The 144179-nt window shown below is 43.0% G+C and overlaps 3 protein-coding genes across 5 annotated transcripts; 2 read left to right on the plus strand and 1 right to left on the minus strand.

The window, feature by feature from the left end:
• Positions 1-13765: 13765 nt before the first annotated feature.
• Positions 13766-15578, plus strand: ptrh2 (peptidyl-tRNA hydrolase 2). Of its 2 annotated transcripts, none has more exons than XM_038988935.1 (2): positions 13766-13827; positions 14879-15578. In XM_038988935.1, exons 1-2 carry the CDS (start codon positions 13788-13790, stop codon positions 15418-15420), a joined length of 582 nt encoding a protein of 193 aa, XP_038844863.1. In that variant the 5' UTR covers positions 13766-13787; the 3' UTR covers positions 15421-15578. The 2 variants fall into 2 exon arrangements, with proteins under 2 accessions (XP_038844863.1, XP_038844862.1); XM_038988934.1 differs by having other exon boundaries at positions 13773-13827; positions 14861-15578.
• Positions 15579-25152: 9574 nt separating this feature from the next.
• LOC120045202 (clathrin heavy chain 1-like) lies at positions 25153-98077 on the minus strand. 2 transcript variants are annotated; one of them, XM_038990174.1, is made up of 31 exons: positions 97774-98077; positions 72435-72642; positions 71947-71949; positions 68379-68647; positions 68047-68208; positions 67690-67803; positions 64547-64720; positions 52514-52711; positions 51976-52176; positions 51431-51583; positions 50970-51092; positions 49926-50063; positions 49632-49796; positions 49203-49383; positions 46079-46242; positions 43122-43247; positions 42779-42921; positions 42323-42557; positions 41923-42045; positions 41525-41670; positions 41085-41268; positions 40086-40278; positions 39685-39842; positions 37457-37729; positions 36995-37312; positions 36610-36741; positions 36326-36436; positions 35713-35883; positions 35137-35358; positions 28288-28363; positions 25153-26518 (listed from the first exon to the last, which is right to left on the minus strand). In XM_038990174.1, exons 1-31 carry the CDS (start codon positions 97813-97815, stop codon positions 26382-26384), a joined length of 5043 nt encoding a protein of 1680 aa, XP_038846102.1. In that variant the 5' UTR covers positions 97816-98077; the 3' UTR covers positions 25153-26381. The 2 variants fall into 2 exon arrangements, with proteins under 2 accessions (XP_038846102.1, XP_038846103.1); XM_038990175.1 differs by lacking the exon at positions 71947-71949.
• A 19381-nt stretch (positions 98078-117458) lies between these two features.
• On the plus strand, positions 117459-121424 carry LOC120044323 (spermatogenesis-associated protein 22-like). Its single transcript, XM_038988936.1, has 7 exons — positions 117459-117675; positions 118628-118768; positions 118990-119179; positions 119355-119730; positions 120117-120225; positions 120339-120436; positions 120716-121424. Exons 2-7 carry the CDS (start codon positions 118726-118728, stop codon positions 120971-120973), a joined length of 1074 nt encoding a protein of 357 aa, XP_038844864.1. The 5' UTR covers positions 117459-117675; positions 118628-118725; the 3' UTR covers positions 120974-121424.
• The last annotated feature ends 22755 nt before the right edge of the window (positions 121425-144179 follow it).

Here is a 144179-nt window from a genome sequence, read left to right on the forward strand (position 1 = left end):
ACCGGTTTGGCGGTGGGTCAGTCATGGTGTGGGGTGGCATTTCTTTGGGGGGCCGCACAGCCCTACATGTGCTCGCCAGAGGTAGCCTGACTGCCATTAGGTACCGAGATGAGATCCTCAGACCCCTTGTGAGACCATATGCTGGTGCGGTTGGCCCTGGGTTCCTCCTAATGCAAGACAATGCTAGACCTCATGTGGCTGGAGTGTGTCAGCAGTTCCTGCAAGAGGAAGACATTGATGCTATGGACTGGCCCGCCCGTTCCCCAGACCTGAATCCAATTGAGCACATCTGGGACATCATGTCTCGCTCCATCCACCAATGCCACGTTGCACCACAGACTGTCCAGGAGTTGGCGGATGCTTTAGTCCAGGTCTGGGAGGAGATCCCTCAGGAGACCATCCGCCACCTCATCAGGAGCATGCCCAGGCGTTGTAGGGAGGTCATACAGGCACGTGGAGGCCACACACACTACTGAGCCTCATTTTGACTTGTTTTAAGGACATTACATCAAAGTTGGATCAGCCTGTAGTGTGGTTTTCCACTTTAATTTTGAGTGTGACTCCAAATCCAGACCTCCATGGGTTGATAAATTTGATTTCCATTGATCATTTTTGTGTGATTTTGTTGTCAGCACATTCAACTATGTAAAGAAAAAAGTATTTAATAAGAATATTTCATTCATTCAGATCTAGGATGTGTTATTTTAGTGTTCCCTTTATTTTTTTGAGGAGTGTACATGAGAGTTAGTGCAGCACTACAGACTGATTTGTACCATCAAAGTTAACCCAGACATTTAAAGTTTAGGGGGAGTAAAGGTATTGGATGCCAGATATCAATTTCAACTAACTGTCTCTAGTCATACCTTGACTGTTTTTGCATGAGAGAAGAAGCTTTGGCTGAAACCAAAAACCTTTGGATTGACAGTCTGTTGACAGTAATCCAAAAAGGAGAGCAATATGCGTCATGAGTCATGTCCAGCTGCGTTGCAGAGAGCTAATCAAGCACCTTGCTTTATGTCTCGTCTACTCTCGTGCGTCAATGGGGCTGTTGTTTGGCTGTGTTGACGCAACTTGATGCAAAAATGTTGACCAATTCCCAGCATCACAAATGACTGCGCTTCATCATTCGAGGACGATCATTGATTTACTCATGTTGTTTTCACAAACCAGCAATTTCAAAATACTGCTGAAAAGAACAAAACAGCGCGTGTTCTAAATCCAGCAGAGAGCACAACGTGTGCAAGAACAGGTCTCGATTGCGCAATAACTTCCTTCAAAACAACAGGCTGTGTGCATGAGGCCCCGTGCGCCGTTAAGGTTTTATACTGGTTGTACAGGTATGTGTTACGGAGTCTAGTTGATAGGTAATCGACTAGTTGGACTGTTCCCCAGACTCCAGGCGTAGGGATTTGTACAATGCTTAACAAGGCTATTGAACTTAACATTGGTGTCTGTCTTTATTCCTTAATCCAACTTATCATACAGAAACATGGTATCAGAAGTGGCTCGGAAAACACACGTTTGTTATTTTTGTAGCTAAGTACAGTATAGGCGCAGTTACGTTCCATATGCGAACACAAGCCGTTTCCTACTCACAACACTGATCAACTCGTTGTTAGCTGGCTAGCTAGCATCACTACCTACCTCCATGACTGAAGGCAAAGAAATCTCCTATTCCATTGCTATGGCAGCGAACATTCCGCCACCAAATCACATGGTTCTCACAGGGGACTGGAATACTAATTGGGACAACTTCAGGGATGAATTCGAGGACTATGCGCTGGCGACCGGTCTACATGAGAAACCCAACGAGGTACAAGCGGCAACTCTGAGGAGTTTAATGGGCAGCGAATGCAGGCATATCTACCGGCACAATCTCACCCTCACGGCACGACAACAGTGTGATGCAAAGGCTATATTGGATGCATTGGAGAATTACTTCAAACCCGCCAGAAACGTAATTTACGAGCGGTTCGTTTTCGGAAGCTGCAAACAGGAAGAGGGTGAGTCAGTACACAACTTTGTAACCCGTTTGAGAGAGAAATCCGCCACTTGTGAATACGGGGGATTGAAAGATGAACTGATTCGTGACAAAATAGTACTGGGAATTGCAAATGAGAATACGCGCCGGCGTCTACTGAGAGAGAGAGGCTTAACATTAGTAACTGCCATCGAAATGTGCCGCACTGCTGAAGTCACTGACATGAGAATGAGAGCAATGGAAACGGAAACCCCACGCTCCGACGTTGATACTGTTCACGCTGTTGCTAGGCAGACATTCAGACAAAACCAATCGAGGCAGAGTAATTCACCACGAACGGTGAACACAGAGAGCCCCGTAGCATGTAAATACTGTGGGAATACACACACACGTGGCAAAGAGCACTGCCCGGCCTATGGAAAACCATGCAGAGCTTGTGGAACTAATAATCACTTTGCAAAAGTGTGTCTCAAAAGCAAAAGAAGGGTGAGTGAGGGCAAGATTCACTGTGTTGATGATGTTACTCAATGTTCAGAGCTGAACAGTGAAAGTGACATTTACATGCATGAATCCATTGGGGCTGTACACTCAAGAGGGAAGAAATGGTTTGTGACACTACGATTACACAACAAGCAACAACAATGTCAACTGGATTCGGGTGCTACATGCAACGTAATGAGCTACAAAGACAAAATCAATCTGGCACCTGACACACATCTATTTCCCAGCGATACTAGACTAAAGCTGTACTCAGGAGAACTAATGAGCTCTATGGGCACCTTTGAGACCGAATGTGTTATTCGGGGACGCAAACACAAGCTGGAGTTCGAGATTGTGAAAACCAGTCAAAATCCTCTCCTCTCAGGCTCTACATGCGAACGCCTGGGACTGATGCAGTTCACTGTACCAAATGACCTGCACATTGTGGATCATGTCCAGCATGGACCCCTGTCCAAAGAACAACTACTCAGCAGATATGACGATGTATTCAACATGCCCGTTGAATCAGTGCCTGGGGAGGTACACTTTGAAGTGGATGAGAGCATTACTCCAGTCCAGTGTGCTCCTCGCAATGTGCCCATTGCAATGAAAGTGGCTGTGAAGGCCCAGCTGGACAAGTATGAGGCCGATGGCCACATGACATCTGTGACTGAACCAACTGACTGGATCAGCAATATGGTCATAGTGAAAAAACCAGAGAAGCTGAGGGTCTGCATCGACCCAAAGCATCTGAACCAAGCACTGAAACAATCCCACTACATCATGCCGACACTAGAGGATGTCCTCTATAAGCTTCCCAAGGCCAGGATTTTCACCTTGGTGGATGCCCGAGATGCATTCCTTCAATGCAAGCTGGACGAAGAAAGCAGCTTCATGACTACCTTCTGGACCCCCTGGGGTCGGAAACGCTGGCTCAAGCTCCCGTTTGGTGTCTCAGTGGCGCCTGAGGTATACCAACGCAAGCAGCACGAGTTACTGGCTGGGCTCAAGGGCATTGAACCCATCGCCGATGATATCCTGATCGTAGGCTGTGGTGAAACAGACGAAGAAGCAGAACGCGACCACGATGTGAAGCTCCTGGCACTGATGGAGCGCTGCCGATCAGTTAAGCTTCGTCTTGGCCTGAAGAAGCTGCAGTTCAAGGTGAAAGACGTCCACTTCCATGGCCACATTCTCTCGGCAAAAGGCCTGAAGCCGGACCCAGACAAGGTCCAAGCGATCCTCGACATGCCAAACCCGTCTGATGCAAAAGGAGTACAGCGTCTCATCGGCTTTGCAAACTATCTTGCAAAGTTCATGCCACACCTATCAGCAGTCTGTGAGCCTCTGCGCCGGTTGCTGGACAAAGACACACCATGGCACTGGCTACCCAAGCACGAGGCCGCAGTGCAGGAGATGAAATCTCTGGCTTCATCCATGCCAGTGTTGCGCTACTACGACGTCACGAAGCCTGTCACAATCCAGAGCGACTCTAGCCAAAGGGGACTTGGATGCTGCCTTATGCAGGAAGGCCAGCCCGTTGCGTTTGCCTCGAGAGCGCTCACCCCCACCGAACAAAACTATGCACAAATTGAGAAAGAGTGCCTCAGCATCGTCTTCTCCTGCCAGCGATTCCATCACTACTTATATGGTCGAGAGCTGGTCACCGCTGAAACTGACCATAAACCACTCATTGCCATATTCAGTAAACCTCTCCTCAACGCGCCCAAGAGGCTTCAAAGTATGCTCCTGACTCTGCAAAACTACAGCCTGAAGGTCATTTACAAGCCAGGACCTGAGATGTACATCAGCGACACACTGAGCAGGGCAACAGCACAATGTACAGGTAGAGGCACTGCCTATCAGCGGCAGGCCATCTGTTCGCTACAGCAGGAACAACAAGATGTTCAACAGATCAATCAGGCAGACTACTTAAACGTGACAGATCACCGCCTAGCCCAGATCAGGCAACATACTGACAAGGACGAACACCTACAGTCACTGAAGTCCATGGCTCTCGCAGGTTGGCCATATCTGAAAGAGGAGACACCTTTCACAGTGAGAGAATACTGGACCTTTCGAGATGAGATCAGTGTGCAAAATGGCGTCTTGTTCAGAGGTCAGAAGGTCATTATTCCCAAATCACTACGTCCAGAGATGCTTACCCGCATACACTCCAGTCACGTTGGAGGTGACGCATGCTACCGTCAGGCTCGTGAAACATTATACTGGCCAAACATGCAAGCAGAAATTAAAGACTTTGTCAGCAACTGTACCACATGCAACGAGTACGCTCATGAACAGCAAAAGGAAACCATGATGTCACACGAACTGCCCACAAGGGCCTGGCAAATCATCAGCATGGACTTATTCAGCCACAGACAAAAGGACTATCTTCTCCTCGTTGATCATTACTCTGACTTTTGGGAAATTGAACTGCTCCCTGACTTGTCTGCAGAGATGGTCATAAAGCGCTGCAAGGCGCAGTTTGCAAGGCAAGGTCAGCCTGACAAGGTAATCACGGACAATGGCCCACAATTCACTGCACAGTTCAAGCGTTTCGCCTCAGAATGGGAGTTTGACCACGTGACCTCCTCTCCAAGACACCCAAAAGCAAATGGCAAGGCAGAATCAGCTGTCAAGATTGCAAAAAACCTGTTAAGCAGGGCCTTGCGCGACAGCAACGACCCATGGAAAGCGATCTTACAGTGGAGGAACACACCCACCGAAAACATGGACAGCAGCCCAGCACAACGCCTTCTGTCCAGACGTCTGAAGACTACTATCCCCGTAGCTAACAAGCTACTTGAGCCCTGCGTCATGGTTGGCGTCACGGACAAACTGCGTCACAGAAAGCAGCTCGCTAAGTGCTTCTACGACCGGACTGCTCGAGACCTACCAGAGCTGGAGGTGGGTGAAACTATAATGATGAAACCGCTGCCGGGAGACCACACAGGACTTTGGAGGCTGGGCACATGCCTACAGAGAGTTGCACCACGTTCTTACCTGGTGGATGTTGGTGGCTCCCTCTATCGTCGCAATCGGGTGGATCTGCGCGTAGCAGAGCAGACAAACCAGAACATGCCATACACTCACCTAGATGAGCTGGATCACAGTCCAGGCCTAAGGGTAAGGGGTGCAGAATTGAGACATGAGCCAACTGAAGGTGAAGCTTCTACCCCACCAAACTCTCCAGCTCGTGGCCCTAATCCTACCCCTGTCAGAGCCAATACTTACTCACGGGTGGGTCGGCTGTGCAAGCCACCGGACAGGCTTACTCTGTAAGCAAGAGACTTAACTTGTTGTCTGTTAATTTAAAAAAAAAAAAAAAAAATGTAAAAAAGGAAGATGACAGCTGAAGTAAAAAGAAAATGTCATGCTTTTCAATTGTTATGACTTGACTGTTAAGAACTCAATGTTATGCCGTTATGTTTGCACTTTCTATTGAAAAGGATGATGTTACGGAGTCTAGTTGATAGGTAATCGACTAGTTGGACTGTTCCCCAGACTCCAGGCGTAGGGATTTGTACAATGCTTAACAAGGCTATTGAACTTAACATTGGTGTCTGTCTTTATTCCTTAATCCAACTTATCATACAGAAACAGTATGCACAGCAGTGTTCTAGAATATTGGACCGTTTGATTTCATACTTTTCAGTGCAGCTCAAGCAATTCCTCCAACTGTCAACGTATTCAAACTAATAGATGACTCATACCGGAGATGCATTGGTTGGGAATTGTGGGGACGTGCGCGTCCTCCACGGATGTTGGTCTAAAGCGTAAATCATAGTCCACAGAAGCTAGGACGCGATAGTCCGGCGCCCCTTTATGATATAGCTTACATTGCTCTGAGACCACCATCCGCAGGGGATGGACAGCCCGAATAATCACCTCCACACAATTCCCAACCAACGCGTCTCCGGTACACGTTCTCAATTCATTTGAATGTGTTGACAGTTGGAGGAATTGCTTGAGCTGCGCTGAGAATTGGAATAGTATGAAAGCCAATATTCTAGAATACTGCCGTGTGTACACCTACACGTTTTTGGACTATGATAAATAATTTAGGCTTTATTACGCTTCGAACGCAAGACTATGGTTTAAGTCGAGTAACAACATAGGTCTAAAGTTAAATGTGAAATGTTTTTTGCAAGCAGTTCTAACAACACTCCCTCTCCACGCAGTAGCGCTACGCACTGGTTTCAAGTATCAACAGTACCAAAAAGCCATATGATGGCAGGTAAGAGTAAATGTGAGCGGATGTTTCATAATTAGCCTAGTAACTACCCCAGGAGATCAAGACTAATTAAAGCTCTAAAAAATAAAGTAATCATATAACTTAACTGGAAAAGGCATCTAACGAATCTCTATGTGGATTGAGCAAAGAAAATGAATGGCAGCCTTACCCAGACCAAACTGAGAAGACACCCAGGGTGAGGAGATTGTCAGGTCATGTCTTGGAGAAGACATGACCTAAATTACCACTTTAAAGTCATACTGACAAGGGGGTCAAAACACCAGTCTCAACGTCAATAGTGAAGAGGTGACTCCGGGATGCTGGCCTTCTAGGCGGGTACTATTTAATGAAGCTGCCAGTTGATGGCTTGCGAGGCGTCTGTCTAGTTTGAGAAACACTCTAATGTAACACTCTGTAACACTCTAACACTCTTGTCCTCTTGCTCAGTGGCCTCCCACTCTTTCTATTCTGGCTAGAGCCAGTTTGCGCTGTTCTGTGAAGGGAGTAGTACACAGCGTTGTACGAGATCGTCAGTTCCTTGGCAATTTCTCGCATGGAATAGCCTTCATTCCTCAGAACAATAATAGACTGACGAGATTCAGAAGAAAGTTATTTGTTTCTGGCCATTTTGAGCCTGTAATCGAACCCACAAATGCTGATGCTCCAGATACTCAACTAGTCTAAAGAAGGCCAGTTGTATTGCTTCTTTAAACAGTGTTCAGCTGTACTAACATTTTACATTTAAGTCATTTAGCAGACGCTCTTATCCAGAGCGACTTACAAATTGCAAAAGGGTTTTCTAATGATTCTAATGATCAATTAGCCTTTGAAATGATAAACTTGGATTAGCTAACAACGTGCCATTGGAACACAGGAGTGATGGTTGCTGATAATGTAGATATTCCATTTTTTTTTTTAAATCTGCCGTTTCCATCTACAATAGTCATTTACAACATTAACAATGTCTACACTGTATTTCTGATCAATGTGATGTTATTTTAATGGGGGGAAAAGTGTGTTTCTTTCAAAAACAAGACAATTTCTAAGTGACCCCAAACTTTTGAACAGTAGTGTACATTTGTGACAAGTATTGCATTATAATGAAATACTTATGGCATGCTATTGTGTGCATGCTATTGTAATAGGTCTACATCCATTATCTCAAGCCAAGAAAGATAAAACAAATAATAATAATGCATGGCATGTTTGAATAAACCTTGATAGAGTGCCAATGTAACAAGAATATGTCCTTCTTGCACTCAATCTATAACCTAACATTCTGTCAGGAGTTGGTCCCCTTCTAAAATAGCAGATTTATAGACTTCCTCCAGTGATTTTGGAACTTTTCCTGTTGAAAAGCTACATCCTAAATAGGGTTCTAGGGGGTAACTAGCCCCCCCCCCTAATAACAATGTCTAATTGCTGTCACAAAAAAGCAACGTTTGGGGGAAAAAATGGTATGTGGATGAAGGTCATGCTTTGGCAAATAAAATATAAAGGTAAATAAATGGCTACAGTTGACACTTAGTTATTTCATTAAATTTTGTTTTTAGAAAAGGGACATTTAAAAAAAAAGTGCCAGTTACCCTGCTAGAAGATTATGGCATAGGGTTTCACACAAGTGTGTTAAAATACATTTAATCCGTTTTATTTAGAAATTCTTTAGTAAGTAATACTTAAAAGCTAAGTCTAATTGTCTTATTTTAATTATTAAAATATGGGAGGGGTGGGGAAATGGTGTTGCACATGTCACCATTAATATCCTCACTATGAGGAGATTTTATGTAAAGTCCCTCTTTTTAACTCACCTGCACATTTTCTTTGTTCTTTCATTGTTGTTCCTTTACCATACAATCCATTATGTACAATTGCACTAAATATTATTTGAATAATGCAAGATTTTAAATCCGTACAAATTTGCGCAACCGCAGCATTCAAACGAGGCTGCAATGAAAACTAATGGGACTGTAGTGACTGTGTTGGCATCAAAACGCGGGGTGTGGACTACGTTTCTATTCAAGCATTGATTGACGTGGTAATAGACAATAGTTTTGGAGAAATGTTTTTAAAAAACCTGACCCCTCTGACGCTGTATGTTAAATTGTGACGTGTCATGACGTAACTCATTCTGTGCCGTACAAACTCAGCAAAAAAAGAAACGTCCTCTCACTGTCAACTGCGTTTATTTTCAGCAAACTTAACGTGTAAATATTTGTATGAACATAACAAGATTCAACAACTGAGACATAAACTGAACAAGTTCCACAGACATGTGACTCACAGAAATTGAATAATGTGTAAGTCAGTATCTGGTGTGGCCACCAGCTGCATTAAGTACTGCAGTGCATCTCCTCCTCATGGACTGCACCAGATTTTCCAGTTCTTGCTGTGAGATGTTACCCCACTCTTCTACCAAGGCACCTGCAAGTTCCCGGACATTTCTGGGGGGAATGGCCCTAGCCCCCACCTTCCGATCCAACAGGTCCCAGACGTGCTCAATGGGATTGAGATCCGGGCTTTTCGCTGGCCATGGTAGAACACTGACATTCCTGTCTTGCAGGAAATCACGCACAGAACGAGCAGTATGGCTGGTGGCATTGTCATGCTGTAGGGTCATGTCAGAATGAGCCTGCAGGAAGGGTACCACATGAGGGAGGAGGATGTCTTCCCTGTAACGCACAGCATTGAGATTTCCTGCAATGACAACAAGCTCAGTCCGATGATGCTGTGACACACCGCCCCAGACCATGATGGACCCTCCACCTCCAAACCGATCCCACTCCAGAGTACAGGCCTCGGCGTAACGCTCATTCCTTCGACGATAAACGCAAATCCAACCATCACCCCTGGTGAGACAAAACCGCGACTCATCAGTGAAGAGCACTTTTTTGCCAGTCCTGTCTGGTTCAGCGACGGTGGGTTTGTGCCCATAGGCACCATTGTTTCCAGTGATGTCTGGTGAGGACCTGCCTTACAACAGGTCTACAAACCCTCAGTCCAGCCTTTCTCAGCCTATTGTGGACAATCTGAACACTGGAGGGATTGTGCGTTCCTGGTGTAACTCGGGCAGTTGTTGTTGCCATCCTGTACCTGTCCCGCAGATGTGATGTTCGGATGTACCGATCCTGTGCAGGTGTTGTTACACGTGGTCTGCCACTGCGAGGATGATCAGCTGTCCGTCCTGTCTTCCTGTAGCGCTGTCTTAGGTGTCTCACAGTACAGACATTGCAATTTATTGCCCTGGCCACATCTGCAGTCCTCATGCCTCCTTGCAGCATGCCTAAGGCACGTTCACACAGATGAGCAGGGACCATGGCATCTTTCTTTTGGTGTTTTTCAGAGTCAGTAGAAAGGCCTCTTTAGTGTCCTAAGTTTTCATAACTGTGACCTTAATTGCCTACCGTCTGTGAGCTGTTAGTGTCTTAATGACCGTTCCACAGGTGCATGTTCATTAATAGTTTATGGTTCATTGAACAAGCATGGGAAACAGTGTTTAAACCCTTTACAATGAAGATCTGTGAAGTTATTTGGATTTTTACAAATTATATTTGAAAGACAGGGTCCTGAAAAAGGGACGTTTCTTTTTTTGCTGAGTTTATAAACTCTTTATAGTGTTTTATTTACATTTTAGGTGATAAGTTGGACAAATCGGGTCAAAAAAGTTGTTTCCCCACACGACATATCCCTTTCACTATCACGCAAAAGACCCGGCAGAGCTCCATTGCCTTCTTCAATCATGCAAAGACAGGCAGCATGAAGGGTCTTATCATTGATTTTGCTGGAAAAATGTGCTTTAGTGGTATTCATATTACAGTTGACCTGGAAGTATTACGTTTTGGGGGCGCTAAAATAAAGGCCAAATGTACAGAACAGTGTGATGTACAAAAGTGCATCAGCTATCGTGATATATTCCAATGAAGTTAGATCTACAACTTTTTCAAAATATCTAAAGAAAATAGTTTTGTTGAAATATCTCCAAAAGTTGTGATGACACAGAGGACATTTTTGTTGAGCAAGAGCAGTGGCAGCCAGGGAAAGTTTTGGGGAAATATTTTAGTGACATCTTGTGGTCTTAATGTGAATTACAAGGGGGGGGGGGGGGGGGGGGGGGGGGCAGTTAACCCCATATGGGGTTAGTTACCCCCTAGTACCCTACAAATACAGTAAAGTAAACACACTAAAGCAGTTGTTCCCAACCTTTTTCGGTTACTGTACCACCAACTGAATTTTGCTCTGCCTGGTGTACCCCTGAAGTACCCCCTCATGTGCATTTTACCAGTAGGCCTATGGTTTTATGAGTCTTCTCAAGTACCCCTTGTGGATAGGCCAAGTACACGCAACGGTTCTTGTGTAACAGTGTTGCCCCAACTTGTGCTTGAATCAAGGACCCTTTGAACACATCGTCAACTGCCTCCCACAAAGCATCGTTACCTGTCGCTCCACAGTAGTTGCAGCCCGTGCAGAGCAAGGGAAACAACTACTTCAAGGTCTCAGAGCGAGTGACATCACCGATTGAAACGCTACTAGCGTACACCGCTAACTAGCTAGCCATTTCACACCGGTTACACCCTTTGACCTTCTCCTTTGCAGCAACCCCAGCAGCTAGGCAGAGCCCAACTAAGTGATCCGGGTCACGGCACCAATGTAACAGTTTTGCTTCCGTCCCTCTACTCGCCAACCTGGGCTTGAACCAGGAACCATCTGAACACAGACAACTGCCTCACACAAAGCATTGTTACCAATTGAAACTCAACTAGCGAGCATCACTAACTAGTTAGCCATTTCACACCTGTTACACTAGTACCCCTGGTTGGGAACCACTGCACTAAAGGGCAATTTTTTTTTTTTACAAAATAGTGTTTTTTTTTAGACACAACTGCAAACTTCAAGGAGTAGGGCATTCAAGGAGTTGATCTTATGGGAATTTGTGATGTTATTGAGGAACAAAAGAAAAGCAACAGAGAATACACTTTGGTTGTGTTTATGAATGTCTTGTGTAACATTTGAATACGAACAGCACTTTCATTAGTTTGTTACTGTAGGCAATCTTCTGCGCATGCTCACATGTGGAGTGCAAAGGAACTGCAATTATTTTTTGGAAAAAGTGATATTTTAAGAGTTATTTGGCAAAGGTAAGGGTTTTGGAAACTTCAGAATCTGCTATTTCTGATACTAAATAAAAATCAGAATACTAAATACTAACAACATATGTGTGTTAAATAAACGTAGTTAGTATAAGTTAAGGACAGAGGTGGGAATGACTTTAAACATTTCAGCGATATTTCAATTTAAAATTCATATCCAGTCAAAATGACTGCCTACGCACTTTGTGTTAATCTCAAGTAGATGCCAGGTGCATACAGAACAGAATAATAGAACAGAATATAATATAATAGAACGGTTAATTTTTGTTTTTCAAAACCATAAAACCCATATGATCTGATTTAATTCACAAGACAATAGTTTCATTGACACTAACCTGGTTTCATTCATACGCCATGGCATCAATTATCCAGATCGTACCACTGTTATAAAAGCATGTTCAACCGTTAGCCTGCCAACAGGTTTTTTCCAAAACACTAGAACATTTGCATTCATCAAGGACTCCCTATGTTATTCACTTACTTGATTTTAGAGCAGCTCAAAATATGTTATTAAGGTAGCTATAATGTCAACCTTGTTTTATCCTGAGCAAAACCTGGCACTGGCACGCATCAGTAACCTGATGATAGACTGGCATTTTACAAAGACACGCTGATGATGGAGAATAGCCTAATGTCAAATGGGGACAAACTGTATTTGTCGTAATGTTATTCTACTAACTATTATTATGAACAGTACAAATAGTCCCCCTACCGTCTCCTTTCACCTGCAGCACAGGAAACAGACGTGTGTTTTATTCCATGGACCGTGTACCAAAGATGGGAGATAAACGAAAATGATTTCTGAGGCCGTTTACCATTGAAAAAAAGATTAGTTCCGATCTACTTAACTGTGTATGTCTCCAAAAGACACCAATGCAAAATAAACTGTGCATGGTCTACTTAGTTCACTGACTTTCATTAAACCAGAAAAAAAACTGTGGGGCGTGTCCATAGAGAATGATAGAGGCCTCTAGTGCCCAAAAGGCCATTTAAGCATGGGCAGCGCCATTATGATCTTCCACCATTTTAATATAGTCAACTGGGTGGGACTTCCAACTTCATTGGCTGATTCCTCATGATGACACTGTTGGAGTCATGTCCAAACCGATCATCAAGAGGGATCAGCCAATTGTTAAGAAGAAAATTGACTACTTCAAAATTGAGATTACCTCAAAGGCGCTTGTGGTGTCACAGACGCTATAATGGCACATATATAGGACGCACAGATATAGAAATGAGTCCTATATCTATCTCTATTGGTGTCTCGCTTCCTCTTCAGTTTCTGTGTACTTCCGCTGAAGTGCAGACCTCGAGCCAATAGGAATGGTGTATAGTTGTACCACAAAACACCTTATCATTTGAATGGGCTTTGATCTATGCCCCATCCAATAACTGATAGGCGATGAGTATATCCAGCTACTTCAAAGTCAGGTAAAACTGAGCGGCACCTGCTCAGGGTGCGTTCGAGAGCAACGAATCAGTGCAATCGTTTTCTTAACATTTGCAGTCTTGAGAGAACATTTTGCAATTTTATAACAAATTTCATGCAATTCTACTAATGGGGTGGAGAGCAGTCTTTGCCGTTTTAAAGCTAAGCAAATTCTACAGTTTTTGCCATGTAAATATGATATCTCGTTATTTGGCCATGATTATTACACTTTGTTTCCTTTTTTCTTCTCTGACATGTTCTCCACCATTAAAAATATTGACCTAGAGAATCTTTTGATTGAAATACATGGGATAGTAATACTTTGAAATTGAACCATGTTATTTTGAAATACTCCAATTATCTTGATTATTAATAATACATAAAACCTAAAAAGCTGCATAAACTCAGAGATACACCCAATTTATGTGCATCTCCCAGTTGATGCCTACTCTTCATACCGGCAGCCTGAAATGTGCCCAGTGTCTTTACTGTGACGTCATCAGAAGTGGACGGTAGATGAAGACGTATGTAAGCGTGTTGATCTCGCCCGGAGCAGGTAAAAATCTGTAAAGTTTGGTAATAAACTGCTATGCAACATGTTATGAAGGACTTGATGAAGGATACGCCTCCCTTGAGGTGATATTGCGAAGTTGACTCAGGCTAGATAACGCGTTAGCTACATGCTTGTTCAATGGTAGCAAAGATGTCTTGACTGTAGCCTACTCTCAGTTCTGAATATTTTGTTCAAACAGTTAAGTTACCATAAATAAACATGCATGTGCCTAGCCCTTGTATGTTCAACAATCCTATAAGATCAACTGATGACTGGTAAATGTTTGTCTGAAGTGTTAACACATTTAGGGTAACGTTAGGTAGCTAGGTGATTTTAGTTCCAAACTAGTTAGCCAACTATGCGGGCCCTATAAATTCTGAGATGCGAACGGAATCGATACAATTAAACAATAAACGTATTACATTTAGGAAATCAACTATGTATTAAATTAATTAGCACACGTTTATCAAAAGACAAACAGAATGCATCAGTGATTCTTATTTAATAAAACTTTCTGAAGAGGCAACGACAATTCCCCGTCTGTATGTGCGGCGCCCAGCTACCACTTACGTGTAGCCGTTAGCGATGATGCTAATGAAAAATATTCTGGTAGATTCAATGTTAACTACAAAGTAGCCTATGCATACCTGCCTGAATGATTATTTGCATAAACCCAAAAACATAACTGAACACCCTCTTGCTAGGTGCCCACTGGAATGATAGCGTACCAACACACAAAAATCGAAATTTCTAAATTTCCCCAGACCTCAAAAGTGGTCTCCTGATGTGGTATAAGCATTATTGTTGCCCTCGAACGTCCAATAAAGTTGTTATTCGTATTAAATTAGAAGTGTGATTTCGATAGCAAAGACCTGAAATAAAACTGGGGAAATGGACACCTGGAAAACGGAATTTAGGGAAAAACAAAAAGGAATCAGGCAAGAAATAAAACAGATTTTATAGGGCCCTAATAGACTATGTAGCTAAGAGATGTAGCCTCCAATAAATTCATAGGCTGGATTTAATAATTTCACAGCCTTAAATAAACTTTCAGGTTTGACAAGTCTCAAGATGGATTCCCTATACGGCCAGGTAGCCATTGGAATATTGGGAGGAGTGGGCTGTGGACTTTGCCTTGGCTGGCACTTCCGGGCTCGGTTCAGCAACTCTTCCAAAGACAACGGGGCGGCAATGGGGAATGGCAGCAGGGGTGAAACGGCCACCAGCGTCATGGGAGAAGGAGGGGAGTTCAAAATGATCCTGGTGGTCCGAACCGACCTGAAGATGGGCAAGGGGAAAGTGGCCGCCCAGTGCTCACACGCCGCCGTGTCGGCCTATAAGCAGGTCCAACGCAGGAACCCTGAGCTTCTGAAGCAATGGGAGTACTGTGGCCAACCCAAGGTTGTGGTTAAAGCTCCAGATGAGGACAGTCTGATAGAACTGCTAACCCATGCCAAAGAGGTAGGGCTGCCTGTCAGTCTGATCCAAGATGCAGGGAGGACCCAGATAGCGCCAGGATCCCGTACTGTGCTGGGAGTAGGCCCTGGAGCAGCTGATCTTGTGGACAAAGTCACTGGACACTTGAAGCTCTATTAGACACAAAGTAGGACTTGAATTGAGTTGTCTGTATTAGTTGTATTTGAAGTAGGATAATCATGGTCCACTTTAAAATGTATTTTTTTTAATGGAGAAATTGTCATTTGGGAACTGTACATTTCATTTTCATTAAAAGGTCCAAACATGTCTTGTCCTCACATTTGCAGTAAGGGGCTGATTCAGACTAAGGAAATGTACGCCTTTCTTAAACACTTCTAAGTATTTGGTATTCAGGCTTACCTTATTCAGTCGTGTAACGTGCTCTGCAGGTGTTGCTGGCTACCTTGCACACTCTGAATACATTTCATTCAACTGCTGAAAACCCTCCCACTTGGTGGCCAAGAGATTTTCTTGTGTGGTTATCAGTACATTTATCTTATCTATCGAGAGAACTGGTTCAGAACATTAGGGATCAATGAAAGGAAGCCATCTAAATATATGCATATTTGTCTCGGTTTCAGCACCAATTGGTAGATTTAAATATACTCTGATCTCTTAGATTTAGGATTAGGAAATAATGTATTAATCAAACTGGTTTGGAGAGCCTTTCCGCACAAAATATTGATAAATCAAAAATAGTGGTTTGATTCATCCCGAAAGTTGCCATAGTCAGTTCTTCAACCCATAGTAATGTTGGAAGATTAGTGTACAATAGTAGGTTATACCCTCATCTATTGCCTACACTAACCATTGGGTTCAAACTGTTACGGCTTGGTCTGCGCTCCATAGTGATTTATTTAGCCTACGTCTTTAAAATATATAATACCAGTCAGAAGTTTGGACACGCCTACTCACTCAAGGGTTTTTCTTTATTTTCACTATTTTTTACATTGTAGAATAATAGTGAAGACATCAAACTATGAAATAACACATTTGGAATCAGGCAGTAACCAAAAAAGTGTTAAATCAAAATATATTTTCCTGGATCATTGTCCTGTTGAAAAACAAATGATAGTCCCACTAAGCACTGCTGTGATAGCCATTTTAAAAAATATATATATTTAACAAGGCAAGTCAGTTAAGAACAAATTCTTATTTAGAATGACGACCTACCAAAATGCCTCCTTAGGGGACGGGGGCTGGGATTAAAAATAAAACATTTATAAAATGTAGGACAAAACACATCACTACATAAAGAGAGACCTAACACGGAACCCAAACTGTCTGCGCGCGTGCGTCATCATGCATAAATTAATTTTGTCCCCCTACACCAAACGCGATCGCGACACGCAGGTTAAAATATCAAAAACTCTGAACCAATGACATTAATTTGGGGACAAGTGGAAAAGCATTAAACATTTATGGCAATTTAGCTAGTTAGCTTGCACTTGCTAGCTACTTTGTCCTTTTTAACTAGCTTGCTGTTGCTAGCTAATTTGTCCTGGGATATAAAATTAGGTTGTTATTTTACCTGAAATGCACAAGGTCCTCTACTCCGACAATTAATCCACACATAAAACGGTCAACCGAATCATTTCTAGTCATCTCACCTCCTTCCAGGTTTTTCATCTTTGAACTTATATGGTGATTGGCATCTAAACTTTCATAGTATTACCACGACAACCGGCAACACAGTTCGTCTTTCAGTCACCCACGTGGGTATAACCAATGAGGAGATGGCACATGGGTACGTGCTTCTATAAACCAATGAGGAGATGGGAGAGGCAGGACTTGCAGCGCGATCTGCATCAGAAATAAAAAGGACGTCTATTTTAGCCTTTGGCAATACAGACGCGCGCAATAATTGAATAACATAGATTTCAAAATGTATTTTGCAACGCGAGCGGTGTAGTCAGGTTATTAGACAACAATATAGCAAGGCAGCAACACATGACAACAGCATGGTAGCAACATAACAACTTGGCAGTAGCACAAAACATGGTACAAACATTATTGGGCACAGACAACAGCCCAAAGGGCAAGAAGGTAGACAATAGTACATCAGACAAAGCAGCCACAACTGTCAGTAAGTGTCCATGATTGAGTCTTTGAATGATGAGATTGAGATACCTGTCCAGTTTGAGTGTTTGTTTCAGCTCATTCCAGTTGCTAGCTGCAGCAAACTGAAAAGAGGAGCGACCCAGGGATGTGTGAGCTTTGGGGACCTTTAGCAGAATGTGACTGGCAGAACGGGTGTTGTATGTGGAGGATGAGGGCTGCAGTAGATATCTCAGATAGGGGGAGTGAGGCCAAAGAGGGTTTTATAAATAAGCAGCAGTGATGTGTCTTATAAGGAGCATTGGTGGCAAATCTGATGGCCGAATGGCAAAGAACTTCTAGCCACTCGAGAACACCCTTACCTGCCGATCTATAAATTATGTCTCCGTAGTCTAGCATGGGTAGGATGGTCATCTGAATCAGAGTTAGTTTAGCAGCTGGGGTGAAAGAGGAGCAATTACGATAGAGGAAACCAAGTCTAGATTTAACTTTAGCCTGCAGCTTTGGTATGTTCTGAGAGAAGGACAGTGTACTGTCTAGCCATACTCCCAAGTACTTGTATGAGGTGTTCCATAACTTTTTGGGGTTAAACCCACAGAGAGAGAACTGCTCCTTAAAGTAACTAACTTTGGCCTTCCGGATAGCCCGAGTGCACTTATTTCTCATTTGCCTGAACGAGAGCCAGGCAGCGTGTCAAGCATTTCTCCCAATGTAATTCTTGAGGTGGAGTAACTCTGCAAGATCACGGTCGAACCAGGGGCTGAACCTGTTTTTAATGATTATTTTCTTTATAGGGGCGTTTGTTACCAAAACCATTGAAAATATCAAAAAAGGTCCAAGTGTCATTGACAGAGGGGATCAAGCTGACTATTCATGAACTGGCCTCTGTAAAATGGTATAATGGCTTGCTCATTCAAGTTTTTTAGCAAGCGTCTATGACAAATCAGGACAGGTCGTTTCACTAATCAGCTATTATGAACACAGGCTGTAAAACAGTGATCACTAAGGTCATTACAGAAAACACCAGACTGATACGTATCAGGATTATTTGTGAGGATAACATCGAGGAGAGTAGCCTTTTCTGGGTGTTTGGAGTCATACCTTGTGGGATTGGTAATAACCTGAGAACGATTTAGGGAGTCCTATTGCTTTAGGACTTGGTCAGGTGGTTTAAGCATGCCCCAGTTTAAGTCACCTAGCAGGACAAATTCAGACATAGCGTAAGGGGCCAGGAGAGAGCTTAGGGCAGGTAGGGTACAGGCCGGTGCTGATGGAGGACAATGGCACCCAGCAACAGTCAACAAAGAGCTATTTGAAGTCTAATGCTTAAAACCAGCAAATCAAATTGTTTGGGGACAGACTTGGTGGAGACAACCGAGCACGGAAGGTGACCCTTGGTAAAGATTGCCACTCCCCCACATTTGGAAGATCTGTCTTGCCGAAAAAGGTTATAACCAGAAAGGTTAACATCAGTTTTCTTAACCACGTCTCAGTAATGACCAACACATCTGGATTGGAGCTGTGAACCCACACTTTCAATTGATCCATTTTAGGTAATAAGCTTCTAGTGTTAACGTGCAGAAAACCCAGGCTTTTACATGAGCAGAAATCAGTGAAGCAGATATCAGAGCACAAGTCAGAATTGGGGCTAGCAACAGTAGATGGGCCAGGGTGTACATGCACATTTCCAGATACCATCAACAGTAATACAATCAAGGCACGGCATAGGACAGGGAGAGCTCTGCAGTGCTGATTCATGACATCTGAATGTGCATCAGATGGCAACAAGATCATATTGTACAGCAATTTCATCAGGTAACAAGCCGGCGAGAGTTGGTTAGAATAGGATGGGAGGCCAAAAGTCTGTGTAACCAATAGAGAGTCAGTCCTGAGTGTGGGAACAAACAGTCAAAGTTTGTAGTCAACAAAGTATGCAGGAGTCATGAGGCAAAGAGCAAAATGCACGATTTTAAAAAATATATATATATAACGACTTGGGGCTAGCCGTTGTAAGTTCAGAGTCACTCGCCACAGCAGTGCGTGTGTGCTGGAGGCGAGCGTAGGCTCGGGAGAGGGGGGAGTGTGGTGGGGTACTTGTACCAGACTGGGCGAGATAGGCAAGGGCAGACAGTGAACAGAGCGCCAGGTGGAATCCAAGCAGCAGTGCAGCAGGTGTAGGTGTCACCCTTTTGGGAGAAGCTTTTATTTCTGGAGGCAGATTTCTTGTAGAAAATGCCAGTGAATGGTCTTTGAACAGCAGGAGGGGGCTTCAAAGGGCGCTTCAAAGACTCCTGCCACTTGTTGGGGCCCAAAAGTCCTCGACGCCCTTTTACTTCACACCTCAGTGCTAATTGAAGTTGTACCTAGTCTGTCCTTGCAAGCCTGGCAGCTTTAACTCAGCATTTAGTCCCCATGAAGTAAAATATATCATTGTAATGTACTTTTTCTTTTTTTCCTTGGTTTTCAAAATAGCATCAGACCAAACACTACTCACTCAGTTCGAGGTTGGATTAAGTGTGCCTTGAATTCTAAATAAATCACTGACAGTGTCACTAGCAATGCACCCCCACACTATCACATATCCTCCATGCTTCACGGTGGGAACCACACATGCGGAGATCATCCGTTCACCGACTCGGCGTCTCACAGACACAGCGGCTGGAACCAAAACTATCAAATTTGGACTCATCAGACCAAAGGAGAGATTTCCAAGGTCTAATGTCCATTGCTTGTGTTTCTTGGCCCAAGCAAGTCTCTTCTTCTTCTTGGTGTCCTTTAGTAGTGGTTCTTTGAAGCAATTCGACCATGAAGGCCCGAGTCACGCAGTCTCCTCTGAACAGTTGATGTTGAGATGTCTGTTACTTGAACTCTGTGAAGCATTTATTTGGGCTGTAGTTTCTCTTTGCTTATTTGAGCTGTTCTTGCCATAATATGGACTTCATCTTTAACCAAATAGAGCTATCTTCTGTATCAAATGTTATTTGTCACATTTAAAAAAACAAATATTTAACCTTTATTTAACCAGGTAGGCCAGTTGAGAATAAGTTCTCATTTACAACTGCAACCTGGCCAAGATAAAGCAAAGCAGTGTGACAAAAACAACACAGAATTACACATTGGATAAACAGTCAATAACACAATATAAAAAATCTGTATACAGTGGATGCAAATTAAGTAAGGAGGTAAGGCAATAAATAGGCCAATAGTGGTGAAGTAATTACAATTTAGCAATTTACACTGCAGTGATATGTGCAGATGAGGATGTGCAAGTAGAAATACTGGTGTGCAAAAGAGCAGCAAAACAAAGATAAATATGGGGATGAGGTAGGTAGTTGGATGGGCTATTTACAGATGGGCTATGTACAGCTGCAGTGATCGCTAAGCTGCTCTGACAGCTGACGCTTAAAGTTAGTGAGGGAGATTAGTCTGCAACTGCCGGAGTGCGTGCTACGGGTGGGTGTTGCTATGCACCGAATACAACAGGTGTAGACCTTACATACAAGCCCAACCAACAATGCAGTTAAGAAAAATACAAAAAAAACAACAAAAAAGTATCAGTTTTATTTATTTCACCTTTATTAATTAAAGAGCAGCAGTAAAATAACAATAGCGAGGCTATATACAGGGGGTACCGGTACAGAGTCAATGTGTGGGGGCACCGGTTAGTCGAGGTAATTGAGGTAATATGTACATGTAGGTAGTTATTAAAAGTGACTATGCCTAGATAACAAACAGAGAGTAGCAGTAGTGTAAAAGTGGGGGCGCAATTAAAATAGTCTGGGAGGCCATTTGATTAGCTGTTCAGGAGTCTTATGGCTTGGGGGTAGAAGCTGTTTAGAAGCCTCTTGAACCTAGACTTGGCGCTCCTGTACCACTTGCCGTGCGGTAGCAGAGAGAACAGTTTATGTCTAGGGTGGCTGGAGTCTTTGACAATTTTTAAGGCCTACCTCTGACACTGCCTGGTATAGAGTTCCTGGATGGCTGGAAGCTTGGCCTCAGTGATGTACTGGGCCGTCCACACTACTCTCTGTAGTACCTTGCGGTCGGAGGCCGTGCAGTTGCCATACCAGACAGTGATGCAACCAGTCAGGATGCTCTTGATGGTGCAACTTTTTGAGGATCTGGGGACCCATGCCAAATATTTTCCTGAGGGGGAATTGGTTTTGCCCTCTTCACGACTGTCTTGGTGTGCTTGGACCATGTTAGTTTGTTGTTGACGTGGACACCAAGGAACTTGAAACTCTCAACCTGCTCCACTATAGCCCTGTCAATGAGAATGGGGGTGTGTTCGCTCTTCCTTTTCCTGTAGTCCACAATCTTCTCCTTTGTCTTGATCAGGTTGTTGTCCTGGCACCACACTGCCAGGTCTCTGACCACCTCCCTATAGGCTGTCTCGTCGTTGCCAGTGATCAGGCCTACCACCGTCGTGTCATCGGCAAACCTAATGATGGTATTGGAGTCGTGCTTGGCCATGCAGTCATGAGTGAAAAGGAGGGGACTGAGCACGCACCCTTGAGGGGCCCCTGTGTTGAGGATCAGCGTGGTGGATGTGTTGTTACCTACTCTTACCACCTGGGGGCAGCCCGTCGGTAAGTCCAGGATCCAGTTTCAGAGGGAGGTGTTTATTCCCAGGGTCCTTAACTTAGTGATGAGTTTTGAGGGCACTATGGTGTTGAACGCTGAGCTGTAGTCAATTAACAGCATTCTCACATAGGTGTTCCTTTTGTCCAGGTGTTAAAGTGCAGTGTAGAATGCATCATCTGTGGATCTGTTGGGGCGGTATGCAAATTGGAGTGGGTCTTGCGTTTCTGAGATAATGGTGTTGATGTGAGCAATGACCAGCCTTTCAAAGCACTTCATGGCTACAGACGTGAGTGCTACGGGTCGGTTACCTTAGTATTCTTGGGCACAGGGACTATGGTGATCTGCTTGAAACATGTTGATATTACAGACTCAGACAGGGAAAGGTTGAAAATGTCAGTGAAGGTGTTACATCGGCTACAGGGAGAGAGTGATCACACAGTCGTCCGGAACAGCTGATGCTCTCATGCATGTTTCAGTGTTACTTGCCTCAACGTGAGCATAAAAGTAATTTAGCTCATCTGGTAGGCTCGTGTCACTGGGCAGCTCGCTGCTGTGCTTCCCTTTTGTAGTCTAATAGTTTGCAAGCCCTGCCACATCCGACGAGCATGTTTGGACGATTCGATCTTAGTCCCGTATTGACGCTTTGTCTGTTTGATGGTTCGTCGGAGGGCATAGAGGGATTTCATATCAGCTTCCAGGTTAGAGTCCCGCTCCTTGAAAGCGGCAGCTCTACCTTTTACCTCAGTGAGGATGTTGCCTATAATCCATGGCTTCTGGTTGGGGTATGTACGTACAGTCACTGTGGGTACGACGTTATCGATGCACTTATTGAAGCCAGTGACTGATGTGGTGTACTCCTCAATGCCATCGGAAGAGTCACGGAACATATTCCAGTCTGTGCTAGCAAAACAGTCCTGTAGCTTAGCATCTGCTTCATCTGACCACTTTAAAAAAAAATTTTTGACTTAGTCACTGGTGCTTTCGTTTTTTCTTGTAAGCAGGAATCAGGGTAGAATTATGGTCAGATTTGCCAAATGGAGGGCGATTGAGAGCTTTGTATGCGTCTGTGTGGCGTAACGGTGGTTTAGAGTTTTTTTTTTTTATACCACCCCTACCTTGTTACAACAAAACTAATTGGCTCAAGCATATTAAGGAAAGAAATTACAAATTAACTTTTAAAAAGGCACACCTGTTAATTGAAATGCATTCCAGGTGACTACCTCATGAAGCTGGTTGAGAGAATGCAAAGCTGTCATCAAGGAAATGTTTATTTAACTGGCAAGTCAGTTAAGAACAAATTCTTATTTACAATTCCTGCCTACCCCAGCCAAACCCTAACCCAGATGACGCTGGGTCAATTGTGCGCCGCCCTATCACTGCTGGTTGTGATCCAGCCTGGAATCGAACCAGGGTCTGTAGTGACGCCGTTCCTTAGACCACTGCACCACTTGGGAGCAGTCGGGAGGCTACTTTGAAGAGTCTCAAACACTTTTTTTGCTTACTATGATTCCATATGTCCTTTCAAGAAGCATGATCATTACACAGGTGCACTTGGTGCTGGGGACAATAAGGCCACTCTAAAATGTGCAGTTTTGTCACAAAACACATGTCTCAAGTTCAGGTAGCGTGCAATTGGTATGCTGACTGCAGGAATGTCCACCATAGCTGTTGCCAGATAATTTAATTTCTCTACCATAAATTGCCTCCAATGTCATTTTAGAGAATTTGGCAGTATATTCAACCGGCCTCACAACCACGTGTAACCACACCAGTACAGGATCTCCACATGCGGGTTCGTCACCTGCGGGATCGTCTGAGACCAGCCACCTGGACAGCTGATGAAACTTCAATTGACTGATATCCTTATGAACTGTCAGTGAAATTGTTGCATGTTGAGTTTTTTTATTTGGTATAGTTTGCGGTCATGTGACTACAGTGATACGGTGAAACGTGTCATATTTACAATTCCATTTCCCAAACGGATTACTCATTTACTTTAATCTCTTATCAAGTTGTAAATTATAGTGCATTGACAATGGTGTTATTTCTATCTGGGGTATAAAAAAAAAAGTAATGCTTTTTCCTCTCGGAACCGATAGGTTCGCTAGACCTTATTCATGTTTCCTCGTGCATTATTAGGAGAATTAAGTCAAGGTCAGAATACGGCGCGTCTATAGACACACCGCCGCCACATTTTAATTTATTTTATCTCCACCCCAAACGAAGTTCAAGGTCAGAACACACGTAGAGAGAAGTATGTTCCATTTATGTGCGCTTAACTTGGGTCGGAATAGAGCCCCACAGTGGGGTCATAAAACCTAGCGGTCAAGTAGGGAAATGGTTGTAATCGTTTTTCCCATAGCCCTTATTTGAAGTGTTTCTAAAATCCCCTGTAGGTTTACCGTGACGTTTTTATAAGTCACCTTGTCCAAGAGATTTACATGGTTATCAATATATTTGTCTCCATTTATTGATTTGAAAATGCTAATTAGCAAGCTCCTGTACATCTCTAGCTGACAGGTATTGTCAATTTAAAACTTGCACAAGACAGAAGATGGACAATTCTGAAATAAGACATTGATTCATTACTACATTATAGTTAATCCCAAGATTCTTACCTTTGCCTCGATCAGATCAGTTTCATTTTTGGGAGGTGAATATTAATAAGTTACCTTGCCCTAGAGATTTTCACTTGTCACACCAGGGTAAGCCTACATGAAACTTAGCCCTTAAGTGTTTCTAAAATCCCTTATGGAAAGACAATTTGAACCATTTCCCTGTTTTATGGGTTATGACTCATACTGCGGTACACTTATCCCCTAATAGAATAGGTTACTTTTGAACATCAGACAGACTCAGTATGCTGTCAATAGACTGGCATTCTAGCAGTAACTGATACACCAACCCAATAGGCATACAGTTCACTTTGGCTGTGCTTAAACTACCCCAAACTCATCTGAGCACTGGCTTGTAGTTAAAACGTACTGTATTGTACATGTGGAGTGATATGGATTTTCCCTACAGGATGCCTTGATGAGAAGGTTCATAAGATGTAAGAGACCATCACAAATGTCGACCGTGCACAGCGGATGGCCGTATATATTCTAAATCTTGAGTCGCCACCAATCATTGACACCCAGCATGTGATCTACTGCGAACGGTCGATGTGTGTTAGTCTGACAAAACAAAGTTAAGGGAACAAGACTTGACCCAACTTTTCTTGACAAACAAGAAGCCTTTATTTTATGTGGAAAAGAAAACCGCCATTTCATTCATCATGATCCAGATTCCGCACAATCTATTTAAGAGCACGCTTAAATCTAAAGTAATTTGTTTTTAGAGAGTATAGGGTAGATTAATGTCTTTGTATACACGCAAGCCTTCGATTAAAAACACCAAATTACCAGTCCTGTGATTAATTAGATCAGAGGGCAAACAAAGGCTGTGTCCCAAATGGCACCCTATTGCCTACATAGTGCAAAACCCCTATGGGCCCTGGTCAAAAGTAGTTCACTATATAGGGAATAGGGTGCCATTTTGGATACAGAATACAGCCAAAGAAAGAAAAAAAACCTGGCAGGACAGAGGCTATTATGTTTTATATTCTCTTCTGTACACTCCAGAACAGTGACCTGGAGCAGGGTGCAAGGTGTGGTTAGTAAAACACATACGGTAGGTCTAACTGAACTGAAGAACAGGGCTTCTTTAATTCTAGTAATCAATCCCTCCTAAATGGAATGGTCCCACACAAGAGCACTCTTTACAGCACGAGGAAAGGAAAGGTTTGTTACACGCAGCAGAGTTCATCTCTACACCGCACGGTCTGACTGGAGAACGTGCATATGCTTGGGATGGGAAGGATAAAACTCACTTTTGGAAATCATGTCTGTATGCATTTTAAAATCAATTTTCTTCTCTCTAGAGCTACTCAACCCTGTGTAGGTCATTACTGGTATTGTACGTAGTGTTTCTAGTTGGTTTGTGGTTCATGGAAGCGGTAGTCGTGTTCAAATATAGAAGAACATTGTAACTTTAGTTTCTGAATATGCATTTTACAGACTGACAGAACAAGCTGCTCACACATCTACATGAGTTTCTTCTCACCACAGAGTGCAAATCAGATGCTTCACAACAGACCTTTATTAAGGACTCGCTCTTCCCACAAGCCCCCTCATTGTACATAAAAATAAAAATGGACAAATTACATTAGTAAATATAATGGAATGTGGGAAAAAATCCTTGTCATCCAATCCTTTTCTTTGACAATGGAAATTAAATTGAGTCCTTCATGACAAAAAAGAAAACTATAATTAAAACAGTAATAACTGCTTGTTGGAATCCCCTGTATGTTGTGAGTAGAAGATGGTAATGGCTGGTGAAGGACTGAGCTGAGTGGGGGGGAGAGATGGAAGGATGGGCTCCAGGCTCCAGAAGGGCCTTCACATGCTGTAGCCGAAGCCTGGCTGTGCCTGAGGGGCCTGGGGATAGCCCGCAGGGGCCTGGTAACCATAGCCATAGGCCTGCTGGGGGGGTACGGGCACACTGGGGCCAGCAGTCAGCATCAGCTGGGGTGTGCCTGGAGGAGAGAGTTACACATGTATTAGATTTGTTTACTCATTCACAAAATTGTTTGAGCATGGTGTACAAGACACAGCGCAACTGTCAATATTCCAGAGTGCCAAGGAAGGAGTGGGGCAATCCTCCTTTCATATATTTTCAGTTTTTTATAGAACAGAGAGACTGTTGAGATTGAGTCAAAGGGCAGTGGGCCAGATTCAAACCAATGGACCACATGGAAGCTTAAATGTGTTGTTCACTTTACTATCGCCTTTCTGCTGCAGAGGGACAAGGAAGTTAATTTTGATCAGTTATGGACAGAAAAAGTGCTGAAAACATGTTGGCTCAGCATTTTAAATTATCAGGACCTATGAGGAGAAATACCAGCGTTTTGACACAGGAACTATTATGAATGATACGGATCTCAAAATTGTGATTCAGAGACAGCCCTATACACATCACCAATAAACACCTCCAAAAAATTTACGTACCATTTTATACATTTCTCTTTACCATTTAATTTTTGTCTTTGAGTCAAAACTTTACTACTTGCTGTACAAAAGGCTAGGTAATGAGTCATCTTTCTGGACTATTTGTCTCCGTTCAAGTGTGTTGATCAGTTTGTACAGATTGACTCTTTTCTGGTTATAGACCGCACTTACACGGCCCCATAGAGATGTATAGAGGACACACTTGCCACTACACGGAAAAGCCCCCTATGGGGCTTTGCTTTCACAGAACCGATCAATGGCAAAGATTAAAGGTGCACCCTCTATACATTTCTATGGACTGCTGCTGCCACGACATTTCTCCAATGTAAACAAGGTTTACTAAATTCTATCAGCATATCGAATGGTCGCATTCTGGACCATTGCTCCTCTAACTTCTGTGATGCATGCAAATCTGACCATGACTCCATTTTGTTGCTCACAGCATATAGACAAACGAAAACAGTGCTCAGGTCTAGCCAATGCTGGTCCGACCAATCGGATTCCACGCTTCAAGATTGCTTCGATCACGTGGACTGGGATATGTTCCGGGTAGCCTCAGACAATAACATTGACGCTGACTCTGAGCGAGTTTATTAGCAAGTGCATCGGTGATGTTGTATCCACTGTGACTATTAAAACCTTCCCTAACCAGAAACAGTGGATTGATGGCAGCATTCGCACAAAACAAAGTACGACCACCGCTTTTAATTATGGCAAGGCGACCGGAAACAAACAGTGTAGCTATTCCCTCCGCAAGGTAATCAAACAAGAAAAGCGTCAGTGTAGAGACAGAATCGCAATTCAACGGCTCAAATACGAGACGCATGTGGCAGGGTCTACAGCCAATCACGGGTTACAAAAAGAAAACCATCCCTGTCGCGGACATCGACGTCTTGCTCACAGACAAATTAAACAACTTATTTGCTCGCTTTGAGGACAATACAGTGCCACTGTCGGCATCCCTAGCCGCGTCCTCAGAGCATGCGCAGGCAAGCTTTAAATAACGGCACTTTAATAATGTCTACATATCCTACATCACTCATCTCATATGTATATACTGCATCTTGCCATTGCTCATCCATATTTATATGTACATATTCTTATTCATCCCTTTACATTTGTGTGTATAAGGTAGTCGTTGTGAATTTGTTAGATTTTACTGCACTGTCGGAACTAGAAGCACAAGCATTTCGCTACACTCGCATTACCATGTGTATGTGACCAATAAAATTTGAGTTGATACTTTTGTAACACGGTACCCCCAACACTGGTAGTGAATGATGCGCGAGGTACTTACCATAGACGATGGGTTGGGTCTCTGTCGCCTGCTCCTCCTCTTTCCGTAGGGACTCGGAGGTCTCCAGCTTGTCCACCTGGAATAGAGGTCAGAAAGAACACAATGAAACACAGCTACAAGCAGGCAGGCCTTAGAAGACTAGATGTGCTGGAAAAGTCTTCATTGACTCTTCTTTCATTTAGTAGTTAAATTAATGTTAAGTGATTGATGGACAGGACCGTTCCCGGTGTGTAAAGTGTGTACATTTTAGGTGATTTTTATTTAACACATACAAGGCTGCTGTGAGCTGCCTCTTCGTCACACATTTAAAACTAGTTAAGAAAAATGAGCATTAAGATATGCGTGACTGGAAAAAGACTCAATTGACTTTGGTCCCCCCATTCAGCCACCAATCTGTACTTGAAGTTTTCGGTATAGATAAACATGGCTATGTATGTAGAGAACTAAACCCATATCAAGTATGAATCAGGCCTGCAAAAGCAGGAATGCCAACTACCCGATGGTATTTTCACTGATTTATCTAAGAACCATTCAACCTTCCTCATAAATCGAACATACTTAGTTTATAGCTTGTCAATACCAGCCCATTAACTCCAATCCTGGGAGTGACGTTTTAAGCATAGCAGTAAAAATAGCAGCTTTCCAAACATTGTTAGGAAGAAAACAAATTGTTTTTGAAAGTTGCGGTCAGAGGCAAGATGCATTTTGTGCAAGTTAAAATACATCCCCTTTTTCTTCACTATGTTTAGCTGTGGGTTGAATTCCCTCCATACTTCTTGTTAGGAACATCAGTAAAGCCCAACAAGCTAAGGCTTCATTGAAAGAAGAGCAACATGCTACAGTAGTTGTTAGTTGGTTAAAAGTGTGCATGAAAGAGGCATAAGTACTATAGTGCAGAGGGAGTCAAAGCTTGGGATGATTTGTAGTCCAGCCACTCAAGGACTCTTATTCCCGTCAACCAACAGCAAGGCACAGCCAACAGCAATGTCTCCTAGCTACTCAATGGCATGGCCTCTTATCACATGCATATTTTAAAACCAGAGAACATTTCCAAAAGTGCAGGTACCATTACCCGTTTCTCACACAAACATACATTGCCTTCAGAAAGTATTCACACCCCTGGACTTTTTCCACATTGTGTTTAATTGAGATTGTGCCACTGATCTACACACAATACAAATAAAATCAATAAGCTGAAGTCAATAAGTGTACAACCCCTTTGTTATTGCAAGTCTAAACAAGTCACATGTACTCACAATAGTGGATAAGATTTATTTAAAACATTTTATGATTACCCCACACACAAGTATCTGTTAAGGTCCCTCAGTCGAGTAATGAATTTCAACCACAAAGACAAGGGAAGTTTTCCAATGCCTCGCAAAGACGGGCACCTATTGGTAGATGGGTCAAAATAAATCAGATTTTGAATATCCCTTTGAGCATGGTGAAGTTATGACACTTTGGATGGTGTATCAATACACCCGGTCACGACAAACACACAGGCGTCCTTCCTAACTCAGTTGCTGGAGAGGTAGGAAACCGCTCAGGGATTTCACCATGAGGCCAATGGTGACTTTAAAACAGTTATAGTTTAATGGCTGTGATGGGAGAAAACAGGATGGATCAACTACAGTTACTCCACACTACTAACCTAAATGATGGAGTGAAAAGGAATAAAAATATTCCAAAACATGCATCCTGTATGCAATAAGGCACTAAAATAATACTGCTAAGAAATGTACTTTTTGTCCTGAAAACAAAGCATTATGTTTGGGGCAAATCCAACTTTCCCACAGACAATGGGAGATGAAGTCACCTTTCAAAGGATAATAACCTAAAACACAAGACCAAATATACACTGGAGTTGCTTACCAAGATGACATTGACTGTTCCCGAGTGGCTTGGTTACAGTTTTGGCTTGAAAATGGCCGTATGACAATGATCACCAACCAGGGCTTGAAGAATAATGTGGAAATATTGTACAATCCAGGTGTGAAAAGCTCTTAGATTTACCGAAGAAGACTCACAGTTGTAATTTTTGCCAAAGGTGATTCTAACATGTATTGACTCAGGGGGTTGAATACTAATCTAAATCAAGATCATTTTATTTTTCATTAATCTTTAAAAAATAAAAATTGTGTCGATCGTTAAGACTTAAATCCATTTTAATCCCAATTTGTAACAAATGTGGTCAAGGGGTGTGAATACTTTCTGAAGAAACTAAACAGAGTACATACTCTCTTAGATACAGTATAAAAGTCTGAAGGAATGCACTTTCCAGTTACTGCCTGTGAAAAATGTACTTAGACTGATTTTTGTTTGTTGCTCTGCTTCTAATTCACTGTCAATACTTCAATATAAACATGACAAAGTTTTAATTGTAAACCCGGTGGTTCGAGCCCTGAATGCTGGTTGACTGAAAGCCGTGGTATCAGACCATAAATCATGGGTATGACAAAGAAGTACTATTTACTGGTTTAATTACAATGGTAACCAGTTTATAATCGCAATAAGGCACCTCAAGGGTTTGTGGTATAAGACCAATATACCACAGCTAAGTGCTGTATCCAGGCAGTACGCGATGCGTCGTGCATAGAGCCCTTATTACTTAAATATATAAACGTCATCACTACAAAATGTGTAATTTCTGAAACATTTTGAAAAAACTGCACTCTTCACAAACAATAATTTATTGGCTCACAGTTTCAGTACTATGGTTAAATGCAGTCTACAACTGGTTTGCAGTCCTTGAAAGGTCTTAACTATGTGCCGGCAGTATGAGGAGACTCAAGACGGAGTTCATTAAAAGATGTTCCAACTTATTCTACAAAATGTACTTTCCTCTCAGACACTCTTGGGGCATCAAGGGTGCTTTAGTGGGTTGAAAGGTCAGGACTGGAAACCAATGGCAGACTTCCTCAGATTAAGGGTTGTCATTGTTGAGTAACTACAGATCTACTACAGTGCTTGGCTGCCCAGTCGGTGAGAGTCCATTTGAGAGGACACTCAGAAGGCACTACTTGGTGTCAATTTAGTAGGCTAGTATACAGCTGTACTAAAATATTGAGAGCAGAGTAGTCCAGACTGCATTAACCCTGTTCTATTGATAGACAGACACGCTAGAACTAGCATCCTCCATTGGAATGCACCTGAAATGCACAAGGTCCTCCGACAATTAATCCACACAAACGGTCAACCAAATCATTTCTAGTCATCTCTCCTCCTCCCAGGTTTTTCATCTTTGAACTTATATGGTGATTGGCATCTAAACTTTCATAGTATTACACCGGCAACACAATTTGTCTTTCAATCACCCACGTGGGTATAACCAATGAGGAGATGGCACGTGGGTACCTGCTTCTATAAACCAATGAGGAGATGGGAGACAGGACTTGCAGCGTGATCTGCGTCAGAATTAGGAATGACTTCTATTTTAGCCCTTGGCAACGCAGACACGCGCGAGCAGTGTGGGTGCAATAATTGAATAACAGATTCCTACATTTATTTTGCGACGCGAGCGGTGTAGTCAGGGTATAAGGCTAACGTAACAAAATGTGGGAAAGTCAAGGGGTCTGAATACTTTCCGTAGGCACTGTAATATGTAGCTTAGGACTGACCCCATTTGGTCGATTGTTTGGTCGATAGGCTGTTGGCCGACCGAGATTTCTTTAGTCGAGCAGTCCAATTATTTTTTACATTTGTTAAGGCGCACAACACACCGGTCTGATTCGCGCCTGTCTCAGTGGACTAATCCATTGGAGTCCACAGGGATGGCACAGTCCATCACTAAGACATGTCATACTGAAATTGTATATGTTATATAATGTAAAAACAAATGGTGCAACACTAATAAATCAAATAATATTATATAACAAATGCGCTTTCTCCAGCGTTGGATACGGTCACTGTCTGCGGCTCTGAAACAATCTTCAGTGTGCGGTAGAATTGCCACCTTTCCCCGTGTTGCTACTGTATGTGCACAATAGCGAAGTTAACCAGCATATTGGGATTGAGAACAATGCGGGAGGCAGCAGCAATGACGAGGAAACAACCCTTGCATTAAGCTAATTGTCTAATGAAATTGTAGAGGAAATCAACTTAATTAGGTTTATAAATCATCCATATATATAGTACTATTTAAACATTGACACACCTACTCATTCAAGAGTTTTTCTTATTTTATTTTTTTTACTATTTTCTGCATTGTAGAATAGTGAAGACAAACTATGAAATAACACTTATGGAATCATGTAGTAACCAAAAAAGTGTTCAATCAAAATAGATTCTTCCAAGTAGCCACCCATTACCTTTGACAGCTTTGCATTCTCTCAACCAGCTTCATGAGGTAGTCACCTGGAATCCATTTCAATTAACAGGTGTGCCATGTTAAAAGTTAATTTGTGGAATTTCTTGTGGAATTAATTTGTGGAATTAAGAACTTTTAAAGTTTCTTCAAGTGCAGTCGCAAAAACCATCAAGGGCTATGATGAAACTGGCTCTCATGAGGACCGCCACAGGAAAGGAAGACCCAGAGTTTCCGCAGCTGCAGGATGAGTTACCAGCCTCAAATTGCAGCCCAAATAAATGCTTCAGAGTTCAAGTAAAATACATCAACATCATCTGCTCAGAGGAGACTGCGTGAATCAGGCCTTCATGGTTGAATTGCTGCAAAGAAACCACTACTAAAGGACACCAATAAGAAGAAGAGACTTGCTTGGGCCAAGAAACACGAGCAATGGACATTAGACCGGTGGAAATCTGTCCTTTGGTCTGATGTCCAAATTTGAGATTTTTGGTTCCAACCGCTGAGTCTTTGTGAGATGCAGAGTAGGTGAACGGATGATCTCCGCATGTGTGGTTTCCCCCCTTGAAGCAGGAAGGAGGTGTGATGGTGCTTTGCTGGTGACACTGTCAGTGATTTATTTAGAATTCAAGGCAAACTTAACCAACATGGCTACCACAGCATTCCGCAGCGATATGCAATCCCATCTGGTTTGCTCTTAGTGGGACTATCATTTGTTTTTCAACAGGACAATGACCCAACACACCTCTAGGCTGTGTAAGGGCTATTTGACCAAGAAGGAGAGTGATGGAGTGCTGCATCAGATGACCTGGCCTCCACAATCACCCGGCCTCAACCCAATTGAGATGGTTTGGGATGAGTTGGACCGCAGAGTTTAGGAAAAGCAGCCAACAAGTTCTCAGCATGTGGAAACTCCTTCAAGACTGTTGGAAAAGGATTCTAGGTGAAGCTGGTTGAGAGAAAGCAAAGCTGTCATCAAGGCAAAGGGTGGCTACTTTGAAGAAAATCAAAATAACACTTTTTTGGTTACTACATAATTCCATGTGTTATTTCATAGTTGAGGACAATGTAGAAAATAGTAAAAAGAAAAGAAAAAACCTTGAATGAGTAGGTATGTCTGAACTTTTGACTGGTACTGTAGATCGAGAGATAGATATGGCTGTGGTTGAGGTGTGCAGACAGACATGCTCAAGTCACAGCAGTCCCACATGCAGCATCCAATGACGAGCTCCACTTACTTGGCACTTAATATCAATGACAAGAAAACAAACAATTGGACTATAGAGAGGAACTAAAGATCGTTTCAAAGCAGAGGGGACACCACCTTGAAACAATGCATCAACAATACACTTGCACTGTATTAAAATTGCATTTTAATTTCAGATGCAGTTTAATTTGTCAGAGCATTAAAAAAATTAATCAATTACTGTCTTTGATATGGAAAGGGTTAACAAAAAAGCTGTAAAATGGTTAACAAAAGAGGGGAAATTCAAACTAATGGCATGAGTATAAGGCATCGGAGCAGAGGTTTGTTTAGCTTGATCAAACTCAGACAAACAGAAGAGACAAGGCACTAAAAATAAAAAGGCAAGTTGATAGAAAAACAAAATAAATAACTGTCTTCCTATAGAGTCTACTGGCATGCCACACATATAATTATATTCTAAATAGAATATTCTACTGATTTCAGTAATTATATTTCTATTACAACACACGTGCTGCGAAGTCTAGACTGCTGGACTGAGTTAATGGAATCATTGAAGAATCTCTGGTAGAAACTGAACTTGCCATATAAAAATAAGGTATTGTGCTACTGACTAAGTGGCTTTTCAAACATGGCCAACTGCTAAAAGTGGTTGACTGTAACAGAAGATTACTGCACAGTGTTTGAATGGCTTTGGGTCAAAGTGGACGATGGAATTTAGGATCAGCTTATTTTCACTCAATCCTAACTTTAAAGGGGCAATCAGCAGTTGCTGCATCCTTTTTTGGACTTAAAATTTAACAATGTGTACCAATTGATTTGTGGAGAATATAACTTAAATGCTTCATGAGCTTAGTTCAACTGTCATACCCCATCAGAACACAATATCAGCTTGTTTTACTCCAATGTTTGTAAACAAAGTAAATGTAAACATATAACCTCAAAACATGGTTAAAACTATGATTTTGTTGTCAGTCCTTGCATTCATAGAGCTGTCTGAATTTTAGAGTGGTTACATTTCTCCAGTCCCATCCTTCAGCTTTTAGCAAAACAGGGGCGCGGACTTAATTTGTTGTCGTTTCAACTGCTGATTGCCGCTTTAACTTTTTGGGGTAAGACATTCCAAACTGACCCTAGATCAATGACTAGGGGAAACTTCACCCAACTACCTCTGAAAGCAGACCTGGGTCATGTTCATTAGCCACCAAATGGAATAAAACTGACATTTTCCATTGTGTGCCTTAATGAACACAACCCTTGGACCCGTAGAATAAAACCACCATGCCCGATTTGGCTTAGCCCACTCAACACTCCACATAGCCAAGTCCAAACAGCCACCCACCTTGGAGAGGTACTCTCGCATGACCTGGATGAAGTAGGGCATGGAGAAGTCCATGATGTTGTGCTTCCAGGCCGTCTCCAGCACCACGTCTGGCCTCAGCAGGTCGTAGCAGGTGAAAAGGCAGGCGGCAAAGCACTCCTTCTTGTCCTCCGTCAGGAACCAGCCCAGCAGCTCCTCAGCCAGCTCAATGTCCTTGGACTCTGACGCGTACTGCATGGCATCCTGGAGGAAAATGGGAACTATGAGGAGGAGGTTCAAGATCAGGAGAGGTGACTTGATACATTAGAGGGGAAGGTAGATACCAAGACAAATTGGCAGGTGTGGCGCAATCTAGTAATGCCTAGAAAGTATAGGACTTTTTCCACCTAGGCATAACTTTAATTTCCCATTGGGAATTTCTGATTTGCAACAAAGTACACCAACAATCATCTTAACCACTAACCTTACCAGAAAATAATTCCCATTATCCACCTCTCTCTCCTAACAAATTACGTTAAATGACAATGGCACTTTCCCCAGTGAATGGCAGTCTAAGGAGAAACAAGCCCTGGTAAGGAGAAGGGAATGAATGATTACCTTGTAGAGTCTGTCCTTCTTGCAGAGCTCCACACTCTGTTTCCAGCGGTTGTTACCCTTGAAGAGGTACGCAGCGATTCTCCTGAACTCCATCAGTTCGTGTTTCTCCAGGCGCTGGGCCAGCGAGATGTTGTCGAAGTTGTCATAGGCATCTATAGACGTCCTCAGAGCCTGAGACCACGGAGGGAAGAAAGGTTTCACGTGAACAAGGTAATAGAAATGTTTTGGCAATAATAAGTATCCTTTTATCTACTTCCCCAGTCAGATCAACTCATGGATACCATTTGTATGTGCCTGTATCCATTATGAAGGAAGTTAAGAGGTAGTTTCACGAGCTAATATTAACTCAATGACTGGAAGTCTATGGCATCTACTAGCATGCTAGCAGTTATCCTAGACTTAGTCATTGTGCTAACACTACTTAGCAACTTCCTTCAACCTGCACGCAGAGACAAACGGGTATCCACGAGTTAATCTGACTGGGGAAATAGAAAAGGCCTCATTGACAAAATCCTGAAGTATCTCTTTAAGCCTAGTCCTGCATAAAAAAAATGGAAAATGTGTGTCTTCCTTGTTTGACAATGTAACCAACAATTGTTTTTTTACCACAAACCTGATAGTCCTCCTCTGTGATGAAGAGGTTGCTAAGTGCTTCATTGACAGACTTGTTGTTGTGGTTCTGTACTGAGCGCAGGTAGGGCTTGACCAGGGGCAGCTGTTTCACCTGGACCACACACACACACACACACCGTTGATTACTAGAACTGCATTCACTTTAAGCAGAGTGTACTGTACTATACATATTGTTTCACAGTCTTAGAGTAACTACTATAAAAGGTATCAATGCTTCAGTTTCCTGTGTTGGCAGATAGGGGGGGAACAGAGAGCTTGTCTCACCTTGCTGAAGAAGTTGACAGCGCGGGAGTGGTCCAGTCTGGGGGACAGCACAATGAGCAGGTCATTCAGTAACAACGGCTTGAACTCCAAATAGAACTGAGTTGCTTTGTAATACAGCTCCACGTTGGCCACCTACACAGTCACAGGAAAGAGAGTAAAGGAGAGATTGTCATGTATGAAAGTATTATGAAGAGAAGCCAATATGCATGCATGTACAATTTTGACATTTTACTTTTTAAATTGTTTCATCTATTGTTGATGTCCTTTGTTTTATAATTGTAAGTGTATTGAGAGGTTTCAATGTAGTTTAAAAAAAAAAGAAACACTGAACAATATCACATTAAGTCAAGCTTTGTCATAGTTCCCACACAGCAATGACTGGTACCTTGGTGATAATGTCTTTGAACTGGCCCTCCTTCCAGGCGTCTGTGGGGTGGTTCATCATGGTGATGATGGCATTGTCAAACTCCTCGTACTTATCGTACAGGAACACCAGCTCCGCCCACAGGTGAGCCTGCTCCGCCGCCCGCAGAACCTTTGGAATGTTGACTCTGGACCAGAAGAGCTCTAGGTGCTCCCTCATCTTCTGGGGTTTGAATTTGGAGTAGAGGATGGCCAGCTCAGTGAACATGCCCATGTGAGCCCGCTCCAGCCCCAGGGCTGCCTCCAGCATGGTGATCAGCTCCTCAAAGTAAGCACGGTCCTGAACAGAGGTGGACGAAATTAGGATTTTTCAAGTTGACTACACTGAAAACACAAATTTAATACAAACAACCATGACAGCGTCTAGCAGCAAGAAGGATAAGGTGCATCGAGACCGAGTGGGTCGTGTGTGTATCAGTCTTACCTGGTAGTAGTTGATGAGTTCCTCCAGTTCATCAGCATGCACCACGATGTGGAGGCCACACATCTGGGCCAGACGGAATTCCTTCCCATCCACGCAAGCGAAGCACACCTCCTTCCAGGTCCTAGTGCTGTTGGCCTTGCGCGCCCCATCTACCGCCGCCTGGTACTCCCCGAGGTGAACCAGGGTGGACGCCAGGCGGCCGAAGTTGGACACGTTGTTGTACAGTAACTTGGCCGCGTCGTACATTTTCTCGTCGTAACAGCGGTCGCCGACCTTAGGTGAGAGGAGAATCGTATGACTGTCAATCAACATCTTACATAAGGAGTTGTTCGGGAAAACAAATGATTTCCTGGTGAACTAGGAGCGAAAAATCATATCACCGTTTAATATAGCAGTCAGGCCTACAGTACCTGTTGTACGCAGTCAGGCCTACAGTACCTGTTGTACGCAGTCAGGCCTACAGTACCTGTTGTACGCAGTCAGGCCTACAGTACCTGTTGTACGCAGTCAGGCCTACAGTACCTGTTGTACGCAGTCAGGCCTATAGTAACAGTACCTGTTGTACGCAGTCAGGCCTATAGTAACAGTACCTGTTGTACGCAGTCAGGCCTATAGTAACAGTACCTGTTGTACGCAGTCAGGCCTATAGTAACAGTACCTGTTGTACGCAGTCAGGCCTATAGTAACAGTACCTGTTGTACGCAGTCAGGCCTATAGTAACAGTACCTGTTGTACGCAGTCAGGCCTATAGTAACAGTACCTGTTGTACGCAGTCAGGCCTATAGTAACAGTACCTGTTGTACGCAGTCAGGCCTATAGTAACAGTACCTGTTGTACGCAGTCAGGCCTATAGTAACAGTACCTGTTGTACGCAGTCAGGCCTATAGTAACAGTACCTGTTGTACGCAGTCAGGCCTATAGTAACAGTACCTGTTGTACGCAGTCAGGCCTATAGTAACAGTACCTGTTGTACGCAGTCAGGCCTATAGTAACAGTACCTGTTGTACGCAGTCAGGCCTATAGTAACAGTACCTGTTGTACGCAGTCAGGCCTATAGTAACAGTACCTGTTGTACGCAGTCAGGCCTATAGTAACAGTACCTGTTGTATGCAGTCAGGCCTATAGTAACAGTACCTGTTGTATGCAATTTGGTCTACAGTACCCGTTGGATGCAACGACGTATTAAAAACCTGGATAGCTTACGCTAGGTCTTTGCCAATAAGAGTTTTTGAAGCCACCATAATCCTACTCCTTTCAGGGCTTTGGAAAGAAGCTATTCAGGGAAAAAATTATATCCCCACATTTAAAATAGCCAACAATGTCACAATGTGCGGCATATGGATGCAGCCAGCACCAATTCAAGGCATGTTGGAAAACATTTGATATGAAAGCACCAAAATTAACTTTTTCTATCTGAGACCGACTGCTCCTGACAGCGTGTGGTACTGTGTAACCATAGCAACGCATGTAAGCAAATGTCTGTGTATTGTGTGTATGTACAATTGAACTGCTGTTCTTGTGGATTTTCTAATAGTCCTTTCAACTGTTGAACAAATATTCTGCATTGACAATGAATGTAGTTAAAGCTAGCAGCCAGCCTAGTACCTACATGACATATTGTGTACAAAACAAGGCCACCGGTGAACCCAGTGTTTTTTATAGTGTGAGTGAATCTGGTCTTAGGCTTTTGTACTAAGCGTCATTTAGTGATCTTGACTCTATTGCAATGTCTATGTATTGGCTTCATGGGGGAGTAACTTTACACCAGATTGAGCTTAAATTGGTCAGCAATATTGAAAACATTTATGGGATAATGGATTATCTTCTCCAGCTTTACTTTATACAATCGACATTGTGTTGTAGTGTAGAGAGTTGAGCTACATGTTTACATTTCAACAGCTACAGGTTTTGGTCGATTAATATGTATTTTTTTCATTATACACTAATACATACTTTTTTAAACACCACATAGTATTGTATGAAATGAACTGAAGCCAATCATTTCTCAAAAATGGAAAATTAAAAACATTGGAGTATTTTAGTTCTTATGTCGCAATGCCCACTAAAACAACCTTTTTATTTGTCCTTGAAACATTGAAATACTGTAAAGTGGGAGTGTCATAATGAACAGTGACTTCAGAACAGCGCCCGCTATCAGTCATCTCGTGAATACATACTCAGTGGCCAGTTAATTAGGTACAGTACATGTATTGATTTGTCTACAGTACCTGTTGGATGTGGGCGTTGTTGGGTCCGTTGATGAACTCCTCCAGCTCAGCCAGGCGGTTGGTCTTGGCCAGGGCGAAGATAAGCTCTGTCTCCACATAGGACTCCCGGGCCTTCTTACGAGCCATCTGAAGGAACTTCACCAGGTCCTCCCAGTTACCTAACACACACACACACACACCAGAACAACCATTAGTCAGCTAAGAGAGGCTGGGAGTCTTACAGTACCTTGGATCCTGAGGTCAGTCAGTCAGTGAGCCAATGATGATTACAGAAAGTCACCAAAAACAGCTGGGCATTTTGCAGACTATTCACTGACTTTGGGTGATTTTACCCATTCAAATGCCCATTATCCCACCCTGCCCCCACCTATCCCAGCTATGGTTTGCCCCACCATCCTTACCACTCTGGTCGGCGGCCTGTACCACCTCCATGTAGGCAGAGGGGTCGTCAGCCTTGATGTAGGAGTCAATGGCCTCCTTGACCAGGCCCTTCTGCAGCTGAGCCTTGGCCAGCTGGCTCCACACGGCTGGCTCGTTGCAACGCTCAGCAAACTCATAGGCCCGGTCCAGGTTCCCAATGTGCTCAATCAGAACCTGGGGAGGAGCGACAACAGGGGAGTCAACATCACAGGAAATCAGACGGTGTGTGTCAATCATGTTGACTAGCTTCCTCTTCTCAACACCTTTCCTTTATTAGATTTTTTTTTATACCACCTTTTAATTTTTTGTTGGTGGGGGGGGGTTTTAAAGGTACATTATCTATTTACATTTTTAAGTTTAGAAATCATGTACCCGTAGGCTGCCACGCAAAACAAGAAAAAAACTGAAATACATAAGAGTTTAAGTAATAATAAAATCAGTATAAACAGGAAAGGTTAAAATCCCAACCTCCCCATACGCTATCTTTCACCTGTCTGATATCCCCTCCCCTATCTTTCACCTGTTCGATATCCCCTCCCCTATCTTTCACCTGTTCGATATCCCCTCCCCTATCTTTCACCTGTTCGATATCCCCTCCCCTATCTTTCACCTGTCTGATATCCCCTCCCCTATCTTTCACCTGTTCGATATCCCCTCCCCTATCTTTCACCTGTTCGATATCCCCTCCCCTATCTTTCACCTGTTCGATATCCCCTCCCCTATCTTTCACCTGTCTGATATCCCCTCCCCTATCTTTCACCTGTTCGATATCCCCTCCCCTATCTTTCACCTGTTCGATATCCCCTCCCCTATCTTTCACCTGTCCAATACTTTCAGATCAGTGATACTGAACGTAAGGAGAGGGGGAATGGAAGCTCAAGCGACACAAGACTACTGACATTGAGACAGCCATAAGAGAGATAGAAAGGCGTGATATGACTACTCCATGGAGTTTGTGGGGGTTAGGGTTCATCTCTCACCTGCACAGCAGATGTGTTGACGTCAAACTTCTTGAAGATAGCGAATGCCTCCTCGAAGAGCTCGTTGCTGATGGCGATGTTGGCTATGTCTGGGGCGTCATAATTATCCAGGCGGTTGATGTACTCCATCACACGGGTACGGTCCGCCTTTATGGCCGTCAGGATCAGCAGGTTCTGCAGGTTTCTGGACCAACACACAAACTATCCTCAGCATTGACACACAAAAACACCATATAATCATGCACCATTCCGGAATTCACCGTAGTGAGGTTCAGCAATTGTATGTGTAAAGTTGATTTTAAATGTACTTTAAATAAAGTTTGATTTGATTGATTTGGAAAACTATAACAAAGATGGAAAGAAGACCGAGAGAGAAGACACACAATGGACAGCCCAGCCTACAGTGAGCACAGGTATCAGAGCACTAAGAGCTCTGTTACCTGTGTTCACTGAAGACTGAGTTATCCAGTACGATCTTCTCCAGCAGCTCAATGAGTTCGTTGGGCAAGTCTGCAGTCATGAAGGCCTTGACTGTGACTGACACCTCCTCTGGGTCCTGGGTCTCAGACAGGGCGGTCTGCACCACCTGACAGGGAGGGAAAAAGAGATTTAGACAGGGTCATGAGTAGACGCATGAACCTCAAACTCCTTTATTGTTTACAGTAGGGTTCGGCCCAATTCCACTCTCAATTGAAGAAGTGAACTGAAATTCAATGAATTAACTGAAAAATCCTAGTCGAAAACTTAGGTCAATTTACAATTCATAAATTGTACAGAAAATCAACCCCAAACCTGGTTCAGAGATGGCACAGGGGTAACAGAAAGATGGGGGTCCTACCTGGTCGATGAGTGGTCTTCTGAAGGGGTTGGTCTCCAGCAGCACGCTGGCCCACAGGTCCGGGTCCCTGCGACGTACCAGGTAGCGAGACAGACTCTTGAACAGGGAGTTCTCATTGCACACCTGAGAGGAAACACAGTTACTCCACCAGGCTCTCACCTCACATTCTGAAATAACATAATATGTAGGGTATTCCCAGTATTGCTTTTCCCTGTTCAATGATTTTAACCAAAGAAAGTCTATTCTTTGGTTTCAGATCAGTGATACTGAACGCGAAAGTCGGTTAAAATCATGCATAACAACGTAGATAATTTATCACGCAATGCCTTTCTGTAACAAATGTAATTATATATGAAACTATTTCCTATAAGAAAGAGGAGAGGAAGAATAGACTACTGACATTGATGAGTTCCTGGTCACACTGTCCTCTCTCGTAGGCCACGCAGGCCAGGTGGGGGTCCCTCTTCTCACAGTACTTGCCCACCACGCGGCTGTCGTAGTAGGGGTTCTCACGCAGGAAGCGCTCAGGGTTGTTGTTACTGTCGATGTAGATCTTGGCCAGGGCATTGTGGGTAGCGGGCTCCTCACAGCCCTCATGGATACGGGCCTCCAGCCAGGGCAGGAGAAGCTTCAGCCTGAAAGAAAAGGAGGGGAGAGAGAAAGAGAGGGAGAGATGAGCCTGCTGACTACTACTGATAACACAGCTAGTATAGTAAAGACTAAGTTATAAAGACACTTTTGTTCTGATAATCTGGTGTTTGAAGAGGTTGGGAGCTTGGGGCTGACGTACCAGCTACATTTCACCCCTCTAACTACTGGTTATTTTTTGCCATCTGATGAGAAGGGGTTGTTGTACCTGTTCCTCTTCTCCACCTCGGCCACCAGTTCGTCAGTGGAGAACTGTCCTCTGACCACCAGGATCAGACTCTTAATGACGTCCTCAGAACAGTCCACGTCCAGAAGCCCTCCTATCACCACCGGCAGACGGCTGGGGTTCACCTAACACACATACATGTCAATATCCTGCACACACATTCCTGGACACTGCATTTTGAGTGTGGGGGTGTTTTTCGAGTGTGCTAATAAATATAGTTTCTGTAGTTAGAATCTGAGAATATCAAGTTTGAAAGTTGGTACATTTTGGAAATGTAGACAAGTATTGTCTCGTAGATGCTTGCTAGTGTGTGAGTTTGACTTACTTTCTGCACGTAGATCTCAATGTATTTCTGCAGGTTGTTGCGGTACAGGTAGAGGACTAGGTCGTGGACAAAGTCGAAGCGGTCACACACAATGATGAGCGGGAGCTGGTCGGTCAGCTTGGCCTCCTGTCCAATCACAGAGCAGGGGGAGGGGTCAAGGTTAGTTTGACATCTGAGACTACACCTGATCACAGCCAAACCTGACACGCTTTAACCACTGAGAATTCACAGGCTATATGTGATCATAATGGCTAGTATTGAAGCTTTGAAATGTTTTTTATTTTTAGTTCCTGTATGTATAGATGTTAAGAAAGTAGCAAAGAATGTAGCAAGTGGTTCAATGTTAAAATCCGAGCAATAAGTTATACTAATCTTTTGGGGGTCATACAACCACTAATGTACTAATGATAAAATACATATTAGAATCACTTCAAATGAAATTGGGAAGTTATTTCCAGTTAAAACGATCCTGCGCGAGTGATTTGAAAATTAGACATCAAGAACGTAACTCGTACGACAAACGGGAGGCATCACACTGAGAGGTTAGAAGATGGTTAAGTACCGCAAACATTTTGTTTGAGTTGACAGAAAAAAAGGCAAAAATTGAGAGAAACAAAAAGAAAACCCTATAGTATGGCTCAATCACACATGTACAGACCTAGGACTCCATCTGCAGGTACTACTGAGCTACTGCCACACACTCCCAATATTCCACTCCAGAACAAACACAACTTTTATAAAACGTGCAATAAACATAAAGACGCATTTATACAAGGAATTGGCAACTATTTCTCATTCTAAGAAATAGCCTAAGCATCTTCTTATCCAGGTACTTGATTTCAATATCTAAACTAAGTGAACAAGCGTCGTTGTTCAAACAGTTGGAGAAGGACAGGAGGATGTATTCATAACCGTTCAACTGTTCTTTCTAATGTGTTAGCAAGCAAATAACTCTTAAGTTGGCTACACTTTAAATATGAAGATAAGCTGGCTACTTAAAAAAATATATATATATTTCATCGACAGACTTGAATACCAGATTATTGCAACAAAAAAAATCTGGTTAAAATATTTTGTTAAAATAATTGTATTATTAGTGGGTCTTATGGTTGTGGAAGGCTTATATTTAGCCTAGGTATAATTTTGCATGCAGTTTATTGACCTTTAAATTGCGCAACAAAGTTTCTTTAGAGATTTATTTTTATTTTTAATCCAGATAAATTATGTGGGCACCCCTTCAAATTAGTGGATTTGACTACTTCAACCACACCAGTTGCATAAAATTGAGCACACAGCCATGCAATTTCCATAGACATTGTCAGTAGAATGGGCCTTACGGAAGAGCTGAGTGTCTTTCAACGTGGCACTTTCATAGGATGGCATTTTTCCAACAAGTCAGTTCATCAAATTTCTGCCCTGCTAGAGCTGCCCCGGTCAACTAAGTGCTGCTATTGTGCAGTGGAAACGTGTAGGAGCAACAACGGCTCTGCCGCGAAGTGGTAGGCCACAAGCTCACAGAACAGGACCGCGAAAAAAATAGTCTGTCCTCGATTGCGACACTCACTCCCGACCTCCAAACTGCCTCTGGAAGCACCGTCAGCACAAGAACTGTTCGCCGGGAGCTTCATTAATTGGGTTTCCATGGCCAAGCAACTGTACACAAGCCTAAGATCACCATGCACAATGGCAAGCATCGGCTGGAGTGGTGTAAAGCTCACTGCCGTTCAACTCTGGAGCAGTGGAAATGCGTTCTCTGGCGTGTTGAATCACGTTTCACCATCTGGCAATCTGACGGATTAATCTGGGTTTGGTGGATGCCAGGAGAAAGCTACCTGCCCGCATGCAGCGCCAATTGTAAAGTTTGGTGGAGGAGGAACAATTGTTTTTCCATGGTTAGGGTTAGGCCCCTTAGTATGAGTTAAGATTTCCCTTCACTGGAACTATCAATTATGTGCTTCCAACTTTGTAGCAACAGTTTGGGGAAGGCCCTTTCCTGTTTCAGCATGACAATGCCCCCATGCACAAAGCGAGGTCCATACAGTAATGGATTGTTGAGATCGTGTAGAAGAACAAATGGTCTGCAGAGCCCTGACCTCACCCAATCGAACCCCTTTGGGATGAATAAGAACGCCGACTGAGCCATGATTCAGTGCCCGACCTTACTAATGCTCTTAGTAAGGTGGCTGAATGTAAGCAAGTCCCCGCAGCAATGTTACAACATCTAGTGGAAAGCCTTCCCAGAAGAGTGGAGGCTGTTATAGCAGCAAAGGGGGGACCAACTCCATATTAATGCCCATGATTTGGAATGAGACGTTCAACGAGCAGCTGTCCACATACTTGTATATATCGTGAATCTCCCATATATGTAGTAAAAAAAATAATGTAAAAAGAGATTGGATTTATAGGCCATATTGCCCAGACCTAGTACAGCAGCTGGTTGTGTCTTACTCGTAATACATATCCCAGGTTTAATCCTGTATCTCTAGAAGTCAAGTGTGGAGTGAAAATAAAATAGTAAGGGAGTCCTGCACTTGGGGATAGATGTATCTGGTACATATCCTTGCATTCCAGACAACAGAAAAGCACAAGAGATAATAACCGGCATCACTTCTTACCATTGAAAGAAAAATGAAAGTGTTTCACGAATGCTAGTGTTAGCAGGCCGATATACATATTAATAGGATTGACAGAAGTTTTGTAAATTTCATTTCAATATAATTTCTAAATTTAAAACCATGTCATCATTGATTTTCAGCGACAGAACGGTCTGGACGTCTAGGGGATCAACCGACTGAACACACGAGAACAGACGAGAGAGAATGAAAGAATAAAGTTAAACTAAAGAAAGACAGAAAGGAGAGAAAAGTAAAAACGAAAAGGGAGAGTACAGTACATCTTCAGTCAGTTACATTTCACCTCCCTCTAGATACCTTCTCCCCCCAGACTCCATATTCTACCTTGAGGAAGTTCTTGACTCGTTCTGGGTCGTAGCAGTTGCTCTCTCTGCAGATCCTCTCCACCTCTTTGATCTGTCCCGTCTTGCAGGCAGCCTGGATGTACTTGAAGTGGACCTCTGCATCCTGGCTGAAGTTAACAATGGAACCCAGGAAGTAGAACAGACCTGGGACACCATGGAGACAATGTCAGTCAGGAGGAAATACAGTACCAGAGACCATGTCAGTCACGTCAGGACATCTTTTAATGTCACATGCACTTCTTGCAAACTCAAAAACCAACAATGCAATAATCAATAACAATGTAATACTAGAAAAAAAACATGAGAAATATGAAGAACACAACAATAAGCGTGTTCAATAGTACACATTTTGCTGGGAAAATAGAACAGCGATTACGAGAGGGCTGCTTCTGCCCCCCAAGAGACCGGAGCAGACGACTACTGTCACCATCTCATCGCCCCTTGTTTGATTAAATGTACGTCACACTTCAGGCTATAATTACAAAACAACAGTCAGAATTAGCTGATAAAGATTTTTTTAAATGGACTCTTCCCTTTGTGATTTTGACAAATGGCATTGTCCCTAACACTTTCCACCATGTTTGTTTTGGACAATTGAAAACAGTGGCTCTCGCTCTCACTTAGTTTATTAAGCTGTAGCTCCATTATGATTGGCCACCTCGTCTCTAGTCTACCCTGAGCCTAAGAAGGTCCAGCCCAGTCCCAGTGTCCACCCCTCCAGGCCATTCTATTGAGTCGATCAACAATCCTGCTGCCTCTGGCCTACTTGGGCATATAGCTGGAAGAGTGATCCAACAGGGTTCCAGACTAACTTTTTCCACTGCCGTTACTGGTGCTACCAACTTTTTCCAGTTGATGGCACCAGCACGATTTGGTCACACCAATTTTTGATCTGACCCGTCTCTCATAATGTGCCTGTATTCCATACAGAACCAGGCTAATAATGACAAACGACCTTTAAAAATTAGCATTCCCTTGCAGGGCTTGACATTCAGGTACATTTGCCAGTCTACAGTTGTTGGGCCCTTTAAAATCTGTTTTATCTTCTGGTAAATTACATTTTCCCGGGTTAGTTTTTCCCTGTTTCCGAGTTCAGGTTTTCACTCAAAATCACACTTTTTAATAGAAACAAATTTATTGACGTTCTAAGTCTACAACAATGCTTAAACCACATCAGGAAACCAACTCTGAGGTCTGGGAATAATAATTATTAAAAAAGTGAAGGGTGTAGTTCCCCTTTAACTTCTTTGGGACAGGGGGCAGTATTGAGTAGCTTGGATAAAAAGGTGCCCAGAGTAAACTGCCTGCTACTCTGTCCTAAAAGCTAGAATATGCATATAATTAGTAGATTTGGATAGAAAACATTGACGTTTCTAAAACTGTTTGAATGATGTCTGTGAGTATAACAGAACTCATGTCAGGCAAAAACCTGAGAAAAAATCCAACCAGGAAGTGGGAAATCTGAGGTTCGTAGTGTTAACTCTTTGCCTATCCAAGATACAGTGGAAATGTGGTCATATTGCACTTCCTAAGGCTTCCACTAGATGTCAACAGTCTTAGAACCTTGTTTGATGCTTCTACTATAAAGGAGGGGGGAATGAGAGGGGATTGAGTCAGAGGTCTGGTAGAGTGCCACGAGCTGGTCATGCGCATTCACATGAGAGGTAGCTTGCGTTCCACTGCATTTCTGAAGACAAAGGAATTCTCCGGTTGGAACATTATTGAAGATTTATGATAAAAACATCCTAAAGATGGATTCTATACTTAGTTTGACATGTTTCTACGAACTGTAATATGACTTTGTCTGAACTTTCGCCTGGTCGTCAGTTTGGATTGTGTACTAAACGCGCAAACAAAAGGTGGTGTTTGGACATAAATGGACTTATCGAACAAATCAAACATTTATTGTGGAACTGGGATTCCTGGGAGTGCATTCTGATGAAGATCATCAAAGGTAAGTGAATATTTATAATGCTATTTCTGACTTTGTTGACTCTACAACATGGCGGATATCTCTTTGTCTTGTTTGGGCTCTGAGCGCTGTACTCAGATTATTGCATGGTGTGCTTTTTCGGTAAAGCTTTTTTGAAATCTGACAGAGCGGTTGCATTAAGGAAAAGTTTATCTAAAGTTCTATGCATAACATGTATTTTCATCAACATTTATAGTGAGTATTTCTGTAAATTGATGTGGCTCTCTGCAAAATCACCGGATGTTTTGGAAGCAAAACATCACTGAACTTAACGCGCCAATGTAAACTGAGATTTTTGGATATAAATATGAACTTTATCAAACAAAACATACATGTATTGTGTAACATGAAGTCCTATGAGTGTCATCTGATGAAGATCAAAGGTTAGTGATTCATTTTATCTCTATTTATGCTTTTTGTGACTCATGGCTGTGTTTTTCTGTGGCTATGTACTGACCTAACATAATCGTTTGGTGTGCTTTCGTCGTAAAGCCTTTTTGAAATCTGACAAGTTGGCTGGATACACAACAAGTGTAGCTTCAATTTGGTGTATTGCATGTGTGATTTCATGAAAGTTAAATTTTTATAGTAATTTATTTGAATTTGGCGCTCTGCATTTTCACTGGATGTTGGCAATGCGGGACGCTAGAGGTTAATTCAATTGCACACCTAGCAAGAGACTGCTGTGTGTGGCTAGCTATGTTTTTGTAATGTCAAATGTTGTGTAGGCTACATGTGAAGGCAGAGTATGCAAAACAAATGCCCAGCGATTGTTACAAATCATCATGATATCATTGTGTCAGGTAGGCCTACTTTGCAGACAACATTTAATTAGGAAGGTTCTTTGGGAAACCTTCAGAAATGTTCATTCAAACAGCGCATGACTGAATTGTGCATTGCCAAGATTCAACAAAGACTTTTTCAATACCGAGACAATAAAATAAAAGCAAATTGTGAACCAAAAAGTAACGTGACCAGCTACATATTTGCGCTGGCACCCTAGCGACCAATAAAAAAAAATTGTATCGCACTGCTAAGTCAAAGGGTCGCAAATGCAAGTGTTTTGATCACAGTCTCGAACCCTGTCCGAGGAAGGGAAGTGTAAAATAGTGTGCGTGGCTGTATGTCTCACCCTCGAAGCTCTTGAAGGACTCGAAGAGCTCGGTTAGGGAGTTGGTGGAGAGCTGCTCGTGGTACTTGGAGGCCACCTGGACACAGATCTGCAGGTTCTGACGGATGTTGGCAGACAACATGGCCCTCAGGCACTCTAGAGAGTCCTCCACTGAGAGGGAGCCAAAGAAATTCACCAGCCACTAAGGGGAGGGAGAGAGGGAAGAGAGACAGATAGAGAAAGGGAGGAGGTTGAGAGACAGAAAGGGAGGAGATGAAAAGGGGGGGGGGCATGAGAGAAGAAAGTAGGGTCAGAGTTAGATAGTGTCATGAGGAAGTACACGACAGTCACATTCATCTAGCTGTGCTAATTGAAACTAATGTGACATGGTTATTTTTTTTACACTAGCTGACACATGAGGGGGGACTGGCCTGAGTACTGCTGTCATACCTCTGGGTTGAGCAAGTGTGTGTGCACCACGGCCCGCTTGATGTCGTACAGGTCGGTGTAGTGCTCCAGAGCCCTCTGCAGCAGGCCAGCCTTCTCACACAGCTGGGCTATGTGGGCACGGTCATAGTTGGTGAACATCTGGTTGCCCAGGATGGCATCAGCAACCTACAGAGAAGGATACGCATGGAACAGTGTTGAAGTGTGAATGTCAATTATGGTCTCGTTCGTTTTTAGGGCAACCGAATATTTGACTATCATATCCTCATCTAAATGTAAGGGGGGTGGGGTGTGTACCTGTGGGGCGTGCATGAGGTTCATCTCCAGTAGGCGTGTCTGCAGCGGCCCCTCAGATGGCCTGTTGTTCTTCAGGGCGTCCAATAGGAATGAGGTACACTGCTGGATCAGGTTATACTCCATGAACACATCCACGATCTGAACAGACAGGGGACACGAGAGTAACAACATAACTGTCAACAGACGACACAGAAATACACTACTTACAATGAGTATTTGAAACTCTTGATTTAGCTTTGAGATTGCACTTTTGGGAGTATTTAATTGGTTCCATTGTACCAGTCAAACTAAATCAAGTGCATCCTAATTTTGACCAATGTATTTGACCCAGATCTGATCAGCACATTGACAGTTCAGAGTAGACAGTCCTGCCAAGCCCAGACAGAAGGAGTATAATAGTGGAGAGTGAATGACGTGGATGAGAGAGATGGCATGCTCTCATCTAGGTTCTGTTCCCCTCTCCCTCAAACTCTCCCTCTATCCTAACATGCTGACTAGACCGGGAGCATGCGTGCGCCATAGCACGCATTTTGCTGTTGCTAGCTAATTTGTCCTGGGATATAAACATTGAGTTGTTATTTTACCTGAAATGCACAAGGTACTCTACTCTGACAATTAATATACAGAAAAAAAAGTGTAAACCGAGTTCGTTTCTAGTAATCTCTCCTCCTTCATGCTTCTTCTACGATCTTTATATGGACTGGAGTGTGGCCCTCAGTTCATATTTCAATTACCCACGTGGGTAAATGCTACTAAAAAACAATGAGACGGGAAAGCGGGACTTGCAGCGCGTCAAGCGACACAAATGGAACCAAGTTCTATTTTAGCGCCTGGCTACGCAGACACTCGTTGACGCGCACGAGCAGTGTAGGTGCAAAACAAATGTACACAATCATTGTAACGCGAGCGGTGTGATCAGCATGTTAGCCTTCCCTCATCTCTCCCTTCCGTCTTCCTCCTTCACCCCTCTCATCTTCCCCCTATATCTCATCCCTCTCCATCCCTTCCCACTCATCCTACCTCTTCCCCACCCCCACCACCAACCTGTGTGATGTCAGCCAGAGGCTCTTCGTCCTGGACCAGCATCTGTGAGAACTGCAGGCCCTGTTCTGGACTGATCCTCATCACGTTCCTCAGCAGGAAGATCCAGTCTGGAGTGTAGCCCACCTACCGACACAGGAAGAGTAAGACAATAGTTACATTTACCAATGCACCATCCTACTCAACGTACATATTTAGAGTATGTATTTATTTCTTTATTTTTTAAACCCTCTTTCATTGTCACGTCACGTACCTTTCATTCATACATCAAGTATCTAGCTAATGAAAGCTAAAGCCCTCCTTCCAACCCCCATTTGGCCTCAAAGAAGCCGACCCCATTCTAAAGCCCCTCTCGGGATGCTAATATACAGCTCATCCACTTCCTCAACTGTGTCATAAGGAAACCAAACCAAGGAAAGGAAACAAGATCATCAACAGAGCTCCATCTCAGAGTGAAAACGTACCTTCTTGGCGTACAGGACTATCTTGGGGAACTGTCCGGTCTCAGCGAAGCACTGGATGACCTTGTTGGGTACGTTGGCCCTCAGGTAGACGGAGAGAGCCAGGGTGGGGTCCACTGACTTCACCAGGTCGCCCAACTCCTCAGAACATTCCAGCTGAGAAGAAACAAACTGTTAGTTTCACCACAAGTACCCTACAGGCGAGAGAACATACTTTATCATGTTTGGAATATAAATGTTTCTATTGTGCGTGATTTTTAACACATTAAACATTCACAAATAGTGTGAAGCAGAAAACTATGGGGGGGAAACATTGAGACTGACTACGGAGCCACCCATATTCCCCAGCGCTCTCTGGAGGGGGAGAATTCTTTTTTTTTTTTAACTCTTCAAATGCTCAGCATAGCAAACAGATTGCATCACGTCAAAGAAAGGACAAACAACCCAGATGACTGGGGAGATATGAACATGGACACACAGTTCAGGAAAGGCCTCTTCCTACAGGATGTCAGATAACCATCTCCCCCCTTTCTCGGAGACAGACACACCTTGTCCTCTTTGAGCCACTTCTCCAGCAGCTGCTTGCGTCCCTGCTGTAGGACGGGCCTGCACAGCTCCAGGGACTCAAACTTGTTGAGCTGGCCCTGGTCCAGCAGGATGCCAAAGTACTGCAGCAGGGGAGATGTCTGGCCCGGCTGGGCTGGCACACTCTGGAACTTATGGATGGTGTCTGGAGTACGCAGGATACCCTGGAGGGGAGAGCAAAGAGGAGACGGAACAACAAGACATGGGTGGAGGGGGTCTGCTGCAGTTTATATACACAGAGCGATACTGCTGATGCATGGGTGTGAGAGGGTTTTGCTAGCAACATATTGTACATAGAAACACATACATGCTGGAGACAAACTATTCATTGTTTGTATTTGCATATCGAAAGTCTCTCGTGATCAAGTGAACTTCTAATCACTTTGATAGTGTATTGATGTAACATGATATGGACATCAGTAAGTTTACTTCCATTAAATCACAGTGATGTGATCAGACATCCCCTGTAGAGAGACCCTGTACTGTTTCTATACAAGTTACCTTTGGTGCATTGGCAGCCACCTTGGCAGCCTCAGAGTAGTTTCCCCCAGCAAACAGGTTGTTGAACTTGCGTGCGAACAGCTCCTCGGCCCCGGCTAGGTTGTTACGGACAGCCATGCGCAGAGCCAGGTCTGGGTTCTGGAGCACATTGGTGATATAGGGGATGATGTTCTCCTCCTCCACACACACCGACAGGACCTGGAGAGGACATGGGTATGAGACAAGTTTGAACATAAACATAGGACCCAATAGTTGGTTCTTGGCCCCACTGGGTCGTCGTTTAAGACTGGGTTCGATGACAAGAAACGTTAACTTTGTTGAATTGGCCATGTCCCAAGAAAACCCAAAAGGCTTATTTTTATTTTGCTTTGAGCGTTAGAGCTTTAACCCTTCCCACTAGTAGGATTGTTTGCATTGTTGTTTTCTTCTGTCTTTTTCTTGTTTCCTCTTTAGTTCATTCTCTTGGTTGTTGGTGTATTTGGGGGGGGCTGTGGGAGGGTTCTCAAATGGTTGAGGGACAGCTATTGGGGAACTGTGGGGGGATCTTGGAGGGTTCGGGTTCACGTTTTTTGGCCTGGTGGGAGAACTGTCAACGTGCCCTTGAGCAGGGTATTGACCCTGGATGCTTCTGTGTGTCGCTCTGAATGGGAATCTGTTGGATGACTGGTATGGTGTAGTTGTTGAAAGGCTTCACTGCAAGTATATTGTATGTTTCGGATATTCAATCAAATTAAAATAAATAAAAAACCTTCCCACTAGTGCCAATTGGCCTGTATGGATAGGGCTAAATTGAAATATGGAAAGCATACACACAACCATGGTAGCAATTAATAAAAGGGAACAGTTTTGACATTATGGGAAATTTATAAAGGGGAGGACAAAAGTTCAGACACAAGACTGAATCCAAACATTACACTTGATTTGTACATTTAACGTACTTTTACGCATTTTTGATAACGAAACCTGAAAATATTCAGTAATATAATATTCTAGGAAAATGTGGGGTAAGTGCAACATAAGACAAACAAATATGCGTTAGAGTGAGAGGACTAACTTGTGTCTCCAAATGGCCACACACCTCTGCAAAGTGTGCAGTTCCTAAGTAATTACAGTTCCTAAGTAATAAGGTGTTTTTCTGAGCTCTCCTAGCTGTGCCATTGAGGAACAAGAGCAAGCACACCTGTAGTTGTTTGGAACACAGCCCTGTTGTTGTTGTTGTGCAATCCAATGGTCCATTATAAATCAATCTGGATCAGGTGGGCATCATTTGAAAGCTTGTTCTAGTACCACCATGACTAGCTAAATTATAAAATACGATCTTACAGTGTTAGGCTTTCACAAGGCAAATCGTCATTTCGAAGCATATAGAATCGAGTCATTAATGCAAATTTGTCACAATACAACAAACACAGGCTCATTCTGTTCAGGACAACCCAGGGTATAACTACAAGTCATCTTGTAACTAAGTCAAACACTGATCATAAACATTGACACTGTATATGACATGAGTTTTATGATATGGAAATGTGAAGTGCACATTTGGACTCACAGGTGTTTGGCTTGCTTGTATGACATCAAAGTGGTATTTATTATAATCCTCAATGTATCATCTTTCAAAATACATAGTCCTCTTAACTTACAGCATTTCCCTCACTAAGACAACAAAAAATGTTGAGCGAGGGGCTCAAGTTCAGAACGGCTGTCAGTCAAAACCCATACAGAGCTGTGAAGTGGAGACCCTGAGCTCTGACATGTATAGCGTGTTACTGTACAGCCCTTGTGTTACAATTTAGGCGCTTATCAGTGCCCAAATCAGCCATTTTCAACCTGCATACCGGTATGCGTGTAAGGGGCAACATTTACATGGGGCTGACAGAAAATGATATTTCAGTTTAAACTAAATCAATAACAAAACATTGCTCTACTGATCCTTTTCTCTTCATCTCAATAGTGTTTATTGACCTACTTGTTGACAGGGGGGTGTATCTACTATCCAGCTACAATGGTGTCTGTTCTTGTACATGGTTCCCATTGAAGGACATGTAGAGACGCCAGCATATGCTCCAGGTCAGGTTCCTAACAGACAGGACGGTAGATGGTAGGCCAGAGATCTGTAACAGTGTGTAAGGCAATCCCATCCACAGCGTCACAAGTAAACAAAGGACACAGCCATGTGTGGAAAGGATGAAGAGGGAGAGGTGTTCGCTTTCTGCTGGAGAGACGGCACTAGCTAACCATTTGTTTGTTCGCTCTTTGTACTTTTCCTCCACCAACCCAGTTAACTATGGAGAACTGGCAAACAATCAGGTGGGAGAGGAAAGTCTGGGCCGGACTTGGGTACTTCATAAACGGATTAGGGTTAATGAGGGCCTATGTTTAATTATCGGTGGTGTAAAGTACTCAAGTAAAAATACTTTAAAGTATTACTTAAGTTGTTTTTTGGGGTATCTGGATTTGACAACTTACTTCACTACATCCCTAAATAAAATAATGGCCTTTATAAAATAATGGCCTTGGTCTAATTCACACACTTAAAGAAAACTTCCCTGGTCATCTCTACTGCCTCTGATCTGGAGGATTCACTAAACACAAATGCTTGTATGTAAATAATGTCTGACTGTGCACCTGGCTATCATTTTTATTTTGCTCAATATGAAATTTGATACTTATATTTATTTTAGCAATTACATGTACTTTTGATACTTAACTATATTTAAAACCAAATACTTTTAGAATTTTACTGGATGACTTTCACTTGAGTCATTTTCTATTAAGGTATCTTTACTTTTACCCAAGTATGACAATTGGGTACTTTTTCCACCACTGTTGATTATCTCTATGTACACTCAGCTGGTAATGGGCTACATTTGGTTATTATGGAATATATTTTTAAAATCAAAATTGCCTCTACCACATATCAATAACAAAATCCATGTGTGTATAGTGCGTATGTTATCGTGTGTTTGTATGCATGTGTATGTTTGTGTTGCTTCATAGTCCCTGCTGTTCTATAAGGTGCATTTGTATCATTTTTTTTTTTTTAATCAAAATGTTACTGCTGGCATGAGTTACTTGATGTGGAATAGAGTTCCATTTAGTCAAGGCTCTATGTAGTACTGCACCTCCCATAGTCTGTTCTGGACTGGGAGACTGAAGAGACCTCAAGTGGCATGTCTTGTGGGATATGAATGGGTGTCCGAGCTGTGTGCCAGTAGTTCAAACAGACAGCTCGGTGCATTCAGCTTGACAACACTTCTTACAAAAACAAGTAGTGATGAAGTCAATCTCTCCTCCACTTTGAGCCAGGAGAGATTGACATGCATATTATACATGTTAGCCCTCTGAGTAAATCCAAGGGCCAGCCGCACTGTCCTGTTCTGAGCCAAATGCAATTTTCCTATGTCCCTCTTTGTGGCACCTGACCACATGACTGAACAGTAGTCCAGGTGCAACAAAATTAGGGCCTGTAGGACCTGCCTTGTTGATAAAGTGCTGTTCTGCATTAACAGCATTATTATAGACAAACTCCTTCCCATCCTAGCTACTGTTGTATCAATCCGTTTTGACCATGACAGTTTATAATCCAAGCAGTTTAGTGTCCTCTATTTGCTCAATTACCACATTATTCATTACAATATTTAGTTAAGGTTTAGTTAATGATTTGTCCCAAATACAATGTTTTTAGTTTGAAATATTTAGGACTAACTTATTCCTTGCCACCCATTCTGAAACTATCTGCAGCTCTTTGTTAAGTGTTGCTGTAGTGGCTGACATGTATAGTGTTGAGTCATCCGCATACATAGACACACTGGCCTTACTCAAAGCCAGTGGCATGTCATTAGTAAAGAATGAAAAAAAAGGTGCTTAGACAGCTGCCTTGGGGAATTCCTGTTTCTACCTGGATTATGTTGGAGGCTTCCATTAAATAACACCCTCTGTTCTGTTAGACAGGTAAAGCTTTACCCACAATATAGCAGGAGGCTTAAAGTCATAACGCATATGTTTTTCCAGCAAGACTGCTTGATAATGTCAAAAGCCGCACTGAAGTCTAACAAAACAGCCCCCCCAATCTTTTTATCATCAATTTCTCTCAGCCAATCACTCATTTGTGTAAGTGCTGTGCTTGTTGAATGTCCTTCCCTATATGCGTACTGAAAGTATGTTGTCAATTTGTTTACTGTAAAATAGCACTGTATCTGGTCAAACAATTTTCCCAGATGTTTACTAAGGGTTGGTAACAGGCTGATTGGTCAGCTATTTGAACCAGTAAAGGGGGCTTAAATATTCTTGGGTAGTGGAATGACTTTAGCTTCCCTCCAGGCCTGAGGGCACACACTTTCTATTAGGCTTAAATTGAAGATATGTAAAATAGGAGTGGCAATATCGTTCGCTATTATCCTCAGTAATTTCCCATCCAAGTGTCAGACCCCAGGGGCTTGTCATTGTTGATAAACCATTTTTTCACCTCTCCCACACTTACTTTACTGAATTCAAAATTACATAATTTGGTCAGATATACTTGATGTGTAGTGTCAGCATTTGTTGCTGGAATGTCATGCCTAAGTATGTTAATCTTGCCAAGGAAATGGCCTCTGCTCCATCTGTAGTGGCCTATACTCTCACCAACAGGCAGCAGATTCAGGGCCTGTCAAAAGCCATCAGCGTCATTGAGTTAGTGCACTCACAACCATCTATGACGGACATTGCATAGACTGCACCATAGACTCAGCTAGCTAAACCACATACTGTATTACACATGCAAATTAAACCACACGTTTTTACTTCTAGGAGCTTTGAGATGGCTGTGACGAAAACAGAATTGAAATGCACCGAGGGCAACAAGGCGTATTAGGCTAAACTAACTGTTCTGGGAGCACTGAGCCAGGCCGTGGGTTGGGGCTGGTACATGGTAATGATGGTAAATGCATCATTAGTGTGACAGTAACATGTGTCTCTGGTGGTAGGTTCTATGTGGGGGACTGGAGAGAGGAGGAGCCCAACGATAACAAGCGCAGCAGGTCACTGCCCACAGCTGTTAACAGGCATGACTACACCTCATTCTCCCCTTCACTCAGAGAGGGGTCAGAAAGACCATTCCCCTAATAATATCATTGGGCTAATAAAGGCGGGTGGGATGGAGGGAAAGAAAAGAGTAGTAAAATTATAGCTTCTTTGTGGAAATGTGCCCTCTCTCCACCTGTGTGTGTCTGTCTGTTGAATAGCGGGAACCCGGTTATAGAGATTTACCGCCCCAAATTACTCACCTTTTCCCGGGATATATAGCTGAGAAACCAGTAAATTATAATTTATTATTCATGAAATGGAACTTTAAATGATAGTTGATGTCTAAATCAGGCTTCTCTACGGCCTCTGCATAATTAATCATCAACGCTCTGGGTGGGGACAGACAGCCCATCTCGCTATGGAGCGCAGTTCAACGCATGTAGACCTATCAACTCATAATGGTAACTTTTTTTTCTTGTGACAGGTAGGCATGCATTTGCTGCAGCATAGTCTATGCTACAGTAATAAAGACCAAATGCGCCTCTAATTCACTACTCTTTTCTCTCCATCAACTCAATTCAAATTGCATCTAAAATAGATCATCCTGTTCAAGAATGAGATATGTCCTAGCTTACCCCTTTCAGGTAATAAATTCAATGCAGTATTAGCCTTACATTTAGCTAATTAATAATAGGTTATGCATAATAAGCTTCTAACTTACAGCCTTGTCACTTGTGCAATACGTACGCATGGCACGCACCTGTGCTCTGCTGGCCTCTCCCCTTAAAAAACACTCCGTAGCTCTTCAAGTCCCATGTAGGAAAAGCTAGACTAGTATAGCTTGCTGGATATTGTTTTTTTTAGCATTTCTTATACCAATAAATTATTCAAAGAATAATTGCCGAATGTTAAATACAGCAGCCAATAGAACTCACGGATAGTTTGAAAGAGCGAACGCGCAATGGCGGTAGGCTATTGCAGTTATTTATTCAGACCCATAACCATTCAATCTTCATTAAGAGAAGTGAAGGCCTTCTGTATCTAATTATTGTCCTATATTATTCAACCATGTCATTAGAACGATGAAGATATGGACAATGAAACATTTAATTTAACTGTTGAAAGCGAGGAAGGAATGAAGCTACAATAGAAAGAGAAGGTAGGCTATAACAGAGGAAATATTATGAAAGATGTCGTCAGCCAACCAATTATACAAATAGGCCCCATTATATTATGAAATCAAAATCTAATTCAGTAGCCTAGTGCTTCGCACTAGACTCGCATGTTCTCTCTGCTTTAGCATGGCGCCGGAAGAAATGGAAGCAGTTTTACGGGCGCCCAACCAATTGTGCTATTATGTGGGGTTTTTTGCGTTATTTGTAACTTATTTTGTACATAATGTTTCTGCAACCGTATCTTACGGCAAAAAATAGGTTTTGGATGTCAGGACAGCGATCACTCACCTCGAATTAGACAAAGATTATTTCTTCAACAAGCAAGACGCACAGGACATTCTCCAAACACCCGACAGGGCCAACATCCCCGTTATTTGCAAGAGGAAGCGACACAGGTACAGAGGACAAAGAGCCGGATGCCTGGTCAGGACCCGGAAAAGGCGAGTGGGAAAGCTGCCGTTACCATCTATACTACTCGCCAACGTGCAATCATTGGACAATAAACTAGACAAGGTATGATCACGAATATCCTACCAACGGGACATCAAAAACTGTAATATCCTATGTTTCACGGAATCATGGCTGAATGACGACATGGATATTCAGCTAGCGGGTTATACGCTGCACCGGCAAGATAGAACAGCACACTCTGGTAAGACGAGGGGGGGCAGTCTGTGCATATTTGTAAACAGCTGGTTCACGAAATCTAAGGAAGTCTCTAGATTTTGCTCACCTGAAGTAGAGTATACTGTGATAAATTGCAGGCCACTACTTGCCTAGAGAGTTTAACTATACTTTTCGTGGCTGTTTATTTACCACCACTGACAGATGCTGGCACTAAGACCGCACTCAGTCAGCTGTATAAGGAAATAAGCAAACAGGAAACCACTCACCCAGAGGCGGCACTCCTAGTGGCCGGAGACAATAATGCAGGGAAACTTAAATCAGTTCTACCAAATTTCCATCAATATGTTAAATGTGCAACCAGAGGGAAAGAAATTCTAGAACACCTGTACTCACACACAGAGACGCGTGCAAAGCTCTCCCTCGCCCTCCATTTGGTAAATCCGACCACAACTCTATCCTCCTGATTCCTGCTTACAATCAAAAATTAAAGCAGGAAGCACCAGTGACTCGGTCTAAATAAAGGTGGTCAGATGAAGCAGATGCTAAACTACAGGACTGTTTTGCTAGCATCCCGAAACATGTTCCGGGATTCTTCCAATGGCATTGAGGAGTACACCACATCAGTTCAGTCACAGGCTTTATCAGTAAGTGCATCGAGGACATCGTCCCCACAGTGACTGTACGTACATACCCCAACCAGAAGCCATGGATTACAGGAAACATTTGCACTGAGCTAAAGGGTAGAGCTGCTGCTTTTAAGGTGCGGGACTCTAACCCGGAAGCTTACAAGAAATCCAGCTATGCCCTGTGACGAACCATCAAACAGGCAAAGCATCAATACAGGACTAAGATTGAATCATACTACCCCGGCTCCAATGCTCATCTTATGTGGCAGGGCTCGCAAACTATAAGACTACAAAAGGGAACCCCAGCCGCGAGCTGCCCAGTGACACGAGCCTACCAGACGAGCTAAATAACTACTATGCTCGCTTCGAGGCAAGCAACACTGAGGCATGCATGAGCGCATCAGCTGTTCCGGACGACTGTGTGGTCATGCTCTCCATAGCCGACGTGAGTTAGACCTTTAAACAGGTCAACATACACAAGGCTGCGGGGCCAGACGGCTTACCAGGACGTGTGCTCCAGGCATGTGCTGACCAACTGGCATTTTCAACATGTCCCTGATTGAGTCTGTAATACCAACATGTTTCAAGCAGACCACCATAGTCCCTGTGCCCAAGAACACAAAGGCAACCTGCCTAAATGACTACAGACCCGTAGCACTCACGTCCGTAGCCATGAAGTGCTTTGAAAGGTTGGTAATGGCTCAACACCATTATCCCAGAAACCCTAGACCTACTCCAATTCGCATACCGCCCAAACAGATCCACAGATGATGCAATCTCTATTGCACTCCACACTGCTCTTTCCCACCTGGACAAAAGCAGAACACCTGTGTGAGAATGCTATTCATTGACTACAGCTCAGCGTTCAACACCATAGTACCCTCAAAGCGCATCACTAAGCTAAGGATCCTGGGACTAAACACCTCCCTCTGCAACTGGATCTTGGACTTCCTGATGGGCCGCCCCCAGGTGGTGAGGGTAGGTAGCAACACATCTGCCACACTGATCCTCAACACTGGAGCTCCCCAGGGGTGCGTGCTCAGTCCCCTCATGTACTCCCTATTCACCCACGACTGCATGGCCAGGCACAACTCCATCATTAAGTTTGCAGACGACACAACAGTGGTAGGCCTGATCACCGACAAGACAGCCTATAGGGAGGAGGTCAGAGACCTGGCCGGGTGGTGCCAGAATAACCACCTATCCCTCAACGTAACCAAGATTAAGGAGATGATTGTAGACTACAGGAAAAGGAGGACCGAGCACGCCCCCATTCTCATCGACGGGGCTGTAGTGGAGCAGGTTGAGAGCTTCAAGTTCCTTGGTGTCCACATCAACAAACTAGAATGGTCCAAACACACCAAGACCGTCGTGAAGAGGGCACTCAGGAAACTAAAAAGATTTGGCATGGGTCCTGAGATCCTCAAAAAGGTTCTACAGCTTCAAAATCGAGAGCATCCTGACTGGTTGCATCACTGCCTGGTACGGCAATTGCTCGGCTTCTGACCGCAAGGCACTACAGAGGGTAGTGCGTACGGCCCAGTACATCACTGAGGCTAAGCTGCCTGCAATCCAGGACCTCTACACCAGGCGGTGTCAGAGTTAAGGCCCTAAAAATTGTCAAAGACCCCAGCCACCCCAGTCAGACTGTTCTCTCTACTACCACATGGCAAACGGTACCGGAGTGCCAAGTCTAGGACAAATAGGCTTCTCAACAGTTTTTACCACCAAGCCATAAGACTCCTGAACAGGTAATCAAATGGCTACCCGGACTATTTGCATTGTGTGCCCCCCCCCCCCAACCAACCAACCCACCCCTCTTCTTACGGTGCTGCTACTCTGTTGATCATATATGCATAGTCACTTTAACCATATCTACATACTACCAAAAATCAGCCTGACTAACCGGTGTCTATGTAGCCTCACTACTTTTATAGCTTGTCTTCTTACTGTTGTTTTATTTCTTTACTTACCCATTATTCACCTAATACCTTTTTTGCACTATTGGTTAGAGCCTGTAAGTAAGCATTTCACTATAAGGTCTACCTACACCGGTTGTATTTCTGCACACGTGACAAATAAACTTTGATTTGATGTGCATAATTCCAATCAATATAACACAATACAGTAACACAGTTCACACTCAAAAAGGTTGGCCTACTGGAGCTGGTTTCATTTATTTACCCAAGAGAGCATATAGCTAGCTACATCCATGGGCTTTTGTGTTTTTCTGTCATGAGTAATGTACAGTAGCCTACATCATATTTATTGGATAACCACACAATGCTCTGGGCTTTTTTGGGCTTGGGCTCATTAAATTGTATTTAATGTCTGGCTCAGGCTTGAATTTTGGATCAAAGCTCTAATCAAATCCAAACAAAAGCCTATTTATATGCCAGATAATGCTTTTGAACAACACTTCCGGTGTTGGCGGGAAATACCAGGTTACCCGGAAAAGTGATTTATTCTCGGAATGTAACATTTGTAAAATACCTGGAAAATATTAAAACCTAGTGTGTGTGTGTGTGTGGAGGGGTATGTATAGACGTCAGTAGTGGCTAGAGGCAGAGATGAGCTGTGAGTCAAACCTTAGTGGCTACAGAGAGCAGTGACATTATCAACCGTAAACACAACTGGTTCTGACAGTTAAAGTCCTCACATTACCCTCTTTTTCTCTCCCCCTTTTCTCTTTTTTCCCCCTAATTACTACAGGCCAGCTCTGTGCTGCAGCTCTTTTTGCAGGGAATCCTCCATCTCAAGGCCAGTCAGTGCCTGTGTAACTGTGTTCCTGTGCCTGGTTGCAGACGCAGCAACTTGGACCCTGGCTCTTCCCCCTGACGCACACAAGGGGGAAGAGCATAGGCAAGCCCAACCCCACAGCTCTTCCCCCTGACACACACAGGTGGAAGAGGAGAGGCGAGCCCAAACCCACAGCTCTTCCCCCTGACACACACAGGTGGAAGAGGAGAGGCGAGCCCAACCCCACAGCTCTTCCCCCTGACACACACAGGTGGAAGAGCATAGGCAAGCCCAACCCCACAGCTCTTCCCCCTGACACACACAGGTGGAAGAGGAGAGGCGAGCCCAAACCCACAGCTCTCTGTGTGGGACTCAGTGATGGAGAAGACAACCACTGTAGGACCTGCTAAGCCGGCATCCCTATTACCAAGGCATTATGCTTTCGGCTATTTCAATTAATTCCAACTAATGAGCAATCAAACCACACATGACGACTGTGCCCTCGCATTCCAACTCCAGCAAGCTAGGCTCCATCTTCAGCAGACAAAGGGAAGCAAATTAATACACCCATCAAACGTTCCACTGACAGGAGGAGAGGATTAGGCCTAAATATTTCCACTGCCATTCATTTACCTTAGACCTAGTCAAGTGGAGGCTGTTCCCCAGCCAACCAGACAGACAGTGGCCTATTATTATACCCGTCTACTACAGAGTTTCTCCTATAATCTTTTTCAGCAGCAGAGGCAGAGTTAGCGGGGGCGGGGCATACATCCTGCAGAGTTAGCGGGGGCGGGGCATACATCTACATGACAAAATATATATATACACACACACACACACATTTATATATTTTTGCAGTGGCGTTGATTTAAATGCATATAGGGTAAAAACTGTACAGTATCCCCAGCCTGACAGTGTCTCTATGCCATTATCATACAAACTACAGCCAGTGTCTCTACTCACTGCTCTATAGAAGCCCTAGCCAGTGTCTATCTGTGTGCTCTAAGCTCCAGCAATGAATGTCTGACAGAGTGCGTCTCAGATCAGTTTCCCCTCCTCCACTCAATAATGCATGTGGTCTGTGGCCTGGCTGGAACATTATTCATCAGTAAGATGGATGCTGTTATCCTGCTGTAATGCCTTCACAGTGGAGGGGTGTGTGTGTGTGTGTTGGAGGGAGGGGGGGGTGGATCTCTCTCTGGATCACCTGTGAAACTCTACATCTTTGATTATTTATAACGAACGGACACCTCCTTGCTTAGATGGAGTCCTCTGACAACAGCGACGACAGGCCGTTCGCTCACCTCCAGTTCTTGCTATCATCTATCCACCTCCCTGTGCTGCTTACCATTGAACACATGATTGGATATGAAAGAGGGTGGGATTATTAATGATTGTCTTATTGAGTCTTAGATGTGGTGGTGGGGGGTATTATTTTGGGTGCTGCTGTATGTATTCTAGACCCAGCCTTCTCCTCCTCTGGTGTCCCGAGAGGCACTGTATAATGTATGGAAAGCAGAGCAGTATTGAACCAGTGGTGGTATAGTAATGAGGGACACAAGGCTGGTTTCAGTGGAGCACATCAATAGTTACAACGCTAGGATTACAACTAGATTCATCTAGCTGAATGGATTATAATGTAGTGTGCACTACAAATTGTTACATACAAAAGAGGGGGTGTAAAATAATCAACACATTTTTGGTGATGCGAGTTCTCTTTACACTGGAAAATGCTATGAGTGTCAGGAAAAAAATTAAAATAAAACCAAGCCATATCTGTTATTTCTGTCTTTCCAAGAATGTGGTGATCGAGGAAGATGGTAAAGAGGAGGGTGGGAGAGGTAGAGGGGTGGTATCTGTACCTGTCCTTTCCTGTTGACCCCGATGATCCCAGCGGTGGCTTCGTGTGGGGCCGTGACAAAGATGGTCTCCCCGCTGATCCTGTTCATGTAGATGCAGGTGCCAGTCTCCAGGTCGTACAGGTGGATGTAGCCATATTTGGTGATGAGGAACACCACGTCCTGCTTGGTGCTTATCTGAGAGGAAAAAGTCAGATTAAAAAACAAAAAAATTATAGAGAAGCAAAATGTGTAAAGTGTAACATATGTAAAAGCAGAGTATTCTAAGGTCGTACAAAATAATCCATTCAAGGGCAGTACAGGTGTCTTTCATTCATTAATTTATTAAATTTTATTCATTCATGAAAATAAAAGTCAAAGTATTAGAGCTCTACTCTTCCAGTGCTAATACATTCCTGTGCTAATCATTAGCACCCTCCCCTACTACAGTGCCTTCAGAAAGTATTCACACCACTCAACCTATCCTAATTTGTTGTGTTAAAACCTGAATTTATAAAACTGATTAAGCTCAGGTTTGTTTGTCACTGGCCTAAACACAATAACCCATAATGTGGAATTATATTTTTTGACATTTTTACAAATGAATTAACAATGAAAAGCTGAAATGTCTTGTATTCAACCCCCTTGTTATAGCAAGCCTAAATAAGTTCAGGAGTAAAAATGTGCTTAACAAGTCACATAATAAGTTGCATTGGCTCTGTATGCAATAATAGTGTTGAACATGATTTTTGAATGACTACCTCATCTCTGTTCCCGACACATACAGATACTTGTACTGTCACGCAGTTGAGCAGTAAATTTCAGACACAGATCCAACCACAAAGACCAGAAAGGTTTTCCAATGCCTCGCAAAGGGTACCAATGGGGGAAAAATTATAATATCCCTTTAAGCATGGTTTATTTATTCATCACACTTTGGATGGTCTATCAATATACCCAGTCACTACAAAGTTACAGGCGTCCTTCCTAACTCAGTTGCCGGAGAGGAAGGAAACCACTCAGAGATATCACCATGAGGCCAAAGGTGACTTTCAAACAGAGTTTAATGGTTGTGATGAGAAAACTGAGGCTGGATCAACAACATTGTACTTACGCCACAATACTAACCTAATTGACAGAGTGGGGGAAAAAAGGAAGCCTGTACAGAATAAAAATATTCCAAAACATGCATTCTGTTTGCAACAAGGCACTAAAGTAATCCAGCTAAAAATGTGGCAAAGCAATACACTTTTTGTCCTGAATACAAAGTATTGGATTTTCCCCAAACATAACACATTACTGAGTACCACTCTCCATATTTTCAAGCATAGTGGTGGCTGCATCATATTACGGGTATGCTTGTATTCGTTAAGGACGGGTGAGTTTCACAATAAAAAATGGAATGGAGCTAGGCACAGGCAAAATCCTAGAGGAAAACCTGGTTGACAGTTTTCCAACAGACACTGGGAGACGAATTCACCTTTCAGTAGGATAATAACCTACAACGCATGCCATATTTTGTTTACCAAGAAGACCGTGAATGTTCCTGAGTGGCCGAGTGACAGTTTTGACTTAAATCTGCTTGAAAATCTATGGCAAGTCCTGAAATTGGTTCTCTAGCAATGATCAACAAACAATTTGACAGAGCTGGAAGAATTTGGAAAATAATAAATACCGTAATTTCCGGACTATTAAGCGCACCTGAATATAAGCCGCACCCACTGAATTTTTAAATAATATGTATTTTGTACATAAATAAGCCGCACATGTCTATAAGCCGCAGGTGCCTACCGGTACATTGAAACAAATTAACTTTGCGTTTTTTCATGCCCAGTTGTTTTCAGCGTGACGGATGGTTCGCCTTTCCTGTTGACAGTCCGAGTGAGAGGCAGGTCAAACGTCAGAGGAACCTCATCCATATTTATGATGTCGTGCGGGCGGATGGAATGCTCCGCTATCTTTGCATCAGTGAATTTGCGGAAGTTTGAAACTTTTTCCTCGTAGTCGGGAGGGAGCTGCTGACACAGACTCGTCCGTACACTGATGGACAAGCCTTTACGTCTCATAAATCTTAGACACCACGATGGTCCACCTCTAAAATCCTCAAACTTCATTGCGGTGGCGATTGTTTTGGCTTTCAGTCGGATCTGCACAGTTGAAACACCTCGGCCGTCTGCTCTCTGTGTGTTGACCCAGTCTTCAAGCTCATTTTCTAGTTCGGGCCATCTGCTTTTCTTCCCTCTGAAAGCTTTTGTTGTCTTTTTGCACCGAGTCAGTTCCCCACGCTGCTGTTTCGAACGTCTTATCATCGACTCATTAAGGCCAAGCTCCCGTGCAGCAGCTCTATTTCATTTTCCAACAACCAGATCGATCGCCTTCAAATTGAAAGCTGCATCATATGCATTTCTCCGTGTCTTTGCCATGATGAGGGTGACAAAATGACTACCGTAATCAGAATGATGGGAAGTTTGAGCGCGCTCGATTTACGTCACATTATGTGACGGTGCTCAGTTTTTTGGCGGCATGAATCTTGTGAAAAAAATCCATAAATTAGCCGCGTCATTGTATAAGCCGCGAGGTTCAAAGCGTGGGAAAAAGTAGCAGCTTATAGTCCGGAAATTACGGTAGTTAAATAATGTATAATCTAGGTGTGGAAAGCTCTTTGAGACTTACCCATTAAGACTCACAGCTGTAATCCCTGCCAAAAGTGATTCTAACATGTATTGAATACTTAGGCAAATTCAATTTCTGTACAGCAATAAATTAACATTTTCTAAAAATAAATCACTTTCATTATGGAGTATTGTGTGTAGATGGGTGAGAAACAAATAAATGCAATACATTTTGAATTCAGGCTGTAACAACAAAATGTGGACTAAGTCCAGGGGTGTGAATACTTTCTCTGAAGACACTATGTGCTGTGCTACAATGCCAGGGTGTCCTTGGTCAACAGTGGCTATCAGTGTTAAGTACAGTCCACAGCTACCTACTAGGCTTCCCTTGGCTAACACTAATACCCTTCTCACATTACTTTGCCAACACGAACAATACTACTTTTCTTTTCACATTAGCCTTTCCAGCATGCGTGGTTATGATGGATCCATAACCACGCCAGTGCAGTACAGCTTGTCTTAGGGTGATAAGTATAGTACATTGCTATTATGTACCTGCATGGCCACAGGGAAGTCATTCTGAGCCTCTGGAGGGAAGAACACGTCCACTGCTTTCTTTGGAAAAGGCTGGTTCCCTGTGGGTGGGGTGCCCACCTCAATGATGTGCAACTACAATAGAGAGGAACCATTAGAGAACAATGTAATTTACAGTCATCTACAATGACGTGCTTAGCCAGCGGGCAAAACTGGCTGCAATGACATCAACACAACTAGAATTCAACCTGTTAGTTGTAATCTGGTTATTTCAACCAGCTTTGCCAGCTGAGTATTGTCAAGAGAAAATGAAAAATATCTCCACCAACCAACCCCAATATCGCCCCCTAACCTCAGTGCCCAGGTCCTTTGGCCTACCTTTCCTCCGGCCTGTCCTCTCACAGCAAAGCAGAACAGTGTGGACTCCTCTGTGTTGCCCTCCATTTTGAACTGGGCGAAGCCCGCAGCGTGGCCCTCGATGGGCTGTGACACCTTCCTGTCCACAGAGTACAACTGCATGGCACCCACCACACGGTTTTGCTGCAACAGAGAAAACACGTGCTCTTTATGTTCATTACAGGGTAATGGCATTCTCTGCTACAGCGATTAGTTGAGTTTGATAGTGCATAGCTAGGTATGTGTGTGTGTGATTAGATATATTCACTGTCATTGAGTTAATGTGTGTTTGTGTGCGTGTCTAAGACAGTAACCTGTGCGGAGATGCCGATGAGCAGCAGCCACTTCTGCTTGGCATCAGTGCGGTAGTTGATGATTTGACAGCCCGCCAGGCTGGAGTGCCGGTCAAAGACTTTGATTGGCTGGGAGTCCCCCTCCATGCTCCAATGGTAGACGGCATTGTCAGTCACAAGTGCCACTGTGTTGAGGGAGATCCACTTCCAGAAGGTGACGTCGTCGGTCATGGTGTGGGCCTTCATCTTGCTCTTCATCTCAATGTTAAAGATCTGAAGGGTTTTGGCGGCTGAGAGGGGCAGAGGGAGCAGAGAGAGGCATCGCATGGGAGAACACGTTATGGCTACTGAGAAGTCAGCAAACACACACACAGGTCAGAGTGCCACAAACACACACGTCGGACTGAGGGAAAGGTAAAGTAAACACCAAATTTCACTTGAGTAATGAGAGTCAAGCTCGAAATGGTAGTTATGGCCCAAAGAGAGCATCAGGCAAGAAGGACATCATGACACAGCAGTCAGAGGTATGTTGACCGTGTGGTTGGGGACTTACTGTAAAAGGACACCCTTATAAAAGTCAATGAAAAGAGGTTTTCAATATTAAGCCTGTACCATTGTATGTTATTAGATGTTATTTTACTTTGTTTATATACACTGAGAAAACAAAACACTAAGAACACCTGCTCTTTCCATGACAGACTGACCAGGTGAATCCAGATGAAAGCTATGATCCCTTATTGATGTCACTTGTTAAATCCACTTCAAATCAGTGTAGATGAAGGGGAGGAGGCAGGTTAAAGAAGGATTTTTAAGCCTAGAGACAATAGAGACATGGATTGTGGATGTGTGCCACTCAGAGGGTGAATGGGCAAGACGAAATATTTAAGTGCCTTGGAACGGGGTATGGTAGTAGGTGCCAGGCACAACGATTTCTCTCAAGAACTGCAACGCTGCTGGGTTTCCTGTGTGTATCAAGGACATCCAGCCAACTTGACACAACTGTGGGAAACATTAGAGTCAACATGTGCCAGCATCCCTGTGGAATGCTTTCGACACCTTGTAGAGTCCATGCCCTGACGAATTGAGGCCGTTCTAAGGGCAAACGGTGCGGGGGAGGGGGGTCAACTCAATATTAGGAAGGTGTCCCTAATGTTTGGTATACTCAGTGTATCAATGATGGATAGGTTAGAAAAGTTTACTCACCTATGTTTTGTTTGATTAGTTTTGGGTGAAGTTAAAGGTTTATTAAGAAGCATTAATTATTGTATTCCCTGTTCATTTTACCGAAAGCAAATTGTAAATCACAAAGCAATTCATTTCCAAAAGCTGCTAAATAATTACTTGCTGTGTTATCAGTTTTTGATACCAAAGCCATGGCTTCATAATCATAAACATCACACAGACTATAGTTTGCAGTGCACCAATTACAGCATCGGTAGCCCCATTTAAAAGTGTGAACAAAATTAACAAAGTGAGTTTTGATTAGACCAGATTAAGCAATTGGAGGCGCACGTGAGAATCTGCATGGTGCATGTTGTGTATTCTGCTTCTCCCATCCCCCAGGGTCACTAAACCATCCCATGAATGATTTAGCACGGTGGTAAAGAGGGAGAGCAGATTAGGGAAGAGGAAGAAGAGAAGGTAGATAGCTATGCTACTATGCTAGAAGACCACGGCCCTGCGTTTCCCACAACATAGTAATACAACCTGTAATTCCGTCCTACAGTACAACACAAATGATTGGGAATGAGATGCCAAATAATGGCAAAAGTAATGCCTGCTAATCCAGTATAATCTCACAACTGCTTTCTGCTTCAAATGAGAGTGCCATTTTATAGCATGTGTGTGTTTTTACCATCTTAGGCGCTGGGAGTCCCTTTTCTCACATTTGCCACTCAACTTGTGTCCTTTGGTCATATGTTTGTGAATGAAGAGCGGGCTCCAAAACTAAATTGCAGGTTAAGACAAGATTTCATGTAACAGTAATACTAATTGTTGACTATAGCTACTCCTGAAATCAGTATATAGGCCTATTGGCTGTAGCCACAGACTAATAATGAGTCCCTCCTCCAAACATTGTGTATTCACACAACCATCCTACTCTCAACGGTATAAATTATTTAAAAAACGACAAGTGGACAACTGGCCGTTCGGTACTGTGCTATTTCAGAAATATTAGTCATTCACTCACAAGCTAGAAAATTTGCCTTTCAGATATATTACTGGTTGCTGAAACCAGGCAGTCAGGGAAAACGCAGGGTCACGATACAAAGAAGGAGAGACGGGAAGCTAGGAGGACACACCGAGCACTACGATCACATAGATGGGGTCTGTGTCGGTCTGTCTGAATGGAATCCCAGGAAATATTTCCAATCTAGGTTTGTTTAAGTGGTTTGGGCCTGTGTAAATGACATTAGGATTGGCAGTAGGGATGGGGGTGGAGAGGGGCAGTGTTGGACCCACAGGGAGGAGCATGACTCTTATTAAATCTACTGGTTTAAACCAATCAAAGGCTATTTTACTCTAACGACCAATCAATTGGTGGCTAATCTGATTTTTCAGCCCTCTGGGACATTGTAACTCGTCAAAGGGCCCTATTCATCATCTCCATACTCCTTCTGGCCTGAAATGTACACTTGCTATATCCACACCATCATCTGATAGGATATAATACCAGAGGAAGACTCACTGGACATGCTACATCTAAATCTGAGCAGAGCTACCATCAGAATACAAAACACTGATTCAAATCACCATCATCACCCAGGCCCCGTTCACTGCCTCTAACAGAGGGAGGAGCAAGGATCTACAGTGATCGTTAGCTAGCTATGAGGGAATTCTAAATCTCTCAATAAAATAAACAGATTACATCATGAGTAACCTAGCTCACGTCTACTTACTGCTTTACCCACAACTTATGTGGTCTCGTTTCAGGGTAATACATAACCTAAACTCTTACACAGCTCTTATGACAAAGGTAGTGAACCCTATTGAAACCCAAGGGTTTGGGCAACATTAGATTCAAACACAGGAACTGGGGAGGGAAATGAAATGGCAAGCAACAAATTTGTGTCAACCCACAATATTTCTACCCCAAACAGATACTAAATCATTGGTACATCTAAGAAACAATATTGATGTAATGCCAACATTCAAGCTAGAAGGTTGTGAAAGATAAATCCTGTTTAGATTGGCCTAATAGTTAGATAATAACTAAAACATAGGTGCATCAAATATAGCATGTATGAAAAAATGTGTATGGATTTTGGTCATGTAAAAATAAATATCCTGATTCCATAATAAAAGTCCTGTCGCTGTATTTTGACAATGATGTACATCTGTGTGCATAGACAGGGTTTGGAATAGAGTAAAAGGGGACTGGAACAGTGGGAGTCAGTCAAGCCGGATGATAACATGGTGATGATATGTCTAATATGAAAAGAGAGACTAGAGTGAGTGAGTGTGTGCAAGTGTTTCTAGTGACCATAGTGTGGACTTGAACTAAGTCTTAAGGATGTTTTTTGAATGCGGATTTAAAAAACAGGATTTAAAACTTCCACAACTCTGTTGTACTGAAATTTTAACTCACCGTCTGCATACACATAAGAAAGCAGTAAAAAAAAAAAAAAAAGAACAAACAGAGAAACAAAAACAAAACATAACATAACAAAACAGACAGAGCAATTATGGCTGCTGAACAAGACTTACACTAATGTTGGGTCATAGGTCAGTAAGACTAATGTCTGGGCCAATCAAATAATCTTTACAAAACTAAATTAGAAATAGCTGTATGTATGTGGACATAAACAGATGTTTACTTCAACACTGAATGGACATTGGATGTTGACAGAAATCTGCTGGCTACATAACAAACATGTCAAAACTGAATCATGAAGGCAGGTCCATTAAGGATTAAATGTGGCTGTACTGCATCAATAAAAACATCAACACAAGTGTACAAAACGGTAGGTCTGTTGTACATCAGATAACTTGACAAATCCTATTGTTTCCCAGGGATTTTATCCTGGTTAAATGAAGGCTTAATAAAATTCAGACTGTCAGTTTTGACTGGCTTACCTTTAAGTGCGATGACTTTGGAAGCAGGGTTCATGATGGCGCTGTCTGCAGAGATAGGCCTGCGGATGGGCGTGTTGGGGTCGGCCATGTCTATGATCACTACCTGCGCTTGCTCGCCCACCTTCTCTCGGATACAGATGAACTTATCAGACTCCATCGTCAGGGTGCTGAACCCGATGTTGGCCGGGTTGATCCCTAAGTTTTGGAGCTGGGGGGGAGGGGGAGACAACATTAGGAGCTTTTCAGCTATCAATTACCTGAGTAGTAGGAAGAGCAACATAAAACTACCAGCTGGAATGACAGGGATACCTTGAGTGTGTGCATGTGTACACTGTGCATTCAGAAAGTATTCAGACCCCTTCACTTCTTCCACATTTTGTTACATTACAGCCTTATTTTTAAATGGATTAAATCATTTAAAAAATCCCCATTAATCTGCACACAAAACACCATAATGACAAAGCAAAAACAGGTTTAGAAGTTTTGGCAAATGTATTAAAAATAAAAAACACAGGGCCTCCCGGGTGGCGCAGTGGTCTAGGGCACTGCATCGCAGTGCTAGCTGCGCCACCAGAGTCTCTGGGTTCGCGCCCAGGCTCTGTCGCAGCCGGCCGCAACCAGGGAGGTCCGTGGGGCGACGCACAATTGGGCTAGCGTCGTCCGGGTTAGGGAGGGTTTGGCCGGTAGGGATATCCTTGTCTCATCGCGCTCCAGCGACTCCTGTGGCGGGCCGGGCGCAGTGCGCGCTAACCAAGGGGGCCAGGTGCACGGTGTTTCCTCCGACACATTGGTGCGGCTGGCTTCCGGGTTGGAGGCGCGCTGTGTTAAGAAGCAGTGCGGCTTGGTTGGGTTGTGCTTCGGAGGACGCGTGGCTTTCGACCTTCGTCTCTCCCGAGCCCGTACGGGAGTTGTAGCGATGAGACAAGATAGTAATTACTAGCGATTGGATACCACGAAAATTGGGGAGAAAAGGGGGATAAAATTTTAAAAAATAAAAATAAAACAGAAATACCTTGTTTACATAAGTATTCAGACCCTTTGCTCTGAGTGTCAAAATTGAGCTCAGGTGCATCCTGTTTCCATTGATCATCCTTGAGATGTTTCTACAACTTGTGGTAAATTCAATTGACTGGACATGATTTGAAAAGGCACACACCTATCTATATAAAAAGGTCCCACAGTTGACAGTACATATCAATTGAAAAACCAAGCCATGAGGTTGAAGGAATTGGCTGTAGAGCTCTGTGACAGGATTGGTCATTATAGGGTATTGTGCATAGATATACTAAAATGTATTAATCTAGGGCTGTAAAGTAACGCAATGTAGAAAAATTCAAGGTGTCAATACTTTCCGAACGTACTGCTATAATAATGAGCCAATCAATAGCAAGAAAGCCTCTCACACAGGCACACTGCTTTTCTACAAACATCAACATTTTCATCGGACTCCACTGTCAATTGGTGCCAGGCTGACTGGCTATGAAGTGGGAAGAGAACATGGGGAAGGGGCATAATCAGACAGAAGACTATTCAGAAATACTTTGAAGACAATCGTCAAAGGGTGTTCACTCTTCCACATGTTGCAACTTAGTTCACTTGATGGTAATAAGGTAATAAACAACCACACGACCTGTAGATACTGTTATCTGCAGTAGCAGCACATTGGATGAATGAATGGCCTTGGTGGCTAAACAAGTGTTATGCCAGGGATTTAACATAAGGTCAGCAGCACACAGTACCTAAAAAGGGGTGTGGTGGTGGTGCTGTTGTGACTGGTGATGTCATTGAGCCTGACACCGAGCAGCACCCCAACAGAGAGACGATCAGAACAGAGCAGAGCTGCATGGTCTCTTGGACTGGAGTAGGGAAGGGGGAGGGTGATCCTTGGCCAACGTTTCATTTGGCAGCATTTCACCACTAAGCAACTCTGTTGCAAAACATCTGGGCCCTTATTCAATGTGGACTCCAAAGTCCGGTTCACAATCTCATACTACATTTGGCTCAGCTCATAGTAATGGTCTGACAACACCAATTAGAACTCCAACGTGTAATCATGTGCTGTACATTTTAGGTGTGCCAGCCAAACATGTCTGATGATGACGAGGCATTGTGATGCCAACACACCCCTTCCTGGGGCTCTTTGAAAAGCTGGTCCCAGATAGCTCCTGCAGAGGAACATAGGTACTCTCAAGGCCAAGTATAGCTTGAGTTGAGTAACAAGTCCTGCTCTGATCTGTTGTTGAACTCACTGCTGACAACATGGCATACAGAGACTGTCAGCCTGCATGAGGAGGAAAACAAGGAGTCAACCCGTGTTCCAATAACAAAGACCTACAGGAGGCCAGATCAACAGCATTACACCAGCTGCCTCGCAGGCACCACTCTGTCACCCTGTGTCTGCCAGGCATAACACCTACACAACATACTCACACTGACTCATAGAAACCCTGACACAGCAACAACCGGCCATCTGCAGGGTAGCAGCGGGTGATGTGGCATACCGTGCCCATGGGCCTATCTAGCATTGATCTATCACTATTCACTGTCACATTTGGTGACCCTTTATTTCTGAGGACAAGTTGAGCATGTCTTTCTCACCTTGTTTTACTTTCTCACCTTATACTACTTGTGCAGTAATGTGATATTGAACTGGGGCTGCAAGGCATATGTGTCAGTTTGTCATTCTGACAGTGTAGTAGTTGTCTACAACCTGCAGGTATATGTCTAGGTTGAGGCTCATTGATTCTGAGGGCCACGGAGATCCTTCTCCCTCCAGGGCTATTAGATGGAGGATTCTCCCTCTGCCCCTATCTATCTATCCATCCATCTATCCATCTAGCTGCTCAGACTTGAAATGCAGCCAAAACCAACTTTGCTTTGAGATCCTGAGTGGTGCAGCAGTCTAAGGCACTGCATCAGTGCTAGAGGCTTCACTACAAACCCGGGTTCGATCCTGGGCTGTATCACAACCGGCTGTGATCCGGAGTCCCGTCCAATTGGCCCAGCGTCATACGGGTTAGGGGAGGGTTTGGCCGGTATTGTAAATAAGAATGTTCTTTACTGACTTGCCCAGTTAAATAAAAGGTTAAAGAAATAAAACATAACAGACACTGAGGGGAGTCGAATTTAAACTGAAGGAGAAAAACAGGGAGCTCTCCATCAAGACACACAGAAACACACAGGGCTGGAGGTGCCACCTCAGCGCCTGCAGCAGGTATGGTAACTGACAGGAATAGAATCTGTCAGAGAGAGAGTCAGGGGGAGGCGTTATGTAATTGTTACGCCAAGCAGTACACATCTCTGATTCAGAACTGTTCTGTACACAGCTGTTTGGCACAACCCCCCATGGCTCACTACAACTATTCAAAGACATTTCATTTTTCACATAATATCAGATGACAGCTTCATTCTTTTCTTAAAATAAATCTTTATTACGCAACAAAAGATCAAACATAATTTAGGAATGTAAGCAAATGATTTTATGCCTCCCCACAACGCAAATGGGAGACCAGTAATTCCAGGTATTTTACCACTGGAATTCCCCTAGCTAATGCCCTGGAGTGTACACAAAGCACAAACATGGAGACCTAGCCTACTCAAATCAAAACCAGTAGCCAGGTTTAAGGGTTAATGGTAAAAATACATTCTAATTTTAGATTTAAAACATCTTGATTGGATTAGTGTTGCCTACTGAACAAAACAATGTAGCCTCAGCCTGACAATCTGAAACAATTCAAACATGCTCTCTTGCTGCACACTGTGCACAGGTAAAAAGTTAATTTGTTATTGAAATATCCAGGTAACACAGATACCGGTTTTGACTGAATCAGGCCTGAGGGTATAGCAAATAAAAGAAAGCACATGGACCTTTATCAATGGTAAGTCCCCCTCCACAACCACACCAGGCAGGTACCGAATTCTCTCACTCATGTGTAGCCTCAGTTCTTCCTTTTCAATTACCCATCTACCCTACACACAAAAATAGATGTGACTTCATGGACAAAGTCCCTTGATGAAGACAAAAGTCATGGAAGTAGACTCAAAAGTTGTGTAAAAGCAGAGAGGAAGACAGAGGCCCAACTTGGTGGAAAATCTCCCTCCAGCATGAAGCGTTTTTTCATTGTTTCACCTATGCCCTCCAAGGCCCACCCATGGCTGCTCCCCTGCCCAGTCATGTGAAATCCATAGATTAGGACCTAATGAATTTATTTAAAATCGACTGAATTCCTTCTATCCTTCAATTTTTGTCCTGTATATATTGTAAGTCAAATCGCAATATTTTTCATCCCCGTGCCGACAAGATGAAAAATCTGTCAATGTGCCCTTGAGCAAGGCAATTTACCCTAATTGCTCCAGGTCGCCTTCGATAATGTCAGACTCTGGCAGTGACCCCACACAGAGAGTGTCTAAAGGGTAGTTGGGATATGCAAAACATACATTTCCAATTCATACATGCATATTATACAATCATGTACATTTGTGAAATAGGACAAATGAGCACCCACCTAATTATTATTAATGGACACTGATGCCTTGTAGGACAAAACCCTGGAGAATTACACCAATGATCTTCAAAAAGACCAGCGCAGAACATCCTACAAAAATATACTAAACTCCCATGGCTGAGAAATCAAAGGGAATATATGTACGCTCGATATTTGAAATGCTGAAGCCCTAGACATGATGCCACATCTTTATAGTGTCTTGCTGTTTATGTGCCAAAGAGTTTGGGGGAGTCAAACATGTCACTGATGCTGTTGAAATTGGACAACTGATCACGCATCGTGAGTATAGGGTTATCCTATCCTCCGGTCCTAACAGTCATTCCACAACGGTCTAGACAGATTTACATCGGCTCCCTCTATTCTAAGGAAAAGCTTTTCATTCAACATGAAAAACGCAATAAAACAGTAAAATGGAGCCCAGCAGGCAGGACCACAGTGCACTCGCCATCTCCTCTACACAATGAATGTGTTACACCGACCGGACCCAAATAACTCAGCTCAGACAGACGTTACATTAGCGCTGACAAGGCGCCGCCGATGGAGAAGGGTGACATCTTATGAGCTCCAACCCAACTTTGCTATATAGTGACTTTTATCGTGTTGACTTTTCTTTTTTCTTACTGCCAAGCACTTCTGGACATCAGAACAACAGTTACTGACCTCGATTTCCACTTCAAATATGACTTAGGGCAACTCAGACTCAGCTGTTCCACTGTTCGTGCCAGACCCTATTCCTTTGTTCCACGGGCTACCAAAACACTGCAGGCGTAGACGAGGTTGAGTCCTGGTGAAATTGAGGCGAAAAGAAAACCCTCCGTTCTATTGGCAGACGTCCAGTCACTCGAAAATGAAATGGATGAGCTTTGTTTTAGGGTCTCCTTTTAGAGACTTGAAAAGCTGCAATATTATGCATCTTACTGAAACGTGACTGGATGAAGCTATGCACGTAGTACTCGTGGATTCTCCATGCAGCAGCAGGCTCGGACAGCGGCTTCGGGAAAGTCTTAAGGGAGTGTGTTTTTTCATAAATAACAACAATGGCTATCATCCGATAGCATTGAGGAGTTTACCACAACAGTCACAGGCTTCAAGTGTGAAGGCAATCTCAAGCTTTTGCTCACCTGCTATAGAATACCTCATGGTAAGCTACAGACCGTTTTAGCTACCAAGAGAGTTCTCATCCATAATTATCACAGCTGTCTACATCCCTCAAGCCAACACCAATCTGGCACTCAACTGTATGGATCCATAAACATACAAACTGTTCACCCAGAGGCAGAGCTTCTGGAGGGCGGAGACTAACGCAGGGAGATTTAAGACTGTCCTACCAACATGTCTCCGCCACTAGGGGCGCTAAAACTACAGACCACTTTTATCCTACCCACAGAAACGCATACAAGACCCTCCCTCGTCCTCCCTTTGGCAAGTCTGACCATGCCGCCATTTAAGACTATTGTGCTAGTACAGACTGGGATATATTCAGGGATTCATCCGATAGCATTGAGGAGTTCACCACAACAGTCACAGGCTTAATCAATAAGTGTATAGACGATGTCTACCACTTACAAGGAACGGAACGCTGACATGGACGCATACAAGAAATCCGGCTACGGCCTCCGACAAGACTTCAAACATGCAAAAAAACTATATAGGAAGAAGGTGGAATCCTATTACACCAGCTCTGATGCTCTATACATTCTACCAGTGCTCCCGCACATTGGCTAACCGGGCTATCTGAAATGTGTTCCGCCACCCACCCACCACCCCCTCTTTTACGCTACTGTTACTCTCTGTTCGTCATATATACATAGTCACTTGAACCATATCTACATGTACATACTACCTCAAATCAGCCTGACTAACCAGTGTCTGTATGTAGCCTCGCTACTTTTATAGCCTCGCTACTATATATAGCCTCGCTACTGTTATTTTTCACTGTCTTTCTACTGTTGTTTTATTTCTTTACTTACCCATTGTTCACCTAATACCTTTTTTGCACTATTGGTTAGAGCCTGTAAGTAAGCATTTCACTGTAAGGTCTACTACACCTGTTGTATTCGGCGCACGTCACAAATAAACTTTGATTTGATTCATATGTATCAGGGCTTGCAGACTATAATGGATTACAAAGGGAAACCCAATGATGCAGAACTCCCAAACGAGCTAAATGCCTTTTATGCTCACGTTGAGGAATATAACACTGTGCCTTGAGTGAAAGACCCTGTTTTTCCAGATGACTGTGTGATCGCGCTCTCCGTGGCCGACGTGAGCAAAACTTTTAAACAGTCCAGACGGAATACAAGGGTCTGTTCTCAAAGCATGTGCAGACCAGCTGGCAAGTGTCTTCATACATTTTCAAATCCGTCCTTGTCCCAGTCTGTAATCCCAAAATGTTTCAAGCCGGCCAGTACTCTCCCTGTTCAAGAGCTCCAAGGTAACCTGCCTAAATGACTATCGCCCTGTATCGCTCACATCTGTAATTATGAAGTGCTGGACATGACACACAACACCATTATCCTAGACCCAACCCAATTTGCATACCACCCCAACAGATCCACAGATTACCTAATCTCAATTGCACTTTGCACTGTCCTCTCTCACCTGGACAAGAGGGGAAATACCTACGTGAGAATGCTGTTCATAGACTATAGAATGCGTTCAACACCATACTCCCCGCCAAACTCATCACCAATCTTGGGACCCTGGGACTGAACCCCTCCCTGTGCAACTGGATTCTGGACTTCCTGACGGGCAGGCCCCAGGTTGAGGGTAGGCAACAACACCTTCGCCACGCTCCCTGCCATCCAGGACACCTTCTCCAAACAGGTATGTTGCCCACGATAGCTGTCAGGCCCGCAATCTGGAGGCCACGCACTGCAAGCCTGTGTATGTGACCGAGACTGCCAAATATCAGCACCACCAGCTTGCACCTACACCAGAGGCTGTCCAAGCATTCCCCAATGGGCTGGTACTTAACTTCTTATGGCTGCAGGGGCAGTATTGAGTAGCTTGGATGAAAGGTGCCCAGAGTAAACTGCCTGCTCCTCAGTCCCAGTTGCTAATATAGGCATATTATTAGTCTATTTGGATAGAAAACACAGACGTTTCTAAAACTGTTTGAATGATGTCTTTGAGTATAACAGAACTCATGTGTCAGGCAAAAACCTGAGAAAAAATCCAACCAGGAAGTGGGAAATCTGAGGTTTAACTCATCGCCTATCAAATACACAGTGGGATATGGGTCATTTTGCACTTCCTACGGCTTCCACTAGATGTCAACAGTCTTTAGAACCTTGTCTGATGCTTCTACTGTGAGTGGGGCCGAAGGAGAGGGGGTTGAGTAAGGTCTATCATGAGCTTAACAGTTGCTGACCATGCGCGTTCATGAATGAGCGAGCTCTGTTCTATCGCATTTCTGAAGACAAAGGAATTCTCCGGTTGGAACATTATTGAAGATTTGTTAAAAACATCCTAAAGATTCAATACATCGTTTGACATGTTTCTACTGATTGTTACGGCACTTTGACATTTCGTCTGCTTTTAGTGAACGCGCTTTGTGACTTTGGATTTGTTTACCAAACGCGCTAACAAAAGTAGCTATTTGGGCATAAATGATGGACACTACCGAACAAATCAAACATTTGTGGAACTGGGATTCCTGGGAGTGCATTCTGATGAAGATCAAAGGTAAGTGAATATTTATAATTTTATTTGACTTCTGCTGACTGCACAATATGGCGGGTACCTGTATGGCTCGATTGGGCTCTGAGCGCCGACCTCGGATTATTGCATGGTTTTTGCTTTTTCCGTAAAGCTTTTTTGAAATCTGACACAGCGGTTGCATTAAGGAGAAGTGGATCTAAAATTCCATGTATAACACTTGATCTTTGATCAATGTTTATTATGAGTATTTCTGGAAATTGATGTGGCTCTCTGCAAAATCACCAGATGTTTTTGGAACTACTGAACATAACGCGCCAATGTATACTGAGATTTATTGATATAAATATGAACTTTACCGAGCAAAACATACATGTATTGTGTAACATGAAGTCCTATGAGTGTCATCTGATGAAGATCAAAGGTTAGTGATTAATTTTCTCTCTATTTCTGCTTTTTGTGACTCCAGTCTTTGGCTGGAAAAATGGCTGTGTTTTTCTGTGATCTGGCGGTGACCTAACATAACCGTTTGTGGTGCTTTTCGCTGAAAATCAGACACTGTGGTGGGATTAACAAGATTACCTTTAAAATGGTTTAAGATAGTTGTATGTTTGAGGAATTTTAATTATGAGGTTTCTGTTTGAATTTGGCGCCCTGCACTTTCTCTGGCTGTTGTCATATCGATCCCGTTAACGGGATTGCAACCCTAAGAAGTTATTAAGCAGCTTCTCGGCAAAGGCCTACTCCACGTAGCCGTCAAATGAGCAGCTCCCCCTGGCCTCCACCACAACAACAATATCTGGCGTAGTGGGCAGACAGGAAAACACATCAAACCAGCTTTCCCTTAATCATAGTTTTTGCATGTGAGCTGTTGGTGAGATCACTTCTCACTTCGCTGGCTATCAGGTCAACAAGGCAGTCATGTCTAGCAATGTACAAATCCTTGTATGAACAGTAGCCATTCGCAACATGGGCAATGGACTCCATTACATTTGACTCAGGTAAAACACAAAATGGGTCATGGTTTGCAGGGTACCAGAGATTGTTTTATTGGTAGAACCTGCAGCCTCGCCTTAACAGTAAAGGTGAGAATGTCCTCGCCAATGGCAGCATTCTGGTACATGGAATGGTAGAAAGAGTGGTCAGCTCAGTTCAGAGCAGCGAGTTTCCCCTGCAGCCTCAGGCCAGTGTTGCAGTAGCTGCATCCATCTGATACCAAGGAGTGTTGTCCTGGATGTAGGATGGGATGCTCCATCATGGGTGACAGAAGCGTCCACAACACCGCGATCTGCCACAACTGTTTGAGGCAGTCACTGGCTCAGTTTCCAGTCCGTGTCCACTTGAGCGCCACTCCACTCGCACAGGTCGTTGCAGTCACACACACACACAATTTGCCGCTGCTACTGTGTTCTTTATTTTACTCATTCATCTTGATGCCTAGTCACTTCACCCTGCCTTTATGTACATATCTACCTCAAATACCTCAGCACATTGACTTGGTAATTGTACTCCCTGTATATAGCTCCATGCTTGTGTATTTTATGCCTCGTGTTACTATTGTATAATACAGTTAACTCTGCGTCATTGGAAGCATCTCACGGTAAAGTCAACACCAGTTGTATTCGGCACATGTGACATAACATTTGATTTGAGCAAAATGTTTGTCTGTCAACACTGATTGTCCATGACCAGGCAAACATGAGTGCAAGCTGGGCAGGCACTAACATAGCCCACCCCACATTGTCATGCATGACATCACTGAGGAGGCATTTGGGTAAAACCAGAACAAAACCATTGTACACACACCAACCTGGTGGCTGGAAAATCACTCATTTAATCATGAGGCTGTGTCCTCTCCTCACACAGACCTGCTGTTGGGTTACCTACCCCTTGGCACAAGCTGGATTGGCGGGTTTTGGCACATTTCCGGTGAATCACTGCATTAAATATGGACATGTACGCCAACACAGCAGGGAAGCACAAGCCACGAGACTTGACACAGAAGAGCAATAAAAGAAAGGAGTGTAAATCAAGGATGTAACGGAAGTGAGTAAAGAGCAGGAAAGAGAGTTGAAAGACAACGAAAGATGGATGATATGAGAGAGCGAGCGAGACAAAGAGTTAGGGTCACGGCTGACGCCACAGTGCGACATGCTTATTTATCCGGCGGGTGTCCTTGTGCAAGTTCACTGCCACGGCAGCATAATGAGAGAGCGAGAGAGGGGAGAGAAGAGCGAGAGAGATTGGGGGAAACAAAGGGAGGGGGATGAAAAAGAGGGAGCATGATTGAGTGATGCTCCCAGCCAGGTTATTGACTCTGCGGGTGCTGTGCTGTGGGAAGAAGCAGACAGACTGCCACAAGGCAACAGTAAGTCACTCCTCACCCACCATCAAACCTCTCCTCATCCATTACCACCACAAACCTGTCTCTCCCAATCCACTGTCACAATGACATGAAAGCCCCTAACTAGATCTTAAAAGGCACTACAGTGGAGCATGCTCTGCATACTTCTGTTATGTAAGACATGGGAAACCGACAAGAAATGTAGACTGACACACATCCGTATGCAGCTCGATCATTTATTAATAAGGGCTGAGCCGAGCAGCTCCTGGTTCCAGATGCATTGGCGTGGCTGGATCAAATGGATATCCACTACAGCCTCACTGGCAGACAGTGGAATAGCAGTAGTGCACTGTGTGGAACAGAGCTTAACATTAGCAGCAGACTCCATAGAGAAAGTCAATCTCATAAGGGGTTTTCAGTTATTGACAGTTTGTAAAAAAAAAAATGAGGTAATCGGTTTACAAGAAATCTGCAAGTTCAGTTGACATTGTTGGTGTTATCATTGGCAACTTCCGCTTCAGCTCTCTAGAAGCTGCAGTAGCGCTACACTGTGGCCACGACTGCAGCTGCGGCCCTCTTCTCTCAGCAGGAATCAGTGACATTAAACTGAAAATAAATCCCTTTCACAAAGCTGGAGCCTAGCGGCGACGAATGAGCATCCAAGTCATATGCAACTACACTCTCTCCCTGGCTTAATCAAAAAACTTTTTTTTTTTTTTTTTACACCTTTATTTAACCAGGTAGGCTAGTTGAGAACAAGTTCTCATTTGCAACTGCGACCTGGCCAAGATAAAGCTAGCAACTTACCTTGGCTTCTTTCTGCATTCGCCTAACAGGTAGGCTCCTCGTGGAGTGCAATGAGAGGCAGGTGGTTAGAGCGTTGGACTAGTTAAGTGTAAAGTTGCAAGATTAAATCCCTGAGCTGACAAGGTAAAAATCTGTTGTTCTGCCCCTGAACAAGGCAGTTAACCCACTGTTCCTAGGCCGTCATTGAAAATAAGAACGTGTTCTTAACTGACTTGCCTAGTTAAATAAAGGTGAAATAAAAAAATAAAAAATAAAAATAGCTAGCATTAAACTTCTTTAAAAAAAAAAACAATCATAATCACTAGTTATAACTACACATGGTTGATGATATTACTAGTTTATCTAGCGTGTCCTGCGTTGCATATAATCGATGCGGTGCGCATTTGCGGAAAAAGGACTGTCGTTGCTCCAACATGTACCTAAACATAAACATCAATGCCTTTCTTAAAATCAATACACAGAAGTATATATTTTTAAACCTGCATATTTAGCTAAAAGAAATCCAGGTTAGCAGGCAATATTAACCAGGTGAAATTGTGTCACTTCTCTTGCGTTCATTGCACGCATAGTATATGCGATAATAATAAACATTTTGTTTTCGAAATGATAGTTTCCGGATTCGACCATATTAATGACCAAAGGCTCGTATTTCTGTGTGTTATTATGTTATAATTAAGACTATGATTTGATAGAGCAGTCTGACTGAGCGATGGTAGGCAGCAGCAGGCTCGTAAGCATTCATTCAAACAGCACTTTCGTGCGTTTTGCCAGCAGCTCTTCACTGTGCTTCAAGCATTGCGCTGTTTATGACTTCAAGCCTATCAACTCCTGAGATTAGGCTTGTCGAACCGATGTGAAATGGCTAGCTAGTTAGCGGGGTGCGCGCTAATAGCGTTTCAAACGTCACTCGCTCTGAGACTTGGAGTAGTGGGGGTGGCTGTTGTCGATGTGTTCCTGGTTCCAACCCCGGTAGGAGCGAGGAGAGGGACGGAAGCTATACTGTTACACTGGCAATACTAAAGTGCCTATAAGAACATCCAATAGTCAAAGGTATATGAAATACAAATCGTAGAGAGAGAAATAGTTCTATAATTCCTATAATAACTACAACCTAAAACTTCTTACCTGGGAATATTGAAGACTCATGTTAAAAGGAACCACCAGCTTTCATATGTTCTCATGTTCTGAGCAAGGAACTTAAACGTTAGCTTTCTTACATGGCACATATTGCACTTTTACTTTCTTCTCCAACACTTTGTTTTTGCATTATTTAAACCAAATTGAACAGGTTTCATTATTTATTTGAGGCTAAATAGATTTTATTGATGTATTATATTAAGTTAAAATAAGTGTTCATTCAGTATTGTTGTAATTGTCATTATTTCAATATATATAAAAAATCTTTTTTTTTTTACATTTTATTTATTATTATTGTTTTATTTAAAAATCGGCATCGGCCTTTTTTGGTCCTCCAATAATCGGTATCGGCGTTGAAAAATCATAATCGGTCGACCTCTAGTTACGACCACTAGGCTAAACCGCAAATCAGACACTTTCCCCAACCCCATGTTAAATCATCAAATCAAGCTTTATTTATACTGCACATTTCAGACAAGGATTGCAACGCAATGTGCTTTACAGGGGAAAAAATAAAAAAATAAAAGCTGAAATATTTTCTACAGAACATACATAATAAAAAGAAAAAAAGAATGACAACTAAAAAGCAACCTAAGGAAAAGCAAAGATAAAAATGTGTTTTAAGATCTCTTAAATATGTTCAGTTTCAGCCCCCCTCAGGTACTCTGGCTATTCTAGATGCTGGGGGCATACTAACTAAAGGCTGCCTTTCCCTGCCTCACGGTCCTAGGCTTTGGGATAGTGAAAAGGCCAGTGCATAACTTAAAAGCATGTCTGACATGTATTGGTCTGCACAATCATGGATTGATTTAAAAACAGAAAGAAGAATCTTAAAAATCTTTTTAAAAAAACAGGCAGCAGAGACCTTAAAACCGGTGTAATGTACAGCATTCTGTATGTTTTGAAGTTGACCAACGGCTTTAAGCTATCTCATAACAAGAGGAAGCCCCTGCCCCATGAATTAATCTGCTAATTTAACCCGAGGTTAGCGTTTCCTCTTTTCCTTCGAGGGAACACGGGCACCTTGCTCAGCACAAAAGCCCCCCGCGTTCTGCGGGAGTTAAAGGAAGGTCAAGGGTAGGATGTGCTGAGGCTTGCACAGGCTGCAGCCCCAACCCGCTCTAGAACTCCACAACAGGAAGCAGGAGCCCATTGTCCCACGGACTGAAACAACAGGCTGGACCTGTCTCCACGGCGACCATGTGACCACGGGACATTTGACCAGCACCAACCCGGGGGTGAGGAAGAAGGGTGCCCTGGCCTGATGGATATAAGGGGGGAAAAGGAAGAGGAACGCAGAGTGGAATCCAGCCACTGGTCAAGCCAGTTCTGCTGACTGAGGGTTGGTTTCCGTGTAGTTTATTTTCCTTTTTGTGAAATGCTTTGCTGCTTTATTGTACAGTCGGGTGGCCTGCACTGAGGAATGTCAAGTGTTCAGCAAATCCATATGCTCACAAGCATGTCACAAGACATCAGCCGGTTACCAGGTGAGAGTTTAAAGTTGACCACACAAACCTTTTAAAGTTGATGTCTTATTAAAGAGAACAGGGCAAGAAATTTCCATTCAAAGTTTTTTTTTTTTTTTTTTAACTGGTGGGGTAAAATGTCATGTCTTATTTAAATGCCATTTGGCAAGGGTTATTGCTAAAATGCATAAAGACTTAAAGGCAGTAAGGAGAGGAGCACAGTCATGTACAATGTAGCTAGGTAGGAGGAGAAATGGAAGCGACCTTGGAGGACTGGTGCCATTTCATTTTCAGCTGAACTGGTTACATGGTTGTATGCTGCATGTTCATGTACATGTTCATGCTGCATTAACAGAGATAATTATGTTTTATGCTCTGCTAGACAGCCCTAGTATGATAAAACTAGGCTACTTCATAGTGATGGTGGAAAACAAATCTATACAGTTACAAAATCAGGATATTTGACGATAGTGTATCAGATCGTTAACAATATCGCAAAATAATTTTTGCGCTACTTGGCTGTACCATCACCAAAACTCCAGTATTATTCCTTCATAGCTTGTTCTCCATCTTTTTAAATAGGGAGAAAATTTGTTTTAAGCACTTATTTCCATGACTGATCAAAACTTGATTATCATGGCTCTCATCCCTCTGCAACAGACATGTGTTGAGCAATATGTTTGGAACATCAAATCGCAACACACACACACCTAATATTCCACAGATCTGACTTGCCCTTTCCCTCCTGAGCAACCAGTAAACATTAGCCCGTTTTGAGTTTCTTTTTCATGTCTTCTGCATCCATTTTGCTGTCACGTTCAGAGTTTGGTATAACCGATTTATTGATGTGATTATGATGGGCTATAGGTCCTACTGGTCACATACATGTGATGCTTACATGTTTTACGTAAAGAGAGCAAGGGTTGAGGGAATGTTTTTCCTAAACAAATTAGCAATTTCAGTACAGAACTTTTCAGTCAGAAACAAGAAAGAAACTAAATGTTGCAGCTTCAGCACGGACAGCGCAACAAACACTTTGTGGTGCCTTTTCACTGCAGCAGGGAGGAGAGCGAGACAACGTGCGCCTGTCACACAGGCACTCTGTCATCGGGCTCTTTGAGTCATGCGTGTGTGTTTTAATTATTTCGTCAACCAGTGTGCTTAAAGCATCAGACAAGCTAAGTGCATAAGTAGTTGTTTTTATTCAAACAAATAAGTTGTGTCTGTCTATAAGGAAAAATACGTTTAAACATTTCAACCAATAGATTGGTCGAAAGAACAGGACGAGTCCCATCGACCAAGTCTTTTTTTTTTTTAGTCGAGGACAGCCCTACAGCTCACGGATAGATCTCGCAATGAATGAAAAACGGAGATGGAACATCAGCATGCACAATGCAAAGGTAAAAGAGAACCGTGAGATTGAGACACCTAGCTAATTAATGCTACCTAGGGAAACAGGAGTTGGCATTTCGTGGCAACGATGAGAGTGCCAGCTCATCAAACAGGCCCAGGGGAAACTACGTGGGACTACAACATGCCTTTGCTGGAAAAAAACAAGCTAGCAACCCATTTAGAGACCACCACTGTGTTTGCTCAAGGCCTATGGTGGAATTTAATGAAACTGGCGCACTCTACCGTGTTCTGCAGAACAAAGTGATGGATATAGGTTCTCCCGTAGCATTATCAGTGGAACAATGAAAGCACTGGAACAGCAGCGACAATATTTTGATCATTTCTATGAGCGATTCGAGCAGAACTGCGAAACTTGTTGTAAACAGACAATCAGTAGAGTAGAGAGGGGGCAAATCTACAACATACTGGACAATGTCAATGTTCAGATGACAGACAGGTTTGATCTCTTTGGTGAACTTAAATTTGGTTGACTTAGTGGACTGCAAAAAAATAAAAACAAGGTCACAGAAGATCGACACCAGTACTTAGATTTCATTAGGACTTAACCTGTCTAGGATTGGGGTGCCCCTAGCGGCACGTTTCAAAAAAAAAAAAAAGAAAATGGCGAAATGTCATAATTATAAATATTTAGCTTCAATTAAATCAGAAGTGTTATACACCATATCAAAACTATACCTCTTGTTAATCTAGCCAATATGTCCGATTTCGAAAAGCTTCACTGCAAAAGCGATTATCGATCAGTAAACAACACATTAGGTACAGTTACAACAAAGTACATTAGTCACGAAAGTCAGAAATAGCAATAAAAATCATCAATTACCTTAGGAAATTTTCTTCTTTTGGCAATCCTAAAGGTCACGACGAAACAATCAAGTGGCTTTTTGTTCGATATAATCCATTTTTATAGCCTAAAACGAAACATTTTGTGAACGGCTTGTGTGGAAAATTCAGCGTCGTTCAACTTTGGACGTAACATTCATTGTAATTACTCACTCTAAAGGGACGTTTATCAAGTCAAGTTCGGTTTCATTAGAATCCTCTGTTTGTTAGTAAAACAACCAAACTTCATGGTTCTTTTCCCGGGACATATTGACCGGAAAAAATTGATTTGAACAGACCAAACAACGACTTCCTGACGCGCCAATCGAATGACCTGTCCTTCGTTGATTGACTGTATTTCGGACCAATGACCACGGATCTTCTTGAAATCTAGCTGGATAGATAGCCAATGAACAGAGGTACATGGGCATATGCAATGGTTCTACCTGGAAATAATAGGCTTCGTTGTAAAGCCATGCGTACACAGCTATTCGCCATTGAAAATTCTACCAGAAGGATCCCTGCCGTTTTACGCGCCGCAAACGTTTTTTTCTGAGCATTTTCAAGTTACAATAATGGCTAATAAATCAGCAAAATCAAAGACCAAGACCAGGTATACAGATATGCACGATATCATTGATGAAATAGAGAGATCTAGTGATAGTGAACAGCTAAATGAATCCAGTGAGATTGAATCCGTGGATTCAGAATTCGAAGACATGTTCCTCCACGGTGAAGACGCAGTTTTGGATCGGTGAGTAACGTTGTTTGAAATTAGTAATATCAAATATAATTCATTTGAGTTGTTTGAGATATTGTATTTTATTTGCCTTATATAAAAATATGACTAGGACATGAAATATAAAAGTACACAAGTATATTGAAATGTAGAAAGTACATATTGCTCTACATTGTGGGTGTATGTCTGTGTGTCTGGACAAAACCTCACCATGGTCACAAATTGTGCTTCTATAATATGTGTCTGTATAATTATTACCTAATTGTTTCCATGTATTTTATCTCTAAAATGAAATGGACAAAACCTCACCATGGTCACAAATTGTGCTTCTATAATATGTGTCTGTATAATTATTACCTAATTGTTTCCATGTATTTTATCTCTAAAATGAAATGGACAAAACCTCACCATGGTCACAAATTGTGCTTCTATAATATATGTGTCTGTATAATTATTACCTAATTGTTTCCATGTATTTTATCTCTAAAATGAAATGGACAAAACCTCACCATGGTCACAAATTGTGTATATATAATATGTGTCTTTGTGTCTGTGTCTTTATTTCACAGTCCCAGCGATTCTGATTGGGAGCCAAGGAGAAAATCCCCCACTGAAGCTGGTCCATCCAGCTGGACCCCGGCTGTATCCGGCACCACACCTACCCCCGCCCGGCCATCAAGGGGTGGTAAGCCGGCGGCAAAGAAGCGGAGGAAGGGCAGCGTGGAACCGTCCAGCGTGGAACCTGACAGAGCGGAGGAGGACCGTTGGCACTCTGTTCTTGAGGAGGATGTGGCCCCACCATCTCCACTTTTCCGCCCAAAACGCCCAGTAGGCCCTCAATTGGACACAACCTCTAAATACAGCCCCATGCAACTTTTCCAGTTGTTCTTCACCTCGGCAGTTGTTGATACCCTGGTGATGAACACTAATAAATATGGGGCTAAGAAGCAGGAAGGCAAGACAGAGGCATGGAAGGACATTTCCATTTCAGATCTGTTTTGCTACCTGTCTATGGTCATTTACATGGGGGTGGTGAAGCTGAAGAACCTCAAACACTACTGGAAAACTGCACCACTCTATCAACTGCCTTTCCCCTCAACGGTCATGTCTTGTAAGAGGTTTCTGACAATTTCACGGGCACTTCACATTAGTGACCCAGAGGTTGATAAGGACAACGAGGCGAAACGAGGCACAGCAGGCTTTGACAAACTATGCAAGATTAAACCTCTCTACCATGATATCGTTGAGGCATGCAAGACATATTTTCAGCCCGCCCAGAACCTTTCCATAGATGAGAGAATGGTAGCCTCAAAGGCCAGAATTGGCCTAAAACAGTACATGCGCAACAAACCCACAAAATGGGGTTACAAGCTGTTTGTTTTGGCCGATTCTGCGTGTGCATACACGTGCAATTTTTTTGTCTATGAGGGGAAGAACACTTGTGCGAGCGGTAAGGGACTCAGTTATGATTCTGTGATGCAGTTATTAGATTTCCAGCTGCTGGGGAAGGGCTACAAACTATTTGTAGACAACTTCTACACAAGCCCTACCCTGTTCACAGACCTGAGGAAGCTGGAGATGTGGGCCTGTGGCACCATTCGGACCAACCGAGTGGGTTTTCCAAAAACCAGGGTAAACGACATGCCTAAGCGGGCTGAGCGGGGTACCATGAGATGGATCCGTGAAGATGGTTTGCTGTTTGTGAAGTGGATGGACACTCGAGAGGTAGTCATGTGTTCCACTATTCACAAGTCGTTCGGTGGGGATCACGTTGTTCGACGTTTGAAAGGTCCTACAGGCGCTTGGACTGCCAGAAATGTCCCCATTCCAGATGCTGTGAGGGATTACAACAAGAGCATGGGGGGTGTAGACCTATCGGATGCGCTGATAGGCTATTATAATGTACTTCACAAGACCATGAAATGGTACAAAACTCTATTCTATCATTTTATTGACATTGCTGTGGTGAATTCCTTCATCCTCCAGAAGGAAATGGCCAAGAACTGTGGACAGCCCCCCATCTCACAGCTACCCTTTAGGGAGCAGCTCATCCAGGAGCTTGCTAACTACAGCAAGAACACTGTAGCACCTTCTGTCCCCTCTACCTCTGTCCCTTCTGCTCCAACCAGCGGTACGCACATGGTGAAGTTCATCATTGCAGGCAGGGATGTGCCTCAGGGAAAAAGGGGCACAGTAGGGCGGCTTCGTTGTGCCCTGTGCCACAAGAAGTCCCCTGTCACCTGCACCACCTGTGCTGTGACCCTCTGTTTCACACCAGAGAGAGACTGCTATGGGATATGGCATCAGGAGCGCAACATTGTTTAGAGGACAGAGAGTCTTCACATGATTGAACATTTGAAGTGTAAATAGTTCCCCTTGTTATTTTTTTATTTTTTTGAAATATTCATTTTTTTTTCTTGAATTTTTCAAATATATATTTTTTGGGGTATGTTAGAATAATTGTTTTGTATTTTGTATATAGGTTTTGTATCATTGTATCATTGTACCAATTCGGCCACTTGGGTACATTTGGGAAACTTGTGAGGGACACCTGGTTGACCTCATGCTCAATGGCATGTACCTCACTCATTCCTGAATGTATCCATCTGAAACTTTGGTAAAATACTGTTGCCTACCTATGTTCTCATTTGAAATGATCCCCAGTATCATAACTGAATGTTTGGCCTTTCTTGTTGATTTTTAAAGATGCAACAACAGTAAAAGAACAAAAAACGTCTGTTGATTTCCTTGTATTTTCTTCTACCAGATCTATTGTGTTATATTCTCCTACATTCAATTCACATTTACACAAACTTCAGAATGTTTCCTTTCAAATGATACCAAGAATATGCATATCCTTCCTTCTAGGCCTGAGCTACAAGCAGTTAGATTAGGGTATGTTTTCAGGCGGAAATTGAGAAAAAGGGGGGCTATCCCAAACAGGTTAAGGCTCATCTTTTTAGATTGTACAGTTCACAAATGGTACGAGACAAATCACCTGGACAGCGCCTCGGCTTTTTGTTCCAGCATGACCTGACAGACAATCCCCGAAGCAACAAAGTTACTGCAGCTGGTCCGCACTATACCAGCCACAACAGCATCCGTTGAGAGGTCCTTTTCTGTGCTGAAACGGATGAAGACATAGTCGAAAACGGACCGATCAAGGATGACTCATCCCTTACCATCATCTCCATCGCATCGAGACCAAGACACTTAAAACTGAGGGCCAACAGGGAGGAGTTCTACAGTTCAGTCACTGATGTCTTTACCCAGAAGGACTTCGTTTACAAGTAAGTGTTTATTTACAGTAGCACCCTCTACTATTATTACATTACATGTGTATTGTGTAAGTATACATCTCAAATCAGTAGCGCTGCCTAGGCAGTGTGTGTGAACCGCTGTCTACAAGTAAGCCTAATCACTGGCATTTGGGTCGCTGTCTGTGGTGTTGAAAATTGCCTGTTCTTGCAGTTGCATGGGGCACAAGCTATTAGGGCATGTGAATGTGTGTCTAATGGTTACACCGCCTCCCGGCTGCTGTTTGATGGTTGGTTGTCAGTGCTCGACATTCAGGGATGCCCCGGCAACATCTGCCGAGCTCACCCGGCCAGTTAATCAAGCTTTCATATAGCCTGCTAGGGCCAGTACATTTTCAAACTCCAAAACATATTTATATAAAAAAAAATATATATATATATATATATATATATATATATATATATATATATATTTAATCCATCACAATCTTCAAGATGTCTGACGCTTCAAACTTGTTATTAACCAGCATTTGATTTCCAAGCGAAGCCAAGAATGTCAAAGCCTTCACTCTCTGTCTCGAGTGAGCCCCGCCTCAGTATGTCCTGGATACTAGTGACAGAACCGTCTCAGCGGAGATGGGAAGCTCGTCAATTCTGAGATTAACTTTGGCACACGCATTCCACAATCACAGAATAAAAGTCCACCTTTTCAGTCTTTTTTCATATCAGACATCCTACATAGCAATGTCATTATCAGCGAAGAAACATTTACGTAGTCCTAGGACTACATGTTGCTGCTTGTTTGTCAAGACAAACATTTACACAAATGACAATTATTTTTTTAAATAATGCTATTGTTGTCTATATAACATCAAATGTCAGGTGGCGAGAGCATGCAACGCCTCATACAGCCAATTGCTGCTTGGAACTAAATGTGTTCTAATATGCCCAGTCACTGCCTAACATTCCTAAACTACAACAGTCTGCAATTATTTAAAAGAGCAGGATCCCAGCTTTCCAGTCATGTTTGATATATTTGTCAACTCCAACTTTTGCACAATTGGCAGCGTTTTACATTCTGAGTGTCTGGATTTATGAGTGTGAGTGTCTGTGTAAAATAATAATGCCTGGAAAAACAAGCAGTGCTCTTGTTACTTAGAGAGCGAAAAGTCCCAATCTATCACAGCCAGGGCTCACTAAACACCCAGCTGTATAAATGGTTGATATATAAAATTGCAAGCTATGCAAGTGGCCCCCGATGAGTGAGGATAGGACAGGACACCAGCAGGGGGAGAGCAAATAGTGGATGGGAGGCTTTAAAGCTGGACTCAGTGGTGAAACAGTCATGTCCGTTTGTGATATTACAACAAAGAAATTACTGTAAACCAACACTTTTTTTTGCTAACATAATTGCGCATGCGACAGAGTGGCACAATATGTACCATGCTGGTACCATGTACCATTTTGACCATGCTGCGCGATGCTCCTCAGTTCCGCAACAAAAACAATAACAATGGTGGTGGAGCGGCCAGCGGCTCCGTTTCCCCCTACTGTGGACTCCATCTTTAATGTCTCGGCCTAGTGGGAGATAAACAGCACAGTGTCCCAGCCAGCAGCACTGCATTGAAGTTCACAATGGGTTTCCCTCAGCCTGTGGGGTCAATACGGGTGAAGCCATGTGTGCTTTGAAGAATACTGCGAGATTCTGGTAATTTGCCTATATCTGGCCATCTGTAAAGTCATGGATCTGATAGAGCTTGGCTGGCTGGGTCTCTGTTTTAGAACAGCAGTAGTGGGCCAGCTGTGTGAGAGAAACCATCCATCACCTGCCCACTGGAGCATCGTGACGTCACAGCGGCAGATATAGGGGGGGGGGGGGCTGACGTTAGAGTAGTCAATGACTTCCTCAGATCATGTGACCACACTGCACCAATGGGCTCAGTAAGGCTTCAACTGTTTCCTGGGAGCTAGCTAGCTCTCCTGTGTGTGAAGCCTCATACCAACCACCCCATATACCTGACACTCAAGAGGGGCTGTGTGTGGACTTAAACCTGACAGGGAGGCCAACAAATGATCACTGTAGCCCTCTGCTACACCTTTTATAATGTAAATGGCTGACTGACAATAAAGGGAACCCTTGGCTCTTCATTACCAATTACAGCCCACTGTGAAATGCCCAGTTGAAGAACAATGTGGCACATTCTGCATGATCCGCTGCTCATGCCCAGCTCCATACCATCCATGAAACATGCATGAAAGCATATGCAGGTCATGCATAAGAGATAGTGGCTGGACTCCCGTAAGATATATATCAGTCACACACAATGACCTTGACGTGCCAATGACACAGAAATCAGAGGATACATACTTCAGAAATAACTTCTTATCACCCTAAACGTGTGTGCTGTGGGCAGCTGTTGTAAGGCCACAGAAACAAATGAATGCAATTAATTGTGTGAATACAATATCCTTATCTGGCTTTGCAGTGAACACGCTTTTATGTTGAGAATAACTTGAGATGGCCTTAAAACGATAGAATGCACCACAGGTCAATGTGAATTCTACACACACGTAATTTCAGTCAAAAATCTATCATTCTGAGAAGTAATATTTCTCAGTCAGAATGCATGAGAGGTGGTGGATCTGTTGCACGACAACCCTGCCTTCCAGTGTCTCCAGATATAAATGACAACGCCAGCTGAGCTCAATGCACAGAATAGCAAGTACAGTACCACCTTCCTCCATCTACTGTAACACCCACTCCTGTAATTATGGACCTGTCAAGGGCATCAGACTTTTCCCACTCTATAAACTGTACATTCTAATTCCACAGACAAGAAGGCCTTGAGGTATGAATAACTCCAGAGCTATATTATTTAAAGTTGCCGAACCAAATGTAGCTTCAGTAGCCAACAGAACAGGTACAGTAGTGATATGGAGTGCTATTGCTGTGAGTGCACTGTGCTGTGCAGCAGTAAAGGCTGGAGTGGATAATAGGTCTCATGATTTGGGCACTGCCTGTAGGGTTCATTTGTGTTGAAGTCACCATCCCTGTCTGCACTCTGCACAACAAAAAAATCTAGAGGCCAGCCCTCCAATAACGTTAGCTCACAGTCAGGGGGACAGAAAGGGAAATACTTTTTTCCTCCCTTCACCATATGTGGTTAGCCATAATCCTCCTGAGAAAAATAATTTTACACCACAGATTTAAATACTGAGAACAGTAACAATTCCACTCAGACAATACAATATCCATGAGAATAGAGAAGATAAAGTAGAATCAATGTAATAGCAAAAACAGTGCCTCTTCAGATGTAGAAAATAACCTACACAATTGAACAACAAAAGTGATGTCTCAGTCACGAGCAGAGCTTGTGTCTATGGAAGTATTGTAGTGAAGTCAGTCTGACTGTGACAATCTATCCAGCTGTGGTTCTAATAACGGGTTTTGTGTGCGAGACATGCTGTAAAAACAAACGATGCATTATGTAGCAGCAAATAAACAATGCAAACCAAATTATTTTTCCCAAGCCAAGATGTAGGCGGATCGCATGTCTGGTTCTGAGGCTCCTCAAAAACACCAAAGAGACTGATTTATTCACTAGCTAGGTCACAGATCTTGCAAGCCAAGTCTTGACACAATCCATGCTCTCCAAGGAGCATGAATGTTTTCCACTTCCTCAACCTGACCGACAGAGTTCAATAGTCACCATGACATGTAACCTATGTCAGGCTAAGGTATGGTCATTCGAAAACCACAAACACAGTTCTCTTTGGTTTTATTGGTCTCAGACATCACAAGGATCCCGAGTGGCGCAGCGGTTTAAGGCACTGCATCTCAGTGCAAGAGGCATCCCTACAGTCACTGGTTCGAATCCAGGGACTGGATTGGATTCGCACACGAATCCGGCCTTGATTGGGTTAGTCCCTTTATTGATTTAGTCTCATAGGGGCCCAGCGTCATCCACGTCATAAATAATAATTTGTTCTGAACAGACTTGCCTAGTTAAATAAAAGGTTACATTTAAATATGTAAAAAAATTAAATTTAAAAACCACATAGTGTTCTATGTCAGGTGTCATTTGTGGAGCATTTTAGTGCTTGAAGTGGTCGTCCAAGAGTCTTATATCAAAAGGAAAAAAAATAACTATAAAACGTGTCATCTGTGATATGGGAAATCTTTGGTGAGTATGCATTCATACAAACAAAAACAAAAATCACATAACAAAGCCTAGTCTGCGTTCATGTGAAGGTGTGTCATGCACCTGCTGATGACAGGCTCTCATAATATCAAGATGTGTGTACCTAGGAGGTAATGTCCATTCACTACCACCAGCAAAGCACTAAAATGTATTAGCAATCGACATGAATGAAAGGAGATTGTTACTGTTAGGTTTCGAAAGACAAACGGTGCCTATTGACTACTGACTATCAGGCTTGGTGTTAGCAAGAGACCTCGCTCAGCTGGCTGAGCTAGATCAGCTTTTTCAAAACTGGGGCAAGAACAAGTGTAAATGGAGGGTTGGCAATTCAAACACAAATCGCTTTATAAGTCAGATGTGTGACGGGTTAGAACTTTAGCTAAGCTAGGTGGCTGGTTAAAGTTAGCTAACTAATCTTTGATCCGTGTTGAATAGTCAGCAATTTAGCTACCTAGCTTGCTAGCGATCGTTAGCTATAACGTTATATGCGGAAAAACACCAAACAACCCAGCATCGTAGTTTGCGATTGATGGTGTATTGCTGAATTGGTATTCCATTATTTCCTTAGCAATGTAGCTAACTAGCTGCCACTACGACACATACGTGAGTAGTTAGCTAGAGAGTTTGTTACAGTTTAGTTAGAAACTAAAATAAAATCTAATTAGCTAACTTACCCAATAACAGCTTATCTGCCTACCAACGACCTCGCCATCCATACCACCGGGTAAGATAACTAGGTAGAAACGATATCTAGCCAAATAATATAATCCATTGCTATTATGTGTCAACTTCCCACGGAGCCGGTCGACGAAATGTCATAAGCTAGCTAAGCTAACTCACATTATGTTGACGGAGCTATTTTTCATTCAGAGATCAGTGACGCTCGCTTAATTATCGGTTAATTTGATGTCCTAAAGAACAATGAATACGAGGCAAGTAATACATTATATATTTTTCGAAATATTACCATTCATTCAACAGACAACATACCTGCAGGTGCTCCTGAAAGCGGATAGGCAGAATCTGAGCCATGACGGTTCCTCTGCTCTCCTCCCAATTCTCCAAGTAATGCTAACAAACTACGGCTTCTTCTCAGATCCTAGCCGGACAGCCAGGGAACGGCTAGTTTAAAGTCCAATTGGGTAGACTCGAAGTCTTGTATGAAAATGTAATGGTGATTTTATTCGTCCTTTTGCTGTTAACTTGCGCGCTTCCCCTGATGACGGACGGCTGCAGCTGCACTGAACACCCTGAACCTGCAATGGCGGTGGCAGCTGCTCAAAGAGGAGAGAAACAATCCGGAAATGGCTGTGTATTTCACTGGGGCGGACGAATATTGATATTCATGTTTCAAAAAGTGTAATTTCTAATCATGATTAAACTGATGTAGGATATTCACCATTGAAACCTATTCATTTGTATACAATCCAGGAACATTGACTAGTGTGTAAAGGGAGCATACCATTTGGGAGATAAGGATACATTGGTACTATTTCTTTGCGATTCGCCCTTTGATTTTTGCCACATCATTCGTCCTCGTGAATGCACGTCAGTTCCTACTTGCGTAGTGCGTAGGCTACTCCTGTTCCGCACCGGTGAAAGCTGTGGATGAAAGGTTTTATTCGATTTACAATAAAAGCCCCAACAATAAAATCATGATAATGGAGTTTTGTAGGTGAAGCCACTAATAATAGACAATAAACAATTAATGTGTATCTTGTATGTGCAGCAAATATGAACAACTTTAATTAATTTGCCCTCAAATGTCAAACAGGGCTTGCCACATAGCCACTTGCTGAGAACTGAATCATCCCACATTTCATCAAGACCTTTCGGTCAAATATACATTTTTGATAAGTCAACACAGCTCCATCCTGTCCATTTCCCAAGCACTGGTAGTAGTACATCTTCTGCCACAATGACAAGTCAGCTGCTTACTCAGCTAAATCTTGAGGTGAGTGTATAGTTTCAGTTGAAATAAGTAATAACGACCTGTTTAAAATATTTGCACAATAGATCATCCAACTCATAAGTTCCTCGGCGTACACATCACGGACAAACTGAATTGGTCCACCCACACAGACAGCGTTGTGAAGAAGGCGCAGCAGCGCCTCTTCAACCTCAGGAGGCTGAAGAAATTCGGCTTGTCACCAAAAGCACTCACAAACTTCTACAGATGCACAATCGAGAGCATCCTCTTGTTGGGCTGTATCACCGCCTGGTACGGCAACTGCTCCGCCCACAACCGTAAGGCTCTCCAGAGGGTAGTGAGGTCTGCACAACGCATTACCGGGGGCAAACTACCTGCCCTCCAGAACACCTACAGCACCGGATGTCACAGGAAGGCCATAAAGATCATCAAGGACAACAACCACCAGAGCCACTGCCTGTTTACCCCGCTATCATCCAGAAGGCGAGGTCAGCACAGGTGCATCAAAGCAGGGACCGAGAGACTGAAAAACAGCTCCTATCTCAAGGCCATCAGACTGTTAAACAGCCACCACTAACATTTAGTGGCTGCTGCCAACATACTGACTCAACTCCAGCCACTTTAATAATGGAAATTGATGTAAAAATATATCACTAGCCACTTTAAACAATGCCACTTAATATAATGTTTACATACCCTACATTACTCATCTCATATGTATATGTATATACTGTACTCTATATCATCTACTGCATCTTGCCATCTTTATGTAATACATGTATCACTAGCCACTTTAAACTATGCCACTTTATGTTTATATACCCTACATTACTCATCTCATATGTATATACTGTACTCTATACCATCTACTACATCTTGCCTTTCTGTACCATCACTCATTCATATATCTTTATGTACATATTCTTTATCCCTTTACACTTGTGTGTATAAGGTAGTAGTTGTGGAATTGTTAGGTTAGATTACTCGTTGGTTATTACTGCATTGTCGGAACTAGAAGCACAAGCATTTCGCTACACTCACATTAACATCTGCTAACCATGTGGATGTGACAAATAAAATTTGATTTGATTTCTCTTGGATCCTGATGTCTATCAACATCTTTATCATACCAGAGTGCTAAGGCTGGGTCAGACATCCAAGTAGCCATTTTCTACTTTACGTGGCCACAATCTGCATATGTAACTGAGTGTAATAGGCTATAATTGCACAATAAAATAATGAGGGTTGGCAAAGCCTTCCTTGGGACTTGACAGTGAAGCTGACCTTCTGGCAGTAATGACATTTCATCAAGAAGATGCAGCAGGTGTCTGAGCCAGCACTTACTTGCTCAAGGATGCTGAAACATTGGGTGGGCAGAGTTAGAGGAAATTGATCAGTCTGCAGCATAAACTGAGGAAGCAGATGCTGGCTAACCAAGGAGTCGTCAAGAATAAGCTAATACAAAAACATTTCTCCTTATTTTGTCCTCTTGTTAAAGAAGTTGAACAAGTCATCTTGATCAAGAATGGGTGGGTATTTCTGACCATTTGATATTTTGTACACACATTGGTTCATAAATCAGATCGAATAAAGACAAGAGGCATTGACAATGATCTTATCTGGATCCACCAGTAGGCTATTAGCATTTGCACTTTAGAGTAAGAAGAGTTGTTTACAATTGGCTAGTCTGCAGATGAATTGAACCAGGGTGTCTGTAGTGACGCCTCAAGCACTGAGTGCCTTAGACCACTGCGCCACTCAGGAGCCCACAAGCCTTGTGAATTAAAGTTATTTCCGATAGAACTCAAACCCAATGCAAACACATTACTGTTTTTGGACTTGAGGTGCAAGTTACACAACAAGAATATATTGCAAATCATGAAATTGAAAACCATGAAACATTTTATTGAATGACTCATGGCTGCATATGCATAATCCAGTGTCAGTACAGCTGCAAACGCTCTCTTCCTCCACCGGTTTTATTGACTCTTACAATATTGGGTGCCTAAACACTGTATATGAAAATGCTAATTAAACTTTAGTTTCAGCTTTCTTTCTATGAATACACAAAAAAATGTTCTCTCTCTCTCTCTCTGAGCACGTTGTGATACTGCATTTATATACTGGCCCCCTTACATTATGAAAGAAATTGATCAAAGTCAAGTTGTGGAAATGACAGAAAATTCTGTGTGATAATTCAGTATGTTAATTGATCACGCTACTTAACATGCAGAGTAGCATGATCCAAAATCCTAAGTCTAATTGAAAAAGCATCATTGTATAAATTTAGTTACTTGAAGATGTCTCTAGGTTGGAAACACACACTCATTGTGATTCTTGTTTACGCCACAGTAGCCTATATGGCCCTGTCTCTAACGACAAAACTAATCGCATGCAGTATGGTTTAAACATAAGGAACGTATCTTTTATATCAGCGAGAAACAGTAACGGTTGAATTTCTACACACCTTTGCATGCTCCAAACACCTGTGTGTAAGTAACTGGAGAGGAAGTGTCATTTGTCAACTGGATGCGCACAAAGCCTGTGGATCCCTGAGAAATTTCTACAGTAAGTGTACCTTTATTTGAAAGATTCTTTCTCGTTGGTATGAAATAAGTGACATCAGCATATGTTTCGAAAACAGGTTTGAAAGCAATGATTATTGAAGTTTCTAAATTTGAACAGTGTCCGAATTGTACTTCACATGGAGGCCCACCATAGGCGACTGTAACTGCTGAAAACCCTACATATGGAGGAAAGGTTTTCAAGAGCTAGGATTATTGGTGGTCATTGGGAAGTATCCACCTGTTCCTTTGGTAGAAGAATAAAAGCTGACATCAACGGTGTCTTTTTGTTTGCACTGTTTAACCTCAGTCCAGCTCATGCAGGCATAGTGGTTGCTTCCCACAGCTTAAACCTCATCAGTGACCTTTATGGTACAGGAACACAAACCATCCACACCCATATCATGCCCTGAAATTACATTCATAAGGAAACAGTTGTTATGGATTGCTCCAGCAAATGTGTATTTTCCATATGTTTTTGTTTGAAACATTCCACTCCAGCCATTAACGAGTTCGTCTTCCCCAATTATGGTGACACCAACCTCCTGTGGTGGATTCATAGGTGGATTGCCAACAATCACAGGAGTGCAACAGCAGGAGAACGTAGCAACTTGCGGTCCGATTTTCACCCCACCCTCGTGAGAATGCAGGTACAATTGTTCAAGGTGTATTCCCATTGGTTCACTGCATATTGATGTGTTTGTAGCCCCACAGTGGTGTCATAAAACCTAGTGGTCAAAACAGGGAAATGGTTCCAATCATTTTTCCACAGGGGAATTAGAAACACTTAAAATAAGGTCTGTGTTTCGTGTAGGATTACCCTGATGTGAAGTTTTGATAACCATGTAAGTCTCTAGCGGACAAGGTTACTTTTTTATCAATATATTCGGGTCTATTTACTCTGATTCAAAAATGCTAATTAGCATCAAAGTAGACATCATGCAAGACTACAAATCCCTGCACGCTCCTGCCCGTCATCTCTAGCTGGCATCTTTTCTTACAGGTACATTTTAAAAAATGTAGCTAACATTAGATGGTTAATCCAGAGATTCTTACATCTTCCTCAATTCAGCATTCTCGTCCAGATCATGGCATTTGTGGTTCTTTATGATAGCCTAATACGCGTTTCATTTGTTGGGGGTAAATACAGGCAAATATATTGATAAAAGTCACCTTGTCTGAGATTGTGGCTGTGGAAACCAGTTTTCTGTTTGACTGAGGGCCTTCGTTGTCAACGCCCCTAGCTGCTCGGCTGCCATGCTGCTCAGCAAGGCTTCAAATAGAGTACCACAGTAGTTATAAAACATAGCGGTCAAACATGGAAATGGTTCCAATCGTTTTTTCACCATTTATTTTTCCCAATGGGGATTTTAGAAACCCTTTAGATCAGAGGAAAGAGTGCATCCTACTGGCCCTCAAACACCACTTCCAGTAGCATCTGGTCTCTGATCCATGAACCAACCAAACAGACAACCAGGTGAGGAGTTCCTACTAATTAGTGATCTTATTGTGTCAATCAAGGAGCGAAAACCCGCAGACACTCGGCCTTCCATGGAATGAGTACGACACAGGTCCTTCAACCCTTTTCCATTGTATTTGACTCGCCTGATTTTTAAAACAGATTTTGTTTTTTAAATGATGGACTCTGCATAATTGTAAATATTTATTAAAATACAATTGAGGCATTGTACTGCTCAACATTTCTTTGTGCTTCAGGCCTTACCCAGAGGAGGTGGCTCTGGAGTAGACCGAGCTGGAGGGAAACCTGGAACAGAACTCCCCACTCCATAAACTGGAGAAAGACCTTTGAGGAATAACTTCCACCTTTGCACATTAATGGTTGGCCTACATTTTAAAGCTACTTAAATTCCCCCCCCCCCCCCTTGCACATTAATGGTTGGCCTACATTTTAAAGCTACTTAAATTCCCCCCCCCCCCCCCCCCCCCCATACTCTTTGTTAAATCTGTCTCGTTTTTTTGGTCTGTCTGATGCTCTGATGCTCCCAGTGGTGGGCCATTGGTTTTCCACCAAGGAGTAGAAATTGATCAGTTCTCTTCTGCTGGGAGACTAATTACTACTAGGGGAGATTAAAGAGTGCAGTGCAAGAAGGCTCCTCTCCCCGAGAAGACTATGCAAATCTCCATTGCCATGAAGGTAGGGACCCTGAAAACACAAGACACAGTTGCTCATACAGAAAGGCCATGTGTGTCATAAAAGGGTGGCCTTCGGACTTGCTGCCAGTATGTCACAGGCACGCTGAGGAGTCAGCGATTACCCTCAGGCCTAGAGCTAATGAAGCGAAACGCTGTTAACTCAGCCCTGACCCTTGTCATTTCCTATTTTCCTCTTCAAGTTCAGAGTAAAAGATCCATTTTCAACATGGGTAAAGTAAACAGGCTCAGATCCACCACTTAAGATTCTTGCAATTGATACTCTAAACATCTATGCCTTCCTTAGATTATAAAGAATATGTGCTAAGGAAAAGATGTAAAAAGAAAACTCGGTCTCTCTAGTCTTAGACAGATATTTTGTAAGAGTAACTATTGGCTCTTGATTAATGGGCTGAAGTATTTCCCCCAGTGATTAAAAGAATGGACTAACTAGGATCCAGTGCAGGGAGTTGGAGCTCACACAGTGTGAAGTCCAAAACATGCCTAAGAGGCTCTGTGAATCTATGGAATGCAAACATGCGCGTGCACACACACACATTCACTGACATTCTCACCCCCCCTGGCAATCAATGATTGTAAATAAACCATGTGTAGGCCTGCCAGTGGTCATGACCTGGCACACTGCCCTTCATACACTGTTTGCCCCACCTTGATATAATACATACAAAACCCCTCCTATGAAAATAATAGCCCAGATTGTTACATTCACAATGTGAGAATGTCAGTCATGTGCTCCACTGTGTGCAGATCCCACTACTTTTCTATCTAGGCTGAACAAATGGCAATATACTCAATATGAAATTGAATGTGTGAGCCAAAAGACTCATCACTTTTAATCAAATTTGCAGTGCACTTTACTAAGAATTGATATGAAAGAGATATAGCCTCAGCAAAACAATCATTCCCCTTGTCTGATTATCAACCGGCACCCTGGCAGCTAAATGATTATGATTGGAAACAGGTTAAAAAGAATACACCAAAAACACACATCTACTTGGTCACAGTCTCTATCTCTCATTTTCTTTATGCCAGTTTATAAAGTGTCTAGAGTTCCGTTGGTAGCACTGCAGTAACATGCACCTTTTGGTTTGGAGCTGAGGGGAAGTTACTAATTGACTGTGGAGACATGTCAATGTATATGCTCTTTGATCCCTCCCATTAAAGAATAAAAGAACAGGGGACAGGACACAGAATTGTTGAGACATTCAACCACTGGCCCTGACTCTGTAGGAGGCTGAAGTAGGTGGATATCAGTCTACTCACTCTAACCCCCACTTCAAACATCAGTGCTTCAAAAACACAACCTTGACAATCAGTGATTCTCTATTCTATTCATGACATTGGAAATGCATTGTGTGTAGCCTACTATTCATATACTGTAACTGATTCAGATTGCATATATTGTGGTAGGGGAGAGTGGGGAATGTATATATTTAGGAAGAGGTCATCCTTTCATGGAGTCCGTGAAGGAAGAAACCACATGGAAAAAAAGTGATAAGGAAGTTAGGTCCCAAAAAATTGGTTTTCACCAAGTCAAATTCATTTGTGTTATAGGTTTCATGACAATCAAATGTATTTATAAAGCCCTTTTTACATCAGCAGATGTCAAAGTGATATACAGAAACCCAGCCTAAAACCCCAAACAGCAAGCAATGCAGATGTAGAAGCATGGTGGCTGGGAAAAACTCCCTAGAAAGGCAGGAACCTACTGTAGGAAGAAACCTAGAGAGGAACCAGGCTATGAGGGGTGGCCAGTCCCCTTCTGGCTGTGCCGGGTGGAGATTATAACAGTACATGGCCGGATTGGTCTTCAAGATGTTCAAACGTTCATCAATAAAATAAAATGTTATTGGTCACATACACATGGTTAGCAGATGTTATTGCGAGTGTAGCGAAATGCTTGTGCTTCTAGTTCCAACAGTGGAGTAATATCTAACAAGTAATCTAACAATTCCACAACTACATAATACACACATCTAAGAAAAGGGATGGAATAAGAATAAATATATTTTAAAAAATATATATATATTTCACCTTTATTTAACCAGGTAGGCCAGTTGAGAACAAGTTCTCATTTACAACTGCGACCTGTCCAAGATAAAGCAAAGCAGTGCGACACAAACACAGTTACACATGGAATAAATAAACGTACAGTCAATAACACAATAGAAAAAATCTATATACAGTGTGTGCAAATGAGAAGATTAGTGAGGTAAGGCAATAAATAGGCCGTAGTGTCGAAGTAATTACAATTCAGCAATAAAAACACTGGAGTGATAGATGTGCAGAAGATGAATGTGCAAGTAGAGACACTGGGGTGCAAAGGAGCAAAAAAATAAATAACAATATGGGGATGAGGTAGATGGATGGGCTATGTATAGGTGCAGTGATCAGTGAGCTGCTCTGACAGCTGATGCTTAAAGTTAGTGAGGGAGATAGGTGTCTCCAGCTTCAGTTATTTTCTTTTGCAAATTGTTCCAGTCCTTGGCAGCAGAGAACTGGAAGGAAAGGCGGACAAAGGAGGAATTGGCTTTGGGGGTGACCAGTGACATATACCTGCTAGAGCGCGTGTTGCTAAGTAAGTGAGCTGAGATAAGGCGGGGCTGTACATAGCAAAGACTTATAGATGACCTGGAGCCAGTGGGTTTGGCGACGAATATGAAGAGAGGGCCAGCCAACGAGGGCATACAGGTCGCAGTGGTGGGTAGTATATGGGGCTTTGGTGACAAAACGGATGGCACTGTGACAGACTGCATCCAATTTGCTGAGTAGAGTGTTGGAGGCTATTTTATAAATGACATCGCCGAAGTCAAGGACCGGCAGTTTTACGAGGGTATGTTTGGCAGCATGAGTGAAGGATGCTTTGTTGCGAAATAGGAAGCCGATTCTTCTAGATTTAATTTTGGATTTGAGATGCGTAATGTGAGTCTGGAAGGAGAGTTTACAGTCTAACCAGACACCTAGGTATTTGTAGTTGTATTTGTTCACAAATTCTAACACAGAACCGTCCAGAGTAGTGATGCTGGACGGGCGGGCAGGTGCAGGCAGCGATCGGTTGAAGAGCATGCGTTTAGTTTTACTTGCATTTAAGAGCAGTTGGAGGTCACGGCAGGAGAGTTGTATGGCATTGAAGCTCGTCTGGAGGTTAGTTAACACAGTGTCCAAAGAAGGGCCAGATGTATACAGAATGGTGTCGTCTGCGTAGAGGTGGATCAGAGAATCACCAGCAGCAAGAGCGACATCATTGATGTATACAGAGAAAAGAGTCAGCCCGAGAATTGAACCCTGTGGCACCCCCATAGCGACTGCCAGAGGTCCGGTCAACAGGCCCTCCAAGTTGACACACTGAACTCTGTCTGAGAAGTAGTTGGTGAACCAGGCGAGGCAGTCATTTGAGAAACCAAGGCTGTTGAGTCTGCCGATAAGAATGTGGTGATTGACAGAGTCGAAAACCGTGGCCAGGTCGATGAATACGGCTGCACAGTATTATCTTTTATCAATGCCGGTTATGATATCGTTTCGGACCTAGAGCGTGGATGAGGTGCTCCCTTGACCAGCTCGGAAACCAGATTGCATAGCGGAGAAGGTACGGTGGGATTCAAAATGTTCGGTGATCTGTTTGTTAACTTGGCTTTCGAAGACTTTAGAAAGGCAGGACAGGATGGATATAGGTCTATAACAATTTGGGTCTAGAGTGTCTCCCCCTTTGATGAGGGGGATGACCGCGGCAGCTTTCCAATCTTTGGGGATCTCAGACGATACGAAAGAGAGGTTGAACAGGCTAGTAATAGGGGTTGCAACAATTGCGGCAGATCATTTTAGAAAGGGAAGGTCCAGATTGTCTAGCCCAGCTGATTTCTAAGGATCCAGATTTTGCAACTCTTTCAAAACATCAGCTATCTGGATTTGGGTGAAGGAGAAATGGGGGAGGCTTGGGCAAGTTGCTGTGGAGGGTGCAGGGCTGTTGACCGGGGTAGAGGTAGCCAGGTGGAAAGCAATGGCCAGCCGTAGAAAAATGCTTATTGAAATTCTCAATTATCGTGGATTTATCGGTGGTGACAATGTTTCCTAGCCTCAGTGCAGTGGGCAGCTGGTCCATGGACTTTAGAGTCCAGAACATTTGAGTTTGTGCTACAGGATGCAAATTTCTGTTAGGAAAGTAAAGGCTAGATTTTTCAAACTGCCTGTGTGTATTGGTTCCTAACTAACCTGAAAAGTTGCATATCGCGGGGGCTATTCGATGCTAAAGCAGTACTCCACAGGATGTTTTTGTGCTGGTCAAGGGCAGTCAGGTCTGGAGTGAACCAAGGACTAGATCTGTTCCTGGTTAAAAAAATATGTAATGGGGCATGCTTATTTAAGATGGTGAGGAAAGCACTTTTAAAGATTAACCAGGCATCCTCTACTGACGGAATGAGGTCAATATCCTTCCAGGATACCCGGGCCAGGTCGATTAGAAAGGCCTGCTCGCTGAAGTGCTTTAGGGAGCGTTTGACAGTGATGAGGGGTGGTCGTTTGACCGCAGACCCATTACGGACACAGGCAATGATCGCTGAGATCCTGGTTGAAGACAGCAGAGGTGTATTTAGAGGGCAGGTTGGTCAGGATGATATCTATGAGGGTGCCCGTGTTTACGGATTTGGAGTTGTACCTGGTAAATTCATTGATAATTTGTGAGATTGAGGGCATCTAGCTTAGATTTGTAGGACGGCCGGGGTGTTAAGCATGTCCCAGTTTAGGTCATCTAACACTACGAGCTCTGAAGACCGATGGGGGGGCAATCAATTCACATATGGTGTCCAGGGCACAGAAGGTGGTCTATAACAAGCGGCAACGGTAAGAGACTTGTTTCTGGAAAGGTGGATTTTTAGAAGTAGAAGCTTGAATTGTTTGGGCACAGACCTGGATAGCATGACAGAACTCTGCAGGCTAACTCCGCCCCCTTTGGCAGTTATATCTTGTCAGAAAATGTTATAGTTAGGGATGTACATTTCAGAATTTTTGGTGGCCTTCCTAAGCCAGGATACAGACACGGCTAGAACATCCGGGTTGGCAGTGTGCTAAAGCAGTGAGAAGAAAAAAAGTTAGGGAGGAGGCTTCTGATTTTAACATGCATGAAACCAAGGCTTTTACGGTTACAGAAGTCAACAAATGAGAGCGCCTGGGGAATGGGAGTGGAGCTAGGCGCTGCAGGGCCTGGATTAACCTCTACATCACCAGAGGAGGAGTGGGATATCACTTACCAAAACAGCAATGGACAAGGCATATTGACATTAGGAGAGGCATGCGTAGCCGAGTGATCATAGGGACCAGTGGGTAGCTTGGCGAGCTGGAGACACGGCGATTCAGACAGCTAGCGGGCCGGGGCTAGCAGGTTAGCAGAAGGGCCTTTGGGGGACGTCACGACGGAAGAGTGTTGTAGCCCCCTTGGACGGTTACGTCGGCAGACCAGTCGTGATGGATCAGCAGGGCTCTGTGTACACAGTAACAGGGTCCAGGCCAATTGGCAAAATAGGTATTGTAGCCCAAGAAATTGGCTGATGGACCTCTTCAGCTAACAGTCCGATATGCTCTAGACAGCTAGCAGATGGGCCTTCAGGGGACGTTGCGACGGAGGAGCCTGTTGAAACCCCCTCGGACGGATTACGTCGGTGATGGATCAGCGGGGCTACGTGTCGGCAGTAAAAGGGGTCCAGGCCAATTGGCAAAATAGGTATTGTAGCCCAAGGAATGGCTGATGGACCTCTTCAGTTAGCCGGGAGATGGGCCTAGCACGAGGCTAGTTCCAGGCTAACTGTTGCTTGCTTCGGGACAGAGACGTTAGCCAGTGGTAGCCACTCGGATAGCAGCTTGCTAGCTGCGATGATCCAGGTGAAAATGTTCAGCGCTTTCGGTAGGAATCCGGAGATGTGGAGAAAAAGCAGTCAGGTATGCTCTGGGTTGAATCGCGCTGTGCAGACTGGCAGGAGTTGACCGGGCTAAGGTTAGCTGATGACTGCTAGCAGTGGCTAACTGACTACTAGCTAGTTAGCTGGCTAGCTTCTGTTGGGGGTTCTGGTTCTAAAGCGGGTTCCAGGAGAGTATGTTGAAATTGAGGTTAAAAATATATACAAAATATATGAAGAAAAAAAAGATATGTACACGGGAAACGACAAGACAAAGACGTCTGAACTGCTACGCCATCTTGGACTGAGGTGAGCGATGACCGAGTGGCATAGGCAAGATGCAATACATGGTATAAAATACAGTATATACATATGGGATGAGTAATGCAAGATATGTAAACATTATTAAAGTGGCATTATTAAAGTGGCACGTGATCTATTTATTAAAGTGACCAATGATTTCAAGTCTGTATGTAGGCAGCAGCCTCTCTGTGTTAGTGACGGCTGTTTAACAGTCTGATGGCCGTGACATTATATACAGATCTCTGGACGGATACACTTTTACGCCTGCTAGGCTAGATCATACAGTCATTGGGTTAGATGCACACAGGCCACAACGAGAGGGATCGAGACAGTTTGTGAAAGTATGCCTTATCTACTTTGAAGAACTAGTAAAATGATTCAATCAAACAGCTCTGCAGCATACTTAGGCATATAGCTACATGGGAAGACAGTACAGTATGGGGAGCACATAGATACCATTATATGGCCTGGCTGGCTGACTGCTACTGCCGGAACAGAGATGATGGATGACTTTAAGGACTGAAAAATAGCTTCTATTTTTCAGTCTCTCGGTCCCAGCTTTGATGCACCTGTACTGACCTCATAGATGACCAGCAAGGTCAAATAATAATCACAGTGGTTGTGGAGGGTGCAACAGGTCAGTACATCAGGAGTAAATGTCACTTGGCTTTTCATAGCCGGGCATTCAGAGGTTGAAATAGCAGGTGCTGTAGAGAGAGAGAGTTGAAAACAGCAGGTCTGGGTCAAGGTAGCACGTCCGGTGAACAGGTCAGAGTTCCATAGCCGCAGGCAGAAGAGTTGAAACTGGAGCAGCAGCACGACCAGTTGGACTGGGGACAGCAAGGAGTCATTAGGCCAGGTAGTCCTGAGGCATGGTCCTAGGGCTCAGGTCCTCTGGAAGGGGAGGGAGAGAAAGAGAATTAGAGGGAGCATACTTAAAATCACACAGGACACTGGATAAGAAAGGAGAATAACACCAGATATAACAGATGGAACCTATCCCCCCGGCACCTAGACTATTGCAGCATAGATATTGGAGGCGGAGACAGAGTGGGTCGGGAGACACTGTGGCCCTGTCCGACAATACCCCCAGACAGGGCCAACCAGGCAGGATATAACCCCACCCACTTTCCCAAAGCACAGCCCCCACACCACTAGAGGGATATCAACAGACCACCAACCTCCTACCCTGAGACAAGGCTGGGTATAGCCCATGAAGATCTCCTCCACCGCACGAGTCCGAGGGGGCGACAAACTGGACAGGAAGATCACGCCAGTGACTCAATCCACTCAAGTGACGCACCCCTCCTAGGGGTGGCATGGAAGAGCACTAGTAAGCCAGTGACTCAGCACCCGTAATAGAGTCAGAGGCAGAGAATCCCAGTGGAGAGGGGGGAACCGGCCAGGCAGAGACAGCAAGGGCGGTTGGTCGCTCCAGTGCCTTTAAGTTCACCTTCACACCCCTGGGCCAGACTACACAAAATCATAGGACCTACTGAAGAGATGAGTCTTCAGTACAGACTTAAAGGTTGAGACCAAGTCTGTCTCTCTCACATGGATAGGCAGACCATTCTATAAAAATTGAGCTCTCTAGGAGAAAGCCCTTCCTCCAGCTGTTTGCTTAGAAATTCTAGGAACAATAAGGAGACCTGCGTCTTGTGACCGTAGAGTATGTGTAGGTATGTACGGCAGGGAAAAATCTGAGAGAGGGGTAGGAGCAAGCCTATGTAAACGCTTTGTAGGTTATCAGTAAAACCTTGAAATCAGCCCTAGCCTTAACAGGAAACCAGTGTAGAGAGGCTAGCACTGGAGTAATATTATGATCACATTTTTGGGTTCTAGTCAAGATTCTAGCAGCCGGGGGGCGCTAGAGAGTGTGCTATGGAGTGCTTTGCTAGAGCTCCACTCTATTTTGAAACAAATTTAGTATTTATCTTAACCTCTCACAACCTATAACTTCAAACAAATATGACAAAGGGAAAAGGCACCAAAAAAGGGGGCGCTAAACAAGATAATTTGAATGAGATAGACAACGAACCAATTTCAACGTCGCCGACCCACGAGGAGTTTGCTGCAGAGGCTAGCTTCCAAGAGTTCCCCACAGATCCTACTCAAAGTGACATACTGGCTGCCATAAACTCACTAAGCAAGAAGGTGGACACAAGGTTGGCTGATATCTCAAAGAGTATTGGGACTTTGGCCGAAACTGTGAAGGCAACTAAGGGAAGGGTGCATGAGGTTGAGCAGACGACAGTCGATCACGAGGCCAGGCTACAGGACATAGAGAACAGTGCGCAACGCTCAAAAATGACAACAAAACCCTGAAGGCCCGACTGGAAATGCTTGAGTCGCATTCAAGACGCCAGAACATCCGAATATGTGGGATCCAGGAGGACACTGAGAAAGGGAAACCCACTGAATTTGTCTCGGAGCTGATACTGGCATTGCTAGGGAGTGAACACTTCAAAACGGCCATCCTCATCGACCGCGCACACAGATCTCAGGCAACGAAGCCGGCCAAGGGCGGGCCACCAAGGCCATTCATTGTACGGCTGCACTATCCCCAGACCAGGGATCGCATCAAGCTGGCTAGTCAAAAGTTCCCCCTTAACTACAATGGAAAGAGTATGATGAGGTACGCAACAAATGCAGGGCGGCCAACATCCGATATGGATTCCTCTTCCCAGCCCGGTTTAAGGTGTCAGTCTAGGGATCAACACGTACGTTTTTTACAACCCAAAAGAGGCCGATCTGTTCTTGACAAGCAAGCTCCCTGGCTGAGGATACAGAACGGCCTGCTCTCTTTGCTATAGCCATGGAACCCCTTGCTACTCGCATTCGGGCATGTGCCGATATAGCTTCTGTTAAAATAAAAGACACACGGCACAAAATTTCCCTATATGCAGACAATGTTCTTTTGCTTTTGTCCAAGCCTAAAACTTCTATTCCACCCTTACTTAACTTGATAAACACATTCGGCTCCTTCTCTGGCTACAAGATAAACTGGCAAAAAAGTGAGTTGATGCCAATATCACGGCCAGTGGATATGCAATTTCTGCAATCTACCCCGTTTAGAGCAGTGAGGGACAAGTTCACAAGCCTTGGCATTGTAGTGACAAGAGACCTTGATTGCTATTGAAAGCGAATCGGGACATGAAAATATCAGCTTAAACAAAATATCGATTTTTGGAAAACTGCCTATTTCCTTGGTTGGTCGTATAAACGCTATTAAAATGGTTGTCCTACCCAGGTTTCTTTACCTCTTCCAATGTCTACCCAATTTCATACCACAAAGCTATTTTAAGAAGCTGGATTCAATAGTAACTCCATTTTTATGGGATAACAAGGCAGCCAGAATTTCAAAGAAGCATTTATGCAAGTACAAGATAGAGGGAGGCTTTGGCCTTCCTCACTTCAAACTGTATTATTGGGCTGCTAATCTAAACATTGTGTCTTTCTGGAGGGAAAGTCTACCTGCGATGAGACAGAAGGATATGCATTCATGGCTTTTGATTGAGCAGGCCTCCTGTCAATGTTCCTCACTCCCTGCACTTGTTAATAGCCCATCATATGTGAAAAAAGACACTTATGACTCTAATCCAGTCATTTGTCATACGCTTAGGATCTGGAAACAGATTAAGTATTTTCTTAACATACCCACTGTTTACATAGACATCACAATTTGCCTGAATCATGCTTTCCACCCTGCATTGGATGATGTGGTGTTTTCACAGTGGAGGGAGAAGGGGCTCACAACAATTGGTAATCTATACATAGATGGTCAGTTAGCTTCATTTTAACAATTACAGGGAAAGTTCAACATGCCAACAACACATTTCTTCAGATACCTCCAAATCAGGAATTTCTTAAGGACACATATCCCACAGTATGGCATGAAGCCAAATAGTCCTACATTAGATAGCTTGATCCTTGTCAAACCCCATTCAAAAGGGTCGGTCTCTAGACTGTATGATGTGCTACAGGGCCACATAGAGGTATCCACAGACACCATTAAAAGGGCTTGGGAACAAGAACTTGGTTCAGAAATCTCAGATGAGGACTGGGTAGAAGCTCTCAGGAATATAAACCAGTCCAGTGAATGCCAGACACAACCTTGTACAGTTTAAGGTGATACACAGGTTACATTACTCAAAAGTAAAACTGCATAAAATATTCCCGGACACCTCACCACTGTGTGAGAGGTGCAAGCAGGATGAGGGGACGTTGACCCACTTATTCTGGACATGCCCTAAGTTACATGCTTACTGGGCTCTCATTTTTGATTACTTATCTAAAGCCTTTGATAGAGTTCTAGCCCCAGACCCATTGATCACTCTGTTTGGTACAGTTGATGGGAATAACCAGGAAGGGAAAGCTGTCTCTCTTTGTACTCTATTAGCCAAAAGGCTCATATTGCAATTTTGGAAATTGGAGACTGTACCTACCTTTGAAATGTGGTTACGGGATTTAGGGAATGTAATACATATGGAAAAGATTCGATACAATACCTCAAATAGAAGTCCAGTGTTTTACAAAATATGGCAGCCGATACTGGATAAATGGTCTAGTCCCGCTTCATAACTGGGTTGACGATCTGCTGCTACTCTGTGCTGTACTCCACTCAATATTTATTTTTGGCTTAACTACACTGCTTGTAATGACTATATGCTGTCTTCTTATACATGTACCACCTAATAGTATTTTGTGTATGTGTGAGTTAAGTTTTGTCCTCTAAATTGGCCATCCCATTCAACAGTACAATGAATGTCATTGTTTGTATTGCTGTCTTTTTTATTTATTTTTTATTGGAAAATAAAAGATTCTAGCAGCCGTGTTTAGCACTAACTAAAGTGTGTTAAGTGCTTTATCCGGGTAGCCGGAGAGTAGAGCATTGCAGTAGTCTAATCTAGAAGTGACAAAAGCATGGATGAGTTTTTCTGCATCATTTTTTAACAAAAGGTTTCAGATTTTTGCAATGAAAGTTAACATTGTGTTTCCGAATGACATCACCAAGAGGTTAAATATATAGTGAAAACAATAGTGGTCCTAAAACAGAACCTTGAGGAACACCAAAACTTGTCAGAGGACAAACCATCCACAGAGACAAACTGATATATTTTGGACAGATAAGATCTAAACCAGGCAAGAAGGTTTCCAATCTCTCCAAAAGAATGTGGTGACTGATGGTGTCAAAAGCAGCACTAAGGTCTTAGAGCACGAGGACCGATGCAGAGCCTTGGTCTGACACCAGTAAAAGGTAATTTACCACCTTCACAAGTGCAGTTTCAGAGTTATGATTGGGTCTAAAATCAGACTGAAGCGTTTCATGTTCATTATTTGTCTTCAGGAAGGCAGATTCAAAGAGGAGTCCGTAGTTTGCTTTCTAATGATCATGACCTTTTCGTTCATGAATTCTTCACTGCTGAAGTGAAAGGCATCCTCTCTTGGGAATGCTGCTTTGTGGTTAGCTTTGCGACACTATCAAATATACATTTTGGATTGTTCTTATTCTCAATTAGGTTGGAAAATAGGATGATCGAGCAGTAGTGAGAGCTCTTCGATATTGCACTGTACTTTCTTTCCAAGCTAGTAGGAAGACTTCCAGTTTGGTGGAGCTCCATTTATGTTCCAATTTTCTGGAAGCTTGCTTCAGGGCTCGGTATTTTCTGTATACCAGGGGGCTAGTTTCTTGTGACACAGTAGCTATAAAAAGTGATTGAGTAGGCTGCATAGATTTCATGACCAGAAGCTCAAAAGACAAAAAACGCAGCCATTTTTGGGGTGGTAATTTTAAATTTGCTGTCGTAAATGTTAGCAACACCTCCGCCTTTGCGTGAGGCGCAGGGGATATGGTCACTAGTGTATCCAGGAGGAGAGGCCTGATTTAACACATTCATTTCATCAAGTTTAAGCCCTGTTTGTCAGGCCAATCACATCAAGATTATGATCAGTGATTAGTTCTTTGACTATAACTGCCTTGGAAGTGAGGGATCTAACATTAAGTAGCCCTATTTTGAGATGTGAGAGATCACAATCTCTTTCAATAATGTCAGATATGGAGGTGTCACGCCTGCTCCCGCTCATCCTCCCTGGCGCTGGAAGGCACCAGGCTCCCCAGCTTTACATACTCCTGCCACCATCATTATGCACACCTGTCTTTCCCCGTCATGTGCATCAGCGTATTATTGGACTCCCCTGGACTCAATCACCTGTTTATTACCTCCCCTATATTTGTCAGTTCCCCATCTCTGTTCCCATCTGCTGCATTAATTGTCGTTGTTTACCCAAGTGCTGATGCAGCTCCTATTTTGTTACCTGTCTGTTCTTGACTAAATGCTTCTCAGTTCCAGCGTCGGTCCTTACAGAATGCGGAAGCCATCATACTAAGCATCGTGGAGTGCTGGTGTTCCGGTTGGTGCTGACGTCTGGTCCAGGGGCCGCCACTGATGGAACCAGGGGTACCTAAGCCAGCTCGAGAGGTTCTTGCCCCGGTTGGCTCGGAAGGCGCCCATCCCATGGCGGGCTTCCATCAGATCGTCAGGATTTTACGCCCAGCCGGTTCGTCAGGCTGCTACGCTTCCGCCGGATCATCGGGCTCCCATGCCTCTGCCGGTTCGTCGGGAGCTTACACCTAGCCGGCTTGTCCAGCACCCGTGCCTCAGCTGACCCGTCAGGCTCGCCCAGGTGGGCAGAGGGGGGGTACTGTCACGCCTGCTCCCGTTGCCCCTCACTGGCGCCAGGCTCCCCAGCTTTACGCACTCCTGTCACCACCATTACCCACACCTGCCTTTCCCCGTCACGTGCATCAGCGTATTATTGGACTCACCTGGACTCAATCACCTGTTTATTACCTCCCCGTCTCTGTTCCCCGCTGCTGCATTAATTGTCATTTGTCGTTGTTTACCCGTGTGCTGACACTGTTCCTGTTTTGTTACCTGTCTGTTCCTGAATAAATGTTGACTCCCCGTATCTGCTTCCCATCTCCAGCGTCAGTCCTTACAGGAGGTCTAGCTGTGTGGGTTAATATAGTCAAAATGTTTGTCTTGGGGTAAGTTGAGCCAATGGCCATGGGGTAAATTGAGCTAACGGTTGAGCCAAAGGCAAGTTGCGCAAATTGAGGTGTTTCTTCCCAGGCATAATGCAAGCGATTATGTCGCTGGGATCTGAGGTAACAGGGCCTGGCCTATGACTCCACCTTTGCCTCTCCCGAGCCAGTTGGGGAATGGCAGAGTTGAGACACGATCAAACATTTGGGAGAAAAGGGGGGTAAAGTTCAAAAAGTGTATATTTAAATTATCTTTTAACACAGGTTTAACACCTTGTTAGGTGTTAAACCTGTGTTAAAAGAGAATTAAAATGATTAATGGGAAAAAACGATTGTTTGGGTAAGAAATATTGACATGGTTTTAAAAATGTAGTGGTAATATTTCATTCAATACAGAAATGTGTAGGCGGCGTAATTTACCCTCTCCTGTTGCTCAATTTACCCAATAGCTTGTCCGGATATTTTTTTAAACGAACGTTTACTTGAATTCTGATTATTTCCAGACATACACAACATCCTGAAATATATGTAGATATCTTTGTTAGAAAGAATACTATATTTCCCTTGACAGAGCGACGCTGAATGTAAATTCTCTCTCAATTTACCCCACTCTCCCCTATGTGATGATGCCTAACTGATTACAAGAGCGCAGTAAAAGCCCAGTTACCAGTACCTGAACATGTGAGAAGAGTGTAGAGGCCATAGTATGTAGGCCAAACCACTTACTCAGTCCACTTGGAAAAACGTGCATTTGTATAAAAAAAAAAAAAAAAAAACGATGTATTTATATAAAGTGCAGCCTCCCTCTCTTAGCTAGCTAGAACAGCTAAGTGTTCCAGCTAGCCAAGAAGTGGGAAATCGCGGGCAGTAGCGCGTGCCTATCGGATCTAACTGGCGAAAAGGAGGCCCCTGCTTTATTCGAGGACGCTTGGAAGAGACTGACGAGCTCTCTACAATAGGTATTTAGCTAGCTACTTGGAACAGTAACAAGAGGTAAACACTGGAAATACATTATTTAATTAAATGTAACTTAGCTAGCATTGATGAAAACTAAACATTGTTTGATGATTTGGTTGTTATTTAGCTAGCTAGCTACTAAAACAGATAGCTATTGCTAACGTTACGTTACTGTAGCTAGCTAACTAAGTTACTGTATTTGGGCACAGTGATAACGACAGCGTGCTAGCAATAAGTTGTTTTTGATGCTTTGTAGATAGTGGTGTCAGGCTTACTAGTTAAAATGTTTTTTATTAATGTATTAGACTGAGTGAAGACACTGGAATACGATGAAAAAATATGATAACCAGCAGGCCAGACCGACTGCAGGTTTGTGAAATTCAAATCAAATTGTAACATTGTCACCTGCGCAGAATACAACAAATGTAGACCTTACCGTGAAATGCTTACTTACAAGCCTTAAATCAACAATGTCGTTTTAAGAAAAATACCTATATACCCCACCCCCGCGTTCTTCATTGCTGCAAGTCGAAATTTCTGCTCTTCACTCCGTTGTCAGTTGAGCCTACATTTCACTGCTCTTAGTAGCAGAAAGCATTTTTGCCTGCAGTTTTCGGTTTGGCTCTTTGATTCAAGTGTATGTGGCGGTTCTAGCTTGTATGGCGCCCTGGGTTCCCCTCCCTCCCCTATTTGACACTGATGTGTGCCACAGAAAGTATTTGACTCTAGCCACAAAATAAAGGTAATTAGAAGGGGAAGGGGGGAGAATTCTGGCAGGGGGGAGGTTTTCGGCACAACACCAGTTCCGAGTCAATGTGCGGACAGTGAGTAGCAGCAGTATAAAAAATATAAAAAAGATCGAGGGGTCAATGCAAATAGGCCAGGTTGATATTTTATTAATTAGAATGTGATGGGTGCATTCATTGTCAAAACATTGTCAACACTGTCATGAGAAAAATGTAATGTCTCATGATCATTTGCTTTCCAGGCTGCCTCTCTGTGCCTCTGTTTAACCAGAAGAAAAGGAGCAGGCTGCCTTTGACATCCAATCCCTCAGAGAAGAAATTATGCTCCGGCAATGAATACATGCCTACACACAGCTCTGCTTCATCCATCATCAACACATCAGGTAAGAGGAGTATAGGCTACTTCTCATGGACTTCAGTGGTAGCAATAATCAGATGTGTTCTGTGATTCATAAACTTTGCTTTTATTATTCAATTTTCTTGGATTTTAAAAGAGCGAGAGATTCTACTATCTCAGTCACTAGATGGCACTACACACAAAGAAAAATCTTTTTTGCTGCCTATATCTCAATGCTATAACAGAATATTTTTTACCTCTGCTCAGGTAACACAGGCTATTACCAAGATCAAGCCCCAAGGTGTCCTGCACCTGCTGCTCAGGACAATCAGTGGAGCAGACAAGGCAACCAGCAGCAGTCTCAGCCACAGTCACAGTGTCCTAACAGTCAACCTGTGCTGGTACCTGTGGGGAGAAGCTTTGCACCTCCACACCCATACAACGCTGGGAATACAGGGTATGGAAAATTGATAGGTCTCTCTGTAGAGGCAGTCATTATAGTGCAGATAAAAAGTTAACCTGCAGATGAACACTGTCTATATACTGTATAGTACTAGAGATTTTTTTTTTTTTTTTGACTGATGATTTTGCAACACACAAACCTGTCATATCAGTGTTTCGCATATGTCCAGTCTGCAGATGGGACAGCCACCAGTGAGGCAGGACTCAAGAGCCTCTACAAACCCCAGACAGAGCAACTACAATGCTCCTTGCAGCAGTGGGAACACACAGAGCAAACCGGTACCCCCAAGCAGCTACTCTCAGATGGGTCAGCAGCAGTCAGGTTACAGACAGAGACAGGACAACCCACCAGAGCCTCCTCTTTACTCCCAGCAGTCTAAACCCATTCCCCCTCCAAGCAGACCAAGTCATAGTCCTGGATCACAGAAGCAAAACACATCCTGGAAGTTTATAACCACCACCAACACTGGGCCACAGAAACAACTGATGGAAGACAGTATAGACACATATCAAACTCAAAATACCTCTCAGTCTCAGGTACAACATGTAAGTAATCTGTGCTAATTGTAGTTTATAGTTTAACATACTGTAGGACCCTCAAACTCCACTTTGGACCTCGATGCCGTTAGACCTGGGCCACCAGGTGGGTGCAATTAATTATCTGGTAGAACAGAAAACCAGCAGGCCTTACCACGTAGGGTAACAGCTGAATACCCCTGCTGTAGGAAAACAAAGGTTTCTGTCAATTACTTACCATAAAATAACAATTATATAGTTTTCATATTTAACCCAATTGTAGGTATGTTTAATCAAGTTAAAAATATTGTTTATCTTTTCATACTAGTCTTGTAAAATGTATGTTGTTTAATGCTAGATCAGTGATTTAAAGTATTAATGTCTCTTATATTGTGACGGCGCCATCTGTGTTCCAGGTCAAACCAGCAACTGAGAACTCTCTGAGGATCCTGACTGCTGTCATTGATGGCATTAGACACTGGAGCCTTTTCAAGGACAGAGCCCCGTACCTATTTGAGATTTTCGGTAAGTTCTCAAGAAGTGTCACTTTTCTAACATTGTATTTACTATTACTTGTACTCTATACACAATTTTTGTAATGTTGTTTTATTAATTTATATTCTATGTCTGTCCCACAGCCACTCTTGACTCTGCAGTCACCGCCGGGTCTCATGGAGCTAAGAACTTCCTCATGAGAGATGGGAAAGAGGTGGTGCAGTGTGTCTTCTATGAAAATGTGAGTCAGAAAAACACTTCCTCTTTAATAGGAAATTGAGACGTGCAGTTACAGGGCTGTCTAGAGTTAATCAGAGGACAACAATCAATTACTTCATGTTCAGTACATTTTTTAAGGCCTAAAAAATCCACAGTTCTTTTCAGTATCAAGAACTTTGGTGACTATTTTATTTCAACAGGATACTTACCAGCTGCTACTGATCACCAGCATTATAGAGCAGTAGTTTGTTTTTCAACATTGCTGGAGGATATGGCTTCTCAAATCGTACTGTATCTCCAGGGTGGATACCCATTATGTTACCTTTACCATGTTGTGCTGGATGTATACCCTTTATGTCCCCACGAGGAGCTGGAGCTGCCCAGGCTGATCCGAGGCCAGGTGCACCGCTGTGTGGGGAACTACGACCGCACCAGGGACACCCTCACCTGTGTGTCTGTCAGGGCCGCTCTGCCCTCAGAGCAGAGGAACGCACAGGAGTCTATCAAAGCCTCGGACGCTGAGATGAGGGACCTGGTGAAATCACTCAGTGAAGTCTGATCAGCAGCACAGAAACACATAAGGGAGCTTCCAGCAACAGTTCAAAGGCAAAACAATTGTCTTTGTCAATGGGTTCTTGAGTATCACTATATGGCAAGTGCTCTCCTCTATTAGAAACTGAATGATCCTACTGTATATAGAGTCCTACTGTATGTAGATCCTTGACATGTCTGAAGATTCTCCAGGGATGAGTAGTACGTGATACCCCTATTTATTTTTGAAAGAATATTCTGAACTGGGCAGTTCAAGTGTATACAGTTTCATCTGCTTGCCTGTAAAGGGCGCCATCTGTTTGTGACAAGCAACATATTAAGATTGTATGTTTATGAATTTCCCAAAGTTAAATATGTACATCAGATTACAGGTAAGATATTTAATATTCTTCTTGTGTATATAATACTTAACACATAAAAAATGTAATGTGTGCAATTCTGTTTTTGGACACAAAATAAAAAACCCTTCTCTTCCTCATTTATTAAACTTTTTATTACAAAGAAAATTCACAGAACAGCAAACATTGTTAAGAGGCAAGTTCCAGATAAAACAAACACATTGTTGATGTAATAAGTCAAATTATATATTTTAAGGGGGGGGGCAGTTAAGAATGAAAAGTGAGCTACAATAACATACAGTTATTAGTTTATTTACAACCAACATATTACAATGGAAAACCTAGTTCTACTACTCTACAAAAACAGTTTCACCAGTGCTGAGACTTGACACACAATGTTTCAACATATCGGGGTACAAATCCTGTGCAGTAAGTGAACCCCAGTCATTACCAGTATCAAGCACAGTATGAGGTCCAATACAAATACCAACATTTCTTTCTTGGTCTTCTTTTCAAAACATGGCAACACAATTACATTGTTTTTTTTATCAGGAATTTTCCTCTAAGTAATTTTGGCAATTTTCAATGAAGTTCAACTCAGTATTAAGCTCGCATGCACACACACCTTGGAATGCAGTATGTATGTAAAAGCACACCGATTTGTTGAATTGGCTGCGTAGTCAGGGAAATTTATACAATTTGTCCATGATACATGATAAGAATAAAACGATTAAATTAGGAGAAATGTGATGGCAAAAACACACTAATCCATTGGCTTATCTCAGAAGTTAATTATTTTTAGCCACGCTTTACATATTACCTGGATAATGTGTCAACTTAACACTGATAACTGCGGGCTAAGTTCAATTTGTACTGCTCTCAAGTTGTGCCACTCTACTTGGTGTATGGGCATGCCAGGAATTAATGCATTAGCTGCATGTCACAACCTTTTAATTTAGTGATTAAAGTGATTCTCCTCTTGTGAATAAATTGGCAGGGGCATAATTCAACACAAGTACAGCTCTCTCTCTCTCATTACCTTCAAGCTTTTAGAAGACATCCGTTTTTTTCTTCTATAGAACATTCTTACAAATTCAAGAAGATTATAATGTACAGAAGCACATCTTGAAACATATACAGGAAAAGTACAGCACACAGGGAAAATAATAACATGTGAACATTTCTACACTACAATATCCACAGTTGAAGTAGATAGTAACCTGATATTATTAAACTCTTAGAAAAAAAATATGCTATCTAGAACCTAAAAGGGTTCTTCGGCTATCCCCATAGGAGAACCCTTTGAAGAACCCTTTTTGGTTCCAGGTAGAACGCTTTTGGGTTCAAAGCAATGTAGAACCCAAAAGCGTTCTACCTGGAACCAAAAAGGGTTCTCCTATGGGGACAGCCGAAGAACCGTTTTGGAACCCTTTTTTCTAAGAGTGTAGTATTGAAGTAACTTGTCTTGGTTTCGTTATAAAGGCACACGTTGGCATGGTCAGAGCAGATATATTATAATCTAGATCAGCTGTTTTACTATTTATTAACTAACCCCAACTTTATCTGCACTCTAGTCTAGAATTTCAAGACAATGCTATCTTATCTTCTTGCCTTTCGCCTGATTTCATGTAGTCCTGAATTATAGTGTATCGCTAGTATTGTGTTGTGTAAAAACTGAAATAATAATGACTTGGGCTAACAAGACAACCATATTAACACTAGGAACTCTGGAAAGGTTGGTAGAAGGATGCCATGTCATCCCAACATCACATTTGTAACAAATGCTTTTCACATGCCTTAAAAGTTGACTCTGACACGTATTGTGTTATTATGCACACCTCTCTATCTATATTAATTTGTCTTGAAGGCAGGTCAGACACTTCTGTATTGTTTGGTACATCTCCATTGAAAAACATGTCCAACAATTTCTCTAGAATTGTTTCTGTCCAATGGTTCACTGCTTGAGACTTGTTGAAAATGTGAATGGTCTCCGACCTTTTAGAACCATGTTGAACGCTAAGTCAGATGGCGAGTCCCCAGGCTAATGTTTCACTGTGCTACACGTCCATCTTATGACATCCTTACAGCCAGAGTGTTGTTCAATGCTGGATCCAAACTGCATCTAGATCCAAACCTATATACAATCCCCTTTCCTCAAACTCCTCTGGACGGAGTCTTTGAATGCGCTCACTGTGTTGAGATCTATGGGTCTGAGTCAGTGTCATAACTTTCTGATCCTTGCTTTGTCTTGATGTCAAATGGGTCTCCTATTGTCTTGACTGTTCTCCAAATCCACATGAACCCATTGAAGATAGAAGCGTGTCCATGTCCTTTGATAACTGTAGAAATATTTCATATTGTCTGTTAATCTCATGCCACCCTTGACGATTGAAGATTCTCCTTATTGTCCAACCTTTTCTCATGCAAACAACTCTCTGATGATTCTGGAATGTTACACTTATTCAGTATTTCCCACTCTTATTGCCCACTATTAATGTCACCATGGAGTCATTATGGTTATAGTCCTGACCATCAACCTCTGTCTGGTTACTGTAATGTTTAACCAACTTTCTATGTATAACATATGAATGTTTATGTATACTTCTGTCCATCTGAACAGAGGTTGTTGTTATCAATCCTTATGTTTCTTTCAAACATGTATTTTTTCCAGAAAAAATCAGAAAATGCAAAGTCACAAATTGACAGTAAAATAAAGAACATAACAATAAGGTAAATTATTAGATCAAAGAAATATATTTTGCTTGAAGGAAGACGGTACATAAATGTTATTCACAGTTGTGTATAGCCTAGTTGTATATCAGTGGGAAGGGCTTTTTAAAATGGCATCCTACAGAAGAAGTGGACGCAGGGGTTTCTCCATCTCCATGACATCATACACGGAAGTAGGGAGTATTGTAGTAGACTGACTGGATGAGGGTGGGGTCAGTTGTTGCCCTATAAGAGAGTGGGCAAGGGTGTCGGGGACAGGTGCTCCTTTGGGGCGTATTTGGCGAAGAAAGGCAGGAAGAGTGTGAGCATGACGCTGACGATGGCCAGCATGTATCCCCAGCCAATCTGGCAGTCCCCGGCATAATAGATGTCTGAGTCCCCGCAGAAGGATCTCACCAAGGTGGAGTTGAGCCCAAAGGGATAGACCAGCAGCCCAGATCCCATGATAAACACTGGAGGAGAGAGGAGAAATGGAAGAGGCTTTGGTTACAACCAGGGTTACATTCAAATACAATATCTTTAGACAGCACTTTGGACAACAAGATCCCCTATTGTTCAGCTTCCCACAAATATATCTTACATCCCTCCTTCTCATGTGCTTCTTTCAGTTATCCTTACATTTCAATCATCCTTCCAACTGAACTAAATCAAAGATCCAGCTGTAAAAGTTTACATCCGGGCTCTTTGCGTTCAGCTTGACAAGTGTTCCTGGTAATGTTGACCCCTGGCCACTTGGTGGCACTAGAGGTTTTGCATTATGAGCCGACAGCCCACAGATACGGTCAAAAGTGTAATTTAGGAGCTTCACTGTCTGCCCTATCTCCAGTTGCACCCTGAATAGCACCTATAGAAAAATAAATCACTACTGAGATTGAGTCTCAACTCAGCCAGGGAGTGATGGAGGAAGGACTGATTGAGGAGAGGAAATAGGCTTTTTATGTAAAAAAAAGGAGCTCTGATGGCTCTGGATTGACAGGCCTGGCTAATGCAAAGTGAATCATGTCTCCCAAAAACCATTAGCACTTCTCATGCCAAACTGACGACCACAAGAAAAGAGCCTGGCACTTTAATACGCAGCAATCAGCTTTCCCAGACAGTATCACATCCTTAGTGCCCCATGTAGCGACTGGCTGAGAGAGTGGCTCAGTTTTTCAAAATTGAGTTAGGTCTGCCAGCCAGCGCTGCCAAGAAGCAGCTATCCATTGCTGAGTATCATCATTACTACTCTTACTCATTTTGAGGAAAAACAAAGGTTAGATTTCCATTAAACTGGACTGTCATTGTTTGTTTTCTACGATAAAATGAAATAATAGGGTACTATCGATAACGAACTATCATTCACAGCTGTCTGTCTGTCTGTCTATAAAACACATTAAACACGTATCATCTTTTGTTCATGTATTGATTCCAGAGTTTCTGAGTTTCAAGGACAGTGTAGCAGCAGAGTTGGAGTGTAATAGTGAAGTTATAAGATAAGGCAATGGGGATGTCAAGTATCAAATCGTTTTATGCTACAATGTTATAGATTTTTGGGAATGGGTTGAAGGGAGCTCTATATAATGACATTTCCCATGCAGAAGAGAGAGTGATAAGATTTAACTTTTTGATGTGTGTTTGAAAACCCTCTGGGAGAGACTGGTGAGAGGCATGCTAAGGGCACAGAGGAGAGAGAAACCAATAGAGATAGAGAGAAAACCGACGAGAGAAAATGAGAAGGAAGGAGAAAAACTGAGTCAGAGAAAGAAGGTGAGAAAAAGAAGCAGAGGGAACGGGGAGAAGGTTGTATGTGTTGGAAGTTAGGGCACTGTGTACCAGAATCACCCCATTAGAGTGAGCTGTTTGAGGCTGAGGATGTGGCTGCTGGAGCCCCAACCCAGAGCTGAGGCTGCTGTACCCCCAATCCACCCAGAGCTCTGTCTCTGTCCTGCTCAGAATGGCCCTGTGTTTATCTGCAGGGGCCCGGCTCTTCAAAGCAGCCTGGCTAATGATACTTTAATGGCCTTCTCTATCAAACCATCATTGGTTTTGTGGAAGGTGCACAAAGACACAGGCAGGGTTTCCTTTTCAAGGCACTTCCCTCGCCGTTCCTCTCCACAACAGAGAGATGACAGCAGTCACACACAGCCAAAACCCAAATGGATAAATAATGAAGAAACATGCCAGGCCCCCAAATAGTCGATGCAGGAATTAAATCAAACCACATAACATAGCTTTGAAACAAGTGGCATGAAAGCCTTGAGGGTAGGTATACGGAGAGGGGGCAATTGTTGTCTGCATCAGATAAGCACTGTGCCTCAGGTCGATATGATCGCTCTAGGCTGCATAGCTCTGTTAATGGGAACAGACTTATCAAGAACGTACAAGTCTGACAACCCTGGACTCACTTTACCTGGATAAAGTCTGAAGACTAGAGTAGATTACTGTGTTGCTGTATGTAGGACGACTGGGATGATCTATAGCTACTGTGTTATGTACTATAGGATTACTGGGAAGATCAAACTGAAGCATTTATCTTTGATTTCTGTTGCCTATTGATGATTAAAAACATGTATACACAGTCAGTCTGTGATATAATAAATGTACAGTACACATCACAGGAGGTTGGTGGCACATTAATTGGGAAGGACGGGCTCGTGGTAATGGCTGGAGCGGAATAAGTGGAATGCTATCAAATACATCAAACATATCGTTTCCATCCATTATTATGAACCGTCCTCCCCTCAACAGCCCCCTGTGGTATACAGTTGAAGTCGGGAGTTTAGGTTGGAGTAATTAAAACTTGTTTTTCAACCACTCCACAAATTTCTTGTTAACAAACTATAGTTTTGGCAAGTCGGTTAGGACATCTACAATGTGCATGACACAAGTAATTTTTCCAGCAATTGTTTACAGATAGATTATTTCACTTATAATTCACTGTATCACAATTCCAGTGGGTCAGAAGTTTACATACACTAAGTTGACTGTGCCTTTAAACAGCTTGGAAAATTCCAGAAAATTATGTCATGGCTTTAGAAGCTTCTGGTAACTCAGTGCCTCTTTGTTTGACATCATGGGAAAATCAAAAGAAATCATCCAAGACCTCAGAAAAAACAATTGAGACCTCAACAAGTCTGGTTCATCCTTGGGAGCAATTTCCAAATGCCTGAAGGTGCCATGTTCATCTGTACAAATAATAGTACGCAAGAATAAACACCATGGGACCACGCAGCTGTCATACCGCTCAGGAAGGAGACGTGATGATAGAGATGAACGTACTTTGGTGCAAAAAGTGCAAATCTATCCCAGAACAACAGCAAAGGACCTTGTGAAGATGCTGGAGGAAACACGTACAAAAGTATCTATATCCACAGTAAAACGAGTCCTATATCGACATAACCTGAATGGCCGCTCAGCAAGGAAGAAGCGACTGCTCCAAAACCGCCACAAAAAAGCCAGACTAAGGTTTGCTACTGCACATGGGGACAAAGATCGTACATTTTGGAGAAATGTCCTCTGGTCTGATGAAACAAAAATAGAACTGTTTGGCCATAATGACCATCGTTATGTTTGGAGGAAAAAGGGGGAGGTTTGCAAGCCGAAGAACACCATCTCAACCGTGAAGCAGAATCTTGTTGTGGGGGTGCTTTGCTGCAGGAGGGACTGGTGCACTTCACAAAATAGATGGCATCATGAGGCAGGAAAATAATGTGGATATATTGAAGCAACATCTCAAGACATCAGTCAGGAAGTTAAAGCTTGGTCGCAAATGGGTCTTCCAAATGGACAATGACCCCAAGCATACTTCCAAAGTTGTGGCAAAATGGCTTAAGGACAACAAAGTCAAGGTATTGGAGTGGCCATCACAAAGCCCTGACCTCAATCCTATTGAAAATGTGTGGGCTGAACTGAAAAAGCATGTGCAAGCAAGGAGGCCTACAAACCTGACTCAGTTACACCAGCTCTGTCAGGAGGAATGGGCCAGAATTCACCCAACTTATTGTGGGAAGCTTGTGGAAGGCGACCCAAAACGTTTGACCCAAGTTAAACAATTTAAAGGCAATGCTACCAAATACTAATTGAGTGTATGTAAACTTCTGACCCACTGGGACTGTGATGAAAGAAATAAAAGCTGAAATAAATCATTCTCTCTAATATTATTCTGACATTTCACATTCTTAAAATAAAGTGGTGATCCTAACTGACCTAAGACAGGGAATCTTTACTAGGATTAAATGTCAGGAATTGTGAAAAACTGAGTTTAAATGTATTTGGCTAAGGTGTATGTAAACTTCCGACTTCAACTGTACATACTGTATATGGTGGTTTTGATGATGTTCAGGAATACATGTACTGTATGCATGCATATACAGTACATACCATTTGGTGATTTGACTCGTGTTCAACCTTGAGTAAAAGGTGAAAACTTCATTTGAGAGATTAGCAGTAGCAGCCCACTATGGACACGGATGGGTAAACGCAATCTCATGAATATAGAAGCTGAGGGAGCAGTAACAAATTACACGATGGTGCGATGCAGTGAAACTGCATATGGTAACCTCACAGCATTCATTATTCTCCCATCCAACAGGGCCAGGGGAGTGGAGAAAGCGTCCCGCTCTCATCTCATATGCCATATTGAATGTCCCATGTTTTATTGACATGTTTAGAGAGAGATAATGGACGTGTGATTTTAAAGGGCAAACTCAGTTATTCTGGAGTTGGGACTTGACTTGAGAGTGTTTGTGGAGTTCACCTGAATACAAAATATCCACAATGGCAACTTGGCAAGTGGTGTAAAACCCAAGCTACAATAACATAAAAGTAAATAATGTAGCATCTAACGAGCCACAAACAACCATTGAGCTGACTTACATACTGTAAACTGCACATAGAATTGCAAAGCACCAAGCATTATCTAAATCCTAAGACAACAACGGTCATTTGGATGGGCGCCTCGGAACTGGTCCCACATACAATGAGTATCCATCAAGAGTGGGCAGGAGGACTTTTGACGCTACACTTGGCCAGTTGGGCGGCAGGTACAGCAGTAATAAAGGCAGTTAGCCACAATGAAGAGCCGTTAAAACGTAATTACAGGAGTTTAAAGAGCCGTTTCCACAAAAGCTGCACGGCACTAAAAAGCGGTCAGCACAGCACTTCAACACACATCTCCTTCCTTCTTCCTGTTCCTATTAGACACAGTTTACTGTGCTTCCTGTGCCATTCACGCTCATGTGCACACAAGCCATGTACATTCTTGGAGATTGGAATCAGGTGGGACTGGAAGGGAGGGCATGAGAACAATTAACGGGGAAGAGATAGACAGAGGAAACAATGGGAAAAGGATACTGTAGGTCACCCAGGGGCTAATGTGTCTTATTTACAGACACCCCACATCCATACAGACACGCAGACACACACACAGGTGGACAAACACAGAGACGGCAAACATGGATCACAATGGAAAGCAAAGCTATAGTTTTACACCTTGGGGTAGGTCCGTCACGAATCACTGCCAATATATCAGCTCTCTGTGTTTATCAGTGTGTGTGTGTGTGTGTGTGTGTGTGTGTGTGTGTGTGTGTGTGTGTGTGTGTGTGTGTGTGTGTGTGTGTGTGTGTGTGTGTGTGTGCGCATGCATGCATGTGTGCTGTAGCAAGGACAGCACTGAGAGTCTAACCACACTTATAAATTACCCTGCAGCCTGTCTGGCTGAATACAACAACAGCAAAGCCGATGTGATGCTAATGATAGTAAATCACCAGCCAAAACAGAGGCCTGCCTCTCTGTTTAGCAACATATGCTGTTTGAGGATATTCTTTCAGTTCATCCACATGGGTTTGACTTTTTGCTCAGGCTCATCCGTTCTCTGTAGTTACACCACTGACACGGTTATCCTTGAAGTTTGAAATCCTGGAAAAACAATCCTTGAATGTTACACAATGGGGATAATTGCTTGTGGCGAACAACTGAGAGAGATTCAGAGAGATGTTCTCCCGATGGTTTGAAGGGCACTCAGCTTCAACCGGCGATCGTTGAAAAATATCATGTTTTTGACAAATGCAGCAACACTTTGTTTAATTGTCCTCCAATAATTTTCACAGACAGCCGTGAAGTCAGGAGACCTAGGCTCTGTGATTATCACTGAACCTTTAGCGGAGTCAATCCTCTAAAATAAACATCCTACTTTTGTAGGAGTATGTTTAGTATTCAATCAGATTCAGGGAGAGAAATGGAGAGTAGGGGGTTGGAAAGCAGAGAAGAGAAGAGGCAAAGAAAAGAGAAATGAAGAGAAGAGACGCAAAGAGAAGAAGACAAGACAGAAGAGAAGACAAGAAAAGACAAGAGAAGACAGAAGAGAAGACAAGAAAAGACAAGAGAAGACAGAAGAGAAGATAAAGGGAAAAGAAAGAGAAGAGAGGAGATGTGACGAGAAGAGAGACAGGCAAAGCTCAGTAGAGCAGCCTTGATTCTCCTCTCTCTTTTCCCTGGACTGTTCAGTGAGAATATGACAGGAGAGAAGAAATGTTGGAAGGAGAGGAGAAGTGAGGAGAGCTTAGCCTTGACTCTATTGCTCTCTCTGGTCGCTTGACTGCTCACGTTTGTCAATGAACTAGTGAGACACGCCAGAAAATGATACTGAATTACACAGCCGTGAGAATGAGAAAAATATAAAGTTTCTATAAAGGTATTTGAAGAGAACTTGTTGGCCCTTGGCCTGTCCCCAGAGTAAGGTGTGTGATGAGGTAGCGTCCATGCGTGACAATGCATTAACTCTCGGCTGGGAACCACAGTAACACCATGGTAACTCTGTATCCAATCACACAGGGTGGACTGAGGTCCCCGTTCACTCTCTCTGGGTCAGGCTCAGGGAGGGCTATATACGGGGACTGAGAGGTTTTAGTGAGAGTATATGATACCACAGACTTCATATACCAATAAAATAAAATACTAAATATGTTTTGTTTTCACATACACCGGATAGCTGCAGTGATATGTGTTGATTTACAGGGTCAGCCATAGCGTTGGATGTTGTGTGCATGCACTCTGATACTGTAGGTTAGTGTGTGTGGAGCATCCAACAACACGCATGGACAAACAACTCCCATTAAAACAAAAGGCGGTGAACTTTACACTCTGTATAGAGTACTAACGTATTAGCACAAATACTTTTGGCATATTCAAATAGAATTGTCACCTGTTGGTGAATCATCGAATGAGAACATTAGCCTGTGATACATGACCTTTTAGTTGTCTAGTCAGTCCAATGCCCTGTGGGGCTGAGGGTTATATGACAGTGATCTCTATCAGTGAGTAGTGAGGTGGAGTGTGGCCCAGTCTCAGAAGATGATGTGGTCATCCTAGAAATGGATGACTAGAACAGGCATCATGTTGAGTATACCTACACACGTTGAGTGCACCCATGCTAGTAATTCTATTTCTATGGTGGTCATCCTGTATTTCCTTCACGTACCATCAGAGTACTTAATTATAAGCCATCCTGCTACTGGTGCTGGGGACCTGGTGGGCCATTCATTATATCGCCAAGACTTCTGCTTTGGATCAAACTTTATTACCTCCCAACGCTGACTGCCATAACTCAGTTAGCACTGAGGAAAGTTGCCCGTGTGATTGAATTAGAGATTGATGTGATGGCTCCCTCCCTGGCCTGGTCTGTCTAATCCTCTGCTCTGGTTAGCCAGGCCTGACTGGCTTGCTGGCTGCTGTTATTTGTCTGTTCTGTCTGCTCCCTCTGACTCTGTCAATGACTACAGCTACAGCCCCCGCCATGATTACTGTCAGAAATGGCTGAACACACAAACCTCAACAATCATGTTTTCCCCCTGGGTTAGAAACACTGGTGTGAATCTGAGGATAAACTAAGGTCAAAGGGAAGAGCTTTGACACTTGACAAGTCAAATCACATGCTTCGTAAACAACAGGTGTAAACTAATAGTGAAATGCTTCCCAACAACGCAAAATACAACAAAAAAACGTTATAATAAATAAATAAATACAATAAAAATACACAATGATAAATACACAATGAGCAATGATAGCTTGGCTATATACATGGGGTACCAAGTTACAAGATGACAGAATAACTATGATAATCGTTTAGACAGCGAGAGAGGAGATTAAATGGATTGGCAGTGACTCCTCTTCTCCTCGTCCCCCTACACCCCTATATCTGCATTCCAGTCTTGCAGCAAATATGGTAGATGAATATGAGGGCTAATGTTGTCCCGCGGGTCACTTATCTCCTACAGTATGACCCACAAGCATATCTGTGACACTCCCAGTCCTAACAAAGACTAGCCCACAGCAGGAGGCCTGACTAGAACAACCCAGCCACCACACAGGCTCAGATATCATCCACAGAGACTCAGATATCATCCACAGAGACTGAGATATCATCCACAGAGACTCAGATATCATCCACAGAGACTCAGATATCATCCACAGAGACTCAGATATCATCCACAGAGACTCAGATATCATCCACAGAGACTCAGATATCATCCACAGAGACTCAGCTACCAGGTACAGGATGCTATCCAGTGTGTCTCTATCCACAGGAGTCTGCTCTCATTCTTGAAAGGAACTTTCCGTTTGGCTGCTGTCCCAATTGGGATTCTATCTGTCTGGTACTGTGCACTGAAACAACTAGGGACAGTACAGTCACGCACATACAGAACAATATGTCTTACCTAACCTTACCTCACCAAACAACATACCTGAGAGCTAATGTCACAGTAACTGAACAAAGAATGTTCCTCTTCACAATGACAAACACACTGTTATTTTTACTCCTCTGTCATAGAAGTGTATCCTTGCATTGTTCCCTTGCAAATATTTGGGAGCGGGTGTAAAAAAAAAAAAGAATATACAAATGTATAATAAATCTTGATTTGCCAGCACACCACTCATTTATTTGTGTTGCCAGCGCTGTTTGTCAGTTATGAAACACAGTGACATGAAACATATGCTGTAGGCCCTGGAAATACCAATAAATATTGTTTAATTACAGTTGCAGCCTCATAGCCATACATCAAACCTCTTTCCTCCGAGTGATAATTTATCCTGTTGTCTACCTTTCCCTTTGCTTTGATTAACAGATGCTGCAGATACACAACACGACAGGTGTTGTGATCCTGCCTACGCGTTTGCATATCTCTGTTCTTATTTCTAATAGAAGTGGGACTGGTGTTCTGTGGCAAAAAGTGGATGTTGACGGTGGGTAGATGTGTATGTCTATTTTTATCAACTTTATGAGCCGTTTGCGGTTTAAGATTTTTTGTTAAATCAGTGTGTGTGTGTGTGTTTCAGTCAAGTCATTTTCCTACCATAAAGCTCTATAATGAAAGCAGAAAGGTTGGCAGTGGGGATACGGTGTCTCTTGGAAATTGCTTTTCATCGCCCGCATGCGGAACCTATTTCCATTTCCGTCTCCTTCTCCAGGCAGGCAGGTGATAGGTATGGACGACCTCTCCTCTCCCCCTGGTCTGAAGGAGATGGAGGAGAGTGGTCCAGACGGCCCACCATCACATTAAAGCTACAGGCATGTCTGACCATGCAGGGAATTAAACAGGGACTGTGGAGATGACAGGAGGGTTCACATCTCATATGCCAATCTACAGTACCTTCCATGAATATGTCTAGGTGCTACTGTAGGGCCACAGACAGAGACAAGGGAGAGATGTGTATATCATCTCAATTGCAGTGATTGACAGTGAGTCTAAAGGAAAATGTGTTGTATACAGTGGGGCAAAAAAGTATTTAGTCAGCCACCAATTGTGCAAGTTCTCCCACTTAAAAAGATGAGAGAGGCCTGTAATTTTCATCATAGGTACACTTCAACTATGACAGACAAAATGAGAAAGAAAAATCCAGAAAATCACATTGTAGGATTTTTAATGAATTTATTTGCAAATTATGGTGGAAAATAAGTATTTGGTCAATAACAAAAGTTTATCTCAATACTTTGTTATATACCCTTTGTTGGCAATGACAGAGGTCAAACGTTTTCTGTAAGTCTTCACAAGGTTTTCACACACTGTTGCTGGTATTTTGGCCCATTCCTCCATGCAGATCTCCTCTAGAGCAGTGATGTTTTGGGGCTGTTGCTGGGCAACACGGACTTTCAACTCCCTCCAAAGATTTTCTATGGGGTTGAGATCTGGAGACTGGCTAGGCCACTCCAGGACCTTGAAATGCTTCTTACGAAGCCACTCCTTCGTTGCCCGGGCGGTGTGTTTGGGATCATTGTCATGCTGAAAGACCCAGCCACGTTTCATCTTCAATGCCCTTGCTGATGGAAGGAGGTTTTCACTCAAAATCTCACGATACATGGCCCCATTCATTCTTTCCTTTTCACGGATCAGTCGTCCTGGTCCCTTTGCAGAAAAACAACCCCAAAGTATGATGTTTCCACCCCCATGCTTCACAGTAGGTATGATGTTCTTTGGATGCAACTCAGCATTCTTTGTCCTCCAAACACGACGAGTTGAGTTTTTACCAAAAAGTTCTATTTTGGTTTCATCTGACCATATGACATTCTCCCAATCTTCTTCTGGATCATCCAAATGCTCTCTAGCAAACTTCAGACGGGCCTGGACATGTACTGGCTTAAGCAGGGGGACACATCTGGCACTGCAGGATTTGAGTCCCTGGTGGCGTAGTGTGTTACTGATGGTAGGCTTTGTTACTTTGGTCCCAGCTCTCTGCAGGTCATTCACTAGGTCCCCCCGTGTGGTTCTGGGATTTTTGCTCACCATTCTTGTGATCATTTTGATTCCACTGGGTGAGATCTTGCGTGGAGCCCCAGATCGAGGGAGATTATCTGTGGTCTTGTATGTGTTCCATTTCCTAATAATTGCTCCCACAGTTGATTTCTTCAAACCAAGCTGCTTACCTATTGCAGATTCAGTCTTCCCAGCCTGGTGCAGGTCTACAATTTTGTTTCTGGTGTCCTTTGACAGCTCTTTGGTCTTGGCCATAGTGGAGTTTGGAGTGTGACTGTTTGAGGTTGTGGACAGGTGTCTTTTATACTGATAACAAGTTCAAACAGGTGCCATTAATACAGGTAACGAGTGGAGGACAGAGGAGCCTCTTAAAGAAGAAGTTACAGGTCTGTGAGAGCCAGAAATCTTGCTTGTTTGTAGGTGACCAAATACTTATTTTCCACCATAATTTGCAAATAAATTAATAAAAAATCCTACAATGTGATTTTCTGGATTTTTTTTTCTCTTTTTGTCTGTCATAGTTGAAGTGTACCTATGATGAAAATTACAGGCCTCTCTCATCTTTTTAAGTGGGAGAACTTGCACAATTGGTGGCTGACTAAATACTTTTTTGCCCCACTGTATATGCCCAAGGATCCAAGCGAGAATCACCTGAGTTCTTATTCCTCTGTAAACACACCCCAATGTGCTCAGGGAGATAAATATTCTGGTATGAAGATGAAACTCTATTGCTTGCAGCTAACGATGAAGTTAGCTTATAGGTTGTGGTACACTATGGTGAATTTCAGGTAGTCAGATGGGACTGTAGCTAGAAGTGGAAGGTCATGGGTATAAAACAGCATGGAGGGACCATATCTTAATGTGATGAGCTGTGCTGTAGCAGCAGTCTGCACAAGCTTTGTTGATAATTAAGCACAGTGTGCCTCTGGGAAATTATGCGAATGCATTTGCTTCTTCTTGAATAACCTCATGTCCTAGAAACGTTTGGCTGGAGGTGTTCACGCAACCAAGAACACACGCACATGTGTACACACACACACACACACACACACACACACACACACACACACACACACACACACACACACACACACACACACACACACACACACACACACACACACACACACACACACACACACACACACACACACACACACACACACACAGAAAACACTCCCTGTAAATTATTCCCAAAGCTGTGAAAGAGAAAGTAGTAGTCTTGACTCCAATGTGGGAAGGGAAGAGAGACAAATATGTTTTTAGGCCAAGGCTCTGTAGAGGAAAAACAATAGCAGGAAATCTCTGATCCCAGACAAAAAGGAGGGTCATTCCAATTTGGCGCCTTTTCAGAAGTGTAACTTCGTTAAAAAAAAATGTTTGATTTCACCTCATTTTAACATTATATCATAAAGAGCATATGTTCAACTTCATAAGAAACACTTTTTCATATCTCAAGAGGTAGTAAGTGCCAAATAAAGTAACAGGGTTGACCGTAACAAGGTTGACGATTTCTTCTTAAATCAGCCATTAATCCCCTTTATGGCTGATGGAAGCATGTTGTGTGCAACAGGGAGCGGCTATTAAATGCAATGTCTATGTCTATCTATGGGTAACAGGATTGACTTGTTACGCTCAACCCGCACAGTTTTCCACCACAAAACACCAGAACATTACTAAATTGTAATTATTTTACCACGATGGCCTATTTATTGCCTTACCTCCCTTATCTTACCTCATTTGCACAGACTGTATATAGACTTTTTTTCTATTGTGTTATTGACTGTGTTTGTTTATTCCATGTGTAACTCTGTGTTGATGTTTGTGTCGCACTGCTTTGCTTTATCTTGACCAGGTCGCAGTTGTAAATGAGAACTTGTTCTCAACTGGCCTACCTGGTTAAATAAAGGGGAAATAAAACATAAAAAAACATGGCCAAAACAAGTAGAACCAGCTAACCTGATTTTACTCTATGATTTCACTATTAGATATTCAATGTCTTTGAAAAAATGAATAGTTTCACCATAAAACGAGAGTTTAGTTCACGTAACAGAGTTGACATTACAATGAGGGACAGAAATAAATGAATCATGAATCACATGAAACAAATAATAGTCTTCAAAAATGACTTTGTCAAAGCAACAAAATAACTAGGGTTTTACAGTGATGGTGAGACATTTGGGATTAAGTGGGTTAAAATCTTCTTCGAAATGAAAAAGGGTTGACAGAGGGACGTCAAAATGCTGAATTTTGGCACTTTAGCAAGCCTTTATTCATATAAATGTTTTGAATTCTCCATGTGGTCTATATTATAGGGCACAATTTCTACAAATATTGAAGGGAGAAGCCTCCCGGGGGGTGCAGTGGTCTCAGGCACTGCATCGCAGTGCTAGCTGTGCCACCAGAGACTCTGGGTTTGAGCCCAGGCTCTGTCGCAGCCGGCCGCGACAGGGAGGCCCATGGGGCGACGCACAATTGGCCTAGCGTTGTCCGGGTTAGGGAGGGTTTGGCCGGCAGGGATATCCTTGTCTCATCGCGCACTATTGACTCCTGTGGTGGGCTGGGCAAGGTGTACGGTGTTTCATCCGACACATTGGTGCGGCTGGCTTCCGGGTTGGATGCTCGCTGTGTTAAGAAGCAGTATGGCTTGGTTGGGTTGTGTTTCGGAGGACACATGGCTCTCGACCTTCGCCTCTCCCGAGTCCGTGCAGGAGTTGTAGTGATGAGACAAGACAGTAACTACCAGCAATTGGATACCATGAAATTGGGGAGAAAAAGGAGGTAAAATAAAAAATTAATAATAAATATCGAAGGGATGCAAAAGGCACTCATTTGGTGAAATGATGCAGGTGTAAACGTAGTCAATGTGCAATGAGGGACCAAATCAGATGTTAATACCAGTACAGACAAAAAACAACAGTCCAACCAAAAAGACAGTTACGGGAAATAAATCAAGGAGAGAAAGCGATATCGGTGTGGGAAGAAACTTGAAGAAACTTCAAAGTTCTTGAAGTTTGACTGTTGACTAACCGTCATGTTTTAAAGTAATGATGGACTATCATTTCTCTTTGCTTATTTGAGCTGTTCTTGCAATAACATGGACTTGGTCGTTTACCAAATAGAGCTATCTTCTGTATACCCCCCTACCTTGTCACAAGACAACTGATTGGGTCGCATTAAGAAGGAATGAAATTCCACAAATTAACTTAACATTCCAGGCGACTACCTCATGAAGCTGGTTGAGAGAATGCCAAGAGTGTGCAAAGCTGTCATCAATGCAAAGGGTGGGTATTTGAAAAATATATCAAATACATTTTGATTTGTTTAACACTTTTTTGGTAACTACATGATTCCATGTGTGTTATTTCATAGTTGTGATGTCTTCACTATTATTCTTCAATGTAGAAAATAGTAAAATAAAGAAAAACCCTTGAATGAGTAAATGTGTAACGTGTGAGCTGGGAGTCGGGAAGCAAGTTCAGGGAGTGAATACATTTAATGAATGAACGAAACATAATACAAAACAAGAAACATGAACAGCGCACAGACATTAAACTGAAACAGAAACAATGACACCTGGGGAAGGAACCAAAGAGGAGTGACATATAAAGGGCAGGTAATCAAGGAGGTGATGGAATCCAGGTGAGTGTCACTATGCGCGTAACGATGGTGACAGGTGTGCACCATCACGAGCAGCCTGGTGACCTAGAGGCCGGAGAGGGAGCACACGTGACAAGGTGTTCTAAAACATTTGACCGGTAGTGTAGTTTTGGAGTCAAAGATAATAGTTTCAGTATAGTTTTAGTTTTTCAAACGGGTTTGTAAATTATTTTATTTCAGTTTACTAAATAGTTTTTTTCATTATTAGTTTTTGTTTCAGATTTAGTTTACTATAATAACCTTGTTTCAGTGGAAAAGAAGAGGGCGGGTCGTGGCTGACCTTATTCAGTCAGAGAGAAACACAGACAAACCACAGCTACAGGAAGAATAGGGTCCACAGACATGATTAAAGACAATGCAACCCACTGAATAGAAGAGAGAAGGAAGGACGGAGAGAGAGAAGGAAGGACGGAGAGAGAGAGAGAGAGTGGGGGAGAGAGATGGGAGAGAGAGAGAGAGAGAAGGGATGGAGAGAAAGAGATGAGAGAAAGATAAAAAGAAAGAAAGAGGGGAGTCAAAGGAGAAAGAAGATGAGAGGATGGGTGCCAGAATTCAGATTCAATAAGACAGCGCAGAACTATGGTTGCTTTTATTCACTATAAATATTAAAAAGACAAAACATTTATTTTTATAACTTTCATCCAGCGAGTAACCTGCTGTTTTTAGGCAGCACAAAAAGGCTACTCAGACAACGGAAATGTGGTCAGAATTGATCAAACATGTTTTTAACTATATGAAATTGCCTGTCTAAGACTGTATGAAATGGGTTTGTAAAAAGGGTGATCACACAGGTGATTCTATGGATTGTTGCTCTCTCTCTGAAATGGGAAAAAACCTGTTGACCTTGGGATAAAGAGTAAGTGGAAGAGGGAGCACATGAGGAATGAAAGAGGGAAAGGAAGAGAGGAAAAGAGAGAAAGATAGAAAGAGCACAAATGAAAATACTTTGAGAGGGAAGAGATTAGAAGGGCTACAAAAATTGCCCTGTACAATCGCTACCCATCTACAGTGTGGGCATGGCAATCTGGGGCACAACAGCAGCGGTCAATCAGAGAGCAGAGAACCATGTTCTAATAGCCCTGTGCTATCATTGTTATTAGTTCAGCTTTGTGTGGTCAAGACAACCATCACACTCACGTCAGACTTGTACAAGTGCCTCTTGTACCGCATGAACAAATAAGAAAGAAGGAGGGAGAAAAGAGGGGGAAAGAAAGAAAGACAGAAAAAGAGAAATGAAGAAAGGAATGAAGAAAGTAAGAACGAAAGATAAAAGATTACCATAGCATTACCATCTCTTCCAGTCAGCCTCCAGGACAATAAGGATGATATGGTGTAGAGGGCTTATAGACTCTCTCACTTGTCTATATGAATATTCATATATGGTTATATAACTATATCAATATGAACTGAGAAGAGGACAGAGGAACTTTTGTTCATTCAGTTCATTCAGCTATTTGTTCATAAAGCAGCTCTTTAAACATGCACGACAACAACCGTACATCCTATGAAAGGTGAAAACAAAACCTAAACTATAGCCTATAGATAGAAGACACAAAGAAAGGACAAAAAATGACAGTCGTTCAGTGCACAACATGCACATGCCAGTACTGTAGGCCTACTTCCAAAGAAGCAGTCTATGGAAATCTCTGTCTTAGATGAGTCCAGTGAATCTCTGTGCCGCATCTAATCTATCATCTTAAATACCTTTATTTCCATATCTCTATCCATGTTTTAATGTCGCAAATTAATTTACATGTCAGACAAATTGGTTGTCCTTGACATGCTTATGCCTTGTGTGGCACACAAAACACAGGCAGAAAGCAGATTATTCAGTTGACGTTTCTATCGGTCCTAGACTATGGCGACATCATCTACATGAACGCAGCTGCCACTTCATTAAAGCTGTTAGATGCAATTTATCATAGTGCACTGCGCTTCATTACTGATGACAATTTCAGTACTCATCACTGCATTCTCTACCAGAAAGTTGGTTAGCCCTCTTTGATGTAACGTCGGTTAATACATTGCTATGTTTTAATTTATAAAGCCCTTTTACAAAAAGTCCCACTGTACCTAACATCATTACTAAACTTTAGTCATAAGGGTTATCACCCCCGGTCTCAGGGATGGCTAACTCTGGGAATTCCTTTGGTCTCTACTGAGTTATGTAATTCAGCTTTTCTTGCACCTTCCTTGTGGAACAATCTTCAACATGTTCTTAAATGTGATGTTTTGGTGCATCTAGGGCAATTCAGGAAGATGATTGAGGACCTTATTACTGATGAATGTGTGTTTTTTACGACTGTGTTTTTCTTTCTGGTTGCATTTAGTATTTATATCGATGTGTGTATTTTCTGTATTTTCTGTAATTTAGGGCTTATCTGTAAAATAGACCTTGGTCTCAGTATGACTCCCTGATAACATAAAGGTAAAAAATAAAATACCAAAAAGTTTAGCTTAACGTTACTGATAGCAACGTTCACCCAAACCCGAAATGAATCAGTCAATCAATCCACCTGTCCCATGTAGCCTGCTAGCTAGATTGAATTTGCATAGGACACAAATCAATGAGAAAATACAGCGTACATAAGAAGACGGAATAAATAAGTACATTTTTACATTTTTTCTCCTTCCTAACCCAGTCTGTTCCCTGGAGATCTACTATACATTCTGGAATTCACCATCCTGGTCTCAGAGGTCTACAGTGTATGCTGGACTTCACCCAGCTGAGCATATGTGACAATGTTAGTCCTGGTTTGTGTTCAAACCTGAGCCTTTGTCTGTGTGTTGTGTTTGGTTGGCTGCATTAGGTAGACTGTGTGCACTATGACAGTGACAGTGTGTCTTTGGGACTGGGTTGGGTCCTGAGACTGAACCATCATGCTAGCTGTCCCCTGGGTTTAGTAGGTCTCCTGTGGCCCCAAGGGGGATGGAGTGTGAATAATATTTCAGATGTGAACAGGACATCACATCGCTTCCCTCCCCAACACAGTCAAGCTAAGCTGCATGTGAGGTAAACTCTCTGTCAGGAAACTCAACATGAAACATGCATGTGTACTCAGCACAGGAGGCTGCTGAGGGGAGGACGGCTCATAATAATGGGTGGATTGGAGTGAATGAAATGTTGGATACCATTCCATTAATTCCGTTCCAGCCATTACTATGGACCTGTCCTCCCCAATTAAGATGCCACTGGCTGACTGTGGTACTCAGCTATAACCTACACCACACTGATCTTTGTAGGTAAACTCAACATGAAACATGCATGTGTACTCAGCCATACCCTGGCACTGCACTAGCCTTCACAGGTAATCTCAATGTGAGGTAAACTCACTGTGCCAGGCACTCAACATGAAACATGTTCATATTGTGAGCAGCATATTTGTTATGGCACAGGGCCAATGCAGATGTCTACTTTTGTTTCATCGAATGTGTTTGTCTGCACTATAGACTCCTGGTGTATACAGAACGTCCTTGATATTAAAAAAAGGAGACTGTTTTCAAATAGACTCATTGTACTCCTTGACGAAGGCTATACCGAAACACTGAGTATTTTTCTTGTGGATTTTGTTCTGTTGAACATCCCACTGGGCACAGACATCAGATCAGCGTCTATTTTTGATTTATATTTGGTTGAGTTGTCGACTAACGTTAATTCAATGTGAAAATAACAAAAAATGTCACCATGGCATTGGATTTAGGTTAAATGTTGTGTGAAAAAAAGACTAAATTCTCTTATGTTGATGACTTTTTGCAAAGCCAATCACATATAATTTTTTTGTTGAAATGACGTGGAAACATTGTTGATTCAACTAGTTTTTGCCCAGGGGGATGCCATCATAATAAAGGTATTTTTATATGTAGACTATCTGGGTCCTCTTTGTCTTTGAATACTTTCAGTGCTATTCACTGTTGGCACCATCGACTTGATATACAGTATACATCCTTAATATCAAAAAGGATATTTTCAAATAGACTTTCGGTCTTATTCACTGGCTCAATAAAAGCCCAATGAAAAGGTGGGATTGAGAATCAGTTATATCATCAGGAATCCCAGTAATATAGTCCATCCAGTATCATGTTGTGAAGAACAAAGCGACTGTTTCTATTGGCTGCTCTTAGCAGCAGACAGAGACAAAAGAGGAAGATCAGGAGAGGCACCTGAGCGCAGTAACTAGGAATCAGTCTGCCCCAAGAAGTGTGTGTGTGCCTGCATGTGTGTATTAACTTATTGCATATGTGTGTGTGAAACTATGTAGCAGGCATGGTGTAGACCTAGCCGGGGGCAGCGTAATGAATTCCTCCAGGAGACAGGGGGCCCCGCCGCGCTGCTGTAATGAAGCAGGGACCCACGGTGACTGGCATTAAAGTGAAATGAAAACCATTACCTTCAGCCTTCACCTCACCACCACGTCTGGAGGGGGCCTGGGAGTGCTGAGGGGGGAGAGGTGTGGAGGGCTGGAGGGGGGGGCTGAAGATGGAACAGTAGGGGGCTAGACTGGACCAAACATAAATAACATCTCCCTCAACTCACTAACTGCAGACACTGGAGGTACTGTATGTCTGTGTCTGGTGGAAGCCTGTTGGGTCTCATAGAGCTACAGGGCAGGATAGAAAGGCTTTAGGGAATAAATACCTTCAATGTGTCACTTAGACAGGGGTGGACTGAACTTTAGCTGCCTCACCCTGTCCCTGTGTGACACGGATAATGGCAGTTGCATATGCAGACACAGACGAGACATGTACACACACCCCAACACACACTGCTATGGAAACCACAGAAGTGGGAATTTTGAAGATCTTATGTTTCCTCTCTGTCACGTTCCAGATGAGTTTAAAACCCCCTGGGATTCTAACAGCCTCTTTACATAAAAGTGTGTGTGTGTGTGTGTGCTTGTGTGTGTGCGTGTGCGCTTGCTTGAAGACATTGATGTCTGTGCCAGAGTGCCTTCTCTCCACTCTGCCTGCCTTTATGCATCCTGTTGACAAGAGAGGAGCATCCTCCTTTGTTCTGAGTTTCCAACAGAGTAAACAAACAAGCAGCTCTGATCTCAGGGAGATTTTATTCTCTGATTAAGAGGTTCTTAAAGATACAGTACATTTATAAAGGAGGATGTGTAGACTGATACAGTGGCTGTACTAGCCCTCTCCTCTCTCCTTCCTGCTCCACTGTCCATTGGTGTCACGCCTGCTCCGGCTCTCCCTCTCTGGAGCTCGAGGGCGCCAGGCTGCCCTTCATTACACACACCTGTCACCATCATTACGCACAGCAGCGCTCATTGGACTTACCTGGACTCCTTCCCTTTGTTGATTGCCCTGTCTATAACTGTCTGATCCCCCGTTTGTTCCCTGTGTCTGCATTAATGTCGTTATGTGTTCATGTCCAGACACTGTCCTGTCCTGTTCCATGTCCATTGATATTAAATGTTCACTCACTTAAATGTTCACTGTACCTGCTTCTCGTCTCTACCAGCGTAGACCCTTACAATTGGTTTCCTAAATTGGATACACCCTGGATTGTGCTCTTTTAACCACTACATCTATGGTCCCAGTGTAACGATGTGCGCTGAGTGTTGGGAAACAAGTTGAGGGAGTGAGTGTTTTAATAAAATAAACGGAACATAATACAAAACAAGAAACACTAACAGCACACAGACTTGAAACTGAAACAGAAACAATGACGCCGGGGGAAGGAACCAAAGGGAGTGACATATATAGGGAAGGTAATCAGGGAAGTGATGGAGTCCAGGTGAGTCTG

Source organism: Salvelinus namaycush, chromosome 3, assembly GCF_016432855.1.
Source record: "Salvelinus namaycush isolate Seneca chromosome 3, SaNama_1.0, whole genome shotgun sequence".
Lineage (NCBI taxonomy): Eukaryota > Metazoa > Chordata > Actinopteri > Salmoniformes > Salmonidae > Salvelinus > Salvelinus namaycush.

Coding starts and splice junctions, on each gene's coding strand:
- LOC120045202 (XM_038990174.1), bottom strand. CDS start 97,815: ATGGCTCAGATTCTGCCTATCCGCTTTCAGGAGCACCTGCAG. Junction 51,584..51,975: donor AGTGGCTCAAAGAGGACAAG/GTGTGTCTGTCT, acceptor GTTTCTTCTCAG/CTGGAATGTTCTGAGGAGTT. Junction 35,884..36,325: donor TCACAGAGGAGGACTATCAG/GTTTGTGGTAAA, acceptor CCGTGGTCTCAG/GCTCTGAGGACGTCTATAGA.
- ptrh2 (XM_038988934.1), top strand. CDS start 13,788: ATGAAGACGTATGTAAGCGTGTTGATCTCGCCCGGAGCAG. Junction 13,828..14,860: donor GTTGATCTCGCCCGGAGCAG/GTAAAAATCTGT, acceptor ATAATTTCACAG/CCTTAAATAAACTTTCAGGT.
- LOC120044323 (XM_038988936.1), top strand. CDS start 118,726: ATGCCTACACACAGCTCTGCTTCATCCATCATCAACACATCAG. Junction 119,731..120,116: donor CTCAGTCTCAGGTACAACAT/GTAAGTAATCTG, acceptor TCTGTGTTCCAG/GTCAAACCAGCAACTGAGAA. Junction 120,226..120,338: donor GTACCTATTTGAGATTTTCG/GTAAGTTCTCAA, acceptor TCTGTCCCACAG/CCACTCTTGACTCTGCAGTC.